At 42.1% G+C, this 144,179-nt stretch overlaps 4 protein-coding genes across 5 annotated transcripts in view; 1 reads left to right on the top strand and 3 right to left on the bottom strand.

Annotated features, from left to right (window-relative positions):
• Positions 1–5,989: 5,989 nt before the first annotated feature.
• Positions 5,990–83,466, bottom strand: LOC139923167 (MICOS complex subunit mic25a-like). Its single transcript, XM_071913886.2, has 8 exons — positions 83,276–83,466; positions 80,466–80,568; positions 78,900–79,026; positions 76,970–77,114; positions 56,338–56,421; positions 45,242–45,312; positions 30,183–30,318; positions 5,990–7,018 (listed from the first exon to the last, which is right to left on the bottom strand). The coding sequence occupies exons 1-8, from the start codon at positions 83,357–83,359 to the stop codon at positions 6,995–6,997; spliced, it is 774 nt and encodes a 257-aa protein (XP_071769987.1). The 5' UTR covers positions 83,360–83,466; the 3' UTR covers positions 5,990–6,994.
• A 524-nt stretch (positions 83,467–83,990) lies between these two features.
• LOC139923165 (E3 ubiquitin/ISG15 ligase TRIM25) lies at positions 83,991–88,757 on the bottom strand. The gene is made up of 4 exons (XM_071913884.2): positions 87,913–88,757; positions 87,115–87,254; positions 85,850–86,017; positions 83,991–85,168 (listed from the first exon to the last, which is right to left on the bottom strand). The coding sequence occupies exons 1-4, from the start codon at positions 88,534–88,536 to the stop codon at positions 84,460–84,462; spliced, it is 1,641 nt and encodes a 546-aa protein (XP_071769985.1). The 5' UTR covers positions 88,537–88,757; the 3' UTR covers positions 83,991–84,459.
• A 24,376-nt stretch (positions 88,758–113,133) lies between these two features.
• LOC139923164 (twist-related protein 2-like) lies at positions 113,134–117,645 on the top strand. 2 transcript variants are annotated; one of them, XM_078288283.1, is made up of 3 exons: positions 113,134–114,218; positions 114,672–115,004; positions 116,903–117,645. In XM_078288283.1, the coding sequence occupies exon 1, from the start codon at positions 113,529–113,531 to the stop codon at positions 114,174–114,176; it is 648 nt and encodes a 215-aa protein (XP_078144409.1). In that variant the 5' UTR covers positions 113,134–113,528; the 3' UTR covers positions 114,177–114,218; positions 114,672–115,004; positions 116,903–117,645. The 2 variants fall into 2 exon arrangements, with proteins under 2 accessions (XP_078144409.1, XP_071769984.1); XM_071913883.2 differs by having other exon boundaries at positions 113,134–115,004.
• Positions 117,646–121,462: 3,817 nt separating this feature from the next.
• Positions 121,463–144,179, bottom strand: part of hdac7a (histone deacetylase 7a) — a 52,882-nt gene continuing 30,165 nt past the window's right edge. The window contains exons 10-26 of the mRNA XM_071913880.2: positions 143,667–143,841; positions 142,756–142,955; positions 141,638–141,841; positions 140,689–140,917; positions 139,016–139,149; positions 137,781–137,901; positions 137,205–137,254; positions 135,958–136,065; positions 134,727–134,782; positions 134,206–134,293; positions 133,715–133,834; positions 133,511–133,608; positions 128,639–128,757; positions 128,075–128,208; positions 127,185–127,266; positions 125,401–125,539; positions 121,463–125,289 (exon numbers count right to left, since the gene is read on the bottom strand). Coding sequence (XP_071769981.2) covers positions 125,244–125,289; positions 125,401–125,539; positions 127,185–127,266; positions 128,075–128,208; positions 128,639–128,757; positions 133,511–133,608; positions 133,715–133,834; positions 134,206–134,293; positions 134,727–134,782; positions 135,958–136,065; positions 137,205–137,254; positions 137,781–137,901; positions 139,016–139,149; positions 140,689–140,917; positions 141,638–141,841; positions 142,756–142,955; positions 143,667–143,841 — 2,103 coding nt within the window. The 3' untranslated portion in view covers positions 121,463–125,243. The remainder of the gene's footprint in view (positions 125,290–125,400; positions 125,540–127,184; positions 127,267–128,074; positions 128,209–128,638; positions 128,758–133,510; positions 133,609–133,714; positions 133,835–134,205; positions 134,294–134,726; positions 134,783–135,957; positions 136,066–137,204; positions 137,255–137,780; positions 137,902–139,015; positions 139,150–140,688; positions 140,918–141,637; positions 141,842–142,755; positions 142,956–143,666; positions 143,842–144,179) is intronic.

Here is a 144,179-nt window from a genome sequence, read left to right on the forward strand (position 1 = left end):
ATAAAAACTAATGAAAAATCCCAAACTGTTATAACTCTAATAATTTAAGCGCATATAATCACAGACATGATGAGATGACTTCATTCAGCGTTCATGAAAATTTGTTTATTTGGAGTCTCCAATCCGAAGGAGTTCATTGGTATTGATAAAATCCTCCCCATGTTAACGCAGCCAATGCGAGTCTTCAACCCAGCATCCCCACACACATGAAACCAACCCCACTAACGATGTGACTCGCCCGGGGAAAAAAACATCATCTATATAAAGTGTGATTTCTCTTAAGCAAGACGGAACAAACCGGCGTCTGTGTTGCAGTTGCATCTCCGCTGTTAATGACCATGTAGAACAACATGACCGGACAGAACAACCTGCTAGGCCGCGTGCGGCAGCAGACAATATGAGCCTCCACCAACAATCTTCTCCTCTTTTCTTTTTTAACAAGCTGTTGAATCACTCTCTCTCGCACACACACACACACACACACACATATATAATGACATGATGCAACTAGAAGCAAAAGCCAGGTTGCTCTATAACAAGGTGTATACGGGTCATTATGGGAGAACTGGACCCGCCGCTTGTTTCCTACAATCATCATCACCTTTCCTCACCGCCTCATAAGATTATCTTTGTCTTATTTGATCATACTGATACATGTGCACACACATGTGTACACACACACACACACACACCAGGGATCGTTATAGTAGAACTGGAGGCAACGGTTTTCTGCAGTCGTGATCATTGAGTACTTTTCTTCTCAATTCCCTCAAAGTTGGCCCTTTGGAATCATGTTTTTGTAGAAGCTGATGATACAGAGGTTCGTGTTCATATTTGATGAGATAAATACGGACGGTTGCAACACGGCAGCAGCACATGCAATGGTCCGTTTTAGCCATGAAAAAGTGTGAAAGCACCTAAATACAGAAGCAGAAATTGAAATACATCACTTTTTCATTTTTGAGGCTGAGGTAACCTTCCATAAAGCCTCCACAGGTGTTGAAGAAGCAGAGAATACAACCAGTCTGCAATAAAAAAAAGCAACCCAGATCTTCATCATGTATTTGAGCGTTTCGTTTTGCTGTTCTTTTTTTCTTCCTGCTTTCCTCCGTGTTGTTGTTGCTGTGACTTCCCTGCTGTGGCCACTAGCCTCACCTTGATAGCCACAACCAGCTCACTGCTAGACATGCACAAAGCGAATGGTACACACCCCCAAAACGTTCTGAAACATAATTGAAAAGCCAGTTTCAGGCAAACAGAGCTGAAGGTATGAACACACAGACTGATAATGTAGAATACATACTAGAAAAGTTGCATATTGCAGCTTTAAGTTAAATCAGGATGAGTTCCCTTTTGAATTAACAACTGTGATACTGTCGGTGGTAATACCACACTTAATACAAAGCATCTTACAGTGCTGTCAGTGCATATGCCGCCCTGTTATACTACATGTAGGCCTGGTGGGAATCGCCCTTAACCCAGCAATGTTCGCCAGAAGGGGATTTGTCCGTTTTTTAACAAGAGGGACGGTGGACTGGATATTTGTCATTCCCCCTTCACTTTCTACCTAAAAAAATCTACATTTAATAAGGAGACAGCAAGTCAGAATTTTTTTTCCTAACAAGGTGGATGCCATTTAATCCGAAGCGCCTGACAGTGGCTGAGAGAGCCAACATTTTGACAGTGGGTGAGTGGTAGTCAGTGGTATTCAGTTTAAAATTTAACAAGGACGGCGGACTAAGGGTTGGTCTCCGCTCGCTTGTCTGTCCGTCACGCGCGTCATCTCAGACACCGCGAGTTTTGCCAAACCTTGGGGGAATTATGCGTTTCACCACTTACAGCGTTTTCAAAATGACACCGCCCAAGGGGGGCGCTACAATTACAGGTAGATTTGGATTTGCTGTTGACGCAGTTTGAGTTTCTCTTCTCTTTGTTCATCCATGGTGGCTATCACTGCTCATGCTAACTACCCAGTTCTTCTTCTACTGTTTATTCCAAACAAACCAGAAACATAAAACGCATCACTTCCTCTGCGCCAGAGGATTTTTCCCATGAAAGAGCTACCAGACACCAAGTGTTCAGAACAGCAAATGGAAAAGCTTTCATGAACTGGATATAGGTTGGATCACTGTTGTTTTAAAGCAATGAGATGGAGAGAAGCAGAATGGACATTTATTTATATGAAAATGTCACATTTTTACTGAAACAAGGGATAGGGAATTTATTAGTTATAACAAGGTAGGTGCAATCCCCACTGCCAACACACACACACACACACACCTTGAATTGCACCCCTTGAATTGCACCCCAATGTCATTTCAGCTCCGCCGAACCTTCATTGTAAGAGCCCTTTCTCCATAAGAAAGAGTAATGACAATAGGCAGATAAAGAGAAGTCTCCACATTATACAGCATTAAGCCACTCACAGTACCAGACGCATTACCGAGAGAGAGAGAGAGAGAGAGAGAGAGAGAGAGAGAGAGAGAGAGAGAGAGAGAGAGAGAGAGAGAGAGAGAGGATGAAGAAAGGGATGAGAGAGGAGAGAAAATGACAGCGAGGCCCGGAGAAAAAGAGCGCGGCAGTGATAAATCGGAGGTCTAATCCCGGCTACTACAGAGGGATTAAATCGTTCTCTCTCTCTCTCTGCACGTTCGCTCGCCTCTTCAGACAGCAGAGGTTAAGCGGGCCATTCCCTCTGTCCTCTCTCTCTCTCTCATCCCCTCAACCACCTCTCTTTTTCTCATCGCTCTAATGGCATTAGAGAGGTGGAAGTCTTTAATCAGAGGCGCAACGTAGTGATCGAGGGAGGCCTCTGCAGAGCGCTGCGCGCACGCACACACACACACACACACGCACACGTGTGTTGAGCAGATGGAGGGTCAGGCTAATAGATGTCAGTGTTTCTGATAATCTGATGGAGGGGAGTGATAACAGAAAGACTCATTGATTTCCCTTGAGGCTGCGGTGTATAAGTGTGTGTGTGTGTGTGTGTGTGTGTGTGTGGGTGGACGCAACTCACATTTTACATGGGCCTTCACATGAACTGCATGAGACCCACTTTGAATTGAACATGCAGACAGATCACTGCCCATTGTATTTTTTTGGATGGAAGAATTTCCATACAGTTGATGTCAGAAGTCTACACCACAGAACTTGAATGGATAGAACAGTCCATCCACTGTTTGAGATGGTAATTTTGCTAGTACAGCATAAAATAGCGACTATGGAATTTTGACAATGCAATTCTGGGCATTAAGGCTGTAAAGTGTGTCACACTTGCTTGAGAACTGTGCAGATGAGTCTGTTAACAAACTGTCAAAACTCAACCGAAAGCTGCTGTTCAACAAGTTCAACACAGCTTTATCAAACATTGTTCTTCTCTCGCTAGCTCTTCTAGTCAACATTAGCATGTTAGCAAACCTAGCTGGCAAGCATCATCAAACAGGTACCTTTAACTTAATATAACCACTTAAATGTTATAAACTAACGTAGCTTAGCCTACTTCAGTGGAGAAGAATACTTAGCGTTGGCTAACAAACAGCTAACGGACATTGGCTGAAACAGAAACTCAACTATAACCACTTCCACTAACTGCACAGATGTCAAAACTTTTGACCTACAAAAGACAGCAGTAGCTGGTAACAGAGCTCCACCTAGTGGTGGCATGAGTGACAACTTCATTCAGCTGCAATGCCAGTTTTCCACTGCTTGGTCCTTGCTGCAAAACCCCTTTCCTCAGCAACTTCCCGTAAGTCGGTTTATATGGAAGCTAGCCCAATGGAACACATAATAATGGCTGCTGTTCCGACTATCCAGGAACGTTGATTTGAATGGGAATGACCGTTCTATCCTTTCAAGTTCTGTGGTCGACACACACACTTTAAAATCTTCTAGTTTCTATTGGCTTGAGGCCTGAAATAGAAAGCACATCAAATCAGACATTTTCTCACGTTCATTTGGATACAGTGATCAGCAAAATCAACAACCAACACAGACATTCCTGCTGTACAATGCACACACACACTCACACACTCACACATACACACAGAATGTGAAACTTCTTGTCAATGTATCAATATTATATAGTACAAGCACGGATGTGTGTGCAGAGCTATTGATTCTCTCTAGTTCGTTCACATTCCACATAGTCTTACGTTCCACAGAGAAATACTCACATACACACACACACAGAAATATTCACCTGTCTTACACATTCGTTTGAAGCTGAAGATAAAAAAGAAAGATGTTCGCCACAACCTCCCCCCTTCTAAAGGTGCAGTGACAGGCGTGGGTGTTTATCTCTGCACACGCATGTTCAGTATCTCTCTGAAAGGTTGGACCGAGCACCAGAATACTGCTCTCTCTCTGTATCACCCCCCCCACACACACACACACACACACACACACACCTCCCTTCTCCCCTCGTTCTCCGGCTCCCTCCTTCCCTCGCTGCAGTGGTAATTGGGTATGACACGGGATCAACAGGGAGAGAGGGAATATGCATTTGAATGCGCCGAACGTCGTCTTCTCCACTTCTCGCTCGCTTCTAACCTGCTGCCTTCCAGCTCCCATCCCTCGCTCACCGCTGTTACCGTAGCAACATCTGCGTGACCGCATCCTCCTCCCCCCGCCGTGTCATTTCTTTTATTAAGATTGGCCGCTAGTGCCCAAGTGTGTGTGTGCGCGCGTGTGTATTTGTGTGTAGGATCTCGACGCTGAGGCGCATAGCAGCGGAGCGTTGCCAACCTGTCTGTCTCCGTGCTTCAAGCCAATTAGCACAGCCTCACTGAAGAATTTAAAACTACAACTCACAAGGAATTACCTGCAGCAGAGAAAATGGGGAGATTTGAGTCAAACTTGTTAAATGTGGTATAATTATTTTAAATAACTAGCTTATCAATACTGGAAACTATATACGTGATTTGGAAGAATATCACGCAGCAAAAACAGTTTATTTTCCCTAAAGTATTTGATGGAAAGTTTCTCAGTTTTTTATTAAACTATGGGTTGAAACCTAACATGGGTCAATTTCCTGTGGGTCCCCACACAGTAACAAGTGCAAGTATGTTATGGCACACCTGGGCACACTGATTTTGCTGGGTATTGCTGGCTGTAAAATTCACACAACTGCCACTAAACTGTCCACCCAGCTTTGCCAAAAAAAACATGTATATATATATATATATCATAAATTTGCAGTTGAAAAAGAGGTTTTCTGCAATAGTTGGTGGCTTTTTAAAACAAAGTAAAACAGAAATGGAGCGATTGAATAATTTCAGCAAAGATATAATAGGCCTATAAGCTGTCATAAAAATGTAATTCATGTTAGCTCATCAACAGCATTTGAGTAAATCAAAGACAAAAAAACAAATTCAAGTAAATTAAACCACTCCATAACCACAATACAAAGTGTCATAAGATACAGTCACAAATATGGGAATGTAGTATTTGAGAAACGGCATGAGGAACGTGTACAATCAAGGTTAACTTACCATTATTGAGGCACTGGCTTCATTGAATATGAATTTGTCACTTGCCTATCAAAAGTGCATTTCATTTAATAAAACACAATGGAACAATTTGGCATTGTGCCAGCCAAACATTCTCCAATAACCCTCTGTCTTTCTAAAACTGCCCACACCTAAGACATAAATGACACTAACAGAAATAATTGGATTGGACAGCGACCCCCCATGCTGTGGCCCATTATGCAACAAGCAAACGATTACGGACACACGAGCTGCCAGAGCACACAGACAAACAAGTTTGTACTATGCATAATAGTAGGCAATAAGCTCCTGGCCACATACACATGAGCATAGACATAGAGTTCTCAACACTATGCACAATGACTGTCTTACCAAGAAGGCGCCTTGTTTCCTGCTGGCATAAATGTATTTTCTTTGAAGACATTTTTGCACAATATCACATCATGGGAAATTAAACCACCAACAACCAAAAAAGAATAATACAACGCTTGTTTCCCCATTGTATTTATTATTATGGAACAATGCATTACACTGCATGTTAAATGTAAGCCTACATAGGTTTTTGGCTAAAGCCGAGGGGTGCGGTGAACCCCCTGCTCCCACCCAAGCTAGGCCTGTGGTATGCACCAAGGGTTCTTAAGCCAATAGAGAGGAAAACTGGACTTGAAACACTGTAATAACATTTAGATAAGATGTATCACTGCACTCTAACCCTGACTGGGAGAGAATGAAGGATCAGCCGTCCTTCAGTGACATCTAGAGTCGGCGATGTGCAACTGCAGAACATGTTTTCCGATTTCCTGCACAATTCTGTGACTTTACTATTTTTCTGCGATTCTGTGATCACGGAATCTGCTGAATAGTCCAGCGGGGACTAACTAAAGAAACAAATAAGACGGTTACCAGGATATGAATGGTTTAATAAAATCATATAACAATGACAGCTCTGATGAATCAGACATGGCCAGGATTACCTGAGTTTATTCCTGTGTTGTTAAAAAATACAAAACCATAAAACTCAAAGCAATAAAACTATCAGTTCTTTTTTTCAGTCAGAGATCCAAACAAGGGCCGGTGCACTGTCAATTTAGCCTTTCTTTTCATCTATACAAAAACTGCAAAGGCTTGGACATGAACTGAATTTCACATTCAGTCTATGGTGAAATGGATCTTTTCATTTCAAGTCAAAGAAATAGTTTCTGTTGACACTGTAAATGACTGAACTGAAAGCGTATCGACTCAGACCCTGGATTTAATACACTTACTCCTACACTTACCTGCAGAATGTAGCTACGTGGCATAATAGTAATGTAACTTCAAATGAAGATACCACGGTTAAATAGCATGATATAAAAAAACATGAAGGCGTGCTAACAGCAAATCAACTCTCTGCTCCTATATACCAAAATCAAGCTGAAACAGGAATGCAACAAGTGCCAGTCTTAGTGCCAATGTGAAAACCTCCATCATGTAAGTGTTTTACCCTCTTCTCTTCTTCCCTCTCTTCATCCATGGTTGACCAGCAGGTTCTGAGAAAAAACATAAAAAGAAAAGAAAAGGAGAAGAGAGAGAAATAAATAGAGAGTTAGTGGAATCGCACTCTGCTCAACCTGTCACGCCCTCTGACCTTTGAGACGCTCTTAGGTGCAAAGACTATGTGACTGTACGTTTGTACATGGGAGGCTTCTGCCAGCCTTAACTGACCACTACTGAAAGGTCAGGCATGGTAATAGTAGGGATTATCTCATTAATGGAGAGAGGTCAGCCTGCTGACCGATGCTAACAGGTCTACATGTCTATTCTAGGGGCTTCTGAAACTTTTTAATGTTGCAACAAACTAAATACAACCTTTCAAGACAGAGTTAATCAGTGGCTGTCTGGAGATGTGTTGTTAAGACTTGTGGCAGGACCCTGGCGTTTTTGTGCACTGTGCTGCACTGCTGTTTTTGAAGACAGGTTAAGCCAACAGGACTGTGGACATTCAGCACCTGTTAGTGGGTCTACAAATAAATGTTGCTTTACTCCCCTCAATCCCCTTTTTTCTCCTGCCTATTTTTGGGGTTTTGGTGTTGCTCCATATGACACCCCCGCACTCACATACTGTTGTCCTCTCCTTTAGAGAGATAACAAAAGAAACAATCTAAAATGTAACACTTTGAGCGCAGGGTAAACTTCTCAAGTACTATAGGTTTTATACTACTGCCTGTAAGCCTCCCTTCTTAACTCCACTGAAGTCAAACAAACCTCAACAGCAAATTCCCTTTCATCCTTTTGCTTTGCTCCATAAGTCAGACCAAAGCACCCTATAGCACCCTAGTTATATGTAGCACCCGACCCCAATCAATGACTGGTAATGCCCTAGTGCCTATCCCAGTATTTTCAGCCAGCCTTTACAACAACAACAATTCAATCTTCACAATTACAGTGTAATTGGTTATCTTGTTCACTGTGCATGTCTGTTTTAGGAATTTTTTTGGACATGCAGAGTGAGAGTGAAAAATTTTGGAGAGGGGAAATGGCATTCAGTACAAGTGATGGGTCATACTTTCTCCATTAAAATGATCATGCTTTGAAAAACATGAATTATTACTAATGATTAATAACTAAATATTACGTTAGAACTAATTACATTTTAATCTTCATTTTTAGGTGGATTTTTTTCCCCTCTTACCAGCCTTCCAACATCATTACCAGCAGCATCTATCTAGGTCTACATCTCAACCTTTTTTACCCCAAACCCTCGACACAGTTGAGCACAAGCAACAGTGAGCATGAACACTAAGCCACGATAGTTTTTTTTTTTCCTTTCCATTTGATCTGATATTGGATCAAGCCTAGAGCCTGCAAAATTAATAATTAAAACAAGGAAAAAGTGATTCATCACAAAGATCATAAATATGCTAGTATATCTGTATACTTGAAGTTTTTTTGTTGTTTACATTCTTTAAAATCATCTTGCTACCCACCAAAATCATCTTGTAACACCCTGGGGTTTTGCCCCATGTTGAGAACCCATGAACTATGTAATAGCATCTAGGCAATGTAAGTGCATGTTGATAAACTGTTCATGTTCTCCTGCCTCAGGCTTTCCCAGCCCCTTTGGCCTGACATGACAGTTTCCAGCAGAGATTAAAGTTGAACCCCAGGGCCATGGCCATCAAAACCAGCATCAAATGCTAAACAACCTTGGAAGATGGTTTCTAAGAGCGCTGTAGACTAATAGTCTACCTAGATGACATCTTCTATGTGAATATGGCTTGGTGACCGCAGGGCTTTGCCAAGAGAAACTTGATCTCCAATTTATGTGTCAGTCTATCGCACAGGGCCTTAGCTCTACACAACTCAAGAGAGCATTATCCTAACAAGATAACTTCTAGCAATAATAGAGTATAGCTTCTGTACCACGGGGGGGCTTGACCCTAAAGACACGTGGACTCGCATCTTTAAGGTAACAGCCCCTCAACAGCCTAATATGGTAATAGTAATCTCCAAGAGAGAACCCTCGTCTGAGGTCTATGCTTTTTGAGGCGTTGGTCTACCATCTTAAAAGAAACCAGTCTTCCATCACTCTAGTAATATGTTCTCCATAGCCGAACAAGATGACTCCAAAATGACCTAAGAGACGGCTACGGTCTATCAAGCCTAGATGATTACTTCTATAGTAACAGCTTGGGTACTGTGGAAGTGATTCTTAGAGTGCAACCTTGGTCTCCCATCAGATAGTCAATCAATATCCTGACACCCTAGTGAGCTAAGAGGTCTAGCCTAACAAGATGAGTACCAGCTGCAGTATGAGAATAGGGCTTGGTTACTAAGGGTTCAACTATTGACATGTGGACTCTCATTTAAAGACAGATCAAAATCTTCAAAACCTGGCAAGGCAATCTCCAAGAAAACCATAGCCTATCAAGCCTAGATGATAACTTCACTGTGAATATTGCTCTGCCACCAAGAGGAATTGATCCCAGGAATGCAGTCCCATCTAAACATTAATCAGCTCCTCAACAGAAAAGCCTACATGTCTTCGATGTGAATGTACCTCAGTCATCATGGAGCTTTACCTCCGGAGTTTCATGTCCCAACTACTGATCAACCAATCTCTGGACACCCTGGTAATCTGTTTTTCAAGAGAGAACGCTACCAAGGACTACCAAGAAGGCCTCCAAGAGAGCTGGAGCCTACGAGGCCTGCATATCTTCTATGTGAACATAGAAGGTCACTATATGGAATTGATCCATGGAGTGCAACCTTCGTCTCTACACCAAAGATCAGTGAGGTCCTTGAAACCCAATACACTTCCACATTCAAACCAAAGTTTGAAGCCTTTTCAACTCTCTGCCTACATTCCTGCTGTACAGGTATAAGCATTATAACACAGTTAGCATGGCCAGGCTTTGCTGTATATGGTGCTCAGTTTTTAAATTTGTAATTTCAAGGTTTCTGATTATATCAGAGCAAACAAGGGAGAAAGTCCTTCAGACACTGCAACTATTAATGGTGACTTATTGTCGCCATTAATGAAATACTGTCTTTTTTAATGTTATTGAATAATGTTTGAATATTGTACTCAAACATTAAATGATCAGATACAGCATATTAAAGCATGAAATTAACCTAGAGTACATCTAATGATGATTATTTTACCGTAAAGAGGAAACATAAAGATGAATTCAGCTTTGCCCACCTAAAAATATTTTGCTGATATACGTGTGTTAACATGGAAATGAGGACTTCTGTGGTGCAAACAACTCAAAAATAATGATATGTTACATGGGAAAAATATCATTTCACCACGCATCCCAGTAATTGTTGTTCAGCTTTGAGTCTCACACATTGGCTACGCATGAAACAATGCTTATTTCCATAAAAACAATATTGAAATTCTGCGTCAGCCATTCTAATCATTTGGACAGGGATTACCATCCATCTTTAATCCATGGTTTTCCATCTAAAGATCAAGCAAACACCTCTGCTCGAGAGGCCGATACAGCCTTGCAGGATGAATTCAAAACTTGGCTACCATGATGGAGATTGACCCAGGGCATTTGGTCTCCCAGCCAGACATCGACCGGACTCAGCCTTGCTTAGCTTCAGAGGCTGGCCAGCAGCGGGGATGCGGGGTGGTCCAGAATGACTGCTGGTGCCACTGAAGTCCTATAGCTACAGTAGCCCATGTGGAACGATGCAATGAGCTGAACTGACTGGAGGGTAGGGGTGCATTGACCTGAAGCTAGCTGGTAGAGAGAGAGAGAGAGAGAGAGGGAGAGGCACGGTGTCTGCTCTAAGCAGTATGGGGTGTGCTCCAGCTGTGAAACTAGCACCATTAAAACCACAGAGGGACTCACATAGCAGGGTGATCAATATGGCTCCCCTCTTCTGTCCTCTCATCTCATCCCTCTGATTTCCTCTCCTCACCTCCCATTTTCTCCCCATTCTTCTCTCCTCTCCTCATATCTGCTCCCCTCTAATGTCGTCTATTCTCCTCTCCTGTTGTTTCGTCTTCCCTCCTTCCCTCTCCTCCTTTTCATTCCACTCTATTCTACTCTTCACTGGGCACAAGTGGTAGGGGTGTTAGGCTGATTGTGTGTATGTGTGTGTGTATGTGTGTGTATTCGTGGGAGAGAAGAGAAAAACAAGAAAGACAGAAAAGTAGAGGGAAAAGTTTGAGATATAACAGTAACTGACTTAAATGCAAAGGCATGCACACACGTTTTAGTTAAATTCAGTTCTACCAAATACAATAACACACGCTCTCACATTTCTTGTGTGTGTTCTGCAGTGAGCCCAGTTTTGATTAGCTAACGATGCTCCTTCCTTCTCTGAGGAGTGACTGCAACACCCACAACGCACATGCGCAAACACACTGACAGCCGACATCATGAGGCAAGAGGTGGTGACTTTTGACCTTTAGGGTCACAGTCTGTAGGGTCAAAGACAATCTGTCTGATGGGCTGACCTGTTGTTTGTGTTTTCTGTCAGTCGCTCTTTCTCTCTTACAGCTTGTCTGCAAGTTAAATGCAAGACTTTGTAAGACCATTTTCAATGCCAGTTCCAACAAAATATAACACCAAGAATCAGAATCTAGGCCTGCACCAACAGCGCACCAAGAAACCACACAATTTTTAAGACCTCTAACACCGAATGTAAGACTTAAAATGCTCTATTGAAGTTTGAAGACCTTTAAAGGCTTTGAGTCTACATAATACCATTTAAGACTTTAAGACGTGTTCAGGATCTGCAGACATCCGGTTTTCAGGTTTCTGTCTCTAACACACAGAGATCTATGTGTCTGGTCGGAGCGATGTCCTTACTTTTATGTTCTTATTGAAAGTCCTTAATTGCATACACAATAAATCTCCCATTTAAGAGCCTGTCTAGCCTGTCATTATGATCCTCATGTAACTCATCGTAAAATGTCGCAAGATGTGACCGGCCTATGTTAATGACCTACAGACTGCTGAGCCTTACCGGGCAATACTCATTTGGTCAAAAGGGAAAAAGAGAATTTTTAACGAGAACATAGATAAAACATAGAGCTTTCCACATCCACAAACAAACTAATGGATTGCCTTCCTGTAGGTCTAATTTGCGCTCCATCCTGGGTTAAAATGATCGCTGACTGAAGACGTGGGGGAGCTGCATCGCCAACATCGCCTTCCCAGATTGCCCAGCAGTATCTGGACCTTTAAAATGAGCCTATTTTCATTTCACGTGGCTCTGGTCGGCACATCACAGAGAGAGAGAGTGGAGAGAGAGAGGAAAAAACGAGGGGAAGGGAGAGACGCAGTGAGAGAAAGAAAGAGAGGAACAAATAATAGATAGAAAGTCAGGAGGAGGAGGAGGAGGACAAGGAGGAGAGGAGCGGCAGAAATCAGCCTGTTGTCCATTCTGCCTGACCCAGCTTGGGAGCCTTGACTCAATTGGAAATCCATTTTATCTGATGACTGGCAGGCAATTGGGGCTCCCAGGTGATAGGCTGAGCCTCTGCGGCTGATAGGCCTGACCGCTCCACTGCTGAGGGATGGAGGGATGATGGGATGGAAACGGGGGAGGAGGTGGGGAACGTGGAAGACAACTAGGAAGGTGCTTTTGTAGCCATTACACATAGACCTCATTAGTAATCAGTGTGTTTGAATGTAATTCCAGCTCTTTGGCTCTGGCTCTCTGGATCAGCTGTCTTCATCTCTTCTATGGAGAATACATTAACATTAGGCTACTGGGCTTACTAGTTAATATTAGTAACTCAATCACTAGCAAACATAGCTTATAGCATATTACATATCTATCTTTAATGATATGTGTTTTGTTATACGATAATAGAGCATGCGTTGTCTTACGATCATAAAAAAAGATTCATTTAGATCGTTATACATAACTGTATCGCAGCGGTCCGTTCAAGCTAGTCATGTGAAAGTCATCGCATACAAGAGGATTATGGTAGATTTTGAAAACAGCATATAAAATGTAAAGAATCATAGTTTAAAGATTTTCACAAGAATACAACTTAAAATTTGATACTGCTCAATAAAGAATACACACGATTTGGAGAAAAAAATACATGGGCTTCAATTGGAGAGAAAGGGGTTGTTTTTTTTTCCGCTACTGTTGAAAAGCTTACTTTCCATAGAGATAGAAGGTTTTTGTTGGACAGAAAGGTACTTTGCTGCTGAAAAGCGTTGTGGGGAGGCTAGTTTACAACCCCAGTCTCTGACCCCTAACTGTACAGCAGTGGAAGAGAGTGGAAATCACTCTGCTTGTAGAATTACAGCACTGTATCAGGCTAATTTTAAACCTGTCAAATTAGATTAGATATTATGTTCTTCTGAGTTCATGCGAGTCGTCTTTTTAATACAGTATAAAGAACACATAATCTGTTGCCTTTGTTGCATTCGCGAGACAAAATATTGTGGCCGACTGCGAAATTGTGAAAAAGCAGTTTTGAAGTTTCACATGAAAGTGAACTTGTCAACACAGCTCCGGGAGCGAACAATAACACAATGGAATTTTTTGGGGGGATTTACAAAAGGCCAGAAAACAAAAATCAATCGCTTTTGGGAGTGCGGGGTGTGAATCGGAGAGCAATCACAAAGGGGAGGCCTCCACTCATAAAGAGAACGAGAGGGGTGGAGAGACAGATGGATTGAGTGACAAAGGGACCAAAAAAAAAAAAGAGAGGCTGGCACAAAGTGGACTGTTCCGACGATGTTGCGGCTGCTTCAAGGCGACAAAAGCCAGTGAAAAACCCACCTAAAAGCCCTGCTGTTGTCCTCTCTTATCCCAGCTGGTGGTCTCAGTCCCACAGAAGCCCTCCCAGAGAGAGAGAGAGAGGCGGCGATAAAACGCTGACCCGAGTATCGGTGTAAAACGCGCCACAGAAAAAAGAAAAGACACAACAGAAGCGTGCCAATTGTTTATGCGGCCGAGGCGGCTTTCAGCTGAACGCAATGCCCGGTGTCGAGGTTATTATCAGGACCCCCCATCGGAGGAGGCAGAAAGAGGGACAGAGAGTGGGGGGTCCGGCGGCGCGAGCCGAGAGGCGAGGTGACGCTCGGTAAAGGTCAGGGTACAGCAAGCGAGGGGTACAAAAGCCGGTGAAAAGGCAATTGTGAGTACCCTCAAGCACCCCCGCACCCCCCTCCCTTCCTCTACCTCTCCTCACCCCCAACTCTCGCCCACGTTTGAAAGCTTTGAGGCGTCCGCGGGCCGTCGGGGGGGCCCACGGGGCGGATGAAAGGGGAAACGGAGGCTGTGGATTCGGCTTGATGTGGCATTCGATCGCGCTCCGCGGCGCAACAAAAGGCGCGGGGGGAGAGAGAGAGCAATATAGGTGAGGGAGGGAGAGAAGGGGAAAGACTGGAGGCTGAAAGAGGGAAAGAGGGAAGCGGGGGTGTGTGTATGTAGACAAAGAGACCCAGCAGAAGCACTCTAAGAGAGAAAGCAAGAAAAAGTTTCATGTGTAACACAACAGCGGCCAAATCAGAACACACTTTGATACAAAATTTAATTTTCAGCTTCTCAAGCGTGTGTTATTTCACATAATTTGCCTTTCAGCAGGAAACTGGGACACACTTGTGCTAAAAGACTGGAACCCCCATCAAACAGATTTGGCCAAGTCCAGATTTGGCCAAGTTTTAGAGAACTGACTACTGCTGATGACAACTGCTGAACACAAATACACACACACACACACACACACGCACACACACACACACACACACACACACACACACAAAAGCGGAGCCTTTCAACCTCTTAATCTTTCCTACCGGTGTGTTTCACGTATTTGTTCCGTAAGATTTGTTCCGATCATACATCCGCTGTGAGAGCTTTATATAATAACAGGAGAATTATCAGGCTAGTTAAGTCCGCTCACACACACACACACACATGTAAATAAAGCACATGCACTGACAGTAAACATACTGTATAACTCTCTTTGCAACAGGTAGCGTAAGCTTCTTCAAATCACTTTTTCATGAAACTTTTGCGATGCAATTTTCTCTGAAAGCCCAAAGCTCTCTGCCATTTTTCACAATACTTACAGTCTGAGGGGGAAAAAAAAAGATAAAGAAAAGAAAAATCTAATTCACTGCCTAAATGCCTAAATGTACCAGGCTGTTATTTCGCCAGTGTTGAATAGCTGGATTACAAAACATAACCCACAGAGTGCACAATACGAGATAGGCGAACAACAGAGGAGAAAGAGCGAGAACAGATAATGATGCTTGGTGGTGATTGGTTGTGATCGGCTGTGTGGCGGAGGGTTGGATCAATGCCGGCTTGAAAGGAGGCGACGCTGATGGTTTATGACGCAGAGAACTGCAAACAGTATGAAAATTAAATCGATAAGTCAACTGCAGAGCACAGAGAGAGAGAGAGATGCAGAAAGAGACCAAGAGGAAGAGAGAGAGAGAGAGAGAGAGAACAGAGACAGGAGACGAGACAGAATAAGACAACAAGAAACGGAGACTACAAGAGAGGGAGACAGAAAGAGAAAGAAAGAGGAGAATGGCAAACAGACGCAGAGGCGAGATGAAAGGTGTTGGTTTAAAAGAAGCAGAGGCAGAAAAACAAAATTGACAGATGAAGGAAGCTTCATTAAAGATAGATAAAAAAGAATACAGCAAAAACAAACTGACGAACAATCAGATAAAACAACTGACAAAAACTCTGAAAAAAAAAGTGTGTGTGTGTGTGTGAGTATGGGCTTTGAAAGGCCCAGGTAACCATACATATGGATAAGTGAGGTGCTTGATAGCAAGAGTGTAAACAATGTTTACGTGTTAGAGGTACTAATAACTTTTATAATGATACCAGTAACTTTATTTGTGTAGAGCAGTGGTTCTCAACGTGGGGTCCGGGGACCACCAGGGGTCCTTGAGGGGGTTCCAGGGGGTCCCCAGCAAATTAAAGAATTGTTAATATTCAGCATTATTTAATTTACAAGAAGTTAACACGATTAGAGAATGTAGAAGAATGACTATTTTGATCATAGCTTCGCTGTTATCCTCTGCCTACAATACAGATAGTCATGGAATTGTGGACAAAATCATATCTAACAGTAACAATATTCTCCGATTTAAAACGAGATAAAATCTCATCAAATGGGGGTCCGTGGTTCTAATGTGGACTAAATTAGGGGTCCCTGACATGAAAAAGGTTGAGAATCACTGGTGTAGAGGACTTTTTTTTAGTGCTTCATAATAAAGACAAGCAAAAAAAACATGCAAACAGGGTTACACAAGGAAAGAAGAGGACAGCGGTAAAAAGAAAGACGTAGCCATTAGGGTGGTGCAGGGATACAAATCTTGGTTAAGGTGTGGGTGATTGGGTGGCGGAAGGATACAGACCCTGGTAACGGTAAGGGGGCGGGATAAGATTATAGGTAGATGTGGGCGTTCAGCTTGAAGTAATCTTGAAGACACTTGTCTCACCTCTCTAAGGTACAAAAGTTTCTAGTCTTTCAGCCTTTCCTCCGTCTGGGAGCTGGAGACACTGGTTCATATGGGATACACAGTCTTGGTGTGTGTGTGTGTGTATGTGTGTGTGTGTGTGTGTATATATTTACACCTACTTCTAAACTCTTTCCAACCATCCCTCCATCCCTGATAATAAATTGGACTGCTTTTCAGCAAGTCAGAGGTCCATGACTCCAGTGTCAAACTCTTCAGTGGACACACACGCACACATATACATACTCACACACACACACACACACACACACACACACACATATACATACTCACACAAAACACACACACACACACACACACACACCATAGTCAAACAATGAGGCACAAACAGGCTCTCAAAAGGGAAACAGAGCTCAAAAAGTTGTGAAATGAGTGCTATTTGATATGTTTATAGGAATTTGTTGCAGCCAACTTCATAAATCAAGCATATAGCCACAAAGAAAAATCTGTTTTTCTTCTCTTTCTCTTTTTATCTTCCCACTCTTTCTCTTTCTAAATGACCATTGTTTCCCACACAGCGGGGATCCACAAAGAATGGACTGTACCGGTTAATAGCACTATTAATTGTGCATCAATCGTGAACGTTACCTGCGGTGAGTTACCGTCGCATTCACTAAAGAAATAACGCTAATCAAGCAATCATGCAGACACGCCTGCGCAATCAGCCTGACCGCAGTCAGCCCTGCCGTAATTAGCGGCGTGATTATAAATGATCCCGAGCCTAAACATGGAATAAGAGAAAATGGAAATGAAAGTTGTTAGTAGTTTGACCATGGCAGGTAGTGAATGTGATCTTTGTGTGACAGGTTCAGTGTCGTGCTTGATGTCATCAGGTAAACTAAGGATGGATGTGGATTCGCAACCTGTCACGTCTAACAATCCCACCCTCGGTCATAGCAGGCAATTCTCCTTCGGAATATACGTTCTCTTGCTCATCTTTGATTGAATCGCACGCATCTTGTAATCAGTCTTCAGAAAAGGGGTGGCTATTGCTCCAAAATATATGTAGATAACTTAATGTAAATATGCATGAATGGCAAAGGCGCAGTGTGCTACTCTTTCCTTGGTGGCGCAATCAAGTGCGCATTCCATCCACTGCGGGTGGTTTGTTTGTCTTTTTCTCTCTCGTTTGCAAAGGTTTAGGGGGTACAACAGCGTCGCAAACTGAAAAGATTGGACATAAGATCCTTGATTAGCATTTGCAGATTTTTTTTCATTGGATTTAGTGAACACACACCATGCAATCTCAGCCCCCAATCTCATGAAAACACAAACTCTCACACTATTACAACACAACCAAATCAAACATGAAGGAGTATTTTTCTCTATTTTTTGCTTTCTCTTGCACTCTCTTGCACTGATTTTTGTTTGTTTTGTTTTGTTTTGAGTCATTGACCTGACCAGCTCACACTAAAAGGAGGAAGTCAAGACAGATTTGACTTGTAAAAATCAAACATTTTTTAAATAATTGTGATGGCCCCTACTAGACTGGGAAGCAAAAGACTGAAGTCCTGAACCCTCACACACAACAACATCATTTGTGCCGACTTTCCATTGCAACTGCGCCAAACTAGCACCAATATGGTTTGATCTTGAAAATCAGTCGTGATGGCCAAATTGTGGCCACAATCAGCCTAAACCTCATGGTATTCCCAGCCTCAGTTTGCCTTAACGACCTTGCTCTGGTGTGTACAACACTAACCAAACGTATTGGATGCGACTGTTGATGCATGTCATTTGATGCACTGACGCTTCTATGGTGCACTACAGACGGGAAGCTTGAAGTGTCAACACCAAGGCACTGGCATTTACACTTCGCCACTGCAATGAGTAAGATATTTTATCGTGACGTACATTCTATAACCTGGTATATTGTCTCTATTCCCCTTCATTTTAGTCCTAATTTCCTAATTTGTAGTCATATATTACAGGGTGTTTTTGGATTTCGTTTTCCTTATCCATATTTCGGCTGCTCGCCAAGTCGGCTAAATTTGTGAAGTTTACCAAGCTAGTCTGATGTCAATCAAAAAATGATGGAAGGAGAATCGCAATGGCTTGATGGCCTGAACACTGTGGAGAGGCTTAGGCTAATGTTCCAAGCCTGTCAGGATTCTCCTTCCATCAGTTTTAGACTAGCTTGATAAACACAAACTAGCCAACTTGACTGCAAATTAGAAATCTATCAAAAAAACAAGCACCCATGTATGGATATATCTATTTAGATAATTATACAGTCCAAATTATCACCTTTCAGAGAATATCCAGAAACCAGTGCATTTCTGGCTTCACACCCACAAACATAGGCAGAGACACAGTTGAGCAAAAATGTGTACTCATCTCATAGAACTGCCTTAATAATTTAGAGTTCACACACTTTTGTTTACAGGCGCAGTCAAGAGTGGAATATATAAGGCAAAAATCCAATAGGAAACTATAACTACATCCCACTGGTGCCCTTGTTGTTTCAAGTCTACATGAAAAATAAAAGTTTCGGTCAACAGACGATTGTCAGAGCATTATATATTGCTGCCTTCCAGTGAGTCTTTATCAATCTTTGTTCGACACTGTGAGTCGGGGCGGAAGAAAACACTTCAAGGAGTTTCTTGAGATTCTTTTGCTGCAGGCAGTCACAGCTAATGAGGTACAAATACACCCTCAAATGAGAACAGAGCCGAAACAAGAAACTTTGAGAAAAATGCGCTACTTGCTACATGGATGAATGTCGTCTTTGTAGGAGAATTCAACACTGATGTAGCTGTGGAACAACTGAACAATTTGTTAAGATTTAGGATTTCTACTATTTCTGTTTTCTCCAGTGGGCTGAGGCACAGAGAGACACAAGCGAAGTCTCAAAGGATAAAAAAGGAGCCACTTGCTGCACGGTTCATCAGATTTAGCAGAAAAGTTCAGCACTTCGGAACAAGATGTGAAAACACTGCGTGACTTTAGCCCCAATTAAGGCACCCGGCGCTAATTTAGAGGCTTGACGTGAAAAATTCCCACATCTGAGTTTCTCCTCTGAAGTTTTCTCACAGCGCAAATGCTGAGAATTTGGCGGAGAGAGAAACTTTGTGCTTAATTAGGCCTACTTTAAAGACATTTTGTAGTATTTATTCACGCATAGCAATGAGGCGAAAGGTGGAGTTCGACTGCTTGAGTTTTGTGTCGAAAGTTGAGTACATGCTTTAGTGAAAGTGTGTGTGTGTGAGAGTGTGTGGGTGTGTGGTCAGCAGCAGGTCCACCAGGCAGCTGAAGCCCCTCATTCTTCTTCATTAGTGGTGACTGCTGAGGGGCCTGCCATCTCTCCCTCTCTCTCCCTCTCTCTGCATCTTTTCTTCTTCTGTCCATCTCTAACCCGTCCTCCATAACCGCTTCTCGCAATCCTCCACCCATCTCTCCTTCCTCGCTTTCTACCTCCGGAATACCCACCTCTCTCTCTCTCTCTCTCTCACCATCTTCTCTCTCTCTCCCCTACCCACCTCTCTCTCTCCCCACCCTCATCTGCCCACGTCTTTCTCCCTCCATCTTTTTTTCTCCATCCCCGTCGCCCATCATCCCTCGTCCGCCTCCTCCTCCATCTCCTCCCCTCAACTGTCCACCTCCTCTTCATCAATTTCTCCTCTCTCCCTCGCTTCCCTCTCCCGCACATCTCTCTGCTCTCTCTCTCTCCGCTTCCCCGGCTGCCCATCTCTCTCCATCCTTCTCTCGATGCACTCCCTCTCCCTTTCTTCCCCCGACTACCCATCTTTTCTCTATATCCATTTTTCCTCTCCTTAGCTCTCCCTTTTCCGCCACATTCATTTCTCTCTCGTGTTTGTCCCCCCCCCCCCCCCCCCCTCTTTTCTTTTCCGTAATGTTTCTTCCGGCCTCGCTCTATCCGTCCTCGTCACAAGGTCAATCTCTCCTCTTTCTAAACTCTCAGTCATTTTTCTCCCTCCGCCCGGTAGAGGACAACTATTTCATTATTTGTTTCACTTCGACCGATCTCCAGCTTCATCCCGACAATGTTTAATCTCAGCCTTCACTTTCTATCTGCCTAGTTGTTCCTTCTTTCGCTTTGCTTTCTTGTCATGCTTTAGCGCTCCTCTCTTCTTCCTTTCTGTATAGCCATTTTTCTCTTTCTCTGCGCCTATGCAATTTTTCTTACGGCCTTCCCTTTTATTTCTCATTTGCCTTTTATCTCTCTCTCTCTCCTTTCGTGTCATACTTTATTTGTCAGCCTCTTTCCCCATCGGTTTATTACATTGGCTTTTGGTGTAATACTTTATCCTTGCTCTCCGTCTCTGTTGTTCTGTCAACACACTTTTATTTTCCTTTATTTGCCCTCACTTTTGTTCTATAGAGGTCTTCGCCTATGACAGAGAAGCTAGGAGAGAAGTTAAATGCACTCCAAGGTTGTTCTTCCCAATTTACTTGATAAACTGGAGGAAGGAAGATTCCCCCGTATCTATTTGTTTCTCTATTTTTTGTTATACAAGGCTTTATACATGTCTACATGTCTGTCTGTTACTATTCATTTGGGTTTCTACCTCAGAGGAATGGACTTTTTAGGTCATTTAGTCTCATATTCAGTCTTATAATATGATTTCTCTTAAAACTGATAAAAATAGGGTGAGATAAGTCAACTTGTTTCCATTGCAGTTGTACTTGTCACAGGAAATTTCTATAGACAATACCCTGAAACAAAATAAGGCAGAATAAGGCAGATTGATCCAACAGTGTCAAGAAAATGCCACTTGATTCTGATAGAAAAATACATTTTTTTTGCAGTGCTGTTAAAAAAAATTTATAGAGGCAGTGTCAATGAATCCAAAACTAGATAGGCACTTCCCAAATCAGTTGATGAATTCTCTCCGTCTTTGTATATCTCTATGTTTTTGTCCGTTCTTCACTACAATTATTTTTTTCCCTCAACCCTCTCTTCGTATCCAACTGCCGTATTTGTCTTTCAGAGTTCATTTGTACACATTGTTGTTTATCTGCTGGCGGAGTAGCTGCGCTGCTGTGATCTTTGCACCAGCATGACTCCACTTCAGTCAACAATAAAACTGATGGTAAAAGAAAAAAAAAAAAAAAAATCAATATCAGTTTTTATACCGCTCTAGTTCTCTGGCGGTGGGAGAGTCGGTGTGCATTCAGATAGACAATAGATACAGATTTATTATCAGTATTATCAGGGGCCTGTCGATAGGGTTTGCCTTTGAGAATGGACTTATCAAAACTTGATGAAACCGGTTTCTATTGCCCCTTATCTACTGGCGTACTATCCGCAGGGTATAATACTCATACAGTAAGCTGCCTCATACGTCAGAGACAGGAGACAGGCTTCTGTGCTATGGGCCTTGCCGTTTTGACTCGAAACAGGCTTACTTAAAAGGCTACGCCATCCACTAAGCAATGACATTTTAATGTGTTTGTTACTGCCACATGGTTGTATTGGATAGTGGTATCCCTGCATTAACTAGAACAGAATGACTTGACCTGTGCCTTTTTAGTAAATACAAAATGTCCATGCAGTTTTACAAAGAATAATGCAATTGTTGTTGAAATTCTGACTTTTAAACTAGACTTTTAGACTTTTTCTTCAGGTACATGAGCTTGCCATTCCCATGATAGAAAACTATAGATTGTAAGCAACGTTTACTGCTTTTATGCACAATTCAATCACAGGAATTCCAATACAGATTTTGAGCACCAGCCAATGTTAAGTTGAAGATGAAAATTTGCGTGTACATTTCCGCGTAAAACCATACAAACCCCACGAACCCCAATCACTCGGAAATGGGAAGTGGGTTCAGGGTGTGGATCAAAGTGGATCATACAGAGACTATAAACCAAGTCTACTGATCTGTTGCATGTTTCATTACTAGTTACAGTGATTTCTTACATGATCCTAGAGGCAAGATAGGGTGTAATATAGCAAAAGTACATCAAGAGATTTAGCTTGACTAGTTCTGGGGATGTCCTGCTGGCTTAGCAGACTAAGGAGCACACCATGTACTTTCAACATTGTTTACTATTCTTCTCCATTTTATTATGTCTGGCAATAAACTAATAAAGCAGAAACACCCCAAAAAAACTTTGCAACTTGACTTTATTGTCTAGCTGAAGATACGCCGATTCCTCTGAAGCCAAAGAAGCAGCCGAGAAAAAACAACAAAACAAAACAAAAAAATAAAACCCATTGATTTTCCATCTGTAGTTACTGTTGACTTAAGTGAAGTCGTGCTGGCACAGAGATCACAGTAGCATTGCTGAGAGTGAATCGCTTCCGCTTGCCAGCCCGACGAGCCCCTACGCATCAGAGCTTGTCTTTTGGATGCCGACATTATGGCGAGGCGCTGAGCTGAGGAGCGCAACAGCTTGGCAAGTTCAAGTGATGTTTCATATTGGTACAACGTGCTCGTCTTTTAGAACAAGTGCTTTAGAGAGATGCAGAGGGCAGTATACCGCTGACATGAGATGCTTGTTCACATCGCTTTATTCATAACTAACTTCTCTTATTGAAATCACAACCTAAAAAAAAACAATACTATTCCTTTGCTTTATTTTCGGATGTATTTTGAGCACGTTCTGAAAGTAGGATAAAGGAAACAAGAGTGTGAAATGTAACACTAAGCTAGAGAAATGTAAAGGGAAAAATAAGGGTTAAGGGTAAAGCTAGGGAGAAAAACAAGCGGAACAAGATGACAGACAGACAGAAGACAGAAGAACAGCTCAATCTAGAGACAAAAAATTCTGCACAGTGTCCTCCGATGGACAGCGGAAGTGACATCTCATCACCAAATCCTCCTACTCACTGCTGTGCCTAGCCCTGGATCCCATGGTTGTCAAGGGACTGAGGAGTCCAACAGCTTGGATGGTTGAACATATTAATTTTTTTTTTTACTTATTTTTTTCTTCACCAGATACTTATCTTGTGGGAAAAAAGTTTCTACATTCGTCCTTCAGTTTCCCTAAAATAGCTGTTTTGCATTGCTAGCATTCTTTATATGAAACAACATTATATTTCAGGGTATCTGATATGCTAGTTCAACAGGGAAATGAGAGTAATATGGGGATTATGACAGGACAGTTTTTAAAGGTTACGTTATATCACTGTGTAAATAATATAGCATGTTTATCTGTGCCCTATTTTGACACTGACTTAGGATACAGAAGTTTGTTTTTCTTAAGGGAAGCTATTAGAAAATGAAGTTCAGCATGTGAACCAAGCAAAACGTGGGAACATGTGAAGGGAAGAAGTGCATATGTAAATTCCGCCATTCCTACAAGCTCTGTCCTAACACACTCCCAAATCTGTAAAGTGTCCTCTGATGGACAGCAGACGTGACATCCCATCAGCAAATCCTCCTACTCTACGCTACTTTACCGAGGCCTGGATGGTATGATTGTCGAGGACTGAGGCGTCCGACAACCTGGATAGTTAACCGAGCACAGTAGGTAGAGGTAGGGAACTTTCAGGGGCGACTTAAGGGCACATTACGTTGACTAAGAGGAAAGCAATGGGGAAAAAAGGGGAAGGCTAATGTGGAAATAATTACCCTTTGCAGTGGAAAATGTCTTAATCCACTGGGCAATTTTGCAAAATGTCCTCTGATGGCTGACAAATGTGACATCTCATCAGCAAGTCCTCCCACTCACTACTCTACCTGGCCCTGGTTGTCAAGGACTGCGGAGTCCAACAACTCGGATAGTTAACTGAGCACAGAGGGAACTTTAAAGGAAGGCAACATTGCAAAACAACATCAAATTTAGTAGGTCCAGTTTCCCAGTCCAGTCCTCAAGTATCTCCTGTCCTGCAAGTTTCTGTTTCATCTTTGCTCTTGCACACCTGATCCACTTTCATGCTAGCCCTGTTCAGGTAGATCTGTCTCTACTCCTCAACCAATCAGCATTAAGCCCTTCATTGGATCCGGTGTGCAAGAGTAGAGCTGGAACAAAAACTAAGTATCTAATCGATTTCAGTAAGCTGGCTACTCTGTTCCTCGTGGTTTCTCTCACCACACACTTTTCTAAAAAACTTAGTGCACAATCTAGGCTAATATGAAATATACAGACATGGTCAACTTCTTTTAGGAGGAAATTTCAGGGGAAATTAAGCTGACGAAGAGGAAGGTAAGGGGAACATTTTTTTGCTATTGTCCTTTGTGTTGTATTCCAAGTTATTGTTATTTTGTCCTCCTTCACCGATTACAATGGAAATAAGCATTTTAACAATTTCTTGTGCTATCCCCTGGGGTCAAACATAAATAAATTGTTTGAGTCATGTATTTTTCTATTACAATAAAATAAAATGAAAACAAAAAGTGAGGGAACAAATGAGAAAGTTAAGGTGAAAACAAAACAAAAAAAAACGGACCATCCCAGAGGAAAAGGTCGATCAGTCTTAATACACTGGGTCATGTTGCAAAATGTCTTGTGACGGCTGGCAAATCTGACATCTCATCAGCTAGTCATTGTCTTACTTCACTGCTGTTCTGAAAAAAAAAAATGGAAAAGCAGCTCCATCCCTCAAAATGGGAGGATGACATGAGGAAGGGATGGAGAGGAGTGCAGACATTAAAAGACAGCAAAATGTCCAGGTGTACAGGGCTAAACGGAACTGTGTCCACTCTCTAAACTTTCTTGCCTTATGTTTCGTACCCCTCTCCGATTCTGCTTCTTTTTTCCTTTCTCTGTTTGGTCCTGCTGTGCTAATTCTCTCTCTCCCTCTCCCTCTCTCTCTCTCTCTCTCTCTCTCTCATAGTCTGACAGGTAGACTTTAGGAGTAACTCCCTGGGCATTAGACCCAAAGCCTGCTATGTCTGCACTCCACATCAGAGCTCCGGATGTGTGTGAGTGTGTGTGTGTGTGTGTGTGTGTGCCTGGGTACTCGGCCTTGCTGTAGGGGAAAAAAACAGCATTAAAAGTTTCAGAGGTCTCAACTTGAGGCTGGCCAGATCTCGACCTTGCTGTAGCGCAGCGTACATCGGCGATCAGACACGCTGCCGTAACCAGCTTCTCTCCGGGTTTTTTTTTCCCAAATCTCTTTTCCCGTCACTTCTCTCCTCCTCGCCACCCTCTTAACTTTCTGTTTTTCTGCCTCTCTTTCGCTGTCTCTTTTTTCCCTCTCCGTTTGGGGTATTTTCCTTCCTTACGTTGTCTCCTTCGTATTCTCCCTCTCTCTCTTTCTCTCTCCGCATCGGTCTTTCTACCTCTCTCTCTCTCTCTTACGCTCTCTCATTCCGTTCCTCTCTCTCTCACTGCCTGTCTTTCTCCCTCTCCTTTTTTTTCTCTCCTCTCCCCATTGTGAGTCAAACTTCTAACATTAGTCATCAAAGTCAGGCTGTCTCTGAGAATGGTGCTAAATGATTAGAGAATCCCACCGAGCGTTTAGACTGTGTGTGTGTGCGTGTGTCTAGGGAATCCCACCGAGTGTATGGACAGTGTGTGTGTGTGTGTGTTATATCTTGCAGTACCCACGTCAGGCTCAGCCTCCCAGTGGATAATGACTAGAGATTGTCTGCTCTGTCTCTGCAGGCTCTGTGGGATCCTCCCCTCATTTACCATCACACACACACACACACACACACCCGCACCCAGCAGGAAGACGTCTATGATCTGCAGGTCTGTCCAGTGACCCACTGTGACACTCTGATCAAAACACATCGCAGTCGCCTCTATTACGCTGGAAAGACACAACAAAGCTCTTGTTGTGTCTTTCCAGCGTAATAGAGGCGACTGCGGGCCAGATTCAGACCCAATTAAGTCCTCCTCAGCTCATTTAAAAGCTCAGGGATGAAAATCCATCATATCAGTTTGTTTGTGTTTTTCCTCAGGTGCCGTTCAATTCAAAACTTTACCTGATCAATTAAGTATGCAATTCAATTCTATTCTATTAAAATCATGTCCAGTCTAGTCTGGTCTAATCTTTTTTGTTTAGTCCATGCCGGGACAAAATTTGGACAGGATGGCAATTAATCAGTTAAGTATTCCACAACTATTCTGCTTATTCACACTACAGAAGACGTCAGACGCCAAAAAAACACTACATTTTCCCTTGTTGTCAATTGGCTCACAGCACACTGACTTTCTTCAATATGCAGAAGTTCTGAAATATAAGAAGGAAACAGTGTTTGGTTTTTTAAATGCATACAGTAGAATTATCAACATAAGGCTAATGTTAGCTACTTGGCCATAAATTTCTCTTTTACTTCGCTAGCTAACTCAACTGCTCTTCACCTTTTCGTAATTCCTGCAGCTACCGAGATAAAATAAAATCCTGCCCTGAGATGCTACATTTAATTTTAGAAAGCTTTATTATCAGCTGTTTATATGTTAAATAGGTAATTAAGTAATTAGAACAACTCTTATTATATAAGCATTGTTATTGTGTTTAATAACTGATATAGCTACTGTGTATCAAAAGGTCTATTATTGGTCTTGGTCTAGTCTTGGTCTTGACTACTATTGGCCTTGGTCTAGTCTTGGTCTTGACTACTATTGGTCTTGGTCTAGTCTTGGTCTTGACTACTACTGGTCTTGACTACTGTTGGTCTTGGTCTAGTCTTGGTCTTGACTACTATTGGTCTTGGTCTACTCTTGGTCTTGACTACTATTGGTCTTGGTCTAGACTTGGTCTAGTCTTGGTCTTGACTACTTTTGGTCTTGGTCTAGTCTTGGTCTCGATTGACTACAACACTGGTTGCAAGCACATGATAAGCAGTTCAGCTCACTGAGCCACCACAACGCTGTTCAGAATACTTCTTATTTTCTCTTTTAACATGATACCATGATGTGTTACAATGTTCATTGCCAATAAATATTAAAAGCTTTTCTGGCATCTCTGAAAATTTGTTAATGGCTCTATTTCACAGTACATTAGGCCCTCTAGTAAAAATAAGTGCACAGCCTATGCAGAATCTACTCCAAAAGAAAAAAAAGAAGAAGAAAAAAGTTATCAGTGATAACCAAACTAGCTGTGACAGCTTTTAAAGGCACAAAATGGAGGAAGAACTTTGTAAACTTTCAAATTGACAGGGTGAAAGTCAGAGAGATGCCTCGGGGGCTAATCAAGAGGGAAGACCTTGATGTAGGTTATACCCAACTACAATATAGCAGGCTATCCACGCACACACACACACACACACACACACACACATTGTGTATGATCCACTGTGCTCTTTTAAAGACAGTCTTCAAAGGGCCTTCGCTTCAGTCCTTGTTATCTCACACCAGCTAATATGAGGAAGAAACTTTCGCGCTGGTGAGGGAGTCGTGCGCAGATTCCCACAAACACCCTAACCCTAAACTAGCCAATTGTAGAAGTAAGGAACAGGAAAATGCCCTCACTGAAGGAATATTTTATATATCTTTCTACCCTTGTGAGGACATTTGGTTCTCCTAAGTATAGAAATACAAGAACACACACACACGTACACACACACACACACACACACATACATATATGTACGTGAAGGCGCATTTGTGTCTGCGTGCTAACATACAAGGCACAGTCGAGAACGCTCTCGCAACTGCCTGTACAGACATACTGTACTGACATAATCACACACACACACACACACACACATTCCATTAGCAGGAGAGGAGGGGAATGGAGCTTCAGCGAGCTGATTAGCACATGCAGTATCAGTGTATGCCAGGGGAAGCCTCAGTGCCCCTGAGCCAAGCAGAGGAGAGCTGAGCGGAGAGCGGCGCGGAGCAGAGCGCTACGTGGTCTGGGTGCATGATGACCAGCTGCACCTTCAAATCCCCCTACTGTACGAACTTTGGAATGACTCGCTTCCATCGCTCTCTCTCCTCCTCCGACTCCTCCTCTCGAAGAATTTGTTACTTAAAGCTGCTGCAGTGGTGCGCAAACCGGCAGAACTTTTCTCTGCTTTTGGAAAAATACAGCTGTAAGGCCTGTAGAGGAACGAGAAACGGTGGAAATGACAAGGCTAGGTTTTACTGAGTGAATAAAAGCGGTGGTTCTTAACCGGTTTGCAGACTGGATTGTCATGTAGCGAGCTGCTGGGGTAAAACTTGAGGAATCTCTTTTCTCCTTTGGAATAATAAGTCCATTGGTAGTCTAGAAAAACAGTTGCTCATGTGCCATGGAGTGAGCTCACATGTTGCATGAGATTATGCTTAAATGGAAAGACAATCAATGGCAAGGCAAAATACATCAACTTACATAAACTCTTTCCCTGACTTTCATTAAATTCTAAGGTAATCCGCATATGACGACAATCTCTGTGACAAAAGTTCATGCAGTTTGCTGCTTCGCCAGCATCTATTTATATTTTTCTACCTCCCCTTCATTGCTCCCAGAGCCGAATGTGACAATACCGAGCAACTGATAATTAGGTCTGCCTTGAAATGTTCGGTCGCACATAACTGTGCTGTGCTATTAACAAGGTTAAGCGCCACTGTGACCCTGTGAATCACAAAGCAAAGGCACCGTAAGTCATATGGTATCAAAAGGGAATCGCTTCAAAGACTAAAATGACACTACGGAGATAAAGCTACGGAGACGAGAAGATCTGAAGATATAAATGTCACGTTATCAAAGGAAGGAAATTTTCTATCGTATGGTGATTCGGAATCTAGGTCTCACTAAGGGGCTACAGTGCAGCAAATCTAATGCTAAAACTAGATCTATACTATCATACCTTCTAAAGCCACATTTGCTTCCATTATTGAACCTCTTCATGGCAAGGTTGTGACAGCTGGGGTGAAAGCAAAAAAGGAAATGGAAAATAAGTCAGAGAAAAAAAAAATTGACCTAAGAAATTGACCTAAGCAATCAATTCCACATCAGATACAGCACATGATTGGCAACGCTGTGAACTTGCTTAACGTCTGTGCAGGGAGACGTTCTGAAAATAGTAATAATGATAATCACTGGCAGGTTGTTTGGGAAAACAGTGTGGGAGTTTTCCACTCCCACACTCACTTTTCCCTGTCTTTGTTTTCAGATGACAGCCTGCTTCTCTTCACTTGCTTTAAATGATTGTGTGCCTGTAAACTACCTAAAATTAGAAGCAGGCTGCAGTGACAAGCTGAACTGAGATTGAAGACTTATCTCATTGCGACGAGAGCTATGTTCTGCTTTGAAAAGATGTCATTTGTTCAGTATTGGGAGTAGAAAAACAAGTTGGGTAATGCTGGAGAACTTGGGATTTCTCACTTTTACATCAGACATTCGCTCTGAAAGCTATTTCTAATGACAAGCTTTCTCCATGTAAAACTTAGTGACAGCCCTCAAAATGCGCAATCGTATATATATATATTTTTTTGTTCCTAAACTCCCCCAGAATAATTTTGATAACATGAGAAAAAATTGGATTTCTTTCTTTTACATCAGACAGACTGCTGCTTGGAAAATGACAACATATTCCTCCATGGAAAACTTCAAAAGCCACCGCTCAAAATGCATTATTGTGTCCCAAACTCCCCCAGATGTTTGCTTTTCTGACACTGGATGTGAAGTCCAACACATTGCTTTTGTATTTTCTTGCAATCCCTCTATCACTATGATTATGAAGCTATTAGGCCAAAAAAAAAGGGATAAGTGGAGTTTCTAAATTTTGATGTGTAATCTTAGATTTCTTTTCAACTAAGGAGTCCTAATAATTCCATTTTGCGATGATACTTTTGTTCCTTCAGCCTGATACGTTACCCACAATGATTTTATTCCCATTTCCATCCCTGCTGGAGACAAGCGAGCTCTCACCTTCTTTGCGGCGTTGATACACTGCATGTATTCTTTGGCCAGGTCCGAACAGCGTAGGGTCTCCTCTCTGTTCTCCTTATAACAGGATAGAATCTGAACCTGCAGACCGGGGCACACCGGCTCCGTACTACGCGGCCTGCGGAGAAAGAAAGAGAGATACAGATACAGGGAGGGATGGGTGGAAACAAAGGGATGGAGGGAGGAAAGGAAAAGAATGTTAGGAAAGCTTGATTGTTGTTCTGTCACTGACGGGGTAGGATTTGGGCTGCCAGGACAAAATTCAGAGAGAGAGAGAGAGAGAGAGAGAGAGAAATAATAACAGAAGCTAATAGGGTTTCTCTCTTCTTGGTCTTTATATTTGTTGTAGTTCAAGAACTTATGATCTGAGCCTAGAGACCAGGGCAGAAAAAAAAAATGTTCTTTGACTATCCTAGAGTTAATTGCACAATCATATAAAAACATCATAAAGAAAATGATAAAATTGATATGTATTTAGCATTCACATCTATGGTAAAACTAGAGAAAATAAGTGAAACCTGCTGATTTTGACATCAAGATCAAAGTTTCATAAATTACTTTGGCTTGGATATGATGTTTTTTATTGCTGTTGTTGTTGTTGTAACCAAAAAAGAAATAGCGTATCATGAAGTCAACGGGTACACCAGCTCTTTACTACTACTGTGTCTGAAGAGAGATAGAGAGAAAAATAGACTTGGGACGGAACAGCTGCTGCAACATTAAACAATGCATAGTGTTTACAACAGTGTTCTCTGTTCCTCCACAAGTGGGAAATGCCTAACACCCAAGTTGACAACAGCCATTGAAATGAGTAGTGGTATACAACGGCAAAAACGAATATGTCCACGCTCTCGTCACCTACGCTCTGCTGCGCCGGCACAGCTAACTACTCCCTCTAAATTTGTGCATCTGTGTGGCACAACAGAACAATAAAGGAGGAAAAAAAACCCATTAAAATAAAACTAACAGACTCTACGTGCCGCGCTACAACTCCTGTGCACCGCAAATTGTCTTAACGCACAGCCAATCCACTAGAAAGGAGGTTTGATTAAATGAGGCATGGAAAAGATGAAAAACAATCAACACCCACACGCCCACTGCAACATGTTTAACATAACCTATAGGGGCGTGTAGTACGTGCTTCGCAGCAAATCGCGCAATTAGTCCTAAATCGCGTTTGATTTGATCAAATAAGGCAGAAAAATGTGCTTTGAGAGATTGAATTAGCCGTAGTTGATATGATGCGTGGGCTGTGGTATAATTGGTCTTTGCCTGTCTATCTGTGTGATTGGTAACTATGACAGGCTTATTGCCCGCTTGCCTTGCTGTAATGGATTCTGATTGATTGAGGCAGAGACAAGCAAGTTATGTCCGCCTATGGAAAGGCACACAAACAAACACATCCATCCGTAAACACGGATGCGAGAACGACCCGCGCGCACACACACGCCGACGCTTCGATCTCCGCTGCACCGCTCGCACACCCGGCACACACACACTCGGCTTTCTCTCCGAGGAGCGTTTAACACCGGGTTTAATTGAAAGCCAAATTAAAGGCTCTTCTCGGCTTTGATTCACAGAGGAGAGCCGACCCCGGCGTTTCAATTACAGCGCATCTGCAGCCCCGCACACACACACACACACACACACACACACACACACACCATCAGTAACATGGATGCAATGACTGGTTTTATCTGGGCATGGGTTATAGGGGTTAAAGAGGAAGAGGAACACAGTGAGGGAGAGAGGGGAAAAAAATAGAGGAAGGAAGCGAGGGATAAAAAGATGAGAAAGGGAAGGAGCGGAGCGTCCATCAGTGTTCTATCGTAGGGCCGCTTTAAAGAGCTGACGGCCTATCAGATCGCTCTGTTCTCCCACACCACCTCCGACGGTTAATCTCTCTCCGTTTCATCTCTCTCACTTTTTGTCTCCGTCTTCTCCCCGACTCTGTTTCTCTCTCTCTCTCTCTCTCTCTCTCTCTCACCCCCTCGCTCTCTCTCGTCACATTAACAACATAGAGACGACGACACCAAAGCGGCCCCATCTTTCTCTGGCGCGCGCTCTTTTGAGGCCCGGCTAAGATAAGGAACTCGTCCTTTAATTTGAAATAAACGGCCTTCATCAGGGAAGCCAAAGCCTCCTGATAGCGCCGCGTGGTTTATTAAAGGGGCTTGAAGCAGAAAATTGGTTCAGCCGCGGCGAAGCTAAAGCTCTGTCCGAACGCTACGCCAAATTGAAGGTGAGGTCTTAAATCAGAAATATTAACTGAGCCGCTTACAAAAAAAAAAGAGAGAGAGAGAGAGGCCCTGGTTTTTCAGCTGGAATGAGGTAAAGCAGGCTGCCTGTCGAGGCATGTGTGCTATGTGTGTGTGTGTGTGTGTGTGTGTGTGGGAAAAGTCATTTTTGGGGGAGTTTGCTACGCATCTGCGCGCGGTAAATATGACAAAACACACAGTGAGATTAGTTGCTTAATTAATGACGCTGCCCATTATTTTTAATCTCCGGCGGCGAAGGCGGAGGCGCGGCAAACAAAGCGGCCTCAGACTTCTGAACCACGCAGACCAGCTTACGGAGACAAAGAGCGGGAGAGGAATGAAAGGGGAGAAATTGGAAAATGGAAAAGACGCAAAACACAACAACTACAAAAGCCTCGGCTGGCAAAGCTATGAGACTGATAAGGAAGATGCTTTTATCGCCTCTAAACCATGCCTCTCTCTGAGTTGGAGTGATTTTTTTTTTGTGGTTTTCCTTAATGGCTTTAGCTATACATATGAAACAATGTTTGTCTTACATGCCATTTTATTTATACCCTGTCAACTAAAAAGCAGCGGTATCTCCGCCGTGTTTTTGGGCGAGCAATTTGAAAATCTTGTTAAATCTGGGGAACAGCAAGCAGAGCCCCAGGGGAGGAAGAATGATGAGGATACAATATTGTCACTGACCTGAAGGCTATAATACAAGTTTGTCTGTGACAGACTACACACTGTGCATGTGTTGTACTACAAACTTTGACTTGTTATGACAATACTTTGCCCTCCATCTTTCTTTCTACCATTTTGGGAACTGAAATAAATGTGAAAATGAAATCAAATGTATAATGCAGAATGTAGATCTGGCCTTTTGCAGTCACAGTATTGGAACGTATATTGCATAAAAGTGTTCACTACAAACAGCATAGAGTTTAATTACTCCTTACATACAACTTTCTACAAAGATATTAATGACATCAGCGCAAAAATGAATGAGAACTACAACATACCTGTAAAACACAGGTTAACCCTTTATTCTTAGCAATATTTGTGAACATGCACAACTCATAGAATGAATGAGCTTAAACATCCTGATGAGCATTATTTCAAAGTGGTGCTAACAGGCATGCGCTCCCCACAAAACATGACAAAGAGCGTGTTTAATGGAACTAACTTTTTCTTCCACCAGCCACAGAGGCTGATAGATAGAAACTTTACCTGCCACTTTCATTATATTCTCGGACAATATGATTTTTACAATGGAAACAATGGAACTAACAGAAATGGCAGGTATGCTGGTTATCTACCGAAGTGGCTGGTAGAGTGGACCAACTTTCCAGCCATTGTCAAAATTGACCAGCATTTGGCTGCTTGTTGTTGAGAAATACACTTACTCAGTAACTGGGATTCCATTGAAGTATTTTTAATCTGAATTATGATTCAAATTAGAAAGGCTGAACAGCAATGACAAATTTTGCAAAGATTTTGTGAATGTCGCAAAAACGTCTTTTTTTACGTCTTTTTGTTGATAAAGAAATTATGCAATAGATAGTGATGGAAATGCATCTGTCATATAAATGGGATAATCGGCCCAACAAATGGTTCCATCTCAGCGCACAACAGTTCACAAGTGGCTTCTGAAGTGTCGCAGCCAAGGCTCTAAACTACGCAACCTCCCAGAAATGTCACAGCGCTGTCTCTCCCATGGATAAGGTGCCTGTCATGGTTGCATGCACATTGTAGCCCACAATAACAACTTGCCCAATACTAATCAATTCTTGAAAGACTCTCCACTTGTCAGAAAGATGTGTTTTCTCACGAAGCGACGTTCCAGCTGACAGAAATGTACATAATTGGAAGTTTTTTGCAACATTTAAAAAAATTTGATTAAAATTGGATGGAAACATAGCAAGTGTGGGTCCTGGGATGAGAAAATGTTTAATCCCTGGTGTAAAGGGAGAGAGAGGGAGAGAGAGAGAGAAGTGGGGGATGAATCTCATTCACCCTACAGAGCCTTGATGTGTAGAGTGCTTGGTAAACCGGGCCAACCTTATCTGTTGAGGACGGAAACGGCATTTGACATGTTAGAGGGTTGGAATTCCTGAACGCACCAGATTACCGTTGCCGGTTTGATTAATACCAGAGTGGTGGAGGGGAAAAGAGAGAGAGAGAGAAAGAGAGAGAGGGAGAGAGAGAGAGATGGTGGACAAGAGAGGAGGGAGGTTGGGAGAGGTGAGAAAGAAAACAGCAAAACAGACAGTTCCCTCTTATCTCTTGCTTGTAGCTTGTAGGCACCTGCACCCTGACAGCTTTTCAATTGACTGAGGGCACACATCCTCTTCTCCTCTCCTCTCCTCCCCTCCCCCCACGCTCCTTCACTCGTCCTCCCGCATCTCTCCATTCCTATCTTACCCATGGAAGTGGGGGTCCTCTACGTACCGGCACTCTCTCTCTCTCTGTCTCAACAACGCAGAAGAGGAGGTAAGACCAATTCCTCTCAATCCATCTCCCTTTCATCACTCCTCTGTCTATCATGTATTGCTGGAGATACTTTCTTTCGGTGGGGTTTCCCACTGTGGCCCCGCTGACTTTTCCATGACTTCGCATAACTTGAGCCGAAGTGGTTCAATGAACTAAAAGTGTTATTCCATCCTGGGTTTTTTTTTTATGTTGTTTTGCAGCTCGGAAAAGTTCTAAAGGGGTAAACAGTGGTTTCCGCCACAGATCGACTTGCTGCAGAGGAAAAATAGCTGAAAATCACTATCTAATGCAGTGAATGGGTGAGTAAAGGAGGTATAAAATACATTCTGGTACATTTCTGTTAAGTGACCCATTTGCAAAATTCCCTATTCCCTGACTTCTGCATTGAATTTATCAAATTCCGGACATTCCCTGCCTGGAATAGACCACTTAGACCCACCCATGTATCCTATATATTCTTCACTAGAAACACCATTATTATTTTTCTTTATCTCACATCCTCTCTCTCTCTCCCCAACCTTTCCTCCTATATCCTATATATTGCTCATAAGATCGCCCCTTATTTCTTGAAGGAAATTCATCTCAATCCATCCCTCCACTATCTCTCTCTTCATCCACCTGTAAGTCCTATATATTGCTCTTCAGGTACATCCTTTCTTTTGTCTTTATCCTCTCATGTCCGTTCATACTCCTTTCTTTCTTTGTTTCTTTCAATTTGAATTAACTGCATTTCCCATGCCATGTATTTGTTGTTGTTATATAGTTTCCCTCCTTGCTGAGTTTTGTGATCTTTTAGCTTCAGTTATTCAATTTTGTTGTGTATTTGTTCATTATCGTGACAATTCTCACTGGCACAATTCTCTTATTTCTGTTTTATCAATTAAATGTACAAACCAATGAACTTAGAAACTACACACTAATCCCTGTTCTCTATTCTGCTCCTTATAGCTACCTCCTCTGTTTTCCTTTTTTGGTGAATCTCTGGTGCTCCCTGTAGGGACTTTTCTCTTTTCCCCCTCCTCAGGGAGGTCAAAGGTCAGGATCAGCTACAAAACGCCACTCCTGGAGCCACTAGGAATCAATGTCTTGCTCAAGGACACTTAAGCAGGGAGGATGCTTGACATCACAGAGCTTGAGCCTGGATCTTCTAGTTGAAGGACCGTCTCCCTACTGAATACACCACCCAACACCTCTACAGTATCTCTCTTTCTCCTCCCCCTTCTCCCTAATTCCTCTGTATATCTCATATATTACTCATCAATCATCCCCACTTCTCTTGGACTATCCATCTATTATCTATTATTGTACTTCTAAAACAACAATGGATGCTACAGACTGTAAGCTATAGACTAAGGTGGTGAAGGAGAAGAAGAAGCTTTAGCGCATCTTTCTTCGTTGCTTTCTACGGTTTCCACATGTAACGAGTTTCAAGCCAGCAGGGTTGGCTGTCCCATGAGCCTTTTGCTGCTGACACCAGTGGTGAGATTAGAAATTATAGTGTGTAATTTTTCAAATGAGGTATAAGCCTAAGTGTGTGTACAGGGTAAGGTGTTGATCCCTCTGGAGGTGCTGTGGGTCTAATTCAACCAAACACAAGCGATGGGAGGAGCCCACCTGATAACCTCAATGACACACCTGCTCTAAGCTTTTTTTCCTCGACCATCCAAAGCCAGGTTTCTACATGGCTGCTCTCCTGAACCGGCCCCAGGGGTAGTTACACTGTCTATTGGTAAAAAAGAAAAGGCGCTCTTTGTACGAGCTGAAAGCGCTGCGGTGCGTAACGCGCACGTTTGAAATTTAACCTAGTCCAACTTCAACGAGCCACACACCATTTTGTCGGCTGGCTTTTCTATTACGGCACAGCAACAATTGCCAGGTAGTGTGCTTTTTAGCTTGCACTCTGGACTTGCCTTGTCAGTGCTTCCAGTCTTAACACTGACTGATCTCCTTAGGCTGGTAGGCTGACATCCTCTGACACAGGCAGGGAAGATCTGACAAAGGCTGGCTATTAAGGCTAGTTCCACTACTACTGTAACAGACAGCTGGCCTTGTTAAAATGCCTCGGATACTGGCCTGGGCTGTTTGACGTGGATATCTGCCTTGTCTGTCTCCGTCTCACTCTCATTCTATTACTTTCAACTCTGAACCGATAGCTCTCTCCCTCACTCTCTATCACACACACACACACATACAAAATGTATCCAGACTACAAAAACAACTGTTTCCGCCCTCGTGTCTCTTTCACTCTAGCTGTAATTCCGCAGCTAGGTAAAGCCTGTCATGTCGGTGAATACAAACTGCCTCTGCTAAGTGGTCATCAGTTATGCGTGGCAATCTCTATTACAGTGCGGGCCGGCTCCGGACCGGCCTGCTGCCACGGACCATTACGAAGAAGCATCTACTCCACTTTATCATACAGCCTAGCTTTGCTATTCATTTATTTATTTTTACTTGGATTTGTTGGATTTAAACTTTACAAAGGCTTTTATGCGCACCAAAACCCATTCAGAACAAATTCCATTATCTCAAAAAACATCATCAATCGGAGCACAAGGCTATTTTTCTTAACACTACAAAGGCCAAGCTACAGTCAATTTTTTTTTCTTTTTTTATATCTCAGTTTTCAAAATGTTCCTCGGCCCACTTTCTGTAAAAAACAGATTCGATTTTCAAAATCTTGCAAGGAAATAGTAGTTATAACTACATTCACCCCTTCAACTGACAACTTAAAGAGTAACTAAACCCAAAACCCAAATTTGTGGTGAAGCCTGACACGTAATGGTAAAAAGTAGGGTACTGGACTGGCCATCTGCTATTGGCTGGTCTTTGTGCCAGTTGATGTCACCACCTGTTGTACTCTATAGAGGGTGACATCACTTGGCACAAAGACCAGCCAATAGCAGATGGCCACAGATTTGGGTTTGGGGTTTAGTTACTCTTTAAGATTAGATAAGATAAGATATACTTTAATTGTCCCCTCAGGGAAATTTTTCTTAGACAACATGCTGCAGTTTCATAGAACATACAACATCAACACAGAGACAGCAGCATCATCAATAGCACAACGTCGAATAGCAACACAGCGCAACATCAATCATAGCGACATCATCAAAAACACGACAGCAGCATAACAACATAGCAGCAGCATCAAAAACACATCAACCACATAGCAGCGTAGCAGCAGCATCACAGACGACATCAGCATCAATAAACAGTGGGCCCTAACCCATACATTTTGCATGACCCCGCACAAATCTACTCCCACTTTCTAGTGTGTCAAACAGACATTTGGGATATACACATTTTATTACCCAAAACTGGCATTATGCTAAATTGTGTTATCTATAGGAGCCTAAGGGCCTTCCACTGCATTGCATCAATTGGAAAATTCAGTTAATCATCTCCGATACTGTTGAGGATTACCACAGTGGTAATTTTGCTAATGCAGACAGTACAGAAAGCTGCTATAGAAACTGTAGCCACAGAAGCAGTGGTACAGCACTGAGGCTTTCAGAGTCATATAATAATACACGAGGGAGTGTCCTTTCTATGCATTCTAATGCTACAGCTTCACTGCTCCAATTCAGAGTTAAACGTTGAATCAGTTTGATTACCAGCACTATGGTGCAAAATCTACTACTGCAAAATATTTTCGGACAGAATTTTCTATGAGCTAATTCTGCAAGGCAACAGACACAGGCAGACAGTAAGCATACTTCTGGAAATTCTGAGCAATAGATTTTAGCTTCACAGGGTGAAAAGCATCTTAAATAAACATCCAGACCCTTTGATGTTGCAATGATCTTAAATATACATCTTTTTCTTAAACATACTGCTAGATTTAGCTCTACCTGCTCCCCACACTGCAAATATACCCAAATTAACAAGTCATTTAGTCTGGTATTGAGTCTTAAAATATGTATTTTTCTTAAAACAAGTGAAAGAATCTGCCAATGGGGTGAGATAATTTCACTTGTTTCCAATGCAAATCAACTTGTTTCAATAAGTGTCATTATCTTGCTACTAGTGGAGTGAGCCACCTTATTTCAAGATATTGTCACTTTAATTTCAGGAAAATCCTTTAAACCAGTTGCATTGGAAACAAGTGAAGTGCTGACAAGGGTTTTGAAGGTCTGGATAAAGAAAGCAATGCACACAGAGCAGGAGAGAGAGGGGGAGGATTACTGAAGCAGTCCTGTTATGCTCCATGGAGTTTGACATTTCAGAGTGCTACAGGTTGCAATCGCACACACACACACGGACGCACACACACACACACACACACACACACCGAGGCGACAATGACACACTGGCCGCGTGCTCTCTGGTCCCTCATCTCCCGGAGCGCTGGCAGCCAAAGCCCTCTCTGCTGCGAGGATTAAACTGTGGATTAACACATCACACACACATACACACACGCCAAGACATGTATGCAGGTATACACACGGGGGAATCGTACATACTTGTACAGAACACAGGAGCACACACACACACACACACACAGTGCAGCCAGGTGGTTTTTAGAGTCACCCACAGCTCATCTTAGCTTCATTATAAAGCTCTGTGCTGAGAGAAACTTTACTCAAATAGCTTTACAACTTATAACCAAAACCAGACTTAGTAGGACTTGGGCTTCCTCAGCTGTGGGACTGAGTCAAACAGTCCCGCTCTGCTTCCCATCCAACTTGTGGAAACCTGCTGTGTGTCTGAACTGCGGTCATCCAGTGGCTAAACTCTAGTCTTGTCATTTGTAAATGTTAAAAACACGGCACTGGCTGTTGCTTTTGAAATATAAAAATGATTAAAGTGTCTTTCCATCAACTTCTAATATCTCTGTTTCTCTCTATCACTCTCTGTAGCTCTCTACAAACTCTCTCTCTCTCTCTCTCTCTCTCACACACACACACTTACGCAGCAAACATGTCTCTGATGTCTCTCATATTGGGCCATTTCATCAGAGCACTCCTTGCTGCCATGGCTTCTGACTGACAGTTTCTTCCTGGCTGATGTGGCGGGTGACTGTCTCACACACACACACACACACACACACACACACACACACACACACGCAAGCTTAAAAGATCAAATCCCCAACGTCAGGCTTAAGAGAGCCTTGAGTCTGAAAGACCCCATGAAACAGCATCTTTACTTCCGTGTTTTGATGTATTTCCTGTTGATACAGGATGTTGGGGCGGGACATAACGCAGGGAGGGATCATTCAAAAGTCTAAATCAATGGAATATGAGTTAGGGAGAGAAAGGCATTTTTATTTGATGGGAGGGGCGGAGGGGCGGGATTGTTCAAAACTTTAAAAACTTTATTGGTTGGAATTCATGTTTACGCCTACAGTACTAGTGCAGCATGAGGTCACCATTAAAGATACTCTGTTTTCCAGGAAGTAAAAGTAATGGGAGTTCTTACATCAAATGACACTACTTGACAATTGATACTAGTGGAGCGATCTGCCTTATTTCAACATATTTCACCACTTATCGGCCACCGATCGCTATCGGCCGATATTCTTTCTAAATAGTTTGATCGGTGGTCTCTATAAAGGACGATCAGAAGTGCCGATCAGATGACGCAAAACACACGAGACAATTTCTCTACGCGCCTCTAAAATGGCTTCACCGGTCTGGCAGTTCTACCAGGTGTCTGAAAAAGACAATAAATTTGCAAAAATGTTAGGGAGAGACGAGTTGGGAAGAGATCCAAACAAGAAGTCTCTTTGTGCGGTCTGTCTCTCGCTCTCTCTCTCTGTCTCTCGCGCTCTCTCTCTCCGTGTCGCTCTCTCTCTCTCTCTGTCTGTGTGTGTGTTGCGCTCTCTCTCGCTCTCTGTCTCGCTCACTCTCTCTCTCTCGCTCTCTGTCTCGCTCACTCTCTCTCTCTCGCTCTCTGTCTCGATCGCTCACTCTCTCTCTCCCCGGACCCGTCTGTTCATCTCCCATTGCACACGCGGGCGTGAGGGATATTTTTTTTTCCATGCCAAGAAGACGACCGGCTGAATTCCCAAAAAGAAGAACTAAGGGTTATTAACATTATTTATTACACGGCTTTGTTGAATACTCGATTCTGATCAATTATGGCATTCTACGGTCTGTTATTTCTGAATAGCAGACTGCTGCTATGAATAACAGACCGTTTCTATGGACTCTGGAGGACCATGTCCAATCATATCAATCCGCAGAAAGAAGTCCGGTAAATTTAACAGTTAATTTAAATTTAACAACGTCAGCTCATTCGCGACACCCTGTGGCAAAAAAACTTTAGCTTTCCGTTACTCCATCAGAAAACCATGGAAGATTTTTTCTAATACTAATTTTAATATATTTGGAGAGCACGACACTTTCGATTCATGGTTAATGGTTGAACTGTCCCCAGTAAAGAAAAGAAAAAGAGAACAAGAAAACAGCGCAGAAAAAGCAAGAGAGGTTAAAAGACACAAAGAGCTGGACGACAGAAATCGACAAAATTGAAGAAGACAGACATGAAATAAACACCAAACGGAACACGGTATGGGCTATGGCAATGTTTAAAGACTGGTTGACCAGCTGGTTTGATGGGTCATCATTGTTTTCACTACAGAGTTTACGTTGCTATGGACGCAGTTCCAACCGTAGACTCTAACGGACTATTTTTTGTAGCGGAAACAATAACATTTTTAAATCAATAAAATCATTTTTAAATCAATATTTTGTGTCAAATTATTGCTTTCTGTAGTAAGTAGCCGTGTAATAAACGGGATAATGTACAGCGAGTGGGTCATTATTGCGAAATAAACCCCGACAGGGTGATGCAGGACCCCGACAAAAAGCGGAGGGGTCCTGAAATATTATCCCTTACTCGAAATACAGCTGGGTTTCCGAGACTAGCAGATTAGCTGTATATAGGCTACTGTAGGTGCTAGTCAGTATCCACTGAGTGGACTGAAAACATTAATATTTATTTTTTAACTCTGACTCTGAATGCTTGCTCCCTCAATCCAGATTAATATTGAAAAATATTTTGTTATGTTGCAGTTTTTATAGTCTCTAAAGTTGGAGTAAATTGATAAAGGCCCTGTGTTTTCCATCTATTGGAATTGATTTTTGTTGCCTCAGTAGGCCTATATAAAATTTATTGTTCTAACTCGGTATGTTGTGCACATTTAGCTTTTATTCTAATTTTTATTTTATAACATTTTATTTATTTTATTCCACAGGAAAGCTATATTTGTTAAGATCTAAGCTGCTCCCAATAACCAAGCGTAGGCTGCTATGGTTTAAGTTGTGTCTCTAAGACAGAGAGTGGAATATGTTGCACATGTTGCCTGCCAATAAACAGTTGTCAATTCATCAGTTTCAGTTTCAGTTTCAGTTTCAGTTTCATTTATTAAAGTTTGACATGGCAGGGTACAACAGCATAAAAACACAGTTTTTAAACAGTGAATCCTGAAATGCGTCAGACATTACAACGATCAACATCATAAGCAGAAGCATAAAATGAAGTACATAAACCCTAAAATAAATAGGTCATTTAAATAGGTCATTTAAAAAACAATTTAAGAGCACGAGGAATAAAAGAGAGTTCATGTCTTTTGGTTCTGCTCGTGGGCACTACGTATTCCCTGCGCCGACGAAGCGAGTAAGTGGGTGTTGAGGCTGCAGGCAGAAAAACATGCAGGGGGGATGAGCTATCCTTGAGTATGTTGGTGAGGGTACGCAGGGTGGCCTCCTCACGCCTTTCACTCAAGGATGGAAGAGAAGAAGACGGAATGCCAATAATGCTGCAGCATCGCTTTTGTACCCGCTCCAGCTCCTCGGAGAGGCCTTTTGTCATGATACTTTCTCATCTCTTAATTTTAATACTTAATATACAATGTTGTTAAGAATAGTTAAATAAATAAATAATGCTACACGATGAATAGAAGGCTTCAAATAGACCCCGTGATCAGTGATCGGTATCGGCCTGCTTCCAGCGATCGGTAATCGGTCCCAAAAATCCTGATCGGAGCACCCTTAGTGAAGGTTCATTGACCTGACCGGACTGAATCCTAGTCTCAGTGAGGGATTAGCCTTTTGGTTGTCAGGGTCGTCATATTGATGAAATGCATTATTCATTTCACTGGTGTTTTTCAAACTTCAAGGTAACAGAGCAGAAAATAACAGATTGATGCACATGAACATGTTACTTTGGAGGCAAAGTATCATAACCACTGTGTAGTAGAGGGCTAGCCCATTGTCAGCCCATTTAAATGAATCCATTTTGAGTACTTACAAAAGAAACCAAGGAGTCGTGTGATTTATCGTACAAAACAAGTCATATGTCCATTTATGAGGCTGATTAAACCTGTTGGCAACATAAATTATACAATATGATTTTCTCCAACAAAAGACAAGGCTTGGCTTTTCTCGTGTTTTCTCATGTCGTTTAGGAAGAAGACAAATCTAATTACACAAAATGTGTTTCAAGAAAACAATTAGGAATAAATCACCTATTAGCCTATATGCACACCAAAAGGAAGGCCGGACATAAATCATACCATTTGGTAGAAAACATATGCCATTTGGCAGATTCTAGGCTATTAATAGCCTAGAAATTTCAATAACATTTTCCGATAAATATTCACGAAACATCGCAATATCGGCCCAAGCCTAGTAGACGCTTCCATCCAAAGTTACTTATAGTTACCACATGTGTGTACATGTTAAGCATGGGTGGCCCAAGAGGGAATCAAACCTCATAAATTGCAGTGGTAGGGCCATTGAACTATACAGGTCCATATGAAGCACAACGCATTTACATCACATATTTGTCACCATATTCTATTCTGACACCGTATTCTGATATACCCACGCACACACGGGCACGTATCCTTCATTCATTAAGGTATTACGGCTGGATTCCCCAGAGGTTAGGGTTCCACTAGATTACAGCATGAGAGGGAGCTTAATCCACTGTCTAAAACCTGTAAAAGCAGCATATAATTGACCATGAAGGTACTGTAAATTACCTTCCTGAGCGGTGATCGTTTTATCTACCCTGATAAAACACTCATGGGTTTAGAGTACCCCCCCTTCCCCCTCCACACACACACACACACACACACACACACACACACACACACACACACACACACCATCCATACCAGCAGAGGATTAGAGGTATTACAGTACAGTATTCCCCAGAGGCAGGATCACCTGGTCTACAGCATCGGCAGAGATAAAAAAAACACGTCGGCGTCGCTTTTTAATCTCACTGTAATGGGGGCTCTCATACGCCCAGGCTGCCGATAGTGGCATTCATTCACTCCAGATAACCATGGAAATGGTGTGTTAACTACCAGGCTAGCACACAAGGAGGTAGGGGGAGGGGAGAGGGGGGGGGCAAACAGAGCCCAAAGCTCCCTGTTATCATCAGGCTTAAGAATAAAGCGCAGGGATTGGGTGTGAATGTGTAGTCAGCAGGTGATTACTTCGCTGTGGAAAATGGAGGGCATTTTTTTTTTTTTTTTAGATAAAAAGGGGGGGGGGGGGAAGAGAAGCAACCGCTCAGCCCTGTGTTTCTTAAATGATAGTTTTATGGTTTTGATTTTTTGTTTTAACATTTATTTATCCAGGGTTAGGGTTAGTTGGGGGTTAAGCGGGGGTTAAGAGCATTACTCATTCTCTCCCCTCTCACATCTCGGGATTCGAACCGGCAATTTTCTTCACGTCACGAGCTCCGCTTCTCTAACCTCCGGAGACTGCATTCCTCATTCAGGTCCCTGTCTTAAAAGTCAAATCGAGGAGAAGGGAAAAGTTCTGAAGTGTGAAGTAAATGCATAAATCTACCGGAATAACTTCAGTTCGCCGTATTGGATGAGACTTATCAATGAAAAGGCCCATTACTGGGTTTGACACAAAATTCAGCCGTGAATCGAGGCCTGGTCTCTAATGTGAATTATAGCTCGGCGTTTTAAAGACTGCAGTGGCAGTAATGAGCTACCTTTTCCCCGGCTGTGGCTCATTACAAGTCCGCGGTGAGAAGCGAGGATTGGGAAATAGGGTATTGTTAAACTCTGCTTAATCAAAGCAGCCAATTAAAACACTTATCACATTAGTCAGGTTTGCTCAAGGGAATGTTTGCATTTAACTGGTCGGGAAAAAAAATAAATGGGGAAAAGAGGAGATTGTTATCTACTGCTGGTTATTAGTCTGGTGTGTGTGTGTGTGTGTGTGTGTGTATGTGTGTGTGTGCGTGCCAGGGGCTCAAGGGAATAATACATCCTCACCTTTGTAACCATTGGCTGCAAATTAGTGTGTGTGTGTGTGTGTGTGTATATCTCACCTCACGTTGGCTTCGGTCATGGAGGCAGCTTGGTGGAACTGCTCACTGCTTTGTTTGTACCGCTCCATGTTCTAAAAGACACACACACACACACACACACACAACACAAACAACATTTCTGTGAGTTTATTTTTTATGTGTTCATTTTCATATTTGCATTATTTTGTTTGCTATGGCAAGCAGGTGTGTTTGGGCATGCTGTGCATGCTTTCATAGTCTGTCATTTTTTAAATGTTGGCTTGTGTGTGAGTTGTTTGCATTCTTGTGAGAGAGACAATATAAAGTAAGATGATGGAGAATATCCCCGCACTCTGACCAGCTCATTTCTTCCCTGTGCTCCATCTCTTTATCTGTCTCTCCCTCTTGTCTTCCCATTCCTTCCTCACTCCATAAACCCCTTTTGTCAATTCAGCAAAGCTTCACAGCTCTTCAGGGTCTCGCCTAAAAAAGTTGATTTTAAACCTAAACATTAACTCAACTCTAACCTTAACCGCACCGGAGACCCCGGGCCTCAATTTGCAAACACGCTCTTAATGCAGAACTTATGAAGGAAAAGCAGAACTCAAGGAGATGTATTTTTTTTTCTCCCTAAGAAGGTTTTGTGAATCCAGCAGCCCCTCTCTACCAAACCCGAGCCTCGGCAGTAACGAGGTGCATTACTCATACATTTTTTAAGATATCATGATTTCTGAATACGCAGCTTGGCCGAGGAGCGCGAAAAACCCCAGGCAGGCAGGCAGGCAGCGGTATTATGATAAAACAAGCAGCTAATCCACAACAACTGCAGCCTCTCCACCGCTGATCCTCCTGGCTTAGACCTCCCAGCTCCCGGCATCCCCCCCAAATATTTAACCAGCAAACCGTACCAGCTGGGGACGGAGGGGATGGGGGGAGGGAAGGGAGGGAAGGGGGAGAGTTAGGAGGGAGGTAAAACAAGAATAAAGAAAGAGAAGCAGAAGAAGAAAGTAAGGGAGAAGAAAGAGAGACAAAAGGAGTGAGAAGAGAGAGCGAGAGATGCGTGAACTGGGATAAATTGGGGAGAAACCTTCATTTGCCTCGACTGCTAAGGGCAGGATTAGGCCCTGTGTGTGTGTGTGTGTGTGTGTGTGTGTGTGTGTGTGTTTGTGTGTGTGTGTGAATCATGCCTCTTGACTTGACTTAACCTCCCTACCTTGGGAATAGTCATTAATGCCGCGACCACAAGTAAAAAAAACACAGAACATACATCTATCCTGCATTACTGCTACAGTAGCCATTGAATCCTATACTGAAAAGGTATAATGTGACACAAAGCCTGTGTCTCTCCATCATGTACCTGTGGCCTCTGACAGCTGAAAAGAGAACAACACCTACATTTCCCAAAGTATTCCCCTCAAGGCCAGAGCAGTAATGTACTGTAGCAGTGATTGAGTGCATGTGTTGCTAGCAGGGAAGGAAAGTAACCTTTTGCCTTCAGGCCACAGCAAGTCCCAAAATTCGCCAGCCGCTTTCACTACTTTACCAGCCAATTCGATTTTTCTAGGATAAAATCGGACTTCCAAATGATGGTTGGTTACCTCCCCGAATGGCTGGATACTGACACCAAGCCTCCCTCATGTAGGCCTTCTCCAATCGTTTTTGATGAAGGAAGAAGAAAGCAAGAAGGACGAATGGAATGAAGACATTTGAGACTCAGCCCTGGTCTGCTCTCTTTAGGCTTCTTCCAACAATAGTGCCTGAAGGAGAATTTACTCTCATCATTCATATCATCTTTGAAATTCTGTTTGTGAACATGCAGAAGTCTCAGAGAGCAAAGGCCCTAATCTGCGAGGGCATCAAGAGGCAAAACCTGCAGGTGTGATTGATGAACAGGATGGTTAATGAGAGTAGGGACAAATTTTGTAATAAATAACCAGTGTTACCTCTATAACTTTCTTTGTAGATGTGAGTGGGAGGAGGTAATTTTAGTTTGAAGACCCAGGTTCGCTCCTGGACCAAATCCAGGATCAGAGCTGGATGTTAAAAACAAATCATACTAACAGTGAAACGTCCAATAAAGTGGGATTAACGTGAATTTTGCTTCGGGGTGAACTGAAGTTTCACGTAAATCAAGGAAACAAAGGAATACGAGCAGCATTCGCTGCGGCTGCAGTGGCATCATCGGTTGCCATGGTGACACCAATGAATTAAGGGGGATTTGCCGGGTTTCAGATCCAGCAGCTAGCATCTGCCTCGTCTCGCACTTGTCACACTGGCACTCGTCTGCCACCATCCCCCTCTTCCTTCTGCTCTTGTCATTTCCTTCCTTGCTCATCCTCTTTGAAAAGCTCCTTCACCTCCATGCATATACGGTATTCCCCTATCTGCACTCATCTTCCACCTTCATCCTTCCTTCATCATCCTCTGTTGGTACCACTGAACTATATCTGTACTCACTTGCCACTAAGGTTAGACCTGGTTTGATGAAATATTGAGTGGATATTTGCCTTTTATTAAAAAATCAGATATCAACCAGTCGGTGTTGTCCATCTCTGACATGATGGATATGATGCAGTTTGTTTGATTATATATTTATTGTATAATTGATCAATACTACACTGATATTCTATGGGAAGCTCTTATTGATTGAACTTGATTCTAATCCAACAATTTAACATATTATTATCCTGGGTTTCAATACCAGTTTGAGTTTCAGTGGTCTAAATGTTGTTTCAGAGGCTTTTCCCCCCTGGCAAGAATACAATTCTGGGGGGAAACACTGAATACTTTTAAGTATTTGGCCTGAAAATCGTCAAACTTAAAGATATTGAATATCAGCACAAAATATAGGCAACTTCAATCAAAAAATACCAGTAACATTGGTCTTCAAAAAGCCATTTCGGTTGAACCCTGTCTGCCACGATCCCCGTCTTCATTCTTTCTTCATCTTTCATAATCCTCTTCAGTAACTCTCTTAACTCCCTGTTGATACTACCAACCAATATCTGCACTCATCTTCCATCATTCCCACAATTCCTTCTCTTGCTCTTCTCCCATCACTCCAGCCTTGCAATTTACTGTGATTCCTTCCCTCCCTCGTCATCCTCTATGAAAACCTTCCTGACCTATAATTTGGACATTTAGCTGACGCTCCTATCTACAGCAATGAGTGAGCAGGTAAGGGTTCAAGTATCTTCTGCGAGGACCCTCTCCACCTCTCTCTCTCTCTTTATCCGCCCCCAACCTGTCTCTCCCAACTTTGCTCAGTCCCCCTGCTGTGTTAATCTGGTCAATATCTACTTCAGCCAAAAGAGGTGGAGCCGGGATCATTGTGGTTTACCAAGGCTTCTCTCCTCATTATTCGGACAAGTCGACATTTTGAGGGAATGGGTGATATTGGCTGCAACAGGGATGAGGATGAAAAAAAGGAACACAATCAATGTGCATGGCATAGAAAAAAGCACTGCATGATGTAAATGTCATGTTTTGTAGCTGCCCTGCCCACAATTAGTCAGAATAGAGCGACCCATCAAGTTGCTCGCAGTTTGTAATGTTAACGCAGGGTTAACATTACAAACACACACACTTACCCTTCATGCCCTGACAAAAACACACACACATGTGCGCTGAAGCACGTACGCACACAAACCTACAGAAAGAACACAAAAAAATCAGAATTTTTGCAGACGCCACATGCACTCGTGCGTAGGCGGGTGGCAAAGGTATACACAAAAAAACACTCTCTCACTCACTCACATACACACACACACACACACGCAGGTCTCTCTTTGATCCAGCTGTAAAAGGAGCAGCCTTTTAACCCACACACACGCACTCCCACTTCATCTAACCTTTTGCTCTGACCCGACTGCGGCAACAGCATCCAACAACAAGGTATTTACTGCCGTGTCATGATATTAACCCCGGCCTATGGGTGTGTAGGCCTATGTGTGTGTGTGTGTGTGCTTTGAGAGATGTGCGTCAGCGTGTCCTATATGCTTCCATCCATATTCATATCTGCTTTAATCTTGTTCTTTTGTGTGCGTGTGTCTTATGTTCTTCTGTGCCGCAGCTTCTGAAGGGTCGAGCAGGTCACTAATGGAAAGCCTAGTCAGTTAATCGCTCTAACACAACTGCTACCATTAGCTGTGAGCCTACAGCACATAGACCAGAGACGTATATGCTGTATATGGGACGCCATGTTGGTATCCAGTCTTTACTCTAGAGCAGACCTGCATCACATATGGTGGGTTTTAGCCTAATTACGTCAATACGATATATCTGTCCATGACTGACAACTTAACTGACACTATCTGAATTGTCCTGATGCGGTCCCGCCCACCCATCTGGCACCGTAGGAGGTTAAAAGACATGATGAGAATTATGTGTAAAGCTATTTAGATCAGAGTAATTTGGTGAAAAGAGAACCAAAATAAAGACTTTTTATATGATTTATCCCCACATAGTTAGAAGTTCTGGCTGAAAATCTAGTTTTGTATTTTTTCCTGTCTTGCAGCACCCTCATCTGGACAGCTGGGACAGCCACTTTGCTGCTTAAATTCAATCTTGCAGCTGATTGGAGATATCTCATGGTGTGCTTCCCACCCTTAAGGAACTTTTACTTGCATTTTTGGATTTTTTTTTGCTCGGCCAAAATAATGAGGCGACGGCAACGTTGGCCCCGGCTCCGCAATGTTTGGTAACGTTAACTTGTTATGAAGCTCATATCTTCATCTCCAGATGGGTGCAGCTTCAGTGGAAATATTGCTAACAAGCTAAACTAATAAGCATATTCACAAGCCCTCGCCGCAGCATATTGAGCAGATAGCTTTTCCACGGGATGAAAGCGTTAAACTTTGACTCGGACTACACGGGGCTCGGAGTGCGCGCATTTCCATAAGAAAGTGCAACACGGCAGAAAAGTCGAGTTTTTAATACGCCGTTTAAAAAAAGAAAAAAAAAAAAAACATAATTCTGGGGTTCTGATCAGAATGTTAACCCGGCTCCATCGGTTCCACGGGCGAAGAAGTGTTATGAATACACACACACACGCACACACGCATACACACAGTGACTTTGACATGTATTCCAGTCTAGCATGCTGGGAAATTTGTTGGGGAAAAAAAGAGGGATGAGCAGCCGAGAAAAAAAAAAAACCCCCAATTAAAATGCATTCGTCCCCCTCCTCCTCCCAGCTTTGAAGTAAATTAATTTGTGATTGGTTAGCCTATGAGGGCCTGGGGAGAAACGGTGTGTGTGTGAGTGTGAGTGTGTGTGTGTGTGTGTGTGTGTGTGTGTGTGTGTGTGTGTTTATAGATGCAAGTGTGTGCCAGCGTATGTGCATGTTGACAACATGGCTGTACGCGTAAGCAAATGTAAGCATGTGTATGTGTGTGTATGTGTCTGTCAACATGGGTGTACGTGAATGCATATGTTAAGTATGTAGGTGTGTGTATCCAAGTACATGTGCATGTGTGTATAGATGTGTTTGTGCATGCGTGTGTGCGTGCATGCATGTCATCTTAATAAAGTTCTCTGCTTCACTCTCTAGCCAGGTATAAAGGTACTGCCATGGCATTACTTGGATTAAAGGAGTGTGTGTGTGTGTGTGTGTGTGTGTGTGTGTGGCGGGCAGATATTTGCGGTGCACAACGTGGAGGCCCCTGCCGACAGCGTGTCAAGCAGCCTGTCAGACTTGGAGGAGGATTATTATCTCCTTCTGTACGCTCTATTTCCACCAGCTTCAAAACTATACTCTGCCGTGACAGGAGAGGGAGAGGGAGAGAGAGAGAGAGAGAGAGAGAGAGAGATGGACAGCGATGGAGAAAGAGACAAAGAAAGAGACGGAAATGGACGGACGAGGAGAAACGAAAAGACAAAGGAAGAATGAGGGAGAAATTACAGGTAAATGTCTGAAGTGTCTGAAGTGACAAAATATATGTTTTCATCGGAATCAAGGGAATTTTACAAAAAGTACAAATTTTTACAAAAAGCTAATGTTGGTCACATTTAATTCTTTCTGTAGAAGAAAACAAAGAAATGTACGATGTCCTAATGCACCAACTAACGTCCAGAAACATTTGTTATCTGTATACAGCTGTTGTCTTGCTCTCTCCAACTCAAACAGTGAACAGCACCTTGCCACTTGTCACTCGACGGGTGAAAAGTTGAGGCGCGCAGTTCCGGCTAGTAATCCATTTGCTTACTCTAATGTCATGCCAGAACTGTGTGTGTCTGACTGGGTTCAAACCGGGGTTGCCCTGCGCTCCAAAAGGCATTTCAGTGCATTTCTAACAGGCTTTTTCCCACTGCATGTCAAACCCATTAGGGCTTGTTCACACTCGTACGCCGTTTTTTAAATTTTTTGGGGGTAGAAAAAGCACTGCTTCGACCGGTGCGAAGTCATTACTGCTCTGGACATGGACGCTGCGGTGAATACGATCTGTGCGTGGATGGAGAATTCAGTCAAGTTTGAGGACTCGCATGGCGTTAATAACATCCTGGACACCAAGAGGCTTCCAGAGTCCAGCCGTAAGGAGGAGGGTATTCACATGTACAGAACAAGCGGTATTTTACTTCTAACAATGCAAAAAGAAGGTCCGCTTGGGACTACATGCTTCGATGGTCATGTCTGGCACATAAACATATGTAAAACACAACAAATCATGTGTTGCTGATATGAAAAAGCAACTCCCATGGCGCTCAGTTTGCTTCCATGACAATATGTGGCACAAAGCAGACTTTTCGTCCACCTTGTAGTTGCTCCACATTTTCTTTAATGTAAAAAAGGTGGTGCTGGTTTGAAAAAAAGCAAAATAGTGTGATATGGTCTTAAGCTACGGGTCGATGTCTAGTGGGTCTCCAATCAAGAAGCTCTTATGGGGTTTCAAGAGCCTGAGTCCCAAGAGGAGAGACATAATCTCTCAGCCACTAGTGCCACTAGGGACCCATTTCCACTTGGCTAGAACATGCATCTCGTACCCAGCTTGTGTCTACATTTGATTTGGCAGGATTTCATTTACACCTGACAATAAAATGCTTATTCAGTATACATATTAAATCGGATTTTTCGCACAAACCACAGACTGTCACGCATGTCACTTCCTCTGTTTTTACCACTATGGTACTGTCTGATTTGATTTGTGTGTTTCATGATTGAATCTGTGCACTAAAGTTAATTTCTGTTCCCATAATTGCTATGTGTGGACCACCTCCGGAGGTGGGTCAGATCTTCAGTGCATCTTGGGAGCATTTAGACCTGGACTTGATATGTTTTGCTTCATCCAAACTGAACACCCAGGACTAGGAATTTAAGGATACATTGAGCTCACAGTTCAGTTTGATACACAATACAAGTTTCATTGTCGATATTATCACAATATTTTGAGCAAAATCTGAATGAAAACATTCATGACTGAAAAAAATCCCTTTTTATTTCTGAAGGAAAACAAGAGTAAACCATAAACAGGGTGACTACAGGTTTCTGTAAGTTGAATTTATAACTTTTTAAGACTTTTTAATGCCAGTTCAAATAAAATTTAAGACCAATTTATTCCCCAAATAAGCTTGAAGAGTAAACAAACAAAACAAACAGAGTCCATCTTGTCTCCTACTGCGTCTACACAGTAGTGAGTTCAGCTGAGTTCACAGAGCAGAAAAGATAAGACCATTCTGACTGTCATTTCTTAGCTGAAATCACAAACATTTGCAACTCCAAGATGCATACTGTCATACTGTGACAAATTGTCCTTACAGCCTAACCCGGGATGTGCGTTAATGCCAGGTAAAAACAAGTTAAAAACAATAACAGTGACATCAGCCTAACTCGGTCCAGCTTGGCTCATCTTGGTTCAGTTCAGATGAGCAGTGTGAAAGACCTAAACCTCCAGCAGTGACAACATTTTGAGCAGTCAAACAGACTAAAACCACAGCATTATGTGGCTCCCTGCTCTGTTGCGGTCTGCAAACACACTAAACCCTGCACACACTGCACAGACAAACACACTCATGCACACATACAGTACCAGCGCACCCATATATACAGCGTGCATGCAGAACAGCACATATTTGACACATACCCACACACACACACACACAGGTCTGTCTCCAAACATCCTAAGCCTAACAGCAAACACAGCTTGTGCCACCCGTATGCCAGCCTGCCAGTCTTCTACTCTCTCAGCAAACCCAACCTGTTACTAATGAGACTAATATAAATAGCCGGGCATCTGAACACCAAGACCTGTGTGTGTGTGTGTGTGTGTGTGTGTGTGTCTGCAAATATGTGTACAGAGGCTATTCATAGAAGTATTAAATGTTTATTTATGCTGATTGCATGGTAATTAGAACAAAGATTTTGTGCTTTGCTGACATAATTGGGCTGTGTGTGTGTGTGTGAGTGCACCTTATTCATGTGACAGTCACAAGCTATGGCCTCTAGTGGTCACAAAGAAAGAAAGAAAGAAAGAAAGAAAGAAAGAAAGAAAGAAAGATCTGGAAAGACAGAAAAAACTAGAAAGAAAGAAAGATCTAGAAAGAAAGAAAGAAAGACGGAAAAAAGAAAGAATGATAAAAAAAACTTCTTGACTTGTCTTCACAGCACGGAGGCAGGCTAGCAGCACAGGATTGGACACGCCTAGTTTAAATAAGCCCAGACTCTGAATTTAACCAACAGAGGAAAAGCCTATTGCTCAAGTCAGTGGCTACCAAGAACTCTATCCTCTTATTGGAGCTTATGACAGACACTGAACATAACATCGTACACACACACACACACACACACACACACAAATTATTGAAAAACTTTGAAAACTAGTGGGCCAACCCTTATCAAAAGATTTATTCAACACTTCTGTTGTGATGGACTCTTTTCCAGTTGTACAACAGCAAGCAGAAATAACGAATGACACACTATATAAAAATGAATGTGAATAAATGATTGACTGACTAACTGAATGAATGAATGAATGAATGAACGTGAAGTCAGTGAATGGATGTTGAATCAATTTTTGACAATTTTAGAAATGAGCAGAGTCGGATTTAACAAATCCAAACCAGTTCCAAATAACAGACCCGGAACATTTTTTGGAGCAAATTATTCTTCCACCATCTTCTCATGCCACAAGTTCGTTTACAAAAGTGACAAACTAATCTCTTGCCCTCTCTGGTAGTTACATGAGGCATCCAACAGCAGAAAAAGGGGAAATGTCAATCATAGTTAATGGATATCCAATCTAGTTTTACCTTTTTAATTGACTACCATGTGTGACACCATTGGTTGAATGTACTGTATATGCAGGGTTTCCCCACTCGCTTCGACATCAAATTCAAGGCCTTTTCAATGAGTTTCTGCTGCTGCTATAGTAATGCAAATCTCCATCACAGGGTTTTCCTTGGGATGAAAGTGTTGATCGTCAGACAGCACTGTAAATTTATGAATGGAAATAACATGAATTGTAAGCTACTGTAATATTTCACAGTCTCCCTGTGAAGGCGAATCGCGACGAAACTTTAACCCGTGACCTTTAACTCGTCACATGTCCCACCCCGATGTCACGGTTGCCCCTCTCCCTCTGCTCTCGCCGTTCCCTTCGGAGGACCGGGCCCGCCCGCGTCACAGCGAACACAACGTAATACTTTGATTTTAAGCATAAATGCCCCTGTAAAGGTCTTCTCCGTCTGAGAGCTAGAGTAGCGGCTTCCCCTGAGAGCCAGTGTAAAGGTCCTTCATGTGTGCAGCCTGGTGAGGCTGAGACTTAACTCCAGACCCACAGCTTCCGCACCTTTCCTGCCCGGGAAATGTCAGAGACACACAGACAAAGGGAAGGGCTGGGACGGGTCCTCAGGAGGCGCTGAGGCTGGCCAAAATCAGTGTCATCTCTTAAATCGCACTTACAGTCAAGCTTTTAACTAGTGTGCTTTTACTGATCCTGTGCTCATTGTATTTGCTGTTTTATTCAGATGTAGCCTAATTTCAATTCACATTATTATTGTTTATCATATTGAAATTTAAATATAATTGTATACCCAAGAGACCATTCTTTATGGCTGTGCCTCATATCTACTACATCACCGCCGTACACAATAATAATAGGAGAGAACTCGTTAACTAACCACAGGAGTTGTCGGAGTTATCGAATATCGCGATATTTCACGAATATCGCAATACTTTCTGCAGTATCAAATATAAATTGTGGATAATGCCTAAGCATAGTTGCCATAGCAACCAATAAATAAATTATCAGCACAGTTAGAACAGCTCTTTGACCAATCAGATTGTCTGGCAGAAACTACTTGCTGTATAATCGTCTGTAATGCACTTTGTAACTCAGTTTTGAAATTTAAAAAAAAGAAAGATTGCTACTAATCATCATCATCCATTCATTAATTTATATTGATTATAAAGTTAGGGTTAGGTGAGTTAGGGTACCTGCTTTCCTTCCTCTCCTCTCTTATAAATAAAGAAATTCATTCATTCATTCATTTTAACTGGAAAGCCAGAGTTGAATTCATTTTGACTTCAGCGCATCCCCTTTCCTTCCAATCCTACCCTCTGCTAACGATTTTCCGATATAGGAAAAACCCTTCTCTTCTTCTGTGTATGAGGGCAGGACGCTGAGGGAAGGAATTAAACAAGGCGTTCAAAACAGGATGCCCCTCTAAACTAGGGCGGTCCCAGCAACCTCCTCTCCTCTTGTCGTAGCGACCGAGTGGGAGTCTGGAGCGGTATATAACCAACTTCTGTTTACTTGCCTCCACACTAAAGCGACTGTCGCTGTCGGAGTGCTTTAGAGTGTCGGGAGCTGTGTTTTCATCCAGGTGTGGAACCAGACTGAGGCTGGCCACGCCGTTCATGCTGCGACGCTCCCGTAATGAGACTTACAGCACGGACCATTTATATCCATTCACATTCTGTCATACTGCTGCGGCTGGATGAATATAAGCAAGCCATGTGGAGAATTATTACAGAGTGTGTGTGTGTGTGTGTGTGTGTGTTTGCTCAACTGAGAATGTGTACATGTGCCTGCATTTGTATTTGTGTGTCTGCATACGTTTATATGTGCAACTTATGAAGTCTGTGCAAGCCTCTAGTGCAAGAGTGTGTGTGTGTGTGTGTGTGTGTGTGTGTTGTTCCATACCCTCTTCTCCAGTTGTGCCAACTGCTCCTTGTAGAAGGCATCCAACGCGTTCAGCTCCGCATCTTTCTTCTGCAGCTGCTGAGCCTGCAAGAGAACACACACACACACACACACACACACACACACACACACACACACAAATAGAAATGTATTACACACACACAACAAACTACACTGTGTCCTGTTATGCAGTGTTTTCTCAAACTATAGGGTATGAACAGTGTTAATTGGTAATGTGTTGCAGTAATAGTATTACTTTTCCCAGTAATCATATCTGAGTCAGTATCCCATGTAATATCAGCATATCTATTACATTAAGGTTTCTAATGACTATCTTCTTCCCGTCCACATTGCCTTGACATATCAACATGACACATGAGAGGACGTATTCATTAAAGCAGTATGCACTGAATGGAGTCAGCATGAAGAGAGAAGAGATAAATACACAGTTATGGATCAGGAAAATACAAGCAGATTTATAGCATACTACACACACACACACACACATACACGCATACACACTCACTGGTACTGTAAATGCATGCACAACAGTGTCATCAGGCTAAATTTAAGACTTGTTAAGACCGTTTTTATGCCAATTCACATGAAATATGATACCAATTTCGCAATTGAAATAGATGTGTAAAGTTCTGCACAACCGGGCTGATCTGTCACTGGATTAAAACAGCGCACCAACAAACCGCAACAAATTTGAATCCCTCTGAAACTGAATTTAAGACTGAAAAGGGCAATAAGTAAGATTTTTACTGCCCCATGACACAAACAGACCACAGTATATCTGTGGGGGGTTGATAGGGTGGTTGATCAATACCCATGACTCAACCAGGCTGGTTTCAAGTTAGCAGTCAAGAAGATACCAGAAGTGCCTGATGGTGCCTAAGTGCCTGATAGTTGTTGACACCACATGAATTTCATGTATTCAACATGTTTTATGCTTGAGTTAAGATAACATAATTTAGCACATTTTAAGACTTTCTCAGGACCTGCAGACACCCTGCACATTTAAGTACATACCGGCACATGCATGCATGTACCAAGGCCTGTACACACACACACACACACACACACACACACACACACACACAGAGTCTGCTGTGCTGTGTTGAGCGTGTTGAAGCTAATGGTCTAGTAGCGAGGCACCCCGCAGTGACAAACACAATACTAAATGCCACCAACATCATGCTGCAACCCCCAAATTACATGCCCACGTAAATTGCCTCCTTTCTCCTGCCTCTCTCTATTCATCCATCCGTTCATCCATCCATCCATCCATCCATTCATCGTGCCCGTCTCCGGGACAGAACATCATATGTGATTACATATCTGTACGTGGCTGACACGTATACAGATACTGTACGTTCATATTTGCATGCACCTACACAAGTGTGTTAAAACAAACAAACAAGCTCACACATACACACACGCAAAAAAAAAAAGAAAAAAAAAACATGCATGCACACACACACCATTTAGGCTTCAATGAAAGGGAAAACGATGGCAGCGTGTGTGAGCAGGCTATAAGAAAAGAAAGGAAAAAAGGGTAGTAGATGGAGAGGGGTGGAAAAGATGAATAGAAGGAAGGGATAGAAACATAAAAAGAATGGTCAGAGACAGAAATATAGAGGGCTGAAGTGGGAGGGATGCAGCAGGAAGGAAGGAAAAAAAGAAAGATACTACTGTTGAGCATTTTCTCATTTTGAATATAATGAAAGATAAATAAATGAAAAATACACACAGATAAAAGTGTAGATCCATGATGAAAATGAAGCTATAGCCATAGGAGAATGTTAATGGGCTACAGTGTAGAGCTGCATGATACTGACAGAAAGTCATGTTGCAATTTTGATATGCACTTGTGATGCTTGCGGAGACAATTTCTGCATAATTTTGTTTTCAGCACTTGAAAAAAATCTCCCTATAATTTGATTTATAGGTGCGAGATGCTGCAGGATGCGGGAATACTTTGCTCAGGAAAGCATCTGAAATGTCTTTCCCTCTGATTTCTCAGAGGTCGCAACCTATTGCAGTTTGGAAATTGCTCTAGTGAACATTGTCATTTGTGATTCACAAATACTGGATAAACGGATGGAACAGACAAAGTGATGGACAGATGGAAAAGAAGATAGGTGAATAGAAGGGGGGTGAAGAGTTGGAGGGGGGAAATAAGGAGATATGGGGAATAGGAATGGGTGAATATGTGGGAGGAGTGGATGGGGCTGGGTGGATGGAATGGATCACTTCATCCCTCCTGCAGGAGGGATGAAGTGATGAAGAGAGGGAAGAGTGGAAAGAGGGATGAAAAGGTAGGAGGATAGGTAGAGGGATGAACGGGGGATGGAAAGAGAGTGGCATGGAAGGGAGGATAAGGAATGAAGGGATAGATACCTTAACAGCATGAAGGAGCAGGGAGGGGTTCAATTAGTAATGGACTAATGGATGGAATGGATGATGGAGGGAGGAGTTTGAGGGTTAGGGTGAAGCTTACCACAACTTCTACCTCATCTGCAGACTAGAGAGGTTGGGAAATAGTCAGGAAATAGCAAGAGAGAGAGAGAGAGAGAGCAGAGCAAAAGAGGTGGAAACAAAGTGACATAGGGAAAGACAGAACAAGAAAGAGGGAAAGACAGGAGAAGAGGAAAAGAGAGAGAGGGGTACAAAGAGTAAGAAAATGCAGATCAGATCAACACCAGACCTCAGTAAATTTAGTATCCTTCTCTGTGATTGACAACTTACCTGACACTATCTGACCTGGCCTAGTGCGCTAAACCCCACCCATCTGGCACTCCCAGCAGATTAAAACAAACACTACCAACTTTTTTGTAAAGCATTATTTGTCCCAAGTCTGACTAACAGCACTGTGGCAATGAGAAGCATTATCAGTATAGAGAGACTAGAGAAAAGACAGAGGGTTATCTGGTATGAAATACACACACACACACACACACACACACACACACAGAGGAAGATTCATCATAATTATCAGGGCTGCTGAACGCCAAATCAAATCAGAGCAGATTGTCTGTGTTTCATAAACAGACCTTAATAGAGAGAGAGAGAGAGAGAGAGAGAGAGAGAGAGAGAGAGAGAGAGAGAGAGAGAGAGAGAGAGCGAGCGAGCGAGAGAGAGAGAGAGCGAGAGAGAGAGAGAGAGAGAGAGAGAGAGAGAGAAAACTTCTGATGCGAGAGATACTTCCACTGTCTGGTTATGGCTGCACTTGGCAGAGGGAAGGCTAGAATTAAAACACACACAAACTGACCATGTCAAGTGAACCATGTGTTTAACCAGCTCATTCTCTGTGTAGCACTCTGTGTCTGCATCTAATTTTGTTTTTTAATTGTTTAACTTCCTCTTAGTTCTGAGTTCTGCAACAGCTCTGAGGCCCTGTTTGCTCCAGTTTGCTCCTGGCATTAACATGTGTCTCATATCCAGCTTGTGTCTAGATATGATTTAGCTGGATTCTGTTTACATCTGACTATGGATTTCTCTTTCCCTCGCAAAAACGCAGATTGCCATGCAAGCTATAGCAACCTACTGAAGTTAAAATGAGACAAAATGAGTAATAAGGGCAAGTCACCGGACATCCGCTGCTTTTTTAATCCTGAAAGAAAAGTACGACCCTGGTAGATCCTTGGTTGAAGTCAAATGTGTGTGGAGACAGAGTAACATCAACCAAACGACTACTCCTATCCTGTTTGTCCTCACTCTGTCTCAATGCACTGGCTCCGACAGGACCAAAGACAGGCTAAATTGAGCGCTGCTGCGGGAGATAGCAAGTCCGGGAAATGATGAATATAGGGTGATAAGGCAGTCATCTTTTAATGATGCGAATATAAGGAGATTGTCATCATTTTAATTTTAGTTAAGTTGAAGACGCCTCGGGGGAGCTGTGCTTATTTCCCAGGCATACAGTAGGGAAATGTTAAGCCTGCTAAAAGTTTTGTGGTGAATTATATGAGACTTTGCAAATTTGGAATGCTGTGGCAACTTCTAACCATTTCTAATTCCACTCTCTGCCTTGCAAAACATTTTAGTCTTTAGTCGAGGTAGGGTTTGACTGTAAAATCGCTAAAAAAGTGTTCTCAGTCTGTAGAATACAGTCTGTGTAAAACTGTTATGACTGTTATAGTGTATTGGAGTTACAATACTACCAGAAAAAAGGGAACAAAATGCAGTTAAATGGTTTTAAGATGAATAAAATCACCTTTGTGTGCATCAGAAATAGAAGGAAATAGAAGGCCCACTTATTCATTGTCTTTATCTCATGTATTCTAACCCACGGCAGAGGAAGTTTTTAAGTGTATGCATGTCTGTGAAGCCAAAAGTCTGTGAAGCCAAAGACGAATTTTCATGTGAGTGGACAATAAAGATGTCTAATCTAAACTGACAGTAAACGCCTCGTTTCGCTTGTATCAATCCATTTTTGGTAAGATGTTAGAGTATCTAAGCAGCCCACCGCCTGTTTGACTGGTGTGTGTTTTTTGGTGTGATCTGAAACGCGGCCATATCCGGAGGTGGTTCGGATCTTCGCTGTGTCTTGAGTGCATTCACATCTGGATGTGATGGGTTTTTGGCTCTATCTGAATACAATTCGATCACCCAGGACACATGTTAATGCAGGTGGAAGCAGGGTCTTAAATTGTTCATGAGCTAATTTTAGATGTTGGACAAGTATCTGTTTGGGGGGGGGGGGGGATTAGGCTGAAATAGAATGGATTTAATTAAAAAAAAAAAAAAACAGCTCTCCAGCCTTTCTGTGTCTCTCTGTATTCGTCCCGTTTTAATTTGCAGTCAGAGAAGACACTGCGAGTGAATCAGATGACTCCTCCGGTGTCCCTCCAGGGACCTGGGAGCCTGTGTGTAGATAACAGCCAGCCAGGCGTGACTTCACACACGCACACACACACCCACACACACACAGAGGACGGCTGAGGCTGTCTGTCTGCCTGTGTATGTTTAGTCTGCGCACTGGGCTGCCTGTCATCGTCTCTTTCTGTCTGTCATTCATTCCATCAGTCTGTTTACCTGTATCAGTATCTGTCAATAAGCATGTCTGCCTGTCCGTCTGTCTTCCTGCCTTTGCCTATAATGAAACCTGCTCCGGTATGCTGTCGTATAGAAAAATGTGGCGTTGGGTCAACTCTACCATGCTTGGGTGTGAAAAGAGACCAGACGGACTTTATTCCTGACGTCAACATGAGCGGATCAGGATCAGCCTGTCCCTCCAAAAGCCTCATCAACCTCTAAAGAAGTACAATAGAGAGGGTTCGACCGATATGGATTTTTGGGTTTTCTCCCGAAAGCTGATATTTTGCGCTGATTTTTTGCTGTTTGATTTTTGATATTTTAATTTGATCTTTGATTACGTTTTCTTGGCAGGGTAGAAAAACCTCTGAGACAGCATTTAGACCATCATGGGGCACTAAAACCATTTAAACCAAATAATAATAATATATTCATGCATACTTGTGTGGAATCTAATCAAAATGTTGCATTAGAATCACTTCAGGTTAAGAGCTTCCCATAGACAGTCAGTGTAGTATTGATCAATTATACAATAAATATATAATCAAACAAAGTGCATCATAGGCATCATATCCATCATATCAGAGGTGGACAACATCGACTGACTGACATCCCGTTTTAATAAAAGGCCAATATCCGCCCCATCTATTAGTCTCACCCTGCAATAGAGAGCATATTCTGTTCATCACATCATTCCCACCCATACAAGACATTTACAGCGAGTGGTACGAGATGAAGGCGACCCAGCTCAACCCAACCGTGAACTGTTTGCTCCTTTGCCGTCCGATAAACGCTACCGCAGCGTTCAGTCCAGCGCTGATAGAGAGAGGAAGAGTGAGGAAGTGTTTACCCCCCAAGCTGCAAGATTGATGAGCAGGACTCACACACACACCCCAGTGAACTGAAGACTACCCCCCCCTACTGAACTGAACATCATCCCAACCCCACCCCTGACCTGACCGCTATCACTGTGTGCTGTTTGTAACTCGTTTGGTATCAAAATCAGAATCAGAATGTGTTTTATTGGCCAAGCAAGTTTGCACATGCAAGGAATTTGACTTGGTGGGTCGCTCACGTAGGTCACATTAAACATAACACAACACAAAAATTTAAAAAAATAGTATATTATGTACTGTGAGTGAGTTCACTCTGCACTTGTGTAAGGTGGAAAGACAATAAAGTTGAAATTGCTTCTCTGCAGATAAAAAGCTATACAGCATGCCATACAGGATATTAATCTCATTCCACTATGGCACTTATTTAAATCGCTCTAAAGAAGAGCGTGCTAAACGCCTAAAATGAAAACAGTAAAAAAAGATAAGAACGCATCTGATAGCGAGAAAGACAAGGGAGGCAGGCCTTGGCCCGCATAAATAATAACAAATGTAAACAAGTGCGGAAAAGTAACTGCAGTTATTTAGAAGGCGCATAATTAAATGAGGCAGCTGCTAGCCATAAGCTAAACAGGAGATTAGCTTACAAATGTATTATCCTATATTCTGCCGACTCCGGGCACCTTCTGCATATGAATCAATTCAGTACACAGCTAGAGGTGTGAAAGGTCTATTTAGAAGCTGGAGACAGAGGGGAGGGGGTTGTGAGAGAAAGTGAGAAAGTGTGCGTCTGTGTGTGTGTGTGTGTGTGTGTGTGTGTGAGTGTGAATGTGAATGTGTGAGAGAGAGAGAGAGACAGAGAGAGAGAGAGAGAGACAGAGAGAGTAAGTGGGAGACAGAGGATGAATTGAAAAAAGTAGGAGAAGAGAGGTTTGTTCATTAACGAATGTGAGACAGTGACAGAGAGAGACAGAGTGAGACAAAAATATAAAGAGAGAGAGAGAGAGAAGAGGAAGCCTCCGTTGTGGAAAGGCCTCACAGCCAAAAAAATGCCATTTAGTCTTAAAATCACGTTTCCCTTAAAATAAATGAAAGAATCTGCCAATTAGGGTAACATATTTCCACTTGTTTCCAGTGCAGTTTCACTGGAAACAGGTGTGAAAAACTCCAAAACCATCTGAAACCATCTGATTTGCACTGGAAACAAGTACAATTATCTCATCCAATTGTTAGATTTTTTTATAGTTCTAAGACACATACGATTTTTAAACTCAATGCGAGGATAAATCTCCTGTTAAGATTGGGGTTAGCGTTAGTTTTAGGGGCTAAAAACTCTTCCTCAGTCTGTTAAAGTCACAATGAAACCGCATTCTGAGAGCTTCTTCCTTCCTTAATGTGATGTATTTCCTGCTGAAACAGGACATTGGGGCGGGACATAACGCGGGGAGGGATCATTCAAAAGTGTAAACCAATGAGATATCAGTTAGGGATCATGTACACCTCCTGGTATACAACCACCGCTAAAGATTTTCCATTTTCCAGTAAGTAAAAGTAACACCATTTTTTATATAAAGGTACAGTAAAATCATTTTTTGACAATTTTTTTTGCATAAATTGTCAAATAGATGTATGGTATGATAGTTAGAATGAGTCTTTTTTCACTTCAGTGTGACTTTAAGAATGTACCAAATGCTGCAGAACAGTTTGCAAGACGGCAAGGAGGCAAACTGTTCATGGTGGAGGTGGGATGGGTCACTGCTTGTTGCAAATGTCCTGGATGAGTGGGAATGAGGACACAGTGATGTTGGAACATTTCCACTACGGTTAGACTAGGGTCATGTTGTATGAGGCCGATTCTGGTCATTTTTTTTTTTTTTTTAAGTCAGTGTCGTCCACCTTTAATATAATGGAGGTTCCTCCCTTGACCACAGCAAGTGAATATGTTTTTATTATCTTTTTTATTATTTCAGAAGGCTGACCAGAAGTCAGTGGTGTGGGAGGGTTTTTACTTTTACTAACAGCTTCAGGGGTGGAAGTCAGTAAAGCGTCAGCCAGTAAAGTAAATAAGGAAGTGTGTGGGAAACACTAAAAAGTAGCAAATGGACTATTAGAACTGAAATGTTGTGATAATTGTTCAATCGCAGCTACTTGAAGGCATGTTTTCACTGCAGTGTGAGTGTTTTTGGGGTTCAGTTGTAGATTACATTGGCTCTGTATATGTGTATTGGACAGGAGCGCTACCAGCGAGTGACGAAATACTGAACACAGTCGTCCTAATGGCAAAAACTAGGAAAACAAAGCCCAGGTTGAAAATAAGCGGAATTCTCCTTTAAGATGAGCATATTTTTTGCAGCGCTCCAGCTCGGCCGTGCTGTGCCGCAGGTCTCGCGGCGGGGCTGCAGGGACGACAGATGGCGGCTGGCTGAGCCGTTAGTCGGCGTGTCTGCCGGGCGAGACGCCACGGTGATATGGGCTGCAGGAGGCCGACTCCCCGATCCGGTACAGAAGGGGCGCATGAAGTGAGCATCTGAGGGCAGCGCACCAATGTTAATAGTCCAATGGATCATCAACACACAACACAGGCCGGGAACGCTTGTGTTTTGGGCTCATGAGTACACCCGGGCCAGACACGCACACACACACACACACACACACACGTCTCACTCTTCCCCTCTGGGCAGTGTGTGTGCTGTGTTGCCATCTGATAGCAGCAGCAGTCTGTTCTCTCACCCCCTCTCTCTCCCCCCTCTCTTTATTTACTCCGCTGCGTTTATTTAACACATAGCTCCCAGCGAGGCAATAAATTAGCACTCAATAATAATCTGACTGATAATTACAACCAGACAGATAGACAGAGAAAGGAATGAGGACAACATGAGCCAGTGGCCCTTCTCCTCCCTCTGTTTCCCGCCACTGCTCCTCCTCCTCTGCAACCCTCTTTTACCCTTTTCTACTCTAGATTCTCCCTTTTTCATTTTATGTCTTCACTCTTTGTTATAGTTTACACTGTCATGTTGAAGTGATCCTACATAGTTCAGTGGGGTAGGGGTTCAATTCCCATCAGGGCAAACCATCTTAAAAAATGTTTGCTTACCATAAGGAGCTTTGGATAAAAGAATCCATCAGATGGTATTTGTAATGTTATATTTGCTTTTCTTATTCAGCTATTTTGCATTTTTTTCAAAACTAGTACCATAACCCTATTACTGGTTTAACATGGAAGAACTATCAGATTTGGATCATCAGGATGACCGGATCAATCCCCTTTGGTTCAACATGTATATGTGAATTTGGGGTGGAAATCTTTGGGAATGTCATGATGCAATTTGATTTCAATTCTTGAGGTCACGATTCGATTTAAAGTCGATTCTCAATTCATAATGATAGCAATTCGATAAACAGATTCTAGATTGACATTTTGAATTATTTGCCCACTTACATTCCAGAGGTGAAAAATATATATTACATGTGTGTTGAATTTACTTATGCGTATGTTTTATTAATTAGAATATAACAACATATACTGCAAAGTGGAACACCTCTTCCCAGGTTTTTAAGAGCATTAGTGTAAAGACAAACACGCTTTCGAAAAACAATCAAGTTACTTTTTTCAAGTCTAACTAACCAAGTGTCTCCTATATCCTATATATATCCTATATTGCCTATATATTGCCTATATTGTGTATAGTATATTGCCGACAACCTACTCCTATTTTGAACCACTCAACAATGGAGGACAGTGCTGCGACAGAGCCACCAGTGTCCCACAAAAACATTTTGTTCTCAAGCCAAAAAAAGCAAATGACAATATCATCACTGCATTTTGCATGGTGATACATTACCCCTTTACTAGACGTTGTCTGTTGGATGTCTGCTCTAATTAGCTAGCTTACCGGTCTCTATTGTGAAAATGTGACTTCATTGATTGTGTCAGTTGCAGGGCGCCAGAAGCTGTGCCAGAGACCTGCTGATGTTATTGCAATTCCTCAGTCGCCGATAAAGGTCGATAAAAGTTAAAGACTACTTAATGCCCTTTTAAGTGTATGGTGTCTGACCTTTTCTCAGTCTGTAGAGTGTCCCCAGCCTCACTTGACTGCCTGCCTGTATATCTCCTCTGCTGTTGGCTTGCATGCTGGCTTCCCAACCTCCCTGCCTGTCTGTGTATCTGTCTGCCTGCTTGCTTGGCTCGGCTCACCTGCCTATCTGCGAGTGCAGCGAGGGAGGCTAGCATTCGGAGGCACAGGCAGCCTAATAGCTTTACATGCAGAACCATGTCAGACCTGCAGATTACAATTACTGATACAGCCGCTGGCTTATCTGTACCTCGGCCTCCTCCTCCACTCGCCTCTTTCCCTCTCTTCCCCTCAACCCCTCTCCTCTCCTGCCATCTCCTCTCCTCCTTTCCTGACATACCCCATCCTCCACTCCCTTCCTCGTCTGCCCCCGTTCCCTCGTTTTCGTCTCCTCCCCTTCCCTTCCACCCCTCTATTCTCATTACGCGCCCTCTTTTCCTATTCATTCTTAAACTGTTCTCCTCCTTCTACTTTACTCTGTTATTTCCGTCCTCCTCATTTTCTTGTTTTTTTTCTTGCCAACACTCTCTTTTCTCCTCTCCTTTCAACCTCCCGAGCACCGGGGCGAGCTCTGTGATAAGGTAGTGTGTGTGTGTGTGTGTGTGTGACAGAGAGAGAGAGAGAGAGAGAGAGAGAGAGAGAGAGAGAGAGAGTTCATATGTGCGAGTCCATGTATATGCGTGAGTATAAATGCATAGGTACATGCGTTCATGCATACATGAGTGTATGTGTGTGTGTGTGTGTAATGAGAGAGGGGGCGCAGCAGTAATATCCCTTAGACGGCTTGAAGGATGTAAATCCATTGAAATTCAAGACAAAACCTGTACGCTAACCAAAGCAACTCATTTAACTTGTTTTTCACTCATCTAAATGGCATAAATGGGGTGTGCTGCCATATGTCTGACTCAATAAGCAGTGGAGTACATGATAAAACATCAAGCAATTCTCCCACTCATATGTACCGCTATAATGAAGCATGTCCCCCATCTGCCCCAATCTGCTTCTGTAGTACGTGTGTGTGTGTGGGTGTGTGCGCGAGCACAGCTGTTTCCCTCACACTCCTAACCGGAGTCTGAATGAGTTTCCTGAGTGTGTGAGAGAGAGACAATATTGTCGCTCTATCAGCAGACAATCTCCAGCTGATGAGATGGGTGTAGGTATAAACAGGAGAGGCAGGTTTGTCCAATCAGAGCCAACATCTGTCTCATTCCAGAGGAGCAGCTTGACGGACAGATAGATAGACAGAGCGATCCCAGTGCTATCTCATTCTGCAGAAGTGTTGCCGCCTCCAAAAAACCATCTGGGAAAAGAACATTGGGAATTTAGCACAAGTTATGGGCCTATGGTCTTTGTTGTAGAGTAGTTGTAGCGGCAGTGGTAGATGAGGAGCGTATTGATGAAGGGAGGTGGGTATTCTGTGCCGGCGCCGTCCGATATATTTCGATGTCAGTTAGATCGATAGGTGCGTACGCGCAGAAAAACTCAGAACAAGAACAGATTGTGTACAGTGCGGCGGCCGTCGCGGCGATGACGTATAGTTCTTTCTGAACATCAGAAGAGCTTTGTTGGAGTTGGGTGAAAATTCACAGCCAAGAGGTGAAGACTGCTGAAAGTTCCATTTTCACAACTTTTATTTCCTTTCATTGAGTAGGCACTGCTCAATAAACAGCAGATCTGATTCTAAACCATGGTGAAATTTGATGGCTGCCAGGTATACAGGAGTGAAGTGTCTCATCCCTGACTGAATGACCTGCATTTGCATCTTGATGACCATGGTGCTGTGGCAAAAAAGAGGTAGGAATACTCTGTATATGGCCTATACTGCATCTCTACAGCTCTCCAACTCAATTTTAATTGAATAATGTGTCTTTAACTGTGTTCCTATAGTTTCTAAAATGCCATAATGTGTCACTGCAGCCCTGTGGTACTTGAAGTAGTACAGTATCCCACTCTCCTCATCAATGGTGCTCTACTCTAAAACAGCAGGATGCAACACCATCGATACGTGAAGTATTTTTTTGTCAATGGAGGAGGCAGCTTTGTCCAGTCATAACGAACATCTTCCTCATTCCTGCAGCTCCACAGACAGACATCCCGGTGTTGTCTGTGGTGCCACCTCCAAAACCCATCTGGGAAAGGCTGGTGAGATTTTAGCACAAGCTATTGGCCTGAAACACTATGGGTATGCAGTGTCTCCAGTAATAATTTTAGTTCTGAGACTCAGGTTTGCTACTGGACCCATTCCAGTATCTGTTCCAGTAGGTGTTTCAGCTTAAAATGTCTCTCATTTGGATATTACTATCACAATATATGGACATTTAAAAAGCCTTAAATTGCTGTAATCGCAATTGTAATTACAATTAATTAATTAAATTTAATTAATTTTTGGAGTGGGCTGAGCAATATGGCCAGATGATGAATTTTCATTTATTTACTTTATGTAGCAGTTTGCGGGGCAGTTTTCCAGCTGTGAGGGCCGCTGCAACTAAATGAATATCAATGAAACACTGCTGTATGTTTGGAATGTTCCAGAAGAAAAGGGCAGCACAAATACACAAATATGACAGATTACCTGCTTTATACTGTCATTTATTTATGGCACTCTTTTTATCCTGAGCACATTGGATTTGATTTCACTAAGCAATACCTATTGAAAACAAGTGCAAACTGGTCCTACTGAAAGGAATATTACTCACTAGAAGAGCGGAATGGAGCAATAAAAGAAAACTAAAAACATACAAAAGTATATGGATAGTAACAGAAAAACTGAGCCATTTGTTGCATAAATAAATGAATGTAGAAATACATGAGACACACCACTACATTTGCTCTTGACACGACTTCCTTCAGCATTCAAGTGATTTGAATGCTACAATGAAATGTTCCTTTTCAGTGTGCCACTCTACGACCAATCTGTGGCAATAAAAACAACGGAGAGATGAGAGGTCTTTGTATAAATGGGGAGTGATTAGACAGATTAGATTAACATGGGGACCCTGTGCAATAACATTTGTCACTGGTTTTCCATTGAAGGAAAAATTACACACTTGAAATTTGATTTCATATTGTGCCTGATGTGCACACAGACAGACAGAGAGAGAGAGGGAGAGAGAGAGAGAGAGAGAGAGAGAGAGAGAGAGATGATTTGACAGGCAATGGAATATGGAATATGCTTTTGTTGCCATCTAGTGTCTTTTAAAGGAAATGTTTAATTCTCCTAGACAGCTGTTCTCAGCTGATGTGTCATGGAGTGAACTTGTGTATGCCTTGAGAATGTAAAAAAAAAATATATGTCAAACAAATATATTACTGCTAATTTGCAAAATATTACTTTAACCACTGTAAATCCTATTCAAATTGACCTAGACTACCTCTGTCCTTTCAAAGTTTTGCCTTTGTCAGTAGCTCTATATGTAATCTATTCTATTCTGATCACCTCTTCTATGACAATCTAACTGGGGTTTACATGAGATTTCCAGACTATCAACAATTTAGGAAATGTAGTATTATAGTATGCATCATTCCTAACCTTATCCATTAGAGGGATTATTACTAAACTGTTCTGCAGTCAGCGTTCAAGGAAAACCCCACATCTGCATCCCTTTCTTGGCCTCTGGTGTATCATCCCCCCTTGTTTAGGGTGTGTGTGTGTTAATTAATACTTTGCGTTAATTCCGATCTGTGAAAGCAAGTGAATTACGGCACATGAATGAGGGACTGGAGGTTTTTACAGAACAGTGGAACGGTGCATTCCAAGGACTGCTGCGCTGGTCTGAGAACAGTTAGGTTATACGATGTCTATTAAAGAAAGGTAAGCTTAGCCAAACTACATTTAGCCGAGTCACGTTATCTCCTGGTATGCCGTAAACGCTGACTGCCGGTCCTGATTCACCTGGGCAGCGAGGGAGGGAAGCACGGCTGGCATTTTGTATGAGCTGTGAAGCTCCATCATAGAGGAAGCTAAAGGGCAGCTAATAAAATAGCCTTTCTAATTGTTCTGAGAGAGGAGAGAGAGAGAGAGGGAGAAATTTACCATATGCTAATGTGACTTATCACCTTTTTTTTGGCTTTCAACAGGCGCCAAAAGGCCATTAATACATTATAAAAAGAGAAAATCCCTTTTAGCCCTTTAGCTCAACTCGCTTCCTTTCTTCCCATTCTTCCACTCCCCTCTCTCGTTCTGAAATTAATCTGCGGAAGATTTGGTATTAACAAAGACTATTCACGGGGCGCGGCGCAGCGGGTGACGGCCTCGGCTCAAAGACGGGAGGCAGAGTTGGAGGAACGGGGGGGGGGTTGGGGGGGTCAGACAGTTTAGTGGGTTGAAGACAAAAGACAGGGCCAAATGAGCGAAGGGAGTGAAAGGACGGATCAAAAAAAAAGAAAAGAGGTGGCTAAATAGCAGACGCCACACATCATTTTGAAAGCCCTCTTCTTTCTCTGGCGTTCTCTGACTCGTGACTCAGCACTACGCCCACGCACGGAGGACAGGAAACACTTAGTCACCTGTAGTACCTTCTCTCTCTCTCCTCTTCACTCCTTTGTCCTACAGTAATTCTCCACAGAACGGTTGGGCACACATTCCTCCTCCTCCTCCTCCTCTTATCCTTTCTCCTCCTACTCCTAATTCTGCGAGAAATGCTTAGTCACGACGTACGTTCTTTCTCTCTCCTCCTCACCCTTTTTCCCCGGCAGTGATTCTTCACGAAATGGTTAGGCACGCATTCTTCTTTTTCCTCCTCCTGTCTCTCCTCCCGCTACTCCTCTTCCTCATAATTCTGCAGGACATGCTTAGTCACCTGTCACACCTTCTTTCTCTCTTCTCTTCACCCCTTTTTCCTACAGTAACTGTCCACGGAATGGACATATGGACGTATTCTTACTCATCATGCGTCTATCCTTTCTCTCCTCGTATTCTTACTCCTCCTCCTCCTCTACCTCCACCTGTCACCCCTTGTTGCTCTCTCCTCCTCCTCTTCCTCCTTCTAATTCTGCAGAACTGTTTAATCATCTGTCAAACATCACCGGTTTCTCACTCTCCTCTTCATCCCTTTATCCCAATTCTCCAGGAGATGGTTAGGCACATATACATTCTTCCTCTCTCCTCATCCTCCTTTTTCTCCTCCTTTCTATAGCAAATGCTGAGGCATCTGTCACCCATTCCCTCTCTTCTCCTCCTATTCTTCAGAAAATGTTTGCTCATTTGTCCCCTCTTCTTTTTCATCCTCTCATCCTCTCCTTACTTCTAATTCTGCAGGATATGCTTAGTCATCTGTCACCCCTCCTTCCCCTCCTCTTCACCCTTTCTCCGAAGTCTGCGAGAAACGTTTCGTCACCCGCCGCACCTTCTTCTTCGTCCTCCCGTCCCTCCTCTCTTCTTCCCCCTCCTCGTAATCCTCCGGGAAACGTTAAGTCACTTGTCAGCGCTTCCTTTTCAGCCTCTGATCCTTCTCCTCCTCCTCCTCCTCTTCAGCCCAGTTCTACGGGAAACGCATCTGTCGCCCCTTTCTTTCGCTCCCGTCCATTCACTCCTCTCCCTCACCCTTCGTCCCAGTACTCCAGGAAATGTTTAGTCACTTATCAGCTCTTCTTTTTCATCCCCACATCCCTCTTCCTCCTAATTACTGAGTAAATGTTTCATCACCTGTCGCCCCTTATTTCTCATCCTCTCATCTGCTCCGTCTTCCTCGTCCTTATTCTCCAGGGAATACTAAGTCACCTATCGTCTCTTCAATCTCCTCGTAGGGTGTGAAATTACCATGGGCCACCAGCCAAATTTGGGTAGCTTTTGGCCGTGGCTGCGCGCTAAGTTTGTCTATGCCATCAGCCACTTTGGCAGGTAACCAACCATCATTTTGGGAGCTCTACTATAAAAATCCATTTGAATTTTTGAATCCACAAGCGTCTGTGGCTGCGAATGGAAAATGCTATAAATAGTCGAAAATACGGTGACCCACAGTAGGGGTCGGGTGCCCCTTTTTTCTTCATCTTTGAAATACATGTAACAAACAGACACAGCCAGAAAGAACAGCCTGCATGAAGACACATTCCCAAAAACTATGGTATATTTTCAGGTTGAGAAAATGAACAGGGAGGATATTCAGTTTCCAATGAAAGACCAAGAACTCCCTTGCGCCTGCAAATTTGCAAACTGGACCAATGGTAGTGGAAGGTAAATGTAAGGATAAAGAGTGTATCCACCTCTTATTGTGGATGTTCGGAGTACATACCTCTCACCAAAGAGCATAGATTAGATTAGATGAAATTTAAATCATCCCCATGGGGAGATTGGGTAATTATAAAGGACGGTAATGTCTTAATATAACAGCAGTATACTCAAATACCACTCCTCAGACACCACTCCATCACTGATGAGGCCAACACATAGCATGAGTCTATCAAAGAGGATTGTGATCTCTTGCAGAGCCAATAATATTTTGCTCCGAGCGCTGCCGTATGACTAATTAGCTGGTAAACAATGAATTCAAACAGTGACAGCTTGTCTCTACCCCATTGTGCGCGGGAAGTGAGTGACACCAGCAAGCAATAAACTATCTGTGGTTGCTTAGACTCAAATAACAGTTTGTAATTCTTCTCTGGCACAGCATCTGCACGTATCAGCAAGGCTTTTTAAAAGGCTTTTTAATATGTTTTGAAACCTTTTAATTGGAATGAATTTAAGACCGTTTGCCACGAAATTGAACAAGATACATGAAAAATCAGTAGTCCTGAAAATGTGGTTGAGTGCGATTGGATTGTTAGGGACACTTTCTTTCCAAACAGATGTATGCACCATTTGAAAAAACACTGCCAGCGCTTGACATAAATGTAAAGCATTATGGGTTACTATGAAAATTATGTGTAATTTTAAAACATCTGCTTACAAAATAGTTCAGGACAGAAGCATCTCTTGAAATATTGACTGGTGAATTTTCAGGTAGCAACATTTTTCCAAAATGGATGCATACTGGTGTGGAATGAAAGCATTCACCTCTCACTAGAGAAGCAGAAATCTGAAGAAAACACAAATTAAAGACTTCTGAAACTGCATTTAAGACCTAAAGGCTCTATTTATATGTATTTAAGACCTTTCAAAGCCTTTAATTTAGATAATTCAATTTAATATTTAATTTTAATATTAAGACTTTAGATCTCCTTCTTCAAAGTACACATGAGGCACTGTAGTAGGGGATCATGGGAGAGACCTGGTTCCCTTTTAGCCGCGCATTCAAAACTGTGAAAACAAGCACACAGCCTCGAAATACACAAGCAGAAATTGAAATCCATCATTGATATGGATAAGTATGTCTATTTTGTACATTTTTCCTATTGGTTCCATTGAGCAAGACAAACTTTCTCCAGCATGCAACAAAAGCAACAGTACCTTTCACATAGAGTTGCATAGCCTGCCATTCATAAAAATGATTATTTCTTCTACTTTGGGAATCGCTATTTCAGTGATTGTTTTTAGTTATAGTTTAGTTTTCTGCATAGGAAAAGTGAAATTGCAAAAGCTCAAACCACTGTAACAAGAATGTAATTAAAGTTACAATAGATATAAAACTATAAATAGGAATATCAACTCATCAGAATATGTATAGTTAGGAAAAAAAAAATTTTAGAAGGTGATCATTGTCAGCTATTATCTGGTTAATAGTAAAAATAAATCAAAATATCAGTATTTATATGGTTTAAAAGCCTATGCAATGGGGGTTAAATAGTGCATTTATGCACGTAGGTAGAAAAAGAATAAACAGATCTGAGTGACGTGCGAGGAATGGAGCTAAGGTGCGTGCCTGTATGGCACCGGTGTCGACAGAAGTGTTGATTAAAATGAGAGTGTTTCTGTTCCCAGAGACGGACAAAACACAGCTGAGTCACTCCTGGTGTAGACTGGGTGTAACCCTTAAGGGCGTAAAACAGCCTTCTTGTTCATTTGATGACCATGCACAGTTGAAAGGGTTGCATAAGACGTAGGGCCTAGACCATCACGTCCTTCGATTCCAGTAAAAAACATTGGTCTATCTCCAAAAGGTTAACTTTCAGGAACTAAAGGAAAAACAGCCTTGTTTTTATCCTTGACTGCCATGCATTTTTTTTATTTTATCTATTATAACGGGTTTCATAAGCTCAGGAGTCATAGAATTTTTCGCAACCCACAGAGGATCATCCAGGGCTCCAGACTGCGACCAAAATGGTTGCATATGCGACCATTTTTTGAGAGTGTGTGAGTTAAAATTTCACGTGGTCGCATTCGTGCGAGTGCATGATGATCATTAGGCTGTTTTGGTGCCCCTCCAGCACGGGTACTGCGTTAGCCATTGTGGTTGAAAGTAGTATTTTTTCTTCTTCACTGGCTCAGTCGGTCTCTCCCTACCTGCACTCTCCCTTTTCAGTCCAATTTCTCCACTGGCACCTTCACTTTCTCCATATTTGTTGTTGCTATGGGAAACGGCCGCGTCTCTGTGATCGCAATTGGTTGGCTGGAAAAAGCGGTTCACGTCACCCGGAACATTTCTCAACTTTTGAAAGCGCTCCACTCTGACGAAAAAAACGCTGCAGCGCTTTTCGGGAGCGGCCGCCTTTTGTGCGCCTTGCGGCCACTTCCCATTGCTTTTAATGAGAAAAGGGCGCTGGCGGTTGGGGAAAAAACGCTGTGTGTGAATGCAGCCTTATTGCGGAGTTTTTACCGGCTGGCTTGATGCATTTGGGACAGAGGGACCGCGGTAAGTCAAAACAAACACACACAATCTATACATTTATATCATATTGCCGTTTATTTCCATGCACATGCGCGAGCTCTGTCCACCTGACAGCCCTCTGTTCTGTCGGTCGACGCTTCCCGGAGGTTCCCGGGGGCACAGTGGCGTATGAGAAATATGAAGATTGACGAAGAAAAAAAATAAATAAATAAAAAAAAAAAAGGGTGCTACCAAATCATGTGCTGGTGCGACCAACTGAGAAAGCTGGTAGCACCAGTGCTACCAGTGGAAAAGTTAGTCTGGAGCCCTGTCATGTAATCCTTCAGTTTAAGTTAAAACATGAAAATCACAAAAAACAGAGCTCTGAAAATTCCACATAACAGTGACATGAAAATAATCAGAATCGGAGTTACAGGTGTGTGTGTGCGTGGGCGTGTGTGTATTCGTGGCACAAGGAATAATTACAACGCGCCCTCAACATCAGAAGGTCCGGTCCCGTTCGATCGGTCATTCCGCTCACGCCGTCCCTCCAGCGGCTTTCTATTAGCGGTGGGAGTGTGCTGGAGTGGAGATAAGGCAGGCCGCTACGGCGTGTCTCAACACAGGAAGGGGAAGGGGGAGGAGGAGGGGGAGGGCAGGGGAGGGGAGGAGAGTCACGTGAAACAGGCGCCGGCCGATGTGTAAAACAAGCGCTTCCCCCCCTCCCCTCCCCCCTGCCGCCGCCTCCCACCCCGCAACACTCCTATCTTCAGCTCCAGGAAACTCTCAGGGTGCAATTTACCGCTTGCACTGCGCTGATAATACTGTCTCCAGGGGAGGGAGGAGGGAGTGATGGGTTGGGGTAGAAAGAGAGAGAATAGAGGAGAGAAAGAAGAGAGAGAGAGAGAGAGAGGAGGGGGCGGGGGGGGTGGAGAGGAGAGGAGAGAGAAAGAGAGCGAGGAAAAAAGGGAGAGAGAGGATGGGGGAGACAGAAAAGAGACCAGGGACGTAAGAGTAGGTGAAAGGAGGAGGAGGAGGAGGAGGAGGCAGAGGGAGTATCACCATGGAAATTACAAATGCAATCCCAAGACCCAATTTGTGCTTGTGCGAAATGTTCCAACATGTGATTTAACCAGAGAAAACCTGACCGGGCTAAATCATTACTTGCCCCTACACGAACTTATCTCCTCATACCGATAGAGGCACAAATTAATCCGCTTTTACGCCGCTTTATCACTGAACTCAATGCATGTAAAACCTACAGTCTACAGTCAGGAGCACTAGGACAAGTGCTGACCCAAAGTCAAGGGTATCTTCAGACACAGACTACAACAGCTCCGCCAACAGGTCACTACTGGACGTTACAGCAGAAATAGCATTTCTCAGAGATGGACTAACGTGTACTACTGGGAGATCAGCTGGGAAAGAGTAGGAGGGAATGTGTGTAACTGTGGGAATGTGAAGCAGGGCGTTGTTGGAAAGGAATATGCACCTTTATCCCTGGATAAAGGTGAGTGTTCAAAAATGGCAGATAACATGACACACCAGACAGTAGCTGTGAGTAAACCCCAAGCCCTCACTCCACTCTGAGAGGCAGCCTCAGTGTGAAGTATTATGTATGTAATGTGGTGGGACACTCGCATGAACTAAAGTGAACAAGGTCGGAGTAGTGAACCAGTATGCAAACAGGAATGGAATAGCATCATACCCTTGCCACTTCATCTTCTGTTGCTCCAGAGAACACTATAAAATAATATTTTGCTATTCATCAACCCACCCACATATTTGTGTGTGTATGTCAACAATTTGAATAAAATATATTATAAGAGTAAAGACTAAAATCAACACCAAGCAGACACCAAACAGAGCAGAGTTTGACCCGGGTTTCAATCCCGATCTTGACCAGTGTGGTTTTGTGGGGCCCACTAACCCGGGTGTGTGTATGTGTGTGTGTGTGTGTGTGTGTGTGTGTGTGTGTGTGTGTGTGTGTGTGTGTGTGTACCAGCTGTTTGGCCTTCTCGACCTCCTGGCGTGTGTGTTGTCTCTCCCGGCTCAGGGCTTTGGTCACTTCGTCCCGTGCTGCCTCCCTCTCTTTTCGTGCCACTTTGGCCAACTCCTCCTTCAGTATTGTCTGGTGTCGTTCATACCTAAGGGACATATCCCACACACACACACACACACACACACACACAGAGTTAGGATTCCATTAATTGGATGCAAACATGAGTTTCTGCCCTCAACTGTCTTTTGACTGCCATCAAAATGCTTTTTACAATTATCTCCACAAGGGGTCAGCAAATACCAAATAACACATTTCATGGACAAGTCACATTCATGGAGTCAATCAAGAGAAACAGACAATTTGTTCTTGAAATCACCCCATTGATTCTCCTTCTGTAATAAGGAGAATGATAATAAAGTGATAGTAAACTGTATCAGACCTGCACTTAAGAATACACTATGATAATAAAGCTGGCTCTTTGTTTCCTGGACCTTGACTGAATCTTGACAATGTTTTGTTCTGATGTGTTGATACTGTTGTATGTGCTGATACCTTTTCTGGATAATTGCAAGTTTCATCAAGTTTTTTAACCCAGTGACCATTGTTTGTGATTGTGATTGTGACTTTTTTAAATTAAGAAGGTCTTGTTGTGTTGTACAAAGACAGCGTTGGGACCCAAAGATGCATCCCACGATGATTAAAAAGTCCCCAATTTATTAATAAATTAGTATCTCAAAACCTGGCTATGTTTTATGCTGTCAAAGCACTCCCAAGTGATCACTACAATGTAAGATAGTCTGACTGGAATGCTGAAGGCCAGTAGGTTAAAACAGGGTGAACTGTGGTTGATTAGCATGAAGAATAATCTAACCTGTACACCAAATCTGTTTTCTATTTACATGGGAATTTATCTTTCATCTTATCAGCAGTGTGACCTACATATAGAAAGGAGGCATGTCTGATTAGAAAAACACACCTCCTCATGCCATTCGTATCCAACCTGCATCTCAGCCATAAACCAGTACCTCCTCTATCTTTGAAAAGAGTGGGTCATCCTACGTTCCACAACTTACTCTGAAAATTTTAGATCCTAACCAATAAATCATGTCTGCACTATTAAATACCGCAACCTTACAACCGGTTTTCATATATGTTCTTCATGGCATAACGCAGAATTGAGTAAAATTTGTCATAATTTGGCATAAGCTTGAGGTTCCATCATCTGGAACCCTGATCAAGAAATAGCAATATAGAAAAAAGGTTGAGGAAGGCAGCTTAATCCTTTCAATCATCCTTATTAGCTGCTCAGGAGGAGTGTCTCTACCTCTTGGCATGTGCAGTGCTTAGGGGAATTACGGTATGCACTGTTTAGGCAGCGCAGAAGGGAAATCCAGTGTGCGCTCGTACACCAGGCAGTACGGTAGAAGTCAAACAAGCATCAACAAACTGGAGGCTGGTGCGCTATACATCCACATACCAGGAAGAGGCTCATTTTCACAGTAGTGGCTAAGTCAGCAATTCTCTTAGTTACAACAACACTGTGCTACCACAACCCTGTGGTGTGAACAGGTGGAGTTTTTAAAGTCAGTGTAGTTTCATTCAATTGGCCAATAAAGATGACTGAAGGAATCATGTTGCACGACACAAAGCTGTAACACACCACTGTAATAAACAAAAGTATGCAAATGTTCAAAAACTCCACTTAACAATATAGTTCTTGAACAGTAGCTAAACAAAATGACTGCTAAGCAACACATAAGTACCAGTATGAGTGGTGATCTTTGGTTATCGCATTAACATTTAAATTAACTTTTGTGGTCACAGGTGTGTGTTTATCAGGTATTACACAACGGCTTTGAGCATTACTCAGCCAGTCAGAACTGAGGACCACAACTATCTGCTTTACAAACCAACATTATCTCCAACCCACCTCTTCTGTTCATCCTTTGCGTACGCAGCTGGTTTACTGGTGCTGGTGGTGGTTTTGGTGCTGGACTGGGCCCGGGGCTGTGGGCTCGGCTGGGGTCGAGCGGTGGGGGTGCGACTGGGAGAGGCGCCTGGAGCCAAGACAGAGTGGTAATAGAAGGTCAAAATTCAGGAGAATAGTTGTAAGACTAGCTGTTATGAATTTTGACATGTGACTTTGAAATGGCACGTGAAAGTTTGAATTTAGCAATAAGCCACGAGCAGCCATGCTTTACACTGATTTTAGAATATTTAAGAGGCATTGTAACACTGGGATCACACTTACTACACCTCTTCCAATAGAAGTTCATTCATTTCTTATGAGAGAATCCATTACCGTTGCATCATTCCATTACAGACACACTGGGCTGCAAAGAATGCAGGTGTTAGATATTTTTTATATATGCATTTTTTCTAGCTCTCCAGAAAGTTTTCACAATGAAAACGTTTTGTCAGTGGATCGGAGTTGCAACCAAAGTTTATGTTATAAAACTACAATCGAGTATTACATGTGTATTACAGTTTAAGTGTGATCCCAGTATTGTCCCAGCGACAAATGTGTGCAACAAATGCATTTCCATCACTATTTATCACATAATTTTGTCATCGACAAAAACTCAGGGTGCACCAATCAATCAGCCACTGATCATTATCAGCCAATAAATGTATAAAAATAGGTGACTGGCTGATCAGTTTCAACTGCCCAATAAAAAAAAAAAGAAGATTAAGTTCCAATTGCCGGATCAGGAAAGGTCAAACATATGCCGTAAAATGTCTGACACAATTTACGGCAGTCAGCAGCACGTTACCAGCGTCAGCATGTCGTCCATCTGGCATTGACAAGACATTTCTGACGTGTTTTGAATTTCACAGCCTATGATCAGAGATAAGAACCAGTTTAATATACTGGACAGAAGACAGAGCCGATGCTGCCGCGATGAAAAACTTTTCATGCACTACCTGTGGCAACAGGTCAGTAAGCACCTCAGTCATCAAGCAGGACTAACATGTAATTACTGTTTGGAGAAAACCTAGGATTTATTTGCACAGCTGTGTCATGCAGGCATAAGAACAATCTGTTAAACAAAGTGCTATATTTACATTTTTGAATTAAAATTTGCTGTGCACTTTTAAATAGTGTGACCTTAGTGTATAGTCTGGGTAAAATGAACTATTTCAATCGGCAACCGGATCAGTGGTCGGCCCATTACACTGTAAAAAAAATCAGCAATCAGAATTGGCCACAGAATTGAAACTGTCTGATTGGTGCATCCCGAACAAAAACATTTTTCACCTCAAGCTAGCATAAAAAGTTTTGCACATTAACAAAATTTGATGTTTCCATTCGGCCTTTCTAATTTGCATAAAAATACTCATTTGTAAACCCAGCTACTGACACTCACAGCATATCAGAATATGCTTTCACTAGACTGGGTCTCATGGCAAGTTAATTTCACAAATTTGGTCCAACAATTGTGTAGCAAAAAAGGGGTTGGGAACCCCTGTTTTCACACTGTAAGGTGCAGGATACCTGGGTCTCTCTGAGCGTTGGTTGGAGTTGGGGTTGGTGATGGTGTGCGTTCCGGAGGAATGTTGGCTACCCCTCTCATCCTCTGAAGAACATCTTCTGACAGCTAGACAGAGGAGAGAAACAGATGGAGAGAGCAGGTGTGAGACATTCATCAAGATTTACAGCATTTGAGAGAATCATTTTCTTCTAATCTTGTCCTTTATTGAATTGTATTGTTGTGAAATTTTAACTTTAACTGAATCTTCACACTTTAGCACATTTTCATACAATTCCCATAATCCTCTTCTCACAATCCTCTATTCACAAAGGACTAGGCTATATATCATCAGCATGAATGCGCCATGGGACTGAACAAAATGTGTTCTTGTTTTGCAACTTTTGATTTTATCAAATTATAATACAGAGACCTTTCACAATACACACAAACCAAAACTTCAGCCATTCATGACAACCCTATTCTGCATAAAGCAGCTTTGCCAAAATGTTTAGGGCAGCTGTAGCAATAATGATTTTTTTTCTTGTTTGCACATCAGAGAGCCTTGGTTTTGTTGTTTACTGGAGCATACACAAGGGTGTGGTATCCTCATTCACTTGGGAATGAGAATCCTCTTCTGTCAGTTCTAATTCTATGGGCAGCAAAGATCTCAAGTCTAGAAAAAGTAACCTTGGCCTTGGGCAAAAGACATGAACCTGCTCAGAGAGAGCCAGAATACACTGGATCATTGTACCTCTACTTAGTGTGAGTGTGTGTCCAGGAAAATGGTTAAACATAGCTACACCAAAAACCACAATGAGCAGCACCAGTCACTGACTCACTGTTTCTATGACTCACAACATTTGAATGTTCAGGCTGGCCTGGCAAACAGGCTTATCAGCCACAGCTAAATGAATCCATCTGCAATGTTATGTTTCATGCAAGTACCTGAACTATATGCCGTTTAGCTTTTTGGGTCGCTATAGATTGATTAGAATAGAGTATCACAGTTGTTGTGTGCTGTAAAGTTGTCCTTCACTAGCTTGCCTTTGCATGAGTGCAGCTGGGTCTGATGGTGCATTCAGGTGCTTTTGGAAATTTTGTAATTATGACAACAACACAACTGGGAAAGTGGGAATTTCTTATGGCTACGTTCACACTGCAGGACTCAATTCCAATTTACTGCTCAGATCCATTTTTACGTGTGACTGTTCACAGTTGAAAGTAACCAATATCCGATATCAGTTTGAAGAGACCTCCATCCTGAAATGCCCCCTATGCACAAATGAACAACAACAAAAGACATAATGCCTGGACAGTCTGTCATAGAAGCAATCAAATTACAGTCCATGCCCTAATCCTAAAGAAGACGTGTGGAGGCTAGATGATACTTTAGCTGATGAATTGAGGATGTGAACGCAAAAAGGGCGGCTTTCTGTGTAGCATAGGCTGCCACTTGTGTTCAGAGAGGCGTTTGGGTGCAATTGTTTCATACATTGATCAATTATGATGTGTCGCCCTCTACTTCTGTTTGAATGGAGGCATCTCCCCAAATACTGATTAAATTCGCGAGCTCGCTGTCTCCCTACTGGTTGCTTGAGTCGTTGTCGTCCATGTTTTTCTGGACAAATGGATGCAGAGTTATGATGACAGTGATGACAGTGCATGGCCATGGATCAGATATGTATCACATTTAGGACCATATTCATATGTGGTCTAAATCAGAAATGAAAACATCTGATTCCATGTGTTTTTTTTCTGTTCACACTGCACTAAAAACATCAAATATGTGTCACATAGGAGGGGAAAAAACCTCATGCATACTCACAGCACACTCTTACTTAATGTCATAATTAAAAAATGCTTATTATTTTGTTAATTTCCATCATAAATTTAGTGTGACTGTGACCACAACCTTACCCCTTAATATATTAGCCAATAGTTATTGTATGATACATCGCTTTTACCATCCCTTGTGTTGACACTCCGACCTCTAAATGCTACATCTCAGCAACTCAGTTATCCTATAAAATCCATCTGTGCGTCAACACAAAATGACGATATTTCCAACAGCACTTGAAGGCAGCACTATTCCTCGCCTTTTCAAGCAATAGCACCGATGAGTGCCCTTTTCCCGTTCAGAGAAAACGGTACGCCAAACTCCATTCAAAATCTGGCAATTTAATGCTGTCTTGCTTATCGACATATGGACAAGACTTAAGACGTTGAAGAAATCGCTAGGAGCCACTCTATAATTCGGCATACATCCAATACACCAATCAACACTTTTAAGAATAGCATTTCAACTTATACAATTGGTTCGCCTCTCATCCACGCAATTTGTTCCACCAAAATACGGTAGCGAGCAGTGAGAATTGTAAAGCCGCTTGAGATTTCATTGATGTGCTGCTTGGTGGATCATATATATGCCGAATTTGCCAGAAGACCCTATAGGTTTATAACAAGTGTTAGTCATGTTCAACCAGGTATGTTCGTTTACCGATAATCAAGACAACTTCCAACTGCCAGATTTTTTAAATTGAGTTTGGCACATCGTTTCTCCATACAACAGAGAACTGCACGTATGGGGGTTCATGTTGCTTTGGCAACATGCCCCAGCCCCCTGCATCCTTTTACATCCTCCTCACTGTCTAAACAGTACAGTAGCATTTTGGTTGATCACTTGGTCCAAGTGGGAAAATGGGTAAGCTAAGTTAGCTTACTGCTAAGCTACTGTACGGCAACAAGCTAGCGCGCTAAGGGTAGCTGTATTTACAGTAATAATACGTTAGCTAGCATTATCAATGGTAACAAACGCTAGCTAAATTAGCATTACCTTGACTCCACGAAGAATCCTGACTCTGTCCTCCTCATCCACACCGAAGGACACTTTTCTGGTCGTACTCTCCCCCGAGCCCATGTCTTCCAATATTTGACTGCTGTCCGGTAAAATATTTACTAATGCGCTAGCGTGGAATAATCTTGCAGTTGTACTACTATCCTACCCTATAACAGAATTTTTGACAGATGGGATTGTGGGTTGCCAGATTCATTTTACACCATCCCCCTCCTAGAGATATGCATAAAACCTAAACCCACAACATGATTTCACGTTCACGCATTAATTAAGTAATTTCAAGCATACAAATACATTGTATTCGATGTTATATCTGTATGTCTTCATGTGTTTTTTTTTATCATGTGGATTTAAGTAAACTTGAAACTATTTAATAATTTGTGTATATACAGCACAACCTGGCAACCCTGATCAAGCGCACCATGATTGAATGAACTATCTATCTATCTATCTATCTATCTATCTATCTATCTATCTATCTATTGTACATACATACATACATACATACATACATACATACATACATACATACATACATACATACATACATACATACATACATACATACATACATACAGGGTCAGGGAACCATATGCTTAAAAAAATAAAATAAAAATAGCCCATGGTGGTTAATTGCTCACAAATGTAGGCCATGTCCACCATGGATGCCAGACATTAAAGACACTAAATCAAATATAATTACCAGAGTTTATTTGTAGCATAAACACAGAGCTTGTGTCTTATGAAAGACAATATTCAAGGTCAATATCTATCAGTCTTCACCTACACTGACATTTGCTGTATATAAACAAATGAAATGTGAACATACAACATTCAGGTAACTTTTAGTTAACTTTCAATATACAGACAAAATATGAATGTGCATGCCTTAGATAGACAAATGGAGAACAGAATCCACATAGCTAATTCATAATCCATAATAATGTATAAACTCCAAAAAGTCACCCTAATCATGAAGAATGAGGATGTACACTAGTAGATTTGATCATTTAAGAAAATGTTTAATTGAGATTTTTGTAAACAAAACTATCTCAAATGATTAAAAATGCTGCAGTTCAGTAATGCCATCATGCTAGAAAGCAAACAAACAGTTTCGTATAAGTACACTTTAATAGCAATGTATGACACAGTAGTAGTTGTGGTCACATGCCACTCTGCAGCGTGATCCAGGACTCTGATGTGTTGGAGTGGATACTGAACGCTGGGTAAACCGGCTCCCTGAACACGGTCCTGAAGGTGTGGAGGTGCTCCCTTCGCCCTTTGGTGCTGTGGAACTCCAGCGTCCCGCCCTCGTAGTCCAGCGCCACCTCAATTCTCAGCGGCTGAATGGCCGTTTCCCCCAGCCCCATGTTGGAGGAGGCGTGGCACGCCGTCAGCTTCTTGTTTTTCCACTGCAGTCGCCAGGAGACGGTGTTGTGTCCTAGACGACTGTGGTCGCCGCGGCGAGGGACGCTCTTGTAGCACAGGCCCAGCGACCACATGCTGTGGACCCCCACTTCTACTACCCACACGTGATCCCCGCTCGAGAACCCCTGGGTGCACAGGACCTGGGGCGCGCTTGTGAAACGCTCAAGGTTCTCCCCGTATGGCAGTTTGGTGGGGCTATACTTGACGGTGCGCAGGTCGTTGGAGAGAGTCAAGCTGGGGTGGGCAGTGCTGAGGTTGAAGGTGAGCTGCAGGGGGTTGAGGACGACATGGAGGGACTCCAGGAGGCGGGTCATCTCCGAGCGGAAGTCCTGGGTTTTGAGGCCCGCCTGGAGCTGCTTGGTGTTGAGTGGAGTCTGTGAGGGGATCTTGGAGGAAACGGAGCCTGTGACGGCTTCTCTCAGCTGGGACTCAATCAGCATGAACCTGGGGCGGGGAAGAAGTTGATTTGAGTTGCTTTCCGTTGTTATACCATGCTACAATATGCTCTACTATGCTTTCTGTTGTTATGCTTTAGCTTTCTTTACCGAAGTAAGCTGTATCGTGCATGTACCAAAAATAACTTTGTATAAGAGCCAGCACATATTTCAGGGAATGTTTCCGCATATATGCACATGAAACAATGCACATTTGCATATCTTGACTAGTTGACGCCCCTGGATGTAATCTAAAACATCTAGAACCAGCAACCAACAACCGCGTCAACCGGGTATGGCAAGGTGTGGCACTGCCACTGGCCAAATCCGATGTTGTAGTTTTTATCATTATGATGGAGAACAAAGATTAATAAAAAAAAATCACCAGAGATTTATCTGGAAGCTGTATCTAAAGAAAAACATCTCATCAGTGGAGCATCAGGACCAATGTTCCCTCTAAGCTGACACTCTGGTGACCCACGTCTACTATTTTTTTCACATTGACCAGATAATAGTGTCTTGTCAGTCATCAGTTATTGCTTCACTTATCCCAAGAAATGTAGTTTCTCTGAAGTTTTTGGTGGCAAATGATATTAGATCCAGGGACTTCGTCTACAACAATTCCTAAAACACGATTCTCTGCAGAAAACTTGTCTTTTTTCTACTGTTAAAGCAGTATAGACTTCCTCACCTGTGTATGAAGAGGCACTTGTCCGTCTCATTGAGGGCCTGTGTGGCATTTTGCTGGGCCTCCAGTAACTGCTGCTGCTGGTCTTCCAGTGCAGCCAGTCCAAGGTGCCAGCTCTGTCTGCGCTGGCCTCTCTCCTCCTCCAACAGCACGCTCAGACGCTCCCTGTACCTGAACACAACACCCTGCATTCAGTGATGAAGGAGGGTAAAGTATGACCTCCAGTCGGTGATCATCAGCATATGGTGCTATAAGCACCAATAGAAACAAAAATCCATCTTATTTCCAGAAAAGCATTGAAGAATAACTAAACCCTAAAGCCTGACATCTAATGGCGAAAAGCAGGATACTGAATTGTCCTTCTGCTATTGGCTGAACTTTGGTGCCAGGTGATGTCACCTTCTATAGAGAACAACTGGTGGTGACATCACCTGGCACCAAAGACCAGCCAATTTTTAAGAAAATGTTTAGCACGAAAATGCTCAGATTTTAAGATATTGAATACTGGCATAAAATAATAGTTATCAGCAGCTTCAATCCAAAAATATCAGTTTCAGTAATGGCCTTAGAAAACCCATATCGGTCAAACCCTACTACTCACCATGATTCATACTATGAATTATGTCCCAAAGACAAATGCCAGACTAAAAATGTGGTTAAACTGGAGATGGGTTTACCCTCCGCTGCACCCTGGTTGTATTGTATTCTGTGCATCAGATGATGGGTAACATAGAATTGCTGTTGTTCTTCCAGTGCAACCAGACTTTGCTGCTGGCATGTGATATGATCTGTGATAGTCTTTCTCTTTCTCCAACAGCCACCTTACATTGTACTGAGTAACATTTAACATAATGTTATGGAGAGTGTCTAGTTTGTCAGTTGGACATATAACCAGTGATGTAAGGGAGGGTAATACACCTAAACTTAAACTTATATCCACTTTTTTAAACAGAGTTTAATCTTATTGTTCTAAATTCATACTGAGCATTGTAGTAGGGAGTATCACACTGATGTAAGTCACATGAAAATGGGTCTGTTTTGGGGGCCTGTATTCTAAAATGGTTGAAATAGATTTATAACTATAAATATTCTAAGTGTTATTGTCTATAGATGAAGCTGAAGGGGTTGATGGTCTAGTTATACAACTATAGCATCCTCTGCTTTCTTAAAACGGCTTATTTAATACACATCTGTGTCTAGTTTGGGGACCACACATTTATGTTAGTTTTCAATGCAATATCAATACCAACACATGTACAATATATTACCTGTCCACCAGTGCGGCCATGTTGTCCATGAGTGTGACAGCCTTGTTGACCAGCTTGTCTCCAATGGCTTCAGAGGCTCCCCGCTCCACTGCTGCCCTCTGTAGGAGACTCTCTGTCATCTGCAGCCTGCAGGAAACCACCTGCAACCAGGGAATCAACATGTTAGGGATTGGTGTGTGTGTGTATGTGCACCTGTGTGTGCCTGTGTGTATGCGTGTGTGTGTGTGTGTGTGTGTGTGTGTGTGTGTGTGTGTGCCTGTGTGAGAAGTGGAGACTTTTTGGAGAGGTGATTTTGTTTTTTCACTTTGACTTTTGCTCAGCACACATATTCTTTTGTTGCCATATCACCGCTTGGATCAGTGACCTAGAATTAAGCTTTCACTTTGACCCTGTGACAATAATGACGCTCGTCATTACACTGATCTAGTCAGTCAGGAACTTTTAGCATTCTTGTCATTGAGCAGACTGCTTTCGAAAGAACACTGGCAGCGTGCCATGCAGCCGGCAGGCACTCTATTTAAATGACAAAGGATTAAAGCTGGTCATATTTTCCCCACGGTCACAAAGTAAAAACTTGTCATCATTAAGGAAAATACTTTTTCAATTAGCATCAATCTGCTCTGATTTTCCTCTAGCCTTTGTTGGTGACTGCAAAATAAACTCCTGCACTGTGCTGTGATGTTACAGTAGGCCTACAACTCTAGGTAAGACATGTCTGTGATAAAAATAGCTTCAGATATAGGCCAAGTTTATTCATAAATGCATAGACAAAAGTCAGTCTGAAACCGACAGCGCTACCTTGCTGCGGCTCTCCAGCGCTCGCCTCATCTCCTCTTCGGCCACGTCGAAGGTGAGAACGTCGTGGTTCTGGTGAGCGCCTTCAATGAAGCACGTGGCGCACAGCGAGGTCATGTCGCTGGAACAAAAGTACTCCAGGGGACGCCCGTGGGTGGCGCAGGCCCTCGTCCCCAGCTCGTTCTGGGGCTCCACCAGGGAGTGGGACCTGAACGACTCCTTCTCCTGGTGCCTCTGAAGGTGCCTGGCACACAGTGACACCTCGCACCTCAGGCAGGTCTTCACCGCCGGCGTCCCCCCGTCTATACAGTGGTCGCAGAAGACCTCCAGCTTCTGCACCGTCTCTGGCTGGCCGTCCTGCGACAGCGCAGTGGCCCGGTAACCCTCGATGATGCTACAGAGTTTGAAGTTCTTGTGCAGGGAGTCTGCGCCCTCGTACTCCTCGCGGCACTCGGGGCAACGTGGGAGTGCTTTGCCATTCCCGTCAATGGTGTCTGAGGCCTTGCGGATGCAGGAAAGGCAGTAGTTGTGGCCACAAGGAAGAGCCACCGGGTCAGAGAAGAGCTGGAGGCAGATGGGGCAGCTCAGTTCGTAGGCTAGCAGCCGCGCCGGCTTGGAGAAAGACATGATGGAGGTTGATGGTAGTCTGCCTTGTTGCTGTCTGACTGCTCTCTCTCTCTTTATTCCTCTTCTCTCGTCACCCTTCTTCTCGAAACCGACCAATTTCCCTCCCCGCCTTACTTCATCTCCACCTTTCTTTCTGCAAAGATCTCTCTCGCTTCTTCCTTCACTCGGTCTCCCCCTTCCCAACCAGCGAGGCTACAGGTGAGGCTACAGGTGAGTCTAAGGAGACGACAGACGGAGGATGTAATGGTATATACAATAAACAAGGAAGTCAGCAGCCCTTACTATTAACTGGTAGGGCAGGAGGTGGATCTAGAAATGTGTGCAGAGCAGCATTCCTTTCCAAGAGGCTCTGCTGCCTGTGCCAGGAATTCAAACCACCATAAGGGTTGCAGTTGATGGTAAAACTATCCGGCACATGATGACCGTATTATGCAAAAGTGTTCTGAACACATCTAGCAATTAGGGAGTAATTAAAGTGTCAGTCAACCTGGGAACAAAAGAACATAAATCTCACCTGAGGCGTGAGATGAGTTTCACATGTGAGAATTGGTGCTTATTGCTGTTGTGTGAAAACCAGCTCCACTTTTGGTGTTTTAACCTCAATCAAAGGATTGTATGGTCTATTATGGGTTATTATGGGCTGACAAAATTCTACAACCCCTTGGGCTTATGAAACCCTTTCAAAGCCCATTGGATAAACTGCAAACTGCATGATGGTCAGTCTTAAATCAAGGCTGTTTTTCTTAGTTCCTGAAAAGTTGACATTTGAGACATAGGAGGTTCTCATCCAACAGCGCCATTATGAACGTTTGGTTCACTGTGTGTGTATGTATGTGTGTGCACTGGTGTGTTTGTATGTGTGTGCGCATGTAAATGTGGGAACCTGGTATCGTACATACAGTGAAAACACATGCATTGACGTGTCCTGTTGTCTGTAAACACACATAGGGAGAAACGCTCGCTGCTTCCACCCTGTAGAAATGGGTGTTTTCATGTTTTATGTTTGAACAAAGAATCGGGTGGGTGATGAAAAAGAGAAGGCAATTGAGGTATCGAGGTCACTCGTGATCAGAAAGCCAAGTGGAAGAAGAATACAAACCTGTCACGAGTGAGTGGAAATGAAGAGCTTTGCTCCAAAATGAGACATCCACCAGTTGAAAATGGTGACACCAACTTTTCATGAAATGATAAATCCTTGGTTGACAAAATAACACATGGGTCCTCATGGGTATATTTTAAGGATATTGAATTGATTTCTAAATGGATAGAGAGTTTGAAGATCATTTGTTTGATTTCACAGTGATAATTGTGAGAATTGGGTGAATGTGTGTTGATAGAAATCAAAAATCAAATGTTTCCAAAAGCTCTTCTCAAGTAGGACACCTGAGATAGTTTACTTAACTATCAAAAGTGCAAGTACATATCCACAACATTCAACATTCCTTAGTATTATCTTTTATAGCTGAAGGGGGTGATGGTGTGGTTATTGCTGCTGTGGCTCTCTCAACACTCTTACAAAGTATGTTTTTTATTATGGGGGACAACACATTTATGTTACTTTTCAACACAACATCCAACCTTTTTGCATTTTTCGATGTCTGAAGTTGGATATCTGTTAAATTGAACTCCCTCTGCCTTAGACTTTTGATAGTTTGAGAACTCGCTCTTCCGCTACCTGCCATGTTATTGTTGTTCTTATGGTTGATGTAGGGCAGGCGCACTCATTTCCATCCACAACCACACAGCATAGCAGTGAAGTACTGGTAGATCTTTGTGAGACACATTTACCTTTTCTTTTATAAAACAGTCAACACCTCAGAATTATTTAGCTCACACTAAAATAAGCTCTGTTTGCTTTCAAATGGCCAGGTTCACATCCAAACTTCCATTAACATTGCATTGCACTGAAAAGGGGGCGTGTCAAAATAGCATCCGAGCGACGTAAGCTGGTCATGTGACCTGACCCAGCTGCACCTGGCAGCTCTAGCTCTGGAACCAAGTCAAATGTTTTGCCTATGATCACAGCACTGCCTGAGGGACAGAGATATTTTAGTACTGAAAATGGACGTCATTCCCCTTTAAGCACAAATGAATGGAATGGGCTGAGATACTTGTGAGACTCAAGGGCATCAGGTGTTACAGTATCTCTGGCTCCACCTTGTGGGCTTAAAATCTAAACTGTCCAAATGAACTGCTGAGCAGGGGTGGTGGGGGTGGGGGTGGGGGCTGTATCTGGGACAGCAGAACTTCCTGTAGATCTTTATGGAGGTGTCGGGAATCTAATTTAACATCAATGATGGGAGGAGCCCACTTCATAACTCCAATGACAGATTCGTTCTCACCCACCCCACCTTTCCTCTATCATCCAAGCCAGGTTTCTACATTAGAGCTCTCCTGAAATAGCACAAGGAAGTTACATCAGATGCGGTATGTTCATAACTGCTAATGAAATAGTTTAGTCTTTAGTTTAGTTGACTAGAGAGTGCAAATTTGTGCCAGACAAATATATGAAAAAGCTCCAGATTTATTAGTTTAATTTACTTGCTAAGTTTTTAAGGTATACACTTTCCTTTAAAAAAACACCACAATATGATCAATGGTCAATCACTTCTAAACTCTTTTCAAACACATTGAAACATGTTAAGTCTTGTGTAACCTTATTTTTCAGTATTACCATATTTTTCATTTTATTTGCATGCCAGTGGTATCAGTATAGTTTATTTTAAGCAAATAAATGTAAGAAGGTAACTGTGTGTGTCGGGCTCAAGCGTCAGCAGTAACATACGTGAATCCTTAGTGAAGCAAACTGAATGAGGTTTCACATACATGGGATATGACATTTCTGTCTGTATGTGGCTCTCCATACTAACCATGTTATGTCTGTCTGTTTAGCACTGAGCATAATAAATGTCTATGAAATCTGTCAGTAAAAGGTAGCAGCTCTGCCCACGACAACTTACCAGGATGTTAAAGGGAAGCCCCTTTTGACCTCGACCTCAGCCCGTGACCTTTCACCTCTGACCTCACTGAACCCACTAATATATACCCAAACATTAGCTATGCCCCTTAGTCACACACGCACACACACACACACATATTCCCGCCTCCCCCTCACAGACTGGCGAAAGGAAGCCAGTCCTCTTTGGAGGAAATTCAGGCCAGATGTCAGAGTGTCCAACTGCTTTGGGCAAGTGGTGTGTGTGTATGCATATGTGCATGCATGTGTGTGTGTGTGTGTGTGTGTGTGTGTGTGTGTTTGCATCTGTGTGCATCTATGTGTGTATGAGATGTGTATGTTTAATCAAGGAGCTTATAGGATTGCCATGAATATTAATAGGGATTTTCATGGTTTTAGAGAATGTTTACTATTTTGACGTCAGAAAATCTTTTGGTCTTCTAAAATATCTACAATATGCTGGTTATATTTAGACTGTGGTGAGCAGTAATTGATGAAGATTAGCGTCCGAAACCAATATGAAAATATTTGGAATAGTTTGGTTGGCTCAACAAGCTATCCCAGATAAAAGAGAACATTGTAAATGAAGCACTGAAAAACTCAGATTCTACACCCATATTAGATTGTCTCATTTTTAGGTTTATTTTGCAAGTCCAAAGACATAAAACTAACAGGATCAAGACTAAAGCTACTAAACTACAAATGGTATTATTAGTCATTGTACTACAGCATAACAGTAACAAAAGTAGATGGCTAGACACTGCAGCAAGATACAATAATACATGACCACACTGTCCATATACCTGCTATACATTACAGTAACAAAATCAGGAATAAGACATGAATAATGGCTATGTACTGCTTACATAGAGGTTTTCAGGCCCCAAAGATTATGAAACTCACTCAATACATAAAGGCAAAGGGAAAAAACTCAGACTGAGACTCAGTCTGAGTCACTGCAGCTACAAAAGTCATATACTCCAAAACCCGATTTAATTTTTGTCATTATACCAACAAGACAAAGAAAAAGGATAGCCACATGAAATTATTAGTACTGTGGGTGCATCAGTATAATATAACCATAGCACAATATTTGAAGCCATGTGTGGATATGAGCTTGGCTTCAACCAATGACACTCTAGAATACCACAGAAGAAACAAAACAAAGGAAGACAAAACTTATGTGAAATATATGGTATGGTAATACAGCTGACGCACATACTGTATTCCAAACCATTGTAATCTCTATTGATGACAGCATTTTCTAATTACATTTGCTAACATTTCCCTAGTATTCCTGATGTTGGTTAGGTCTTCCAGGCAGTTGAGTACGACTACTTCCATAAATCCCAGCAGGAACCTTCCTGGTCCTCCCAGAAAAACTCCTCCAGCGACAGACGTCCAGCATGAGGGCAGAGAAAAACAGGAATGTGTCACAGGGAAAAGTCCTTTTGGCCTATGCTAATAGATGTACAACATAAAATTATCATTGTGTAAAGCTGCACCAGGCAAGCTTTTTATGTAAAAATACACCTGTCCCATCAGCCTAAATCATAAAGTGGGGCTGCAACAGAGAAGTGTCCCATCCCCCAAAAATGAGATGCTATTCTTTGTCTGTTTGTAGGCTGTCTATCATTCTTCCTGCAGCATGGGACTCATAGGTAAACAATTTGCGCAGAACAATTGCACTGTTAAATGAATACTGCCTGAGATCACCAATGCTTCTATTACTTCTGTAATACAGCCATTAAAGTATTGTATTCTGCTCAGTTTACACTACTCTGTCATAATCTTCAAAGTTAGAAATATTTTTAGTAATTTATAGTGCTTTCCCCGTTTGTTTTTGAAGTACAACATGCACTGCAATTACAGTTTTAATGACTTACCCCTTTGCGTCTGTGCCATCGCTTGTTGTCGTCAGTGTTTTCCTCCACATATGTCAGCCCCTTACACACGCAAACCTTTGTATCATCCTCAAATTATCATTTTTTTTGTATGTAAATGGTCACCTCAACTATGTCCGTTTCCTTCTCTCTACATCTACTGTGCATGCTGTAATTTTTCCTTTCGTGACAGCCCTGTGTTGTTTTGATGAACAAACACAGAACCTAAACATCAGCATTTCTTACTGGACATTTAAAGCCAACGTATGTAATTCAAAAGAGAACAAAATGGCTTGAAGCTGAAGGAAGTAGTTGGAAAACATATTTTCACATTAGAGCTCTGAGCAAGAATGTGTCTACTTGTGTCTGTGCGTGCGTGCATTTGTGTGTATGTGTGCATGTCTGTGTGTGTGCACATGCCTGTGTGAGTATGTGTGCATGTGTGTGTTGCTCATGTGTGTACTGCTGTACATGTGTGTGCACTGTTTGTGAGGTAGATATTGGACTTTTGGAGCCACAGTGCAGTGAGCTGTAAAAAGATGGTTAACTTTAATAGTTTGGTCCTACCAACTTCAATGGAGTTTCTACTGACATGAGGATGAGTAAATAATGACTGACCTTTCATTTTGGGGTGGACTATTCCTTTAATAGCATTAGTCTCATAATTTCGATTTAACAGTAATGCAATGACACTGCTGATGTATTGCCTGATTTTAATGTATTGTGGATATATAGTTTCAGCTACTTTTTACACTGCACCCATACTAGAGCAATATTATATACTATTAGTAATTATGCAAGTCTTGCTGTTAACCAGCGAGACAGTCACCAACATGGTTAAACCAATATTACTCTAATATTAATATTCTAGGTTCTTATGGGTATTATGGGAACACTGATGTTAACATAATTCTTCATTGGAGTCTAAACTTGTCAAGTTGTCAAGTTACACATAACACAATGTAAAAAACAAAACAAAACACAATTTATTCACAAATACATGGCTGTGATTGAAAAAATAATTCATGTCTTCATTCCTGAAAATCTTTAAGGATGTGTATTTTTTTTGTCCAACCAACACAATATCAATTACAAGAATCAAACATGTATTATGTAAGGTATGTAGACAGTGTGATAATTTACTTTTGCACCTTTTTTAATGTCTAGTCATTTACTTTCCGACCGCCTGTACTGTAGGTACAATGACATCATTTGTAGTTTTGTACCTTTAGTCTTGTTTGGTAATTATATATCTTTTGACTTGCCAAATAAACCTAAAGATGAGATGGCCTAACATGGCTATAGAGTTTTTTAGTGCTTCATTTAAAATGTTTTCTTCCTGTCTAGGATGCTTGATGACCACAGAAAACATTCAAACTATTACAAACACTTTGGAATTGGTTTTGGATACTAATCTACCTCAATCACTGGTCGCCACAATCCATCCCTCAGTGAGCTGTTTTAGTTAAAGCTGCACTAGGCGTGATTTTTATGTAAAAATACACCCATCTTATCAGTCTCAATCACAAAGTGGGGCTGCAAGAGAGAAGAGGGTCCCATCCCCAATTTGAGACGCCCAAATGAAATTCTGCTGTTGGTATGCTCACTGGTGGAAAATGTTCTCCGTCTACAAGAGACAAATTGAAACTTAAGAGCAAAATACAAAGCTATCTCCTGAACAGAATTAAGTGAGCACTCCATTGAAAGAAAGATGGACTCACCAAAGATGGCTGAACGTCTTCACCGCCTCCGGCTCCTCCAGATGCAAAGACGAAGAAATTTATGTTTGAGGAGTGCATAATTTATTGATGTCACCTTAGGCGGTGTTCACTTGGGCCTTTTGGCATCCGTTCACGGCCAAGTTCGCGTTGAAACGATCAAGGTTGCGTTGTCGTGGGCGAGTCTCGAAACCTTTTGAAGATGTTTTCCAACATACACAACCGTTAGCAGATGACACTTACCTGCATTCCATCAAAAGTTCAGCTAGTTTCAACTTTCTTAATGGACTAGGTTGCGATATTTTCATGCACTGTACTCCAATCCATGCCATCCATCAGTGCATAAGTCCCATTGAAATATATGGGATATTGTCAATTTTTTCACATATCACAAATACTCATGTGAACAGGGCCTTACAGCATTTCAGGGTATTCAAGTCCTCAGCATTCAAACAGCTCCTTTTGCTAACATTTGCAGCTGCTAACGAGTGAGATTGCCGAGTGAAGCTTTAATGTCTTAGTTGTTTGCAAAATCTAATCTTAGGAACTTCTCTGGTAAAGAATGTTGAAGTTCAAGTTTTACACCAGGCTCAAAGCCTATTTATCAGGTAGAAGGTTAACATCTACTTAAAAGCAAATAGGAACCATACAGTAGAAGCAGTTGACAGAAAGAGTGAGAAGTGTCCGTTTTTCACCGTATTTCCTCACATTTGGACAACATCCTAGAATTTGCAGGACTGGGATAGGAAGAAAAGGAACTGAAGACTAACTTTTCCCTGTCGTTCCCTGTGGACTGGTTCACAAATAATGACCCAAACTCACACCGGTAAGCTTACTTCAAGATTCAACACACTCTGTAAACACAGCTGAAATTTGCATAATAGTTTCTGCCTTGAGTCCAACAACATGCAGAATATTGATAAAGAACACAGGGACTGAGGAGCACATGTTACCCAGGCCTATTTTTCAATTAATTTTTCTCAGTTCTTTTTGATGTAGACCGGTTGATGTAGATTATGCTCTGTGAATGCTGTGGTTAGTCTGGTGGTGGTCTGATGCAGCGTCACCATTTGTGGATTGTACATCATTCTTTTAACATTTGAATTGGGCGTCTGTATGGATTATCACTCTGGATTATGGCACAAGGCATTGTTAGATCCTGTGTAAATATGTATCCTTCATTAAAGGCTTAATTTTTGTCAGGAGAGCTGCCCCTTCACATTTTTTATGTTTTTTTGTTGTTTTTGTCAGGAGAGCTGCCCCTTCAGATGCCCCCTGCTACAGTGGAGCACAGGGCCAACATGTGGGCTAAATATCAGTTTATTATTTCAGCAACACTCATTTTTCCTTCATATTTCTGAATATTATTTGGAGACACTCGTAATCACTGGAGATATAGCCTACTGTACATGGTTTTCTGTCAACAACTGACCGATGCAATGTTAAGTGATAGTAGAGGATCCAGCTGTGATGGCAGTCTGCTATTTTTGTTTCCATTTAGAAAACTGACACATTATGTTTTTCCACACTCTTCAATGTCATTTTCTTGTGCATTACAGAAGAACACAACTACACTCCTGTTTTTTCTCTGGTAAGTTGTGTGTGTGTGTGCTCTTACACATACAATAATGGTAGTGTACAGTACAATGCTACAAGGCCATTTACTGAAAAAAAAAAAAAAAAAAGGAATATGGCTAAATACACTTATGCTCTTGCTTGGTCCATTTGATGAATAGTGATGTGCTACTTCACAAATAAATTGTTTGAATGACTACTGAAAGTGTATAAGTCACATCAATTTGCCAAAGGAACTCAATCAAAATTTCAAATTGTTTCAGTGTCTGTCACTGGACTGCAGTTCTAAGCGAGCTGCCAAACACAAAACAAGCGTTTGGGAAAAGACAACTGTTACATGTCTACCTTGGCAATGACTTCAATGCTGACTTTGTCAACCACAGTTGCAAAAACCTCACAGCTGGCTATGAAATTGTCATTTTTACAAAGGTGAATCAAATTCACCAGTCCTGAATTGATCCACTACTGACAGCCTGAAGGAATTGAGTTAGTCTTCCCACAGAAATCTCCTTTTCTCTGTGTCTCTCTCACTCACTCACTTACTCACTCACTCGCACACACAAGTTGTGTGTGTGTGCTCTTACATAAAATGGTACTGTACAGTACTATACTACATGGTCATTATCTAAAAGAAAAATAGGAGAATGGCTAAATGTATAGTCTTTTGCTCTTGTTTGGTTCATGTGATGAACAGAAATCTCTCTCTCTCTCTCTCTCTTTCACACACATACACACACACACACACACACACACAAATAAGTATTTGAAAGCTCAAATACTGTGCTTGCAATCCTTGACATGGGACATAAATAATGTGTTGAGGGACTTACGGGACTTCTCCATCTGTCTTCAGGTTTGGCGTCAGTTGTTTCCACCATTTGCATTGGACTGGTGTTTGGCGCTCCAGGAGGCCTTCTGCTGGGAGCGACAGCAGTCGTCGTGCTTCAGTCTCTGGAGGTTCTGGCTGAGACCAGGCCGCTCATGGACACGTTAGAAAATTACATATCAATGAGGGACTGTGTTGATCATGTGTGTGACACTCACATATCTATATTTGTAGTGGAGTTTGGTGTCATGTCCTCAACCTTGTCATCAGTTGTAGGAGTCTTTTTTGGATTATCAACATATAACAAGGTGATTGAAAAGCACGGTGAGACAGCGATGGGCAAGGCTCTGGGTCTGGCTGGATCAGTGTGCCTCATGGGTGTCACTGCAACTGGATGTGTTCTGGGTCCAACTTTGGAAGGCGTATCGGTGATTTCAATTATTTGTATCATAATGTCCTGGTTATTTATTTCAGTTATTTGGGTTTTTTTGAATTTATGCATTTGTGCTAATTGCTTTGAATCAGATCATATTCATGTGTTGCCTTTTCTATATTGGCTTTTAACACCATTAGCTGCCACATTTACATTTGCAATAAGTTTTATGTTGAGAAGCAGATTGATACTTATGGTTACCTTAATTCCTACTTTGTTTGTCGGAATTGTCTTTAGAGAAATATATGAGTTCCAACTAACCATTGTACCTGTGCCCTTAATGTTGATAATAACTGATGTGTTTGCCATTGCAAGGAAGCCAATTATTGTCTTACAGCCACCAGCATCCACAAACACAAGCTGTGATGTGCTAGAGGGTATTTTCATCGGGGTTTTAACTTCTCAGCTGTTGATGGTGGCTATTGGAATGTCATTATTTGTGTCTTGGCAAAGAGGTGGAGCAGGTAAAATCTGTGCTAGCGCTGCAGCTGCTGGGACGGCAGTTTTAGGTGCCATTATCTTGGCTTTACCTGTGCTGGGTCCTGGGCCTTCAATAGGAGCTCTGATGGGGGTGGCAGGGGCAGTAGGGGTTTCTCTGTCTGCAGCAGGGGCAGCAGCAGACAGATATGGACGCGCAGGAGGGTTGGGGGTAACACTGGGGGCAGCTGTAGGGGCTTTTCTAGCCTCATGTGCCCCCTGCGGGTTGTCAGGGGTTTTCATGGGTCTGTGTGCGGCTGTGATCCCTGGTGGACCTTATCTTAAGATGTTTCTTGGGTTCTTACAAACGCTTCCTATATCGTATAGGTTTAAGTTATGGTTATGTATAGTTATACCTATAATTCTATTCATGTGGTTATGTTTTGCCCACATCCATTTGCAGTTTATGTTTGTTTTTGTTTATTTTACCCTGCTAGCCATGTGCACAGTTTTTACATCTGTATTACTTGGACTGCAGACTAAGGGTGCGTTCAGATGACGCCTTTTGCGCGCATTTAAGTGCACTCCTTTTTATTGTTTTCTATGGAGCCGCACGCTCAGGGAAACGGCGCTTTCTCCTCTGCCAAAGTGGCACGCCTCACTGACTGTGCCATAGTAGAAACTAGGGATGGGAATTACGTTTAATAATATTGCCATTTACCACAAGCACTCTTTATCCACCTTTTACCCGGTCATCTTTACAGTACACGAGGAGGATCCGCGGGAACCACAGGTTCTCATACAACAATAAACTTCATGTAGATGATTATTGTGTGATATTGTTTCAAAATCAATATTCAATATTAAATTCAATTAGGCCATTTATATGTCTGGTAGATTCAACATGTCTCTGTTAATATTTGTAGTTTTGCCTCCTTGAATTGAAACAAAGTCTCCATTAAACTAGGTTGACTTGAGATTGACTGTTTTCCACAGTGTGCCCAACTTCTACGCACACCTTACACACAGGTGATGCAACGCTTATTGTGGCGTGAGATGGTTACCATGGTATTTTCTCCTGCTATTCTACCAGGTCAGGTCGGGCTTTTCTCTGTCTTTTCTCCTTGGTGGTGGATAGGGTTATTTTAACCACCTTTGCTCCGGCTGGACATATTGACATAAATTGACGCCTATAACACACCCTAAGGAGACTAAAGAGACGAAAGCAAGGGGGTTTCCTCCATATAACATCGATAAGAACACCCCATTAAAAACATGCAAGAAGATCATCGCCTGACCAACGATGGTCAAAAAAAGAAGCTGGTCCCCGGGCGCTGTAAGCTGCCCACCGCTCCTGGCCTGCCCTGTGGAGGAAGGTCGAGCCAGGATGGGAGAAACGCGGAGGACAAATTTCACAGCGCCATTCTGAAGCATGTGTGTGTGTGTGCCGGCCGCCGTGCACGTGTGTGCATGCGTTGATGGTTGCATGTGACAAAATAAAGACGGGGTTTGTCCATCCTGTTTCGTTTGTTTCGTGAGCTGGTATGGTGCAGCAAGGCGTACCATCAAAAGAGTCAGTCCCAGTATCAGACCTGAGTGTTTACAAATAATTGACAAAAAATTCACAGCATTTGCAAAAATGTGTTTTAACTCCAGAAGGGTTGGATTCACTGGATAATAACTGACAACTTATGCTGTTTTAGATAAGTTGTCAATCACAGAGAAGACTGTAAATACTGTAAATGTCTAAACCCTCTGCTATTCATTTCTATGAAACAAACCCCTTCATGAGTTTTGCCTGGAGGCAAAATGTGTTGCCCGCTTTAAAGTATTTTGTTGTTGTTCTGAAAAAACATTAATGCCTAGATCATTGTTTGTTTAAATACATAGTTGTTTGAGTTGAAATACATCACTTTAACACTGGAATATTGGGGCACTTGGGTAAAACTGCCTTTAAATTTTGTGCCCCGGAGACCTGGAATGACCTACAATGCCTATTGAAACTTAACTTGATTGTATCCTTGGGACATTTTAAGTCACTGATTCTAAGTCTTGTTATTTTTGATTGTCCTTGATTGATTGATGTCCTTTTAGTTTCTTTTATTTCTGTTTTCAATAGGAAGGATGGTCTACTTTTCTGAATTATTTTAGGCCTTGATTTAACTTATTTCAACTAACTGGATTCCTTTTCTTGTGTTTTAACTTTTGTTTACTTATTTGCAATCTCAGCACCATTGATAAAGAGGTCTCCAAAGTGAACTAAATAAGTAATAAATGAATGAATGAATGAATGAATGAATGAAATTGCCTTGTATGTTATGCATTGTATTTACTATCAATAAACTGAAGTACCACAGTTTATTGAAAGGCAGCATACAGAGCTCTCACTTACTGTTTGAAATTTGGATTGCATTTCTCACATTTCATCACACACCAGAGGTTGAATTAGGTCAAAACAATGCAAATCAATCGGCTCAATATTCTCACTCAGTTTGAAACCGGATCCAGTTATCCCCCATCTATGCTTGGCAATCCTAATCCAGATATTCAAGAGTTGCAATACAAATTTTTGACTGAAGATAAGTCTCTGCAGCAGGCATAGCAGGGTACTGGCCAGTACTGGTCCAGTAGGAAGGTTGGGGGTAACACTGGGGGCAGCAGTGGGAGAACTTCTGGGGGGGGGGATGGTCACCCTGCCTTAAAGAGCTACTAATCCTAAAATGCATTAGTCTGGGTTTCAATGAGAGTTTTAGTGTCCCATGATGGTCTAAATGCTGTTTCAGAGGCTTTTCCACCCTGACAAAAATACACTTCTGTAGGAAACAATGAATTCTGTATTTTTTTTTACTAAAATGGTCAAGTTGAAAGATACGGAGTGTTGGCTTGACTATCGGCAGCTTCAATTCAAAAGTATCTGTATTGGCCTTCAACCACTCATATCAGTCAAACCCTAGTTGGCATACACACAGACTAGATGTTGCTCAGTACACGATGTTGGCACACAAGTGTGTCACTACACCAAAACAAAATCAAACAACTAGAAAAGGCTAAATTTTCTAAAGAAAATTTAAGTGTGCTTGCCGCCCTTGCAATGCCCCTGCCCTTAGACTTGGCGTTCACTAGCTTTGCTAAGCAGTGCAGCATTGCAATTGTTAGCATTTTGACAGACTAGACTCAGTAAACAGAGCCAGTTGCGTTCAAAGGCACTGGGAAACTTTTCTCATCACTGCACAGCAACATGTTTGGTATCGAACGAAACTACAGATTCCCAGCTTTCCAAGGACCCTAAACGCATCACAAAGTCGGCGCCGAGGCTGACAGAAAGCCCATGTGGGGAACTCATGGTCTCTGTCGCCATCTGCTGGCTGTGTCGAAGCACTGACATGAATGAGCTCGATCATTTCATTTCATGTCATTTTATACAGTAAGGTCAAGTTTTAAAAAATGCTGTCATCACATTGAAATGGTTACTATGAGGCCATATTTAATCACACATGAATGCAATTGGGCTCTTTGGATTCACAAGAGTCTCAGCTTTGTAGCCATACCCAATTTCTACAATTCCATGACTGTTTAGGTACCACAGTGTGCAGAAATAGGGAAAGAAAAAAAGGCGAGAATAACATCTTTTCACTGCATGCAGAACACTGTCTTTAGTACCCTGGAGCTCATATACCCTATGTAGCTGACATATGTCAGATATGGCTGTAAAGCTAAGACTCTTGCGGTTCTAATGAGCCATTCAGATATCTTGATGTGAGAGGTCAAGGGACCCATTTGAAAATAGTCATGCCCATTTACCTTTGTCAAAAACTTCGCCGACTTTGGAGCTATGTTACATAACATGGCTGGTACCTACATATTCATCTGGATGTCTAGTTTCCGTTAATAAAAAAAGCTCCGCTCTAGCTTAAAAACTGAGCGCGTGAGAAGCTCCGTTAAGCGTCGGCCGACGCACAGAAACCACCATAGTCTGTGTGTGTACCTTAGCTTCAGTTAGCTTCAGCTACTGTGTGTGAGAAACCAGCTAACGTACCTCCCGATCTCCGCGGCGCCGTCCGTCTGTCCCAAATGCATCAAGCCAGCCATTAAAGACGAGATGAAATGAAAAATGCCTTTTTAACCCTTTTAGATCACATCCCCGGTCATACTGTGCACCTATTTAACAATAGATGCCAAAAAAAATACCAAAAATCAATTTCATTGTATTCTTATATCAAAATTCAATCATGTTTTCTTCCTGTAAAACAAAATATGCCGTGTGCTTACGTAAGTATGCCCGTAACTAATTTCAACCAATAATATCATGACATCCACCCATCAATCAATCTTCAACTTTTAGCGCACAGAGCTAAGAGGCTAAGATTCATTAGTTAGCTAGCTAGCAACAGCATGGTACTTTGGTGTGTCTTCAGGTGTTATGACACACCCATTTTTCAACGTTCAAATCAAATTCCTCCCAACATTATGTCCCGCCTGTCTTTCCTGTTTCACTCGGAAATACGTCACGATACGGAAGTTAGATACTCTCGAAATGCCGTTTCATCTCGACATCTCGATATACAGAATAATAGGCCAAATACATCCATACTGATCTGATTCTACCTTAGCTTCAGTTAGCTTCAGCTACTGTGTGCTAACGTACCTCCCGATCTCCGCGGTGCAGTCCGTCTGTCCCAAATGCATCAAGCCAGCCATTAAAAACTCTGCACTAGACTTTTAATATACAGAATAATAGGCCAAATACATCCATACTGATCTGATTCTACCTTAGCTTCAGTTAGCTTCAGCTACTGTGTGCTAACGTACCTCCCAATCTCCGCGGCGCGGTACGTCTGTCCCAAATGCATCAAGCCAGCCATTAAAAACTCTGCACTAGACTTTTAATATACATAATAATAGGCCAAATACATCCATACTGATCTGATTCTACCTTAGCTTCAGTTAGCTTCAGCTACTGTGTGTGAGAAACCAGCTAACGTACCTCCCGATTTCCGCGGCGCCGTCCGTCTGTCCCAAATGCATCAAGCCAGCCATTAAAAACTCTGCACTAGACTTTTAATATACAGAATAATAGGCCAAATACATCCATACTGATCTGATTCTACCTTAGCTTCAGTTAGCTTCAGCTACTGTGCGGGAGCCTCCCAATCTCAGCGGAGAAACAAGATGGCGGACAAAACGAAACTTAAATTTCTGGCTCTGTGATCCTGTGATTGACTCCACATGGTTCTCATCATTTTACAATGGGTGTGTATTGCGTCTAAAATGGCAAAATTGGCATTTAATCATTAATATCTCAAAGAGCTTATGAGGGATCTCTTAGAAAAGTAATAGCACACGATTCCTCAATGAGCCGCACGTTTTGATGTCTCACATGTGTATGTACTGTAAAAACTGTAGGAGTAGCGTGCCAAACTTTTTGGGAAAAATAATAATAACTAGAAAAGGCTAAATTTTCTAAAGAAAATTTAAAGTGTGCTTGCCGCCCTTGCAATGTCCCTGCCCTTAGACTTGGCATTCACTAGTTTTGCTAAGCGGTGCAGCATTGCAATTGTTAGCATTTCGCTCCGTAAATATGTAAACCAATTGTATTTTGTCCAAACCGTGTCTGATCACAAAGAGTTTTAATAATAATGTCCTAAAATATTTATTTTATTTCCTTTATTTAAACAGGTAAGTCCCATTGAGATCGAGATCTTGTTTGCAAGACAGACCTGTGTACACAACAAGAAAACAAAACAACAAACAAAATCCAAGACAAGATATTTCCAGACCATCCACATGCAGACAAAATAAGAAAGTCTACTAAGAAAAACAAGAGCAATCCCTATAAAATGCATCACCCAGCAGCACCCTAATCAAGCACTGATAAAAAGTGTTGCTTATACAATCTGCATCCTACTACTCATGGTAAGGCATTGCTTATTTCTAAAAAAAAAAAAAAAAAAACAGTTTAAATTTACTTTCTTAGTCAGTTCATTGACATGGGTTTAAAAGACAATTTTTCATCTAACCAGATACCTAGGTAATTGTAACACTGGCCCCTTTTGAATTTGACAGACTAGACTCAGTAAACAGAGCCAGTTGCGTTCATAGGCACTGGGAAACTTTTCTCATCACTCCACAACATGTTTGGTATTGAACGAATGTACAGATTTCCAGCTTTCCAAGGACCCTAAACGCATCACAAAGACGGCGCAGAGGCTGACAGAAAGCCCATGTGGGGAACTCATGGTCTCTGTCGCCATCTGCTGGCTGTGTCGAAGCACTGACATGAATGAGCTCGACCATTTCATTTTTATAGCCTAGTAAGCTCTTGTAGCCTAAATAAAAATTTAAATGGAAAAATATAGGACTACACACCAGGGGCAATAACAGCAATAACGTTAAATGTATAGATTGCGTGTTGCAGTAGTAATAGTAGTAGTATTAGAAGTAGTAGCAGTAGTAATAGTAGCAGCATTAGAAGTAGTAGCAGTATTAGAAGTAGGTTAGTAGTAGTATTAGAAGTAGTAGCAGTAGTAATAGTAGTAGTAGTATTAGAAGTAGTAGCAGTAGTAATAGTAGCAGTATTAGAAGTAGTAGTAGTAGTATTAGAAGTAGTAGCAGTAGTAATAGTAGTAGTAGTATTAGAAGTAGTAGCAGTAGTAATAGTAGCAGTATTAGAAGTAGTAGTAGTAGTATTAGAAGTAGAAGCAGTAGCAGTAGTAGCAGTATTAACAGAGAGAGAGGGGTGCGTGTGTTTGTTTTGACTTACCATGGTCCAGAGGGACCATGGTCCCAAGTGCATCAAGCCAGCTGGTAAAAAACTCTGTTCGGCGGACACCCGGTGACGCATTGGCGTCACGACCCACGCCGAAATGTGGGACAAATCGGCGCCCAGCTATCGGCACTGACCGGCACCGTGTGCCAGAGAAGCTCCGTTAAGCGTCGGCCGACGCGCCGAAACCACCATACTCTGTGTGTGTACCTTAGCTTCAGTTAGCTTCAGCTACTGTGTGCTAACGTACCTCCCGATCTCCGCGACGCAGTCCCTCTGTCCCAAATGCATCAAGCCAGCCGGTAAGCGGCCCCTCTGTCCCAAATGCATCAAGCCAGCCGGTAAAAAACTCTGCACTAGACTTTTAATATACAGAATAATAGGCCAAATACATCCATACTGATCTGATTCTACCTTAGCTTCAGTTAGCTTCAGCTACTGTGTGGGAGCCTCCCGATCTCCACGGAGAAACAAGATGGCGGACAAAACGAAACTTAAATATCTGGCTCTGTGATCCTATGATTGAGTCCACATGGTTCTCATCATTTTACAATGTGTGTGTATTGCGTCTAAAATGGCATTTAATCCTTAATATCTCAAAAACCTTATGATGCATCTCTTAGAAAAGTAATAGCACACGATTCCTCAATGAGCCGCACGTTTTGATGTCTCACATGTGTATGTACTGTAAAAACTGTAGGAGGAGTAGCGTGCCAAACTTTTTGGCGGAAAAATAATAATAAGTATGTGAGATAATAAGAGTGTGCTCTGCCTACGGCAAGCACACTAATAAGTATGCAAGATAATAAGAGTGTGCTCTGCCTACGGCAAGCACACTAATAATAAACAAAATGGCCGACAGTAACAATAAGAGTGTGCTTTGCTTGCAGCAAGCACACTAATAATAAGTATGAAAGATAATAAGAGTGTGCTCTGCCTACGGCAAGCACACTAATAAGTATGTGAGATAATAAGAGTGTGCTCTGCCTACGGCAAGCACACTAATAATAAACAAAATGGCCGACAGTAACAATAAGAGTGTGCTTTGCTTGCAGCAAGCACACTAATAAGTATGCAAGATAATAAGAGTGTGCTCTGCCTACGGCAAGCACACTAATAATAAGTATGCAAGATAGTAAGAGTGTGCCCTGCCTACGGCAAGCACACTAAAAAGAATAATAAGTATGCAAGATAGTAAGAGTGTGCTCTGCCTACGGCAAGCACACTAATAAAGACAGACCCATCAAGTTCAACCTGTTACATAGGGTGCAGTGGATGTGTTTGGAAGCTAATATAAACTAGGCAAATTTGCATGTTGGTGGCTCCAAATGGCAGCGAGATAACTGTTTGGAAAATGTGAACATCAGAAATGTAACGTGATGTCAGTGCAGCATCTTAGGGGGGGATGGGACACTTTTCTTTACTGCAAGCCCTCTTTCTGATTTAGACTGATAAGACGGCTATATTTTTACATAAAAATCTTGCCTAGTGCAGCTTTAAGACAATGTCATTGACTTGTATCAGAATATTAGACATCACATCAGACGTGTGAAAACAGAACAGATTTTAAAGGACTTCTATTCACACTGTATGATATATAGCACTAAAATCTCCCCTTTCTTTTTGTGAACTATGGTATTGGTACAGGTATTCAGAGCATGAAATCGTTCTCACGCAATTCACCTCATATCATAATAAAATTTGTCCATATCCTCCTGTCAAACCTCAAGAGAAATTAGCATTTGAGATTTTTTCTTTTTTTTCTTTTGCAGTTTTTAGGGGGGGAAATGAGAGAGGGAAGTCGTGTACGCATATAACATTATGTCACCTCCCTGAATAGGAAATGAAATGTGCAGCATCAATCAGAGACTGAAGAGGAGATGAAAGACTGGAGAGCGAGCCTGCATCTGGATCTCATCTGGATGGAGAGAGAGAGAGAGGGAGAGAGAGAGAGAGTAAGAGAGAGAGAGAGAGAGAGAGAGAGAGAGAGATTTTCTCTTATGTTGCCTTATGCTCTTTATACACTGCAAAAAAGGACAAGCTTGGCAATTTATCTCATTAGTAAGCTTTATTTTATTAAGATTTATTATTATAAGCTCATTTCAGGATGTTTTTGGTCAAATTATCGCACCGGTAATTTCTTATTAATTTCAATATAATTTATATTATGTTATGTATTTTTTATTATTGTAAATCACTATGTCAATCAATCAATATATGTAATACAAAAAAATCACAATAAACATACTTGTTTCAAGACACTTGCTTGAAAGATAGTAATAGGAAGATAGTAGATAGGAAATAGTCTTAAAGCAAGTTTTTTGGTTTTGTGATGTATTGAAAGAAGTCATGAGTGACTGACATGAACCAAGTGAAATTTAATGACATTTACAAAACTATGTTCCTGTGCAAGTTCCAGCAAGTTTGACAAAAAAAACATCCTGAAATAAGGCTAAGTCTGGATCCATTTTTTTTTTACAGTGTAGCTTGTCCATCTCTCTCTCTCTCTCTCTCTCTCTCTCACACACACACACACACACACACACACACAACCATCTCCCTAGTTTCACTTTTCTCTGAACCTAGTTATTTTTCCTGTTAGACATTCCTCCATGTTAGTGAGACAATGACACAGTGGCACGCGAGGCTTGAGCTTCATACCTGGAAACCAGACAGGGTAGTATGTTCGGTAACTTCCAGTAATATTTACAGAAATATTATTACCTTTTCCGGTGACAAGTAGTGCAACGATTTACTATTTAAATTTCAGTCGGAATATTACAGTTACCAATCAAAATAATAGTCAGATTGGAATTGAATTAACCAAAACCTCTTCACAACTCCATCCGTTGAGTCATTTCCATCAAAATTAGGCAAAAAAACAACCAAATTATCCTTCTCAATGAGCAGTAGGCCTACTTTTAAATTGCTTAAATTTTACTTGAGTAGAAGTAAAATTACTGTAAAAATCATTACAAATCAAGTAAAAGTAATAAATTGCTTGTTTAAAATGTGAGTAAAAAAACTGTTACATTATCTTTTTTTTTTACATTGTTACGTATAAACTTTACTATGCAATTAAAAACAGGACAAGAGGACAGAGCGTTCAATGTGTGATATTGCAAATTATGTTATGTTGAGCATTATAAAATATGATTGTGACCTTAATGTGTCCCTGTTATTCAATAAAGTTAGATTATCAGTGTTTATTTTGTTGTTAGCTACCCAACTAGCTAGCAAGGCTAGCAAACGAGCTAGACAGGCTAAACGAGGCTAACGAAACAGATTTTTGTCTAATGTTATCTAAGCTACTATCATTTGTGCATTGAAATTCAAACATTTAATGTTAAACTGGTTAACGTTTCCTCCAATGCTTCCACAGGTTTGATGCAGATGCTATTTACGACTGACCAGTTTCTGATGCAATGCTAATGGAGAGCCTACAAAATGTGTACTCTGTAATGAATGCAATTTATAATCGGGCAAAATACAACACCTCAGTCAAAAAATACTAAATTACTCAATTCAAAAAACACTCAAAAAAGTACAAGTACACAAAAAGGCTTCTCAATTGTAGTAAAAAGAGTACAGTAATTGTAATTCATTACTACACTAAACTAGCTTAGATTACAAAATGGCAGTGAAGTTTATTTCCTCTTGATGGAAACATTTTGATTTTATCTAGCAAAAGGATGACAAGAGCATTGGGACATTATCTCCCTAGTAATTCATGGGCGAGGCAACCGCCAATTTTGGGAAATGGAACGTTAAAGTAACAAGTAGTGTAATGAATTCCTGGTCCCAGGGAATAATAAGTAAAGTAAATGTATTACTTAAAAACATCAAGTTTATTTGTGTGGCCCTTAATCATGGTTACGATCTCAAAGGGCTTCACAACGCCCAAATTATAAGAAAATGAATCAGAATCAAAATAAAAATTTAAAAAAATGAATTAAAAATGTTATAAAGTTATAAAGTGAAACTGCAACTCATAGAGTCATTTGTTTAGTGAAGAAAATCCACTTCCTGTACTGATTGAATGGAAAGTGAATTGACCTCAACCTGCTGCCTGGCACATGCATTTTTGACATTTGAACTGGTCTCAAAGTCATGAAAATTTTCCTACACGTGGAGGACAAAGTCAGCTGTGGGGAACTTGAAGAGTTCCACTCCAAACTGAGATATCCAAAGCTACTCATACAAAATGACTGTATGAGTGACTACACTAACCCTCTTAGTAGAAAATTATACTTTCACTTTGGGTGACTATGGCCCCTACATGATGATACGCAATTTATGTTAAATCATGTGAAATATAGTCCTGGGAAGTGTGTACAAAACCCATATAGACGCATGTATTGGATGTATATTGCATGCATACAAACAGTACATGTGGGCATTGTGTGTATGTGTAAATGCACTCCACTCTGTACACCTATGTATTTGCGTGAGCCGTGTGTGTGTGTGTGTATATAACCTCCACATGTGATAACATTCTCCCATTTTTCTCGGTGGAAATATTTAGGCTAAGTCCTCATTTGAGCGTGCAGTTCAAACAGACAGGGTCCAGCGTTCTTTCCCCTTTTCCAGACGCCGTCAGTCTCCGGGGGGGCCGTCCCATACAACACAGGGCATTGTGAGCTTGGCCGCCCCTCCCCTCCCCTCTGCCCCGGTATATGGGTGTTTATATCAAGCCCTGATATCCATTTTCCATCATCCCTCTAGCTCAGAGGTATTTATTTTTAGCAAGCAAGGAACAGTTTCAAGGGAACTGTGATGTGTAAATAGTTGTGATCCGTCGCAGGTGTCCCATCGCCCCCAGAGAGGACGCACGAGCTAATGATGTTTAAAGAGAAGAAGATGAAAAGGGATCGGCCTGTTTCACAGTGACGTGTGCACATTAGTATTGATGGACTCTTAATTCCAACTACAACATAAAGCATTGTCTGGAAGCAAGTTTGTTACCTTTGGACTTGCTGAAGTAAATGTTTCTGATACTATTCATTCAACACGCGTACTGAGTGTTACTATTCATTTCATCATTTCATACACTGTTTGAGATATTGTTGAAGTTACTCACAAACAAACCATTTCACCTTTTCAGGACATGTTGAATTATTAAAGTCACCTACTGGCTGAAATCCTATAGATAATGACCAGAGGCTTTGATAGAGAACATAATACAAAAATACTGTATGTCTGTAGCCTTCCCATTCACTGACCAGAGATAAAGCAAATGGAAGTCAAACTTTTTTCACTGCATCCACTACTGCTGAATGGTAGCTCCAGGAATTGTTTGGAACGAGCACAAAGAGAGACATAACATCCAGTCATTTGAGAGACAACTCTGTGGTACAAAATACCATTGAAGTTATACTTAACATTTGGGGAAACGGTCTGAGCAGCTTCCACAATACGAATACATGAGACGCAGCACACAGTGGCTTCCTGATGGGATAATTCTACAGTTCCACAGTCTTTACTGGCCCATCTGGCCGCTGTGTGGAGGCCTGTCCAATGTGCTCCCTGGAAAGAGGTTAACAACCCACTTCTAGGTAAAACACATGCTGAGAGGGACCGCCGTTTGTGTGTTTTGACAAAACCATGTCCGTACTTACCTGACCTGGACGCGGCAAAAACACATCATTGGAAAGTTAGAAGTAGGATAGACTCTCATCGTTAAAGCCCAGCGAACATTTGGACGTTAAATAGATGCACCAATGTTGAAACCCTGTGTAAATATAGCGCCAAAATGGAAGTTGAGACGACATCCATAGTCATCCATAACTTCTACCTGCATCACTTTGGGAACTCAGAACCTAAATGTCTTTCTGATATCAGCTCAAAACCTTTTCTCTTAGCTCTTTTAATATGAATTTGTATGTCAATTAGTCCGTCAAACACTTGCTGGGAGGGAATGACTAGCCAAATTCTCATCTTAAATATGAAAACAAAAAGTGGGCTTTTAGCTGTAAATATTGCAATACCTAAAGTCATTTACTGGAAAAAGGTATGTAATTGAAATCAATAAGTCCTCAATAGTTTCTAGTGTTTCCTGATAGAAGGCTCAATAAGCTGATGCTGCCAGGACACAAATATAATCCCAGACAGTGTGCAAAGCATATTTAATATTTCCAAGAAGATAATGCTGAATCACAGGAGCCTTACAAAGATCCAGCACCAGCAACTTTTAAAGTCGCTTGGGGCTTTATGCATAGTGCAGTCAAACTAGTGCAAACATTGTTGTGGCAACAAAAACATAGTTACACTGTTGCACCGTCACAGTGAGCAATGCTGTGTGCTCAAGAGAAATGCTTTCATCCAATTTGTGGTCAGACAATAGACTTTTCTCTTCTTGTTGTGGACTTGAGCCATCTTTGAGTTGACTCACTGGAGAGAGAGGAGGGACTGACTTTCAGCTTGTCCAATTCTGTGTCCTAATTCAGAGTTTTGTGATCATACTGTGCCTAAACAAAACCATTTTTACTCAAGGGTTTACAACAGAGGAGACCATCTCGTCTCTGAAAAGTAAAAATCTAACAATAGACTTTTCTCTTGCGGGGGTGTGGCTGTGGGCCATACTGGAGGCTCCTTGAGTATTTTTGGAGAGTAAAGTCCACGTTGAAATGGACCGAGGCTTGTTCTAGATGTAGCTCGGGGGATGAAAGTAACAAAAGTTCCCACCGGCCTCCCTCCGATCCACAGTGCTCATTCTTTCCTTAATGCTGCTATTAGACCTCAGCGCTACACTGCTGTCTGAGTGCCAGCTCCGTCCTCCCTCCAGGTTTGTGCTTTAGAAACTCAAGCCAAGTCAACGCCAGTAAAATGAAACACAACCAAACACACTGTCTCAGTTGTTTCTCAACCAGCAAAAACCCACTGTGAGCAACAGAAACCGTGCATTTGTTCTTTTACTGTGCAGCCAATATGATTTCTATAGATTCAAATGTACAATATTAAATGTAATCCATCTAATTCACCCACAATTTACCCACTTCTTTATTTTCAAAATAGAGTTTACCAATCTTTTAGACTGACATCTGAGATCTTTATGATGTACATTCATAGTATACACCATAGTGAGTAGTATCAAACTACTGTAAATTACTGACGACAGGGTATTTTAACTAAATTAATGCTTTTATGAAAATACAATTAATTTTTGTTTATATTTGTGGCTGTTTGTCTTATGATGATCTCTGATTGGAGGTCATAGTTTACATAATTTTTTATTTACCACTACATAACTAATGAAGGGATACACTTCTATTTCCGTTTTTATTACAGTTTTAAAAGTATTGTCATTCCTATTCATCATTACTCTGTGATGACTGCATCCCTCACCACAAGTACAACAATGTCTAATTCTTACTCCACGCAATATGTGACATTAACAATTTCTAACAAGCAATTTAGGAACGTAATCCTCTCATCATTACTCCATCTATCTGGAATGTTCTGTGTTAAAACAAAACCCATCGTTACTCTGTGAAACATTTCACTACTTATAAAGCAGCCAGAACTACCATATAGGAGATAAATGGAGTTGAATTTTGTCCAAGTTTCAAGCAGGAAAAGAAAACATTCATGGGGCTTCTCTGCCGCTTGTGCTTTTCTCTCAGCTATATCATCGTTTTCAAATTCAAAGCAACTGATGATGGTGCTGAGTTGTGGAGAGGAGGAGAGGGGACGAGGCAGTGAGAGGGGGATGGTAGCGACTTGTTTTGGAAGAAATCTGGAACCTATAAACTTGGGCAACTTCTATGACAAAAAGCAAACGTCAGAAAGACACAATTTGGTTGGCTGAACCGCACACCTCTGTCTCCGCCTCATCCCTTTGATCCGACCAATCACTGAACACCCGTTCTTCCTGTTGTCTTTGGCTTAGCCGAGCCCTCAGAACTCCTCTGAACCAATCGGTGGAACAGATGGGTGGGGAGCTGCAAGTTTTATCCTCCTTTCCCTTTAAAAAGTCAGATTCAGGTTGCTCTTGTCTCACATACAGCTACAGGAACGGCACGTGAGAACGGTCTGGCTTGCCCAAGCAGCGTATATTCACAGAGACTGGGAAGCGATTATTGCCAGGATATCCACGTGTGGATGAAGAAGCACTGTGGCTATCTAAAACCAAGTGCCGACTGAGCACCCACTTCAGTTAAGCATGTTTAGAAGTGAGAGAGTGTAACGTTGATAAGAGTTAGGGAGGAAGTAGCGCAACAGAAGGCCTGAGAAACACTCAACAAAACAGAGGGAGTTCCCGAAGAGGAGGAGAGCAAGACGGAGGAAAACTGTGGGAAGGAGAGAGAGAGTGGACAGGGATATACAGAACGAAAGAAAGCACCAAGGAGAGATTCAGGAGGAGTGAAGGATAGAAAGAGTGACAGAAAGGAGAGAGTTGATAGAAAAGAGAAGTGCCCAAGTATGAGGGAGGAGGAGCAGTCCAACGATGACCACGCTGAGGGAGGGGTTGCTTCCAGCGAGGAAGACACGGGGAGACCACCCTCCAACGCCTGTCCTGTTGTTGTAGCGACACCGGGGATCACCGGGCGCAAGCGGCAGACAGGCCCGCGGACGGAGGATCATGTTATCAGCGCTACCGCCACCACATTAGCAGAGGACGGCAAGACCAAGCCGGGGGACGACACTCGCCTCCACACCCCGACCGGACCCAAGAGAGTCAAGAAGAGCCCCCAGCATCGGCCGCCTTCCTCAGGCCCGTCCCTCTCTCCTCTTCCTGGTCCTGGTCCTGGAGGTCTTTCAATCCTGGAGGACCCACACACCCAGCGGGTGATCGCCAACATCCGCGAGCGCCAGAGGACGCAGTCCCTGAACGACGCCTTCGCCTCGCTGCGTAAAATCATTCCTACGCTCCCCTCCGACAAACTGAGCAAGATCCAGATCCTGAAGTTGGCGTCGCGCTACATTGACTTTCTCTACCAGGTTCTGCAGAGCGACGAGATGGACAGTAAGGTGGCTGGATGTAACTACCTGGCCCACGAGAGGCTGAGCTACGCATTCTCCGTCTGGAGGATGGAAGGTGCCTGGTCGACTATGTCTGCCAGTCACTAGCCCAGGAAGAAAAGGAGATTTGTCTTCTAACTGTCCTGAAATGTATGAGAAATTCCTGACAGGGAAATATGCTTACTTGATATAGAGGCTAGAGGGAGGCTTATAAACTGTGTCTGCTAGCTGCTAGACTTACATTCCTTTAACATTATCCTCAACCCAGATCATCTGTTTGCCTCAATGATGGAAAGAGCACATGAGACTAGAAAACAAGAGATTCAGATAGCTTTATGTCTGCACTTGGATAGAGCTGGTTTGCAAGCCACTAACCCTTCATAACATTGCCTTTTTCATTATTAATGTCTCAATAAGCCACATTATCTTCACTCAGTTGTGATGGCTGTGCATTCTTATGGTGGTCTTGCATTTCTGCTTGCCAAAAGAAAGTAATATTATTGTTTATCTGTGTCGGTGGCATTATCCTCAACCTAGAGTCTGAATGCCTCCTAGCTTTTTTTTAAAAGATTGTTTCTATGACATTTCTACTCTGTTACATAGAATACAGTGGAGAAGGACAGGAGAGGTGAGAGATAGAAGGGGCGTGACTTGCGACAAAAGTCAAGAGCCGGACTCAAAGCCACAACATTTCGAGGCTGGTGATCAAGGATGCCCTGTCCTTAGTAAATGTTACCCCTACACGACAGCATGGCCCATTCAGCTGGAGCCTTGCCACCTCTAGGCTTTCCCGGGTCCTGAACCTTGACCCCTGGCGTCATCCTCATCATCACTGTTATCATCATCATCACGTCATCATCACAATCGCTATTACCATCGTCATCGCCATCAGTATCACCATCATCACCATCATCACCATCATCGTCATCATCATAGGTATGCATACCTTGAGCCGTGTTTGGGCTTCATTTAATATTTTGATTTAACTTAACCTGAACTAATATATTGCATACAAGTGAATACATTTGAAGAGCATTGAAATAGCAAGAAAGGAGGGATAGAAAGAAAGAGCAAGAGTTAGAAAATTGGAAAGAAGAAATTGGATAAATAGAGAGAGATTGGCTCTTTGACTTCTCGGCTTTTCATCTCTTTCATCTCCTACTTTTCCAAGACTCTGACATATTATTAATCCCTGACCACCTCTGAACCCAAACGATGGTGGAAAAAGTAGCAGTGGGCAGCAGTCGTCCTGACTAAAGTTTCTCCTCTTTTTACCCAAACCAAGCCCCTTTGTTTCTTCTAATGCCAAAAAAACTCTCCTCGGAAATTCTTTCCTCTCATTTTGGCCCAAATTTGCTTGCGTTGCACGAAACCGTGATACAGCTACAGCTAGCTGACGAGGAGGCGTAATGAAAACAAACGGTTCCTAAAAGCCATGAATCATGTGTGTCACCATCAAAGGGGAGGCTGATGTGGCTCCCTGCTGGGCTCCCATAAACCACTGGGACTGATGGAGGAGGTGAGAGCTGATTTATATATACACAGACACACATGGTCATGCGCACACATGCATAGATGCAGCCATGCACACACCCATGCACATACACACATACACACACACACACATACACATGCCTCCTCCACCTCCTGCGTTTTAAAAAGAACCTGAGCGCCTTTTTCTGTAAAAGCCGCCATCTGCAATTGCCATATTATACACAGGCATTCAAGCAACAGCAAATTTGTTTTTATATATATTTTACCAGTGGTTTTTGACTCACATGGATGAGAACAAACGCACAGCAAGATCACCTGTGAGTTTTTGTTTTCATTTCATATGAACAACCCCACTGTAACGCAGCGGGGGTGGATGTGCTGCTATTTGTATTCGCTGACTGCATATCGAGGCTCCAGCTCAATATCCATGACAAACCACTTCTTCCTTCATCGCCAATATGCACCCAGCCTAGCAACCTATCATTAGAGTGTCCCAGGGAGGTACAGTAGCTGGTGTTTCCAGCTCCTATGAAGACTGCCTTTTACGTTGCCCCAGAGTCAGCACAGTGTGGTCTCAGAAGCTAACCTTCGCTGACACACTAGAAGACATTTGACATTTCGAAACAACTCTTTTTTTAGGCCAAAAGGAAAAAAATGCATCCCCTGTACATTTTGTACAATGAAATGACTGAGAGTAGCTGGCTGTAAGAATCGAGAAGATGGATGTTGAGTACACATTCAACTCAGGCAGCTTCTGAAACAGCATTAAAGCTATGACTTATATTCTTTTGGATCAAGGGAAAATTGATCCCTCACCTATTCATGCTAACTAATCATTTTTGTACAGTGATTATCTGTTCCTGGAATGTGTTTTTTAGCTGCACAGATGATGACAAAGTCGGTTACCTTACAGCTATGATACACGGGCAACACTTTGAAGCAATGAAAATGGGCAATTTTGCCAACGACTATGACCAACAGTGCTTCGTCATTATAATCTTGTTTGCACACTTGTTTGCTTGTTTGTCACTTTATTCTCGTAGCATTTTCTAGTCCCCATCTATGGCAATACTGTACCTCAAATTGTTGCCCATTTATCATGTACTTTAAAACAAGTTGGGCTCTGACCTACTACCTCGAACAATGTTATGTTTATTTCTATATTATTATTTGAAGGGTGAAATTAATTCAAAAGTGTTTTCCTCTGATCTGATTGGCTGCCCCAGGTGCCACCTCGGAAATGTGAAGTTGTGTCTGGTGGATGGTGAGGGAATTGACAGTACACTGCATTAATCTCAGTGGTAACTGCATAATAATGTTTGTGCCTTGTGTCCTTTCAGCTCCCCAGTAAAGCGACTGTGATCTTCCCTGTACATCTCTACTCCATGCTACTATTTCTACCATTCCAATCATGCGGACATACAAATTGAACCTTTCAGTTGCCTGACTGCACCCATTATTTGTTTGACATACGATGGAAGGACAATGTAATACCATCAAATGGCGTCTTGACCAGGACACTGCAGTTATGGATTGACATGGGAGGAAAAGGATGCGTCTTCTCTGGATCAGCCAATCAACAAATAACCATGAAACTTTGGAATCATTTGACAATATAGACGGACAATTTTGCCACCAACTCTGACTTTTTTTTCCTGATACTGTTGTTCCTTAGAGGTCACTGTTTTGTAGTTTAGATGCAGTGTTGGGGAACTTCTACCATGGCTACCACTGTAAAAGACTTTGAAACCTGGAGCTAAGACGAGACCCAACTACGGGCTACTGGAACAGTGACTGTGAGCCGCCTCCAAACCAGCAGGTTCAATAGTGAAAACAACATCAGCAGCAAGTTTAGGTTCTATGCTGACAAGTACTTGTTTTCTTGTTAGCTATACTGAAAAAAGTTGAAGAAAAACATGTTAGGCTTGGTTTTTGTAGGAGCAGTTACTTGAAGTATAAACATTATGGTGATTTACCACAAATGGCTGAAATTGATATGAGTGATTATAAATATCAGCAGCAGAAAAATCCTTGGAGAATAGAAGTAGCGATACATGCTGCACCTGTGTTGCATCAGTATTTTATCAGTCTGAGACTGTCTTGAAAATAAAAACTTTGACTGTCTTTATTATTCATGAGTTCCTAATGTCATAGTAGAAAATGGATGACGTGCAAACATTTATTCTACCACCACCACAACCTCTCTTTCTCTCCTCTCTCTCTTTAAACTGTCACTCTCTTTCTCTTGTCTAACTCCCTTCCTCCCTCTTTCCCTCAGTCTTTTTAATGAGGACTTGTGCCTTTGCCTGGTCAGTCAGGAACAGTTAATTCCCCCCAAAAGAACAAGTTAATGTGCAATTAAGGGCTCTGGGAATATTTATGGCCTGCTTGAACAGAAATCCTACATTGTAGGCTGATGCCTTCAGCTGCACAGGAGTAGTCTGTAAGTTTATTGTGTGTGACCTGATGCTTGAGCAAGACTGAGGTCAACAGCTCCATTTCCATCCAACTGTCAAACATGTTTTAAGCAAACTTTTGGAATGTCGCAAAACCAACAAAATGCAAATTAGGTGTGTTTCCATCAGCTGTGGTGAATCAAAGAAGTAGGCTTCCTAAACATTGAAAAAGAACATAGCTGCTGCAGGAAAAAACGTCCATGAAAAAATGAAGTCTTTTAAGAATTTATTGTGTTGAGTAACCTGTTATGATTTATTGTCAACTGATGTTGGCCATATTTCATGTTGGAAAACTGTGGGGACTGTGGAAAGAGATTAGTGCCAGTAGAGATTGTGCAAAACCTTTTATTTATCATGGTCATATTGAACCGGTGAATAAAAAAAAAAGGATTTGTTGAATTCAAAATTTAAATTTTTAAAGCACAATTTGAAATTGAATGTAATGGCATTAAATTGAATTTAACTTTAAACTTTAATTAAAAATGTGTTTTTCCCAATTCAAATTAACTCAGATTCAGCTTCCTGAGACACACATCTGGGCACAAGGGACTTGTATTCCCTATGTATTGACTGGAAGGCAGTCGCCTCCTCCAAGGCTGCCAACAGCGGGCTGACACTCTTCACTTAGCCAAGCGGCACTGTGCTTTGTTCATCTCCTCAGCCACCATACTTGGTAAAAAAGCAGCCAGCCTGCCAGGCTGCAATACACCGCTTATAAACAATAGTAGCTGTCTGCAAGGTAGCAAACTGCTGTATGCAGCACAGTACCAGTAAAGCTTCCAGACAGCCTAAAGACTTCTAAGTAATGAGCACAGCCTGCCAGGCTGCCAGTACTAGTAGCTAGGACTCAATTTGCAAGTCTTTCACCAAGTGGGGAGAATAAGGCTCAATCATGAATAAACTATGAATAGATACAACATACTGTATAATCAAAGGATTCCAACTTATCAAACTGTAGTTTTACCAAAATGATATCTATGGAATTAAAACATAAAAATACATGATGTGAAAACACTAAACAAGTATTTGCCCCTCGCTGCATTTATATTTGATCCAATTAAATGTAGAAATGGCAAAAAACACTGATGGGGCAAATGTTTTCGCACGCCACTGTACGTAATTTCTCATCAATATGGAGAATAGGTTGGCAAGAAATGAGCTACCACAAGCCACAGGGTAAAAACACAAATACACTTGTGTGCGCAGGTGCGTGCACACACACACACACACACACACATACACACATACATATACAGGATAAGATGCCAGATTAACACGAGTGAAATATCAATCAGGAGAGTATTCTGTGCCTCTTCAGAGAAAAACCAGGGACAATATTAGCCTATGCAATATCCTAATGAAAGTTTTAGGTATCTGTATATCTGTATTTAGGTATCTATATGTTTAAGAGACAGCATGTATGTCAGTTTTGTTATGGGAACATTTATGTTGTATATAGATACAGGAATTGTGCCTCCTTGTCTAAACTTCTTCTAGTTGGGTGCTTTGCCAAAACCTACAAACCAACCTCAAGCAAGTCCATGAAAAACATAGGAGTGGCAGCACTCCAAAAACTTTTTGAGAAACATGATTAATTTGAAAAGATGACAAGACTGGACCTCAACTATGCCACATTTTATTCATGGCCAACATCATACTGACATGTCTCAGTCTCTTTTTAAAGTTTTTTTGTTTTGGGAATGCCGTCACTCCCATGTTTTTCATGGAGTTGCTTGAAATATTATATTAATATTATATGAAACATTTTATTCTTGTAAGTTAGTATATAACCAGCCTACATATAAAAACTTCCAGATGCTGAGATAATGCATGAGCAAGACAGGCGTTTATCTACTGTAGTGTAAGTTAATGAATAGTTGGTAATGTGATGAGATGAGGGCAGCAGCTTATGTTACTGATGAGGCTTTTCATCTTGGAGGAAAATCTTGTTTTCAGCGTTTCTAGCATTGAATGTAAACTCTTATCACTCTAGGATCACCTCCGTCTGTTGCTGTTGAAGCTTGTTCATCAGGTGGGTGGGAGGGGGGGGGACTGCAGAGACATTTGGAGAGAATGAAGCCTTTTCTACAGCTAAAATTCAGCTGAAACAACAGAATGTCAACATTAGCTAAAGCTGTAAACTCACCTTTCTTATGTAAAAAACCCTTTTTTCTCTTTCTTTTTTTTCTTTCTTTTCTCTTGTGAAAACCAGACTTAGCTTTTGAAGGAAGTGTGATATGAGAGCTCGTGTCGGTTTTATTTCTTTTAAATCATCTCCTGCTACTCTTTGATTTTCTACTCCTGACGTGACAGTCAATTCTCCCGCAGCAAAGCCGTTTAAACACCGACAGACACTGGGCTGGGTTAAACCATTTTCTACATAACTCTGGGGGTGTTCCAGGTGGTGAATATTTTTTGCATGATGATATAGGATAATTTCACTGAAAATTATATAAATCGCCATTTATATTTTAAGCATATTTGTTTAAAACAACACAATGGAAATATTTTAGCAACTATTTATCAAACAGTAAAATCTAACACCTCTATAAACATCTTTGAGGGCCCCTGTCAGCCCAGGTGTCCCTGGAATCTTCCTGACTATATTCTGACTTAATTTTGTAGGCTATAAAGTTATGGAATATATTTAGGATTTGCGAGAAATGCCTGTGCTTCACAGAGGCTTAGCTGTACTATTTTTTGTTCCATAAAATAAAATACATTAACTAACATCACCTTCATAAACTTTCATCCTTCAATGACTTTTGATTGTTGCTAGCAAAATGCTAATTGTTTGGGAAAGGGACTACAACAGTTGTTAGCTAGCTAGCCTATCTGACATGATAAGCTAAATGTATGTGAACAATAACAACTAGGCTATAACGACTATTCAATGCACTATGAAAGTAAAGAGATTGAGCTCTGGTGATGAGCATTTTGTTAGAAAAAATCAATATTCCTAACTAAAAAAACAAAATTCACAGAGGTGATGCTAGGTGATGTTAACCCCTTGTTGGCAGTCTTGGAGGCAAGCCATTGCATTCAGATTCAAATTGTAATTAATTCAAACATTCCTTTTTTTTTTTTTTTTTGATTCAATGGTATAAACATGACAAATTAAAATTTATGTAATTCAAATACAATCTATGCCGGCACTAATCACCTTCCACAGAAATGTTGCTACGTCATTACTTGACAAATGCATTTCCTTTGCAATTTATCACATAGTTTCTTTAGCGACACAAAAATTATCTTCAAGTGCTAGGCCGTCATTGTAAATAAGAATTTGTTCTTAATTGACCTGCCTGGTTAAATAAAGGTTAAATAAAATAAAAAAAAGTGAGCATAAAAACATTTATATGCCAGTGAATTCCTCTGAAATGTATGACTGCCAGCATTTATGTTTGATTTGTTGGGATAAAAAATCCACCCAATGAGCTTAAATTGGAAAACTTTTTTCTTTTTAATTAGGAAGAAAGACAAAAAATAACAGTACAAAATAGACAATCTTTCTATACATACACATGGTAGGAAATATGAGGGGGGGGGGGGGGGAAATAACACATACAGGTAAATAATAACAGAGAATAGTATGAAACAAAGATTTCAATGTCATGTTTTTAGTTAGGGAGTTAAGTCCAGTTAGTGAAGAGTTACCAATACACATACTACTGAATGCATCAAGGCACATATGTGACGTGTGTATTTTGGTCTTGGAGTTTCTATTTACAGTGTCTTTTTTTTTTAAGAACGTACAAATGACATCAGTAATAACGGGAATTAAGACTTGAGGCAATACTGGCCTCTACATAAGACAAAAAAATGGGGCTCTGAGGCCAGTGGGAATATAATACAGGAGAGGTCATTTACAGTATTTGACAGACTGAAAGACTCACAGAAAAACACACTTGCAAATACATGCACCGATACACATGCATATACTGAGTATACGTGTATATACATGTGCACATGCAATCGCAAGCACTCTCTCTCTCTCTCACACACACACACACACACACACATTCGACATCATTACTTCATAGACACCAGATGCACCTACTGGGTGCACTGTACAGAATAGACACAGCACGTTGTTTACTTGCTGTCACTTCTAAAAGAATACTATGAATGGAAGAATGACTCATGTTTCAGTTGCACTAGTAGCCAGTGCAGAACACCCAGCCCCAACATCCCCCATGCAACAGGGCTTTCCAAATGATTCCTCTTGGGGGGGGGGGCAGTTGTACAACAGCAGTGGGACTTCTGCATCGGCTACGTCTTTTCTCCTGTCACTTTAGCTTCTACTGTCCTTTTGTTTGATATAAATGCTCTCTGAGGCCTTCTGATGGGCAGACGCTGCCCAGAGTCCTGACTCCTGACACACACATACAGTTTGGTACATGGAGGGTAACCTGACAATACTTCCTTCGGCCAGTCGAATCTACATTGACTGCTTCTACAAAGGCTGCATTTACACACAAACAGTAAATCATGTAAAAAATCTTGTATCGTGCCACCAAAAGTTTCGATTATGTTTGTGTAAATCCAGTCATGACTGTACAGATCGACAGGGAAAGCACAGCAGCTCCGTTTACTGTTTAAGAGAAATTCATAAGTTTGAAAATAGACAGACTCTTCATGCACGCCTCCCTATTATTAACATCACATCATTTCTGTTGTCTACATTCAAATTTCAAGAAAATATATGTGGCAGTAGTATGTCTTAGGGTTAGACCGATATATTGGTCAGATATTGGCCTTTTATTGAAAAACGGCCAATGTCATGAACTTCTTATACAGTATGATGGAAGTTCCTCTCTTACTCTTCAGGAGTGTGAGTCTATAAAACCTGCATTGAAACCTGCCTCACCCTGCCTGAAGGAGCTGCTAGCCCACCTAAATCTATTCATTAGTCTGAGTTTTAATAGAAACTTTTAGTGTCCCATGATGGTCTAAATGCTGAATACAATTCTGGGGGCAACACTGAATTTTTGAAATTAAAACATATTGTATATCAGCACAATGTGTCAGCTAAGATCTAAAAATATTGGTATTGGTACTGGCCTTCAAAAACCCATATCAGTCCAACCCTAGTATGCACTCTGCGCTGCAATTTGCACTTTTTGCGCTCTGCCACATAATAAACACTAAACTAAGGATCATGAACTTGTGATTCAGACTTTCCTTTGGAATACAGGTCCCACTCAGACCGGATCTACCTCCCTATGTACCTCCCACGAAAGGGCATGTGAGAGGAAGTGCAGATACTAAGCTGGGACTCTGGGATCAATCTGACGGAACTAATTCCAACAATTAACAGAAATCCCCTCAAACTGTATCAATTGAGTAAGGTCATGCAGAAGAGTCTCATATGGATAAACACTCAGGTTCACTTCAAAAGAAAACACATTGGAGCAGTTTCCTCAACGAGACCTGGATCAGGCCTGGAAGCCAAAGACTGTGATTTTTTTAGATGATGGAGAAAAAAAAAGTGAAGGACTATAAACCAGGCCCCTCCATCTCTATCTATTTGTACAGCATGTATGTGGACATCAAGAAAGTCATCATCGACATATACAGTATACAAAAGTCTGCATGTACGATGTTCGCCCAAATCCACAGGTTCAAACGCTGGGTCTTTAACAACAGTCATAGTAAGAGCAGTGTTCATACTGGTCCCTCTGTAGTTGCTTCCATACAGTCTCACCGCCCAGTGCAGGCATACTTAAGGCAGTTTTCTTTGGGTGACGTCCGTTAAGTGCATTAAGGTTATTGCTACCATAAAACAATACAATGGTCCTCAATGGCGCGGCGGTAGGAATGAACGCTCATTTAGTCTCATATATGAACAATAATATATAGTATTCAATACCAGTGGTATGTCAATAGTTCGTCATTGGTTTGTATGTGCAGTCAGGGTGTTTGTGTGTGCATGCGTGTGTGTGTGTGCGTGTGTGCACATCTAAGACACTTCTTTGAACAGCAGTGAGAAAAAAACACAATCCTGCTCTCAAAATCTGGCCTACTTTTTCAGATTAACTTCATAGGAAATACAACTCAATACAGTATTTCGGTCAATACGCATCCTCAAAGGCTTAATAAGACATCTTAGAATAGGAGTGGAATTAAAGAGGAGACAGACGTTCGTCCAAATCTTCAAAAGAGACTATTAAATAACCTAGAGAGAGTTGCTTTTTTTTTTTTTTCGTTGTGTTTTTTTTTCCCAGAGCTTTGGAATTTCTTACGGTTCACATTATGGAATGCACAGTGCAATAAAACAACAAGGACATTTGCTCTTTCTTTGTTTCTTCAAAACCACAGTTGTCCATTTTGTGTCTTCATTTTCTCGCTCTCCCCCTCTGGTCGTCTTCTTTGTTGTCGTCTTTTAGTGGTTAAACTGCATGTAATGACATTAAAAACAGACAGTCTCTCTCTGTCTTTCTTTCCATCGTTTGTCGTTTTCTCTCTGTTGCGGCCACTTCTTGTTCTGCAGCCGTTGTTTGTGTCCAGTCCATCCTGTGTGTGTTGGTAAATGCTTTCACCTGACGCCGCAGGCTTCGACTGCAGTCATTTTGCACCCCTTATTCGGTTCAGCTCGATTTGGGAGGCAAAACGGCACACGTAGTCCACGTCTCCTCCTTCTGAATCCTGACGTTGGTCCTAAGTTGAGTTAAGGCAAGGTTAAGGCAAAAAGGCAAAAAAACAACGGCTGCTGGTAAATAGTGCTTCAAGACCCTCTTACAGTCTGTAAGACTAAAGCCAGGTTTTCACAATCTGAATGTGAACTCAGTCTGTTCCTGTAAGGTTTGTCGAAGTGGTCACAGAGTTGTGGTACTGGACTTCTGAACACACACATTCCAATGTCAATCAGGAGACATGAAAAAATCCATTTAAACCAAAAAAAAATATCTCGTGTTGCTCTTTGGTGAGGTTTCAGATGGCCACCCAACTGCAGGCAGTGCTGTTGGGTTGAGTTGGATGGTTAACAGCATTGAGGTGCTCGTATGACAAGTCTATGGAGGTTCAGCATTGTGTGTGTTTATGTGTGTGTGTGTGTGTGTGTGTGTGTGTGTGTGTGTAATAAGGCAGATGGGTGGGGCTCAGTGGCATTACGATGTCGCTATATCCCCTTCGTGGTCACGTGACAGCGCAGGAGCTCCGAGGCTATTTGGTGGGGCCGACTTCCTGAAGGCTGGGGTGCTGCGAGGTGATTGGTCGGATTCTTCTACATGGAGTCGTCGTCGTCGTGCTCCATTGGCTCGTCGGGGAGGCTTGAGGAGAGGGCGGAAAACAGACGTCAAGCACAGAGCTGGGACTGCGTGCGTGTGTGTGTGTGTGTGTGTGTGTGTGTGTGTGTGTGTGTGTGTGCATGAGATCTTTACCTCTTGTTGGAAAGGACTCCCACAGAGAGCGAGGCCAAGGCGTTGACAGCATCTGCTTCCTCACAGTCTCTGTTCTGAGCAGCCAGATAGGACAGACCCACTGATCCACTGTACGCCTTCACACTCTGCCAGTACTGACCTACAACACACACGCACACACACACACACACACACACACAGGTTACTAGTGTTGTCACCATAACTGAAATTTCAGGACTGAGTTTCAATGCTTTCACCAAATGTGTTCTGCAAGATGAAATTCCATGTCAGCGTCATATGCAGAGGGTGTGAACGTGTGGATTGGAAGAGATAAAAGAAGAAGAAGGAGGATTGGAACACATCGAGCTGCAGTCTGGCTCTTGACAGACTGCAGTAGTTGGAGTCAAACAGCTGAAAACCTGACAACAGTGTAAAGCAGTCAACTATGTCCTAAACTGGATCCCACACCATCTAAACTGGTTGACAAACTGGTGCCAAGAGTGAAATATGGAACAGTTTCACTTACAGAGCCGACAAAGACAAACATCAATCCGACATCAAAAGCAAAAGCTGCTACAAAGCTGTCCAAGTCAAGTGTGGTTTCTTTCTTTCTTTCTTTCTTTCTTTCTTTCTTTCTTTCTTTCTTTCTCTTTCTTTCTTTCTTTCTTTCTTTCTTTCTTTCTTTCTTAGTTACAGTTAAATTCTTATTCCAGCTTCAAAAACGAATGCCAAAACTTTACCTTTAACCATCTTAAAGTCAATATTTTATTTCCAACCATGAGCTCATATGCAAATTCAAGAGTTGCACAACAGCGAGGGAAACAGATGAAAGGTGGAGCATAATGCCGAGAGGCAAAAGAGAAAGAGTAGGAGACGCATCAACAAATCAAATTTGATTTTCCAGATTTGACATTTTCCAGAGTATCAGCCCATTTGAGTGCCAGTGACTATCGGATAGCCATTTGTCTCTGGTGAGGAGTGACATCCGAGAGACAAACAAAGTCTCCGGTCCTCATCAAACCATAAAGAGACACATGAGTGGGACTGATTGTCACGGACAGCAGATGTCTGACTTTACCGTTTTAAGTCTGGATAAGGAGCAGTGAGGATCAGATGGTGGGCAAAAGATTCAGACAAGGACGGACAAGTTGGGGGTAAATAAATATTCTATTTTACAGACCAGGCAGGCATCATATCCTAGAAAATAATCACTCTAATCCATAATACAGTAATATCTGTATCTATGCTAATACTACCACTGTAACTACTATTATTATTACCATCCCTCGTAACGTCTATAGGGAGCTGGCTCTGCAAGGGCCATAGAAATAAGATAAGATAAGATGAAACTTTATTGATTCCTGTGGAGAAATCAGGTCGCTGCAGTGGTAAAAGTAATTGGATTCAGCAAAGGAAAAAGACAAATCGAATAGAAGCACACAAGTAGAAGATAAAATAAACAATAAAGCAGTAAGAATACAAATAATAAAACAATAAAAGCAATAAAATAAAATGTGTAACATGTATATGCATTACATAACATATGCAGCCAACACTTCCAACACGTTAAGTAGACTGTTTGAGTGGGAAGTATGGGCAAGAATATGGATCACTTCTATGTGTGGATTTACTCTGAATTGTTACTAATAACAATAATACACAAAGACTACTACAGAAACCAGTTGGAGATATGTTGAACGGGTGCCGTGGGAAAAGAACACAGTGCTCAGTCAGTTTTCACAGGATAAATAAAATTTAAAATAAAATCTAAATGAATAACTGAATTAACTGCCACTGCTACTCACTTTGTATCTGGATGACAGTCTGCAGGGAGCGGACTCCGTTAGCGTTGGGCTTCTGGAGGAGGACCTCCTCTGGTAAAGGCTCCTGCTGGACAGACAGAGGACAGCATGAGGACAAAACCACATCACCACAATTCTGCAATCTGTTCACTGGTTACCTCTTGGGTTTAGAATTGATTTGAAGATTTTGGTTTTGATTTTAGAAGTCTGGCTGAGCTGTATCACAGATCTTTGACTCCCTATGAGCCAGCAACCAGACTCAGATCCTCGTTCCAGAGTCCAGGCTTAAGACTAAAGGTGAGCTGGCCTTTGGCTTTGGACTGACCTGCCTGAGGATTTTAAGCTAAATAATTTCTTAAAACTTATTTTTATGGACTTGCTTTAATGTGATGTCTTTTATCCTATTGTTTCTACTATTATGATGACCAACTCTGACCACCTATTGCACAAAGAATAAGAACTTACACCAATAAATACTTAATTTAAAATTGTTCATTTTTGGTTGACAAAATCCACACACTTCCAGCAGCCATACACTTGTTGTTTTCAGCTGAGAAATGTTACACAAGAGTAAATAGTCTAGGCTTGTTGTGGAGAAGTAGCCATACAATGGAGAGAAGACTAAAAACCACCATCTAATGCGTTAAATGTGTGAAACAAGCTGCAAAATTCATTCTGGTACATTTCTGTAAACTGACCCATTTGTAAAATCCCCTGATATTCCCTGACAATGAAATTCTCTAACCCTGTCTGGAATACACCTCTTAAAAGTCCCTGATATTCCAGAAATTCCAGAACCAGTGGGAGCTGAAAGTAGGTAATTTCCTCACCAAATGGCAAAATATATAATCTCAGGACATCTAAAAAGAACTCCAGTACCCAGAATGCCTGACCTGTATGCCCAGTAGCGTGCTGACACAGGCTTCAGAGGCGTCGCAGATGGCTGTGAGGTCGTGACCCCCCTCCAGGGCCAAAACCAGCCGACCCCCTGCTAGAGACATCAGCTGGCGGGTCAGGAAGCCAAAACCTACGGTAGACACACATACACACACACACACACACACAAACATCAACATAAAGAATGAACCCTGCAAGTAGCCAATAAGAACTAAAGCGTGGCAGGTAAGCAGCAAGCATGAACCCACTTACTGTAAGACTAAAAATATCCAATATTCTTTTCAAAACAAACAGATGTATTTTTACCTAACCTTGTTTAACGTACCAAGCTGACCAACTACCAACTACTAATTACTGTAATTATGGGTACAACGGTGATGTGGCGAGGTACAAGGCACAACTCCTGCGCTTGGGTCCATGCATGACAAGAGTAATAATACCTATTAATACCCATGGATACCCGCAGGACCACAAAATAAAGTTCTCTCTGGCGTACCGGGGCTGAAAAAGAAAGCTTTGAACTAAAAGGCGAGAGGACGGACTGTACAGTCCATGCTTACATTTGGCAGAGACCTTGTACCCTCCCAGAGGCGCTGGGTGGCCGTCGGCGGCGTCGAACCCAGCCGAGACCAGCACAACGTCGGGGGAGAACTCCTGGGCTATGGGCATCACCACGGTCCTGTAGGCAACACACAAACACACAAAGGTATGACGTTAAAGGGGCGAAAAGTCTGAAGACCGGTCAGACCTGTCAATGTTGTTGGAGTTCCTACTGGTCGCCAATAGAGGGTGATATATTACTTACAGAAAAACTAAACCTCAAACCCAAATCTGTGTAAAGCCTGACATCTAATGGTAAGAAGCATGCTACTAAAATTACCATCTGCTATTGGCTGATCTTTTGTGCCACTTGATGTCACCACCCATTCTACTCTATGGTCTTTGTGCCAGGTGATATCACCTTCTATAGGTGGTGACATCACCTGGCACAAAGACCAGCCAATAGCAGATGGCCAGTTCAGTACCCTTCGTTTCACCACTAGGTTTCAGGCTTCACCACAGATTTGGGTTTGGGGTTTAGTTACTTAAACTACAGCTCTAAGTTACATTGTAATCACTGTGACACACAATAGGGGAGAGTTCCTACACACCAAAATGATCAGTTACTTTAACTGAGAGTGTAAAAATCAACACTATACCAGTGTCCACATCAGTCCATACACCCATCAGAAGTAATTTAACACTTAAACACTAGCTACCCCAGAGCCAGAGCTGTATGCTGTACAAATCTCTAGTCAACACTTGTCAACTCCAAATAACTGTCAGTGAAAAAGCAACACTTATTAACACTGGAACATTTGCTGTGTATGCTGCTGTCTGGGCATCAGCACTGTCCTTTTGGCAGAAACATCACTGTAAGGTTTCAGCTATGTTGGTTTTGACACTGAATCAGCCACTTGTCCCAAAGTGTTGAAAAGGCAATGTAAGTCAAGACATACATTCACATTTAGTTCTCAGCAAGGCGGAACAAAGTTTAATCAACCGCTGATACAAACTGATGGCATGACATGATATACAGATGCATTCACAGTGAATAAGCAGACCCTCATGACAAAAAGTATGACGTCGAACCTTGGGGTACGTTGTTGTTACACTTGTGCTTTCTAGCATCCGATCACACCAGCAAGCACGCAATGGACGATCTGAATGTACAGAATAGTAGGGACATCTTCGTGATATTGAATTGCGCTGCCTTTCGCACAATCCACATCTCAATTGTCGCAAAGCTTTATAAGGGAAATCAATAATGCATAATGACTTTTACCTGGATTCACCTCATCAGTGTACTTCATGAAAAGTCCCTAACACTTTGCACATTCAGCGTAGACGGTTGCAAACGCGAGCCCAGTTGCCCAGAGACGTCACATCTTTATGATCAGACCTCAGAACTCATTAAAATGACAAGTGGAACCGAGGTTTGCCTTGGATCCCACACTCAGCAGCTCCAGCAGACTTGACAAAAGACTATTATGTGCTTTCTTGGAGAAGCTGCGGAGCCTCGAGTGAGACAAGGCGGCCTGACAAAGGGATATTGTGTTGTCGACTCTTAAAGGTTGGTCGGGCTGGTTTTTGCGGACTTCGAGCAAATGAAGTTTCCCTAATTCCATTGTTGTGAGGGAAGAGGTCTGCTGCGCTGTCCTGAGGCGGGGGTGGAGGGGGGGTGGGGGATGGGGGGGGGGGGGGGGGGGGGGATGCGAGGCTCGACTCCGCAGCCCGATGCCGTCGGCGGAGTTCAAAGCCCTGAGTGTGCGAGTCTGTTTCCCATTAGGGGCTTGTCACTCTCCTCACGTCATTGACAACACAGAGAAAAGGGAGAAAACAGTCCATCTGGGAACCATTTACCTTCATTATTCTAGCCTGGGGACTTTGGAGACCTCCCTCCCCTTCGTACACACACACACACACACACACGCATACACACACATACAAGCACGCACATATACACACATGTAAACACATACTGCTGCCATGACTGCATGCAGATAGACAACATGAGCTCATAGACAAATACAAGAACACACAGCGATAAAAAAAAAAAAATGCATACACGGAGATGCACGCACACACACACACACACACACACACACATACACACTGCTAATATGACCATTATGCAGGCAGATACATGAGAGCATAGACAGACAGACATGACACACACATTACTACACAAAAAACAAATGACACACACACACACACACACACACACACACACCTAGATGCACATGCACAAACACACACACACATTGCTGCTGTGACTGCATGCAGATGGACAACATGAGCTCACAGACAAATATGAGGACACAGAAATAAACACACACACACACACACACAGATGTAAGCACACACACATAGATACATACAAACACACGCACATTCTGCTATTATGAGCGTATTAAGGCAGATACACACTATGAGAACTCAGACAACAAATTACACACACACACACACACACACACACACACACATGCACACACACCCAAGCTGTATCATAATTATTGTACTGACACAAATGCACACAGGAAATAAATGAATGGGAGTGGATATAAAGCAGAACATGCACACAATAGTCTCTCTCTCTCTCTCTCTCTCTCTCTCTCTCTCTCTCACAGACACACAAACACACACACACCTAACCGCAAAAGCCAAACCCCACCTCCCCTGCAGACCAATAAAAGCAGCCACACTCCCCCCAGAGTGCGCCACTACAGACAAAGTGATGGAAAGATGGAGGGAGGGGACGCTTATTAAAGATCAATCAAAGACGGAGAGGGAGAAAGAGGGGGAGGGGGGAGGAGAGGAAGTGGAGGGCGAGAATGAGGGATAAGGTGAAAAGGCGGCACCCAAACTTCAACCCATAAACTGAAACCATAAACCAGTTTATACACTTTGCATTGTTTTTGTTGAAGATCATTCCATTTTTCTTCTCCTCCTTGTTAATGACTCCATGAATGAAAGGAAAAATGCCTTTTTGGAGCTGGTAGGCAATGTTCTTCACCATTAGGCACTAAAAGGAGATTATTTGGACCAATAATAATAGCAATTCTTATTATTCCCAGGAGAAAATTCCTTTCAAAACAGCTCCAAATGTGTTTTTTTTTCTCATTCCTGCTGTAAATGCTCTGTGAAGCGATGCTTACTTAACCTGCACCTTCGGCCTTCACATTGTGACTGACATCTCAGTTCAGTTTGATGTTCAGGAAGGGTCTGTTTCTTTTCATGTCGCTATACTGTCACATGAAAACTTTTTAACGTCATTCATCACCTGGTGTGTTTCCTTGTATTTCTCAATGCAAGGGGAGCTCACACTCACATATGGAAGAAAATGACATCTCATGCCAAGATGTCCAAATGCAAAGTGTCCAAAGTTTTATTGCATTGCATTTACATTGCACTGATGATGGGGTTTTGCACTTTTTCACGTTAATATATGTCTCTTTATTGGTTGGTGTGGAACAAAATAGAAACTTGGTATTTTAATATCTTTGATTTATTTGATTAGTTTTTACTTCCATTTGTGAGTGTGAGCTTCCCTTGCATCTAATCTTCATTTGATTTTTCTACGCACTTACATAGTACATCCTCTATATGCTGAGTAAGTTTCACCTGAAATCTATGATGCCCATTCAAAACACACTTTATAATTAGTATTCTTTTCTGTAACTGGGCAGACAACTATCTGAAATGTCCTGATGTGGTAAACTCCACCCATCTGTGGCTCCAAGCAGGTTAAAACTAACACTAAGAATTACTTAGAACTTCAAGTTGGTCCAGATCTGATGTAATAATATTATCATACTTTGATTGATTGCCCCACTCCGCAGGGAGGTCAGAGGTCAGGGTCTGGAGCTGGTCGGGATTCAATGTCTTGCTCAAGGACACTTCAGCGGGGCGGATGTTTGCCGACACCCTACCGCCAAACATCTGAAAAGCCTTCACATGAGCTGCTGTCTGTTTTAAGTTTGAATAAAACTCACATTGATTGCAGGGCTCTTGTGTCTTGGGAGGTGCAAGACAGGAACTAACTGCACTAAAGCCTATCAGTGTTGAACGGCTGCCAGCCTGCAGTATGCGGCCTATGTTGTCATTCTCATTTCATTACTCTGTCTTGGAATTATGGCCCACCCACCTCATGTGTATATATATGTGTGTGTGTGTGCGCGTGCACAAATGCATGTATGTGTGTGTGTTTCTATGTGCGGTCCCCAATCGCACTGTGTGTATGTATGCCACTGTGCCCCGTTTCCAGTAACCATGTGGTTGCCACAGTTTCCTTGGGTTTGGACGCGCCAGACAACCGAAAAACCCAAACTGCTGAAACTTTATTGGTGCCAACCACCCACCGACGACAATTAACCGACCCGCGAGCAGGAAGTAACGGTCCACAGTCTGTCAAACACAAAACCTGGAGATCATTTACTGTAAAGTAACAGAAGTTATTGGAAGCAGGGAGCGCCAGACACATGTTCTCCAAATGAGGAGGATTAATAACTACGCAAAAAAGTACGTCAGAGGCGATAGGAAGCAAAGCCGCTGATGGGCTTGAGTGTGTTTGCTGTGGTGTGAGGGACACGAGAGAAATTGTCTTATTACGGCTCCACTGGAAATCCTGATGATCCAACAAAGCTGGAATACAGTCGATAGTGGACTAAAACTAGACTTTTATTCTGTTTCTGTTTCTACATTGGGTTTTCACATCCAACAGATGAATTAGAGACAGAAGAACAGCTTTTCCTCTTCATTGGCCTCCATTTTAAAGCATGCTAAAACAATCCATCTCTTCTGCAGTAATACCACTGTCCTGTCACACACCGATTACCGTAACACATCTCTTGTCTTATAAACTTTAACATCAGAGGGGTAGTTGTCTCTACCTGAATGCAGCCAGGTACTCAGCGTCTCCCATGGGTGGGTCCAGACCTCCTGTCCACGCCACATTCACATTGAAGCCCTGACCGGCTCCAGAACCAACCTGAAACACAAAATATGTCTTGTGTTGAGTTATTTACTCCGTCCCTGTAGTCAGATACTGCATGGAGAAACTAGATCCCTATGACCTGATGACGGGCGTCACCCACCTCAGCCGGCGAGCCGCTGCCAGGGAAGAAGTTTCCGTCGTCATAGCGATGGAGTGAGATGTAGAGAACACTGGGGTCGCTGTAGAACACTTCCTGGGTGCCGTTACCATGGTGAACGTCCTAGCAACAGGATGAGGGGGAAAACAAAACAGCATAAAAGTTAACATAACAAAGTATGAGCTATCATCTTATTATAGGTAGCAGTAACTTAACCTAATGAAAAAATTGTAATCCTATTAAAACTTTAAGGAGGATACTATACGAACACCACAGCAAAACAAGTCTAGAGTATTATAGGAATATTACAGTGATACTACAGGAAATAAAGCTTACAATAAACTCATTATTGAGTGCCACAGACACACTGTAAATTGCTAAAGGAATATTATTGGATTATTATAGTGAGTTTTTATTAGGTAATCATTATTAGTGATAGCAACAGCATCAGCCCAGGGTTTATAACCACATCTGTCTTCCCAGCAGGCTCTTACCCAGTCAACGATGAGGATCTTACTGGCGCTGAGCTTGTGTTGGAGCTGCTTGGCTGCTATGGCCACTGAATTGAAATAACAGAAACCCCTGATAGGGAGACAAAGGAGATGGAATATAAAGTTTAGAGACAGTTCAACAGAAAACAAAGACAAAAATTCAAGTTCCTGTTCTTATTTTGAAGGGACACAATCCTTTGTTCTCCTGATTTTTGGTTGCTTGTAATGTTGGATGAGAGCGTCAGCATAACGCCGAAAATGTAAAAAGTAAATCTGTAGCTGCATTGTGCGTTGGATAAATGAGAAGGAGAGAGTATTTCCAGCAGCCGAAAGAAAGAAACACATGTAGAAAAAGTATTAATCTTCCTTATTTTGTCCCTTCGCTTTATCAGTTCATAAATATCCTCCCCGGACAAGCTGCTGACATTGCAGCAAGTACAGGAAAACTCAATGTGGTCAGGCTGAACATGTGATGCACACACACGCACACACACACACACACACACACACGCACACACACTTACATTGGGTTGGAGGGGTCTGCATGGTGCCCTGGCGGTCTGACCACAGCAAAGCCATTCTGTGCAGAAGAAGGAGAAAGGCACCGACATGTTATTAATCTGTGGATATAAACTATCGTTATATGATCCCCGCACACAAAGAAAGAAATTAGTGTTCTCCATTTTTTATTCATAGGATTTTATATTAAAGACGAAACGAATTGTTTTGGCACACATGGGAAGGCATTAGATGAAGAAACTATTTCCATAAATGTGAGTTTTCTAGCTTCATAAAACATGTTCTGAGGCCTTCACACACGTGCCAAAACAATCACAATCCTATAAACTCTGAATTTGGATTTCCCTTAGTCATTTTGGAGGCCAGCTGAGCAACTCTGTTAAAGCAGCATCCACATGGAGAGAAAAGTTCAAATCGTGGAACATGGAGACAAAATGACAAAGCATGCAGTAAAACAGTTCTTGAAAACACTATTGAATGCAGAAGTTGTTAATGGGGGTTACTTGAGGTGCTTATTATGTAGTCTTGTCCATTAGTCTATATAGTATCTTATTATGTTGTAGGTGTCTGCTCCCTCCATAGAAACACAGCCTTACAGAGGATAACACTACTCTGTCTACACTAAGCCTCAGGGTTGTGTTCTTCAAACCTGTTCTCCAAATCACTTTTATCTTATGACCTAATACTGATTTGCAGGTTAGTTTTTCAGCTGATGTAAGAAAAATTCACCATATTTTGAGATTAGGCTACTAACCTGAGAGCCTGCCTTGTTTTATATACTAGGGTTTGACCGATATGGATTTTTGAAGGGCAATACCAACTGATAACTAATATTTTGTGCCGATATAAAGTATGGTTACATTTTCATGCTAACAAAATTATAAAAATTCTGTGTTTCCTCCAAGACTTTTAATTTTAGTAGGGTGAAAAAGCCTCTGAAACAGCATTTAGACAATGATGTGGGTCATCAAGTCTCCATTGAAACCCGTTCATATTCTTTCAGGTGGATTAGCAGCTCCTCAAGGCAGGGCAAGGCATTTTTCATTGCAGGATATATCAGCATGCCAATATTTACATTTACATATAGGGACAAAACACTACCAGAATTACTCCAGAATCATTTTTGTGTTCCCAAGGCCCATTGCTTGAACAACAGTGACTCTGGGTGTATGGGTATAGCATGAAGCCTGCAGCAGGGTGTAGACCCACTGTAGGGTTTCATATCTATGTCCTCACCTTCAGTTCTCCTTTGGCCACTCTGAAGGCCAGCTCGGTGACGCTGCCCGCCGCCATGCGGGACGCCGTGGAGGTGTGGGACTCATTCCAGATGGTGTCGTTGTCAACCTGCCAATCAGAAAACAGCTATCAAGACAAACGACAAGATGGAGGCCACTGACAGAACAGAAAAGACTATCCACTATCCATGAGTGTGGGACTATTCATAATATCACAGCACAGAGCAGCATTTTCCCTCTTCAAGGACAATGAAGATCTATCTAATCCAATGGTGACAGTAAGACGTCTCAGGTAAAAAGTTTTTTAATGTTTGTGCCTTTTGTTATTTATGTTACTGTCACAGATCTCATTATATTTTACTGTCATTTATTGGTAATGTTATGTATTGAATTGTGTTGTGTTGCATTTTGTTTTGTTGCGTTTCATCGCGTTGTTTCTTTGTGTTTTGTTGCATTGCATTTTGCTTGATGCGCTTTGTTGCATTGTGTTTCAATGCAATGGATTTTGTTGCGTTTCATTGCATTTTACTGCATTGTGTTTCGTTGCATTGCATTTCGTTCCTTGTGTTGCGTTTCCTTGCATTGCATAGCATCCCGTTTTGTTTCATGTGTTGTTTGGACTTGTGTTGTGTTGTGTGTTGTGCTGTTTTATGGAGCACGATCGTATCCAAACTTCCCTTGGGACAATAAAGTTAAAATTGAAGAAACTTCTCTGAGGAAAGGATGACAGCGTAGTTATGACTATGAGAGTAAAACTCTCTTTAAAAAAAAGTTTTACTCTCGAGGATGGATGCTCGAGGAGATGTTTGCTGGTAATTTTCCTTTCCATCCTCTTGCGTTCTTTTCCTCTCTTCTGTTTGTTCACAAACTGGCATTGCTGGCCGTCTGGCTCGGACAATGAAATCTGAGGCATTTCTTTTATCCCTGGTCACGGACATGCTGTTCTCATTAGTCTGACTTGTCATGGTCCGACACAGACTGTCAGGCTGACTTTAGACCGGGGCCAAGCCGACTCTCTTTTCCTCTTTAATATCCCGTCTTTCTTTCTGTCTTTCTTGGGGTTTTTTTCTCTCGCTCGTCTTTCTCGCTTTTCTTTGAAACAATATCATCTGTCATCGGCCCGATGATTATGTTGTATCATATAGCTTTCATTAAGAGCTTTGAAGAATGGTGATCAGAAATTGAATTATTTCAAGGGTTTTGTGTGTGCATGTGTGTGTGTGTGTGTGTGTGTGCCCTTTCTCTTACCCCTACACCGCCGCACGGCAACATCACAAACATCCTTTGAGAGAGGATTCCTGCGGGAACAAAAACACGAAAATTATTGTATATTTACTAATTTATTCAAATGTATTTCTATTTTTTTTTCAATACATGTTTTAGCACTCATTATAGCCGATGGCTGACCTTGCACAATCCCCTAAATTACAGCAGATTATTCGTGGCATGAGAAAACAATTTGGGATGATATATATATGAGTACAGCATGTAGTTCATAATACCATCAGCTGTTTTTAATGTGTTTTTAAGTTGCACCACAAGACAAATTGCCTCTGTGTGGATTTTAAAACTGCTCTATGAATTTTTAGGTCAGAAATATGAATCTTAGAGATGTCGAAAAAAACGTTTATGATTAAGCTTTACTGCTGAATAAAATGAGCTCCTACCTTATTTCACTTTGTTTCAAATGGTTATTTTCTGGATATGTGATGAAATTTGGAGTAGGTTTTAAACATTTATAAATGAGTGTTTTCCTTGTCAAAACTACAGTAGACAGTGCAGTTTCAATCATTTCTCAGCCTATAAGGATGTGTGTGACACTACCGGCCAGTTTGCGGTTGTCCAGTTTGAGTCTGTTGAGTGGGTTGGTGCCGTACAGCAGGACGTGGCGCTCTGTGTGGACCGACTGCAGCTCCTCCAAAGTGGCTTTCCGACCTCGGATACTCTGTATGGAGAGAAAACACAAATCTATATGGAATCACGGCGATAGATGAACAGACAGAGATACAGGCTGACAGACTGGTGTTCCTCCAGAGTGGCTTTCCTGCCTCAAATACTCTGATTCTATATGAAGAGACAATACAAATCTCAATGGGTTGAGGATGGCACTAACAGTGTCAGGGTTAAAGGTTTGATTCCCACTGTGTCCACTCACAGTACTGTAAGGTGCTTTGGCTAAAAGCCTCCACAAAATGACACATGTAACCCAAACATGGAATCACATGGATTTATAGAGAGTAAGAGAGTCTGGTACTGGAGTAGATTTCCTACTACAAATTCTCTCAATGGGGAGATAAAACAAATCTATAATCACAGTGATAGATAAACAGAGATACAGACAGAAAGCCAGGTGCTAGATACTCTGAGTGGAGAGAAACAACAGAACTTCATATAATCTCAATCATGCTATTTTCAGACCAAAAAATTTCGAGTCAGATATTTTGTCTAAAGTCTGAACAGCAAAAACCACACATCTTTTCATAACAGATGTAAACCAAATTCGTAGGTGGTTTGAAACGCGACTCAAAACCCATTTCTGAAAATGCAACTCAGTCTGACCACTCGGATTGGATTTCAGGTGTTTTTTTCCCCACGCGACATGTCACATGTTTTGTCAAGAAGAACAGAGAACAACAAACATGGAGGAGAGCCAGAAAGAGAATAGCAGGGCCTGAACAGATGAAGAGGTTTTTCCTGCCTCCTCAACAACACGGCAGATAGCAGACTGAAAATCAAAGCGGATTTACCTGCTGTCTGAACATGGTGTAAGAGATAAATAGAGAGACAGGTAGATAGAGAGCAAGACAGACAGAAGCTCTTACTAGCCTTCCTACCTACCAGATACTCTGGACTGGAACTTAGAACTGTTAAGATCACATGACTGATGGTGTGAAGTTATTTACTCTTTATAAGTATTACATTTTGTTGAACTGGAGGAGTGTGAGAGTGTGAGTGTGTGTGTGTGTGTGTGTGCGTGCGTGCGTGCGTGCGTGCGTGCGTGCGTGCGTGCGTGCGTGCGTGCGTGCGTGCGTGCGTGCGTGCGTGTGAGCGTGTCCTACCTCACACTGTCCCCTCAGGCCTCTCTCCTGTAGCCGCGACCAGATGCTCTGTATCCTCCCAGCATGCTCTGGGTGACTGCTGTTGTCTCCGCAGGTACACTGGTGCTTCAGCATCTGAGAGTCGTACACCAGGCCTGCGCGCACACACACACACACACACACACACACACACACACATACATTATACTCTCATTGATAGACACTAGATCAGTGGACAGTAAAATATCTAATGTGGACAGTTTAAGAATTGCTTTTTTTGCTTGAAAGAAGGGCAGGAATCTCCATGTGCTTATGTGTGTAGCATTTTCATTAGGTCCTTGCTGTCTAAATGCCTCTGGTAGGAACCTTTATAGACCAGCTGATGCTCCTGCTGACAATAGCTTTCACTACAGTTACATTGGAAGATTGATTTTTCCATTTCTCGTCTCTCTACAATTCTATTGCCAGTAAAAGATTCACTTCAGGCTCCCGGGTTTCCTGTCGTGCCATTCATCCACGCTAAGCTAGTTTTCACTTGTTTTCTCTCTTTCAACAACAGAAGAAATGTACGGTGGTCGAATGGTGGTCAGAGTGACTTTTAAAAATCTGATTCCTCAGGAAGACACGGACATGGAACCGTGCCTATGCTTCTTAAACTTTCCCAGATGAAGAGTTTTAAGCCAGACTGTGCTAGGGCTCATATGGGTTTAACAGCTCAGAGATATAGCTAGCTAAGGCACGGTTTGGACTAGCACCTTAGCTAGTTCGCTGAGCTTTTAACTCCTTATGAACCCGAGTTCAGCGCTCTGTTGGTCCATTGACAGTCCAGGCTGAAGACTGCTTTGCAACTTCTTTTAAATCACTTCTTAAAACCCATTTTTATAGACTTGCTTTTATGTGATCGTCTTTTTATCTTTTTATCTTTTATCATCTTTTTATCATCTTTGTATTATCTTTTTATTGTCTTTTTTCGTCTCTTTATTGTCTTTTTATCATCTTTCTATTGTCTTTTTATCGTCTTTTATCTTTTTATCTTAATTTTATCTTAATTTTATTTTAACCATAGTGTTTATTTTGGTTTTCATTTTGTGATTATCCCACTATTTACTTGAATGTTGCTCTTTTCCACCTCTGTCCTCCTATCTGAATTTAATCCCTGTTTATTATTGTTTGATTATTCTGCTTTTATTTTGTCTGTCAAAGCACTTTGTAAACTCTGTTTTTAAAGGTGCTATATAAATAAAGTTATTAATATTAAAATTATTATTATTATTTAGTTTTTATTGTTGTTTTAGCTATTATGTGCATTTGCCCTTTTGTATAGTACTCCTTTGTTTCTTCTTTAGGCTATTTATTGTTCACATTTTTAAGCTCGCCTCTAGGTGACGAGCTTCTATGTGTTGGTCTGTCTGTAAGGAGGAGCTTTGGGGGACAAATGTTAATAGACTTCCATTCATTTTGGATGCTCATTCAGTTTCTTTCACTTAGTTACCTCTACTTAGCATTAGATGGCGCTAGATGCTGGGAATTATTGGAAACTGTGAATGTACAGTTGATATACTTGGGTTTGGGTCAGTCAACTTCACTGACAAAACAGGTGGTGATCTTGAAACTAGCACTAAGCTAGTTTTCGCTTCTTCTTCTCCTTCTCCTCCTCCTCCTTCTTCTTCTTATGCTGCCTGTGCATGACTCACCAGTGGTGAAGCGGGGCTTGCTGGTGGTGTCCGGTGCGGCCAGGCTCAGGGTTTTCTCAGGCAGGCTGAGCGAGGTGGAGGCCGGGGACGACTGGGTGCGAGACAGCGGGCGGTGGACGCCGCCAACCCCGCCGCCGCCGCTGAGCATCATGGGTACCGCCAGCGTCTCCATCTGGGCGGTCTGACGACGCAGCTGCTGCAGCTGCTTCTGCTGTTCCCATAGCAACGACTGCACGGTGGGCGGGTGGGAGAGAGAAAAAGGAGGATGATGATAAAATATTAGTTAAATATTAGTTGATTAGACTGATGTATTGGTTTAGATAGAGGTAGATATTGTCCTTTTATTAAAAATCACCTCTGATATGATGGATATGATACAGTTTGTTTGATTATATATTTATTGTAGAAGTGATCAATACTAGTGATCATACACTACGTCTATGGGAAGCCCTTAAACTGAAATGATGCCAAAAAAATTCAAGGGGAAACACTTTTTACTTTCATTGGTCAAACCCTAAATATAAGAGGATTTAAAGGGAAAGAACAAGAATATTCCTAGAGAGAAAATAACAGGTTTCAAAGTTTTGAATCTCCATTATTTTGTCCCTTTCCCTTCTTAAATATCAGCTCAGAAATACAGAGCAAGTAAAGGAAGAGAGAGGCAGAGAGAGAAACCAAACTTTGTGGTTTGGTTGATCAGTGATTGACAAATTCTATATAAAGAATAATAGCTTAGCTTACATGCACCACGTCATCATATCAACATGCTGAAACAACCACTTCCATTCAGCTTGTAATGAACAGCCAGCCAAACCACAACTGTCTGCACTGGCAGCTGGGATCATGTGAGGAGAATGTTAGGCTGCCACCTACAGGACTGTTGGATGAAGGACATTCAATTTCTACAGTGGGACTGTGTGTGTGCTTGCGTGCGTGTGTGTGTTCCAACCTGGTTGAGTATGAGTGCGTGTTGCAGGTTGATCTGCTCTCCCTGGTTGTCGGCCGCTGTCGGTTCCGCCTCCCTCAGTGACTCCGCCCTCCCTCTGCTCGGATAGGCCGGTTCCGCAGGTGACGTCCCGCCCCCGTCCTCGGAGTCCATCTCCTCAGAGGGGATCTGACGCAGTCTAGGCTTCTCGCTGGACTTGGACATCAGCTGGACACACACAGAAGAAGACACAGAACACATCATTTCAGAATGCGCAGACAAACATATATGCATGCATGCTCGCTCGCACATACAAACTCATATTCGTACAAGAGTGCATGTGCAGACACACGCATGTAAGCTTGCATGCACACACTGGAGCGTAGAAACTAACTGAGTGTACAAAGTATTAACACTTTCCCATGACTTAAGTTGACTTAAGACTTAAACCTCCTTCAGCCTGTCTGCTGCCTTTAATGATTGAAGTGGGTTTAATTGGTGAAATCAATAAGAAGCTATAGCTTTCACCTGGACTCACCACTCATGCTGCGTTCAAGTCATATCGGATTTACCGTAAATACAAGCTGCTGACTGGGAAAAAACGTTTATGTCAGCCTCCTAGTAATTACAAGCCAGACGTGTGATTTTTTGTAGGCTCCGATATCTCCCACTATCTCACACAGTGAATCCACCAATTTCGACTATTCCAAGATAATAAAAATCGAAATCATCAGTTCTATTCACAGTAATACAATCAACTTTACCAACGAATAGTGAGCAATATCTGCTGCAGTTTGTTTACGGTTGATTTTGAAGTAACTTGTCAGAAGAAGTAAGTAGAAAGTCTTGGTATCATGAGGGATTTCATGATCAAGGTTTATTATTATGTTCTTCGGAAAGGTTTGAGACACCGAGTAGGAGATTTTGGATCCTGCAAAACTTTCACACTTGTCCTACTTGTTTTCACCACTAGGAGGCTGATGTGAATGTTTTTTCGCAGTCGGCAGCTCGTATTTACGATAAATCTGATATGACATGAACGCAGCATACGGCAGCAGTAAAATATTGAATAAGTTCAAATTATTGCTAACGTTGAGTTATATGAATAAAAGGCCAGAGTGTCTATCTCCGCTTCTCCTTACCTTGCCCAGGTGAGTCTGCTGTTTGAGCCTCTCCAGTAGTTGCGTGTTGTGTTGCTGTTGCAGGAGGTGTGTGTGTAGGGGCCGTTGGCTCTGGGGGAGGGGCTCCGAGCGCGTCCTGCTCAGGGGCTTGTGGGACTGAGCGCCCCCTGGGGCCAGGCGGTCTAACTGGGGGGCAAACTGCAGCGGGCCTAGGCCTGGAACTGGTGGAGAGAGGAAGGTATTAAGACATTCAGTAGGTTTTTGTGAGCAGGAACACACACACACAGTTACTACAATGTCCTGAAGCTAGTGGCTTTTGAATGCTTTGAATAACATGTTCTCAATTTTGGACTATTATATAGCACATGTTTTCAAACCAAATGATTCATCATCTCAGTATGGTTTGAATGTATAAACTGTTGTTTGTTGTTTTTTGAAATTGTATATTTTATATGCTGCTTTGGCAATATAGGTTCTAATACACAGTCATGGCAATAAAGTCATTGAGGTGAATTGAGAGACACAGAGGGAGACAAAAACTTTCATATTTATTTCATTTCACACTTTTTCAGAATTTACAGTAAACTGTGCACTGAAGGATTCTGAATCCTTGTGACCAAGCCGTTGTAGTTTACATCCAATCCATCTCTTTCCAAAATAGTATCTGTTACAGTAATTCCATGACTCCATGGGAAAACAGCACATGTTTAATGTAACCACTAGGTGGTGCTCTAACATTTAAAACTGTAAAGTGACCAGGGAGAGAGAGAACAACAAAACCACGGATGATTGTGTATAAATGACTTTCAGAATAGAGTCTGGATGCCTGTGAAGGGTCATAGCACAAATATGATTATGTAAATATGTGTGTGTGTGTGTGTGTGTGTGTGCGTGTGTGCGTGTGTGTGTGTGTGTGTGTGCGTGTGTCTCACCAGCGAGTAGTGGAGTGTGTACCAGTCCGGAGGGCTCCAGGATGATGACCGGCTGGAGGTGAGGGTTCAGCTGCCCGGCCTGCTCCTCCCTGCCCAGGGGAAGGAAGACCGGCGAGCCGCCGGCTGTGACCACCGGCACCCGGCCCACCTTCAGAGAGGACAGCCCCCCGTCCACCTGCACACACACACACACACACACACACACACACACACACACACAGTTCAACAGACAAGTCAGCCACCTGCAGGTTTCAGAGAGATACATTTAAAGGAAGATTTTTCGTAGCACAAAATGACCAATGATCAACACCAATGACTGAACGATTGCTTCTCCAGTTGCTGAGAGCTTTGGCTTTTAAAAAAGGACAACAGGAGATTAATTGTTGATTTATTGATTGTTGTTGGTAATGAAGTCACAGTTGTGTTTATCAGTGCAGATATGATGAAAAGAAATTTGTACGACTAACCCCATTCTGTATTCATCTACAAGTGGACATGTAGTACAAAGAAACT

This window comes from Centroberyx gerrardi, chromosome 14, assembly GCF_048128805.1.
Source record: "Centroberyx gerrardi isolate f3 chromosome 14, fCenGer3.hap1.cur.20231027, whole genome shotgun sequence".
Taxonomy (NCBI): domain Eukaryota; kingdom Metazoa; phylum Chordata; class Actinopteri; order Beryciformes; family Berycidae; genus Centroberyx; species Centroberyx gerrardi.

What these genes read in the sequence shown, in the direction of transcription:
- LOC139923167 (XM_071913886.2), bottom strand. Translation starts at nt 83,359, where the DNA reads ATGGGCTCGGGGGAGAGTACGACCAGAAAAGTGTCCTTCGGTGTGGAT. An exon ending in CAACGCTCAGAGAGACCCAG is followed by an intron (nt 79,027 to 80,465) that starts GTATCCTGCACC and finishes TCTTGGCTCCAG; the next exon opens with GCGCCTCTCCCAGTCGCACC. An exon ending in GCAAAGGATGAACAGAAGAG is followed by an intron (nt 77,115 to 78,899) that starts GTGGGTTGGAGA and finishes TATGTCCCTTAG; the next exon opens with GTATGAACGACACCAGACAA.
- LOC139923165 (XM_071913884.2), bottom strand. Translation starts at nt 88,536, where the DNA reads ATGTCTTTCTCCAAGCCGGCGCGGCTGCTAGCCTACGAACTGAGCTGC. An exon ending in CGCTGGAGAGCCGCAGCAAG is followed by an intron (nt 87,255 to 87,912) that starts GTAGCGCTGTCG and finishes CCCTGGTTGCAG; the next exon opens with GTGGTTTCCTGCAGGCTGCA. An exon ending in ATGGCCGCACTGGTGGACAG is followed by an intron (nt 86,018 to 87,114) that starts GTAATATATTGT and finishes TGTTGTGTTCAG; the next exon opens with GTACAGGGAGCGTCTGAGCG.
- LOC139923164 (XM_071913883.2), top strand. Translation starts at nt 113,529, where the DNA reads ATGAGGGAGGAGGAGCAGTCCAACGATGACCACGCTGAGGGAGGGGTT.